Source organism: Struthio camelus, chromosome 3, assembly GCF_040807025.1.
Source record: "Struthio camelus isolate bStrCam1 chromosome 3, bStrCam1.hap1, whole genome shotgun sequence".
Classification (NCBI taxonomy): Eukaryota; Metazoa; Chordata; class Aves; order Struthioniformes; family Struthionidae; genus Struthio; species Struthio camelus.
In genome coordinates, this window is record NC_090944.1 from 132,909,790 (window position 1) to 133,053,968 (window position 144,179).

Here is a 144,179-nt window from a genome sequence, read left to right on the forward strand (position 1 = left end):
TTGTCTGCTGAAATGGATATGCAAGCTATAGCTAATGAATCTGATGAAGTTTTTAATGGATTGGGATGCATTAAGTCTATAATAGATCACACCGCTACAGGCCCCAGTATGCTTTCTAAAGTAGACGTACCACATAAAAACCAATTAATTCTCAGAGACAGAATACAAGCTGAACTTCATCAGATGGCTGGATCCTTTCTTTGAGTGAATTCAGACACCACCGACTGGGTTAATAGTATGATCACTGTACTAAAACAAAAAAAAGTTATGAGAACTATAGAGATAAGAAAAACATGAATAAGGCAATCAACCTAAAGTAGTTCCCCAGAAGAGTAGGTGAAGAGGTCACATCTAGACTTCAAAATGCAAGAGAGCTTTTAGGTTGGGATGTCAGCCAAGAAGCTTGGCAAGTCCAGCTCTGTAAAGAATTTGTTCCTTCAACTCTCTTTTCAGAGGACGTGCATAGCAATGACTAGGTTTCACAATTCCATCAGCACCTGACTTTTAGGAATGTCATGTGTCAGATCCTGGAGGATGTGAACAGAGTGTAATCTAGTAATTACTACCAATCTGCTGGGAAGTGAAGATGATCAGCTTCCAAATGAGAACGTTTAATTTCTACAGAGAAGAAAGAAAGAACATAAAACTGAACAGAAAGACACTTAGTTATGAAGAAGAAAATAGTGACAAAGAGCCAGACCTGACCCTGTAAAAATGCATTTAAGTGTATGAATGGAATATCCCACAACAAGGAGGCCTGGCAGAGATTCATAGGGCTGTTCCTATATGTAAGCACATTCATCCATAATTTATTAGGGTTAAGCACTTCCTTTAGACAACACACAATGACACTGGGTTGAATGACAGAAGAAAACCCTTTGGAATGCAGATTTTATAACAGAAGAATCTTTACTGAAATATTTTGAGATTAAGCAAGGACCACGATCTCAAATGTATTCTACGCTATTTTATTATCTCTTGGCACGTCCTCCCAACGCACCCTACAAAACAGAACAAAAAGCTCACGCTTGTAGCCCAGAAACAATTTCTTGTCCAATGCTTAAGAAATTAGGATTATTAAAAAAAAAAATTTCCCAATACAAATGTTTATCTTTGTAAATCTTGCTATCATTGCTAATACCTTATATGCTATGAAAACCTTTGTGTTTGAAGGCAAGTGGAATATTTGCTCCCAAATACTTCTCCCAAAACTCCTATCACTGCCATTCTAAAACACGGTTAACTGAGATTTGAATGTGCACAGGTTACATAGCTGGCACGAATCTTCACTGCTGTGAATGTTACCTTGTCTTTAGCTGCCTTGGAAATATGAGTCCAAGGTCATTATAAAAACAGATTTTCTTTAATAATAATCCTTCCTTATAGGCAACTCATACATATTACTGCGTAGCACAACAGCACAGTTTCACCATAAAGTCTTTGACCTTTCAGTGGCTTCAAGGCCCAGTAGTTTAAAGCATGAAACTTCAAAGATCAGCCTCAATTCCTGGTCCTTCCATATGGCTGCACTCTTAGCAAAGCCCCTCCCCATCTTTTTGTGATCTTTCATGATTTAATTAGAAACATCTTTAAAAGGCTTTTCTTTTACTATAGTAGTATAACGTCTACATTTTCAGCAGTATGCTATTTAATCACACTGAGTTATAAAGTGAAATTCTTAGTACTTATTGTAATATCTTCTAGAACCCATGCATTTGGTCTTTTAGTGTCCCTGACTCATCATCTTATATTCTTTCATCAACATTTTAATAGCCACTCTTAAAAATATAATTTGATGGATAATTCTCTAAACCTGCTTTAGCTTTGTTATTTCTTTAAAAAGTTGTGTCTTTGCACATGATTTCATTCTGTGATTATTGCACCTGAAACTAATTCAAGCATTCAGACATGTAGAGGTAAACCCAGGGACAGAATAAATTCAAAAGCTGATGGAGCTGTTAACAGTTTTTATTATATAAGAGTCTGATTCAGAGTTAAAAAAATGTCAGTGTCAAGAATTTCATTTTTAACTTTAATTGAAGAATGTTTATTTACTATATACTGAATATATGCTATGCAATACAGTTGAATTTAGGTGCCTGAATTCTGTTTTAATCCTACCCTCAGTACCCACATACTTTATTGGATCTAGTACTTGCTGTCTAAAGGTAGTCATCTGTTCCAATGAAAGTCAGTCAGTGACTCTGAAAATCAGCTATCTGCACCTACTGTAAACTGACTGGGTAGAGCATTATTCATTTACTTAACTTCTTGATAATCTGACACACAAAAAAAACCTCCTTGAAGTGACATCTCTATTAATTTCAGGGAATTATGAAACAGAGCAGGAGAGCACCTACCTAAAGCCATGCCTTTTCTGAACAGCTCTGAAATATACGTTTACATTTAATGTTTATTTAGGTATTTTTCTGAATGACTTTTCTTTCTTGAATAAAGGGGATGAGTAATCATATTTATTTGAACTGGACTAGTTAAGATAAGCAAGTTACCCATGAGTCTACCTATTCCTTTTTTCTCCAACAATTCACAAATCCAGGGGCTAGGCTGATTCTGAAAGCCCAGAAGAGAGCTCCACAGCTGTATCTTTCCACCAGGGAAGAAGTGAAATTCAAACTACTCTCTGGACTCTCAGAAGAATGCCAGTGAGGAAAAAAAAATGACAAAAAGACTGGCATTAAATTATTAGGAATATCTAAGATACTTCAGTTGCACAAAAAATAAATTCTAAGGTGTCTGCCATTGTTAAGGAAATTAATTAAGATAAATAACTTGGAAAAATAACAGTAGCAACAAAGGAAAAAAGGTATAGATGCTAAATATCTGATGGGAAGCCTTCCCCTATAATTTGAAAAGATGCTCAGGAAAGCTCTAGTTTAAGAAGTGACTCTGTGGTATTGATGCTTGCTTATTCGATAGCTGTGCGCACTGTGGAAGTCACATGTGCCCCCTTGACTTAAAAAGGGAAGTTTTTTTAAGCTACATTCTACAGAGTGCACATAAATAAAATGAGATTTTTTCTCATAAATTTTCAAAAGAACTGTTTATAAATTTCTACCTACCTATTTAATGTTACACCTGGAAAACTCCTATTCTATAGGAATAATGGAATGTACTCAAAAAATCTAAATTTAACCTATGGAGATCTGCTGCACTAAACTACTGTAGTCACTAGAGACAGACAGGCTCCTCTAGGGAGCAATACAGAGCAAGAACCTAATTTTAAATACTTTGAATTGCTTCTGTAAGGGTCAGGTTCCAGCTAAAAGATATTAGCTTGACAGCGCTAAAGTTAGCATACATACACACTCCCAAAAGAATAGGATGGAAGCACAGAAACTCTAGGCCAACGCCTCTACTCTCAATTTGGATCTTGAGAATAATCAGTTTCTAGAAATGTGGCCTTTACAGATTCCACACACAATTCACCTCCCTTTTGGAGAATTCCACCAAATCTCATGAATTGAAACCTGTCAAAATTCTTAATACTTCTGCAGTATGCCCACAGAAAGAAAACTAACCTTATCAGTCATTTGAGGCAGACCAAATCTCTCTCTCTCTTTTTTTTTTTTTTTTGCATTTATGTATTCATATATTACATCAGATGACCAGATCTCATTTTCAGGCAGTTTTGTTAAAACCTTCATGGCTTAATATGTCCAATTCTCCTTTTCTTAGGCAAAACCTTTAAAGCACTTCAGTTCATGATGCGCCATTGGACTGAATATATGCTTCTGACCCACAACAGATAATTGTGAAACCTTATTTCAAAGGTGGAAGGACTCTTTATTGCAACTTAGGTTACTAGTTACTTCTTCAGAAAGCAACACTCAGAGCCATTGTCTGACCTCAATTTCATTACACATGAGTAAATCTGAAATAAAACTACTACAGTCAGGTGGAAGTCAATGAACTATATCAGATTTATAGTGGCTCAACTAAGATCATAAATTGGTCACCTAAAAGGATCTTTATTTTCTAAATATAACATTTGCAATTGGCTGTTCTGCCCAGGGAACAGACAACCATTTCTTGACAGAGTTCTGAACCGGTTAGATTTAGGTGGGAGAGCGTGACTGCATGATGAACATCCAGTTCTGTAAAAGGGGAAATAAGCAATATGGGAAACAGGAGGTGCTGAATTTGAGGCAGATGATCCTTAAACATACATCTATATTAGCAATGCGTGCAGACCTGTAGGAGGACTTTAAAAAAAAAAAAAGTAAACAAACAAACAAAACCTTCGAACTACCTCTGGTCAGGTTCCATGCACTGAATACCCATTTGCAGCTGGAGTGCATTCAACATACTCCTACAGAGCACTTTTCAGTTCATTTTAATCCAAAAGGAATCCAGTTCATGTGCTTTTACAGCACTTCACAATGTGAAGCAAAGAACAGAACATAGAGGCAATCAGAGATTTGCTTCAAAAGTACACTGCTGATCTGAACTAAAATGACACTAGCAAGTGAACTCCCAGGTACAGAAAGGTATTTGTAGGCTTTGCAGAATATTGTTGATACAGTTAGTGAGAACTCTTATAGAAAGGGTCTGAATAAATCCTAGCTATGTTCTTTCCTGAAATGGGGAGACAGGGCAGAAGGCTTGTGAGTGAATTGCTTTTAAACAATGAGATTAAATGATCTGGTCAAGATGAAACTATGCTCACTGTTCTTCAGCCAACTACAACTAATCATTGATATAAGTATGGTATATAACACATCTCTTAGGACTGAATCTTTCCTAAAAGATACTATTCAGAAAGGAACAAGCGGGCACCCAGATAATATAAACTCTCTGCTAACCTTTAAGAAAAAATATTTGTATCGCAGTGTAGATACTTCTAGCCCAAACCAGCTAACCTGCCTAGGTTAAGGGCTGAAATACAGGTTTGCTCCCTTTTACATAAACCTTCTACTTATCAGTGAGGATGAAAGTTCTAATGTGTTGATAGTCCCCTTACGCCCTACCTACGGCTCACCTTCATTGGCCAACAAGTTGTCTTGCAAGACAACTTGCAGAAGAATCCCATGTTAACCTTGATGACTGGACATGTTCAGGGGAAGGCAGAAACTGCAAGGAGTCATTCACATGGATAAGGCTTGACAGGGAGGATGATCACACACTGACTAGACTGTCTTGCTTATGCACCTGTAGCACCCATCCCAGTTATGGATTTCTGCCTCCAGAGCTTTGCTGGAAAATGCCATATAATCTTCTTCAGATCACCTTCATCAAATACTTAAATCAACCTGGATGGCTTTGCTAGGAGAAGGATCCACTATGTTCCCTCACATGAACTTTCAGTTGAGAAAGCACTTTCTGGCACAGAAGGGACAGTCAACCAGAGAGAGGTCAACAGTGTCTTCAACCAGTAGAGCTGTTTACGAAGAGAATATCTGTCCGTGGACTGGGACTGGCATACAAATCGCCAAGCTAGCAGTACACTGTAGACACAGTATAAATGTAATTAGTTCTTTTGTTTAAGGATAAACTGACTCTGACCACTTTTTGGTCACACAGCTCTTCCAAGACAAAAAGGCAAATAACTTGGTTACATTTAGAAAAATAGCTTTAATGAACAGGAAAATGGCATTTAATCTTTTTGGTGCATCCTGTATTTTATGAGTAAATTCTGTGGGAAACTGTGTAAATGGAACATAATTGTTTTTAAAATAGAATCTTTTGTTATTAGCTACATAACTGTCATGTGTACATAAAGCACCCTGCTGTACAGACAAAAGACTGGAAAAGTTTCCTGGAGAGTTTCAGCTATTGAAAGAATAAAAATTGAAGCAGTGGGGTGAACTTTTGGTTCACAGGCTCAAATACTGAATGTTAAACCTGGCTGAGAGAAAATCACTTTATTCTGATAACCGGATTACTTAGAACAAAAATAGAGAAAATTAAGAACTGAAGAGCAGAAAATTAAGGTGGAATGCAATTTAAAGAGTAAGTAGATGATGTAGGCTTTCATTTTCATCCCCCCCCTGTGTCCAGCTAATTAAAATTACAATCAAAATGAAAGTCTAAACTTGTAAATATCTTTAGCTAATGATTTTGTCTTTTTAATCATCTTCACATTCAAAGACTTTATTTTATTCATTTAGAGCTTTACAATAAAATGAAATTGTTTTTCTCTAGTAAAATCCTTTTAATTTTCTTTATCTGTTTCTTTTTACATCATACATTATGTATTTTCCCTCTTTCTTTCTAATTTCTGTACGATATTGTTCCTACTTGTATAGTCTGTGCACCTCTTACGCACTTACTTAAAACTATTACAAAGCTAAATGTAATAAAGTGCTATAAAGTCAACTTTTTGCTTAGCATGAAACCACCAGAGTTGTATCTATGGGCTTTAAAAGTAAGAGACAAACACTATAGCTTTCTTCATAAGGTACATATGCAGATATAGTGTATTTTTAGTCAGTGGTCACATGTGACTTTACATTTACCGAGAACAGTAGCTATTCAACATCTTTGTTTGTAAGACAAAGAAAGGATTTGCCTCAATTTATAGAATGCAATTTGTGCATAATGGCTGAATTTTCTGCGATCTTCAGGCAATTTTGTTAAACGGTTCAAGAGTTAAAATTAATTAAAGATAAGTTCTTTAAAGGACTGGGAAGCAATGTCTCACCTTTTTGACCTTAGTGTTTAAAAAAATTACAGTGCTCACTGTCAATACACTTTGCACTTACCAACAATCTGGGAAAACTGGATAACTTTATCATTTTAAAATGCATATAAATTTAGATCCTTCTTGTTTTATATACTTATGTCACTATGAAGTTTACAAAAGAGTATATTTAGCTCTGCTTCAAAATGTATGTTTTTATTATGCAAATTTTTAAAATGAATGTGAAGAAACCTTGAAAATATGGGGAAAATGTTGCTCAGTGATATGCCTGTATATCTTCCCGATCTCTCTCTTTTTGGATAGTACAAGCGCTATTTTTTTAAATTGCTAGACAATATTGATTTATAATGGATACTATAATTTGAAGGTTGGAACTTAGCTAATCACAACAATATAGGTTAACACCATATTAGTAAAACTTTTATTTAGTAACATAGTTCATTTCAATCTCAGTGCATTTGTTTGATTCAGCTACACTGTGAGATCTGAGGATTCTGAACTGGATCCTGGGAATGAGCAGCCAGACTGTAGCTTCTGCTCTACGCTGGAGAGCTGGTATTATATCCCTACAGTATTCTGAAAATCCCATAAAATCACAGTGGCAACACTTAAGTGAAATACCACAGGCTCAAAACACTGAGAGATTCAGTGGCTGGCTGACAGACAATAATTTAGTGAGAACACAGCTAAAGGTGCTAAACCAGATTCTCTAATAACTTTATGGGAAAATACATCTAAGTTCCATATCTGTACTGACTGTCACAGGTACTACAACTCATATGTACAGGAATTCCCATTAATATGAAAACACAGATCATGGGTGTATTCGTAACTTTAAAAGGTTTTCAACATACCTCTGAGGATTTACACTGTCAGTTATCACTGTGGTATCTGAATTATTTCCAGGTAAAATCTACTAGCAGCACAGAAGACCCTTAAGTCTATCATGAAGTCTCTCTCAAATGTTTTGGGGGTTATAAAACTTCTAGCTCAAATGTCTTTGACCCATTATGTTCAGTATGGTTTTTTTAGGGATTAAGTTTATGGAAAGGTGATATTAGCATTACACCCTTGCTAGCAACATAATGATCAGTTTTATCTTTACACTGATGCATATATATATATCTATCTTCACTGAAGTATTCTGGCTTTACATTGGTAAAAGGAAGGACGGATTTTGGCCCAAGATCATCCTTTCGAATCTCGTAACAACGTATATTCACTGGTCCCGAAAGGCAACCTTCATCTGGCTGCTTGGAAGATCTCCAGGAGTTTGTGCTCTGCAAGGTTTGAAAGGGATTAACTGCATACTCTTGTACCTTTAGAATCAATACAACATATGGATTGGCCTGGTCGTCTTGAGTTGCTACTAACTGCAGAGGGAATATTTATACAACTCAGGAAGATCTAATTGGGCTTAAGGCGTCTCTGTTCTTTGTGCGCAAAAGTTAATTTATGTGAATGCATTAATGTTCATACATCAGTCATCACTGGGTCGTCTGCCTAACAGAGTGCCAAGATTTTGCATATATGTACGAAGATGAACATAGGCTTGAGAGCCCTCTGGAGCTAAGACATTTTAAAATAGCCAGTGCTTTGCACTTATTTTATACTGTTAGCAGATCAATCAGTGTTCTTGGTTTTGTTACCAGTGTATTTTTTTCTAAAATTAGGTTCTTCAGTATAGAAAAATAATTGCATTTAAAATCATAAAGAACAAAAGAGACTTGAGACACTTGGGATAACAGCAGCACTGCTTTGTACTGAGGTATACAACAGAGGTGGCCGGAGTCTCTATTTCAGTTTGTGAACCATTAATAATGCAAAATGGATTTAAAGTAGCCAGAGATAAACTACGGTGTAAGACAACTCTATGCTAATCAAAAGAAATATTCTGTGTCAAAAGCTTCTGCTGTAAGACAAAGGAAGGGGGATACATGAAGAATGTTCCAGTAACAGGCCGTGGATTGGAAGGACTGTAGTAGAATGGGAATCCTGGTGGTTCTCACCTGCATGCTCTTCCAGGGGCTAATCTAACATCCCACTGTTTCCAAAAAGGGTGGTTTGGTTTGTAGATGTGCCCTCCTGATGCTTTCTTCACGTCAGCTCTGGTGCTCATGTCACAGCTTCAGTAAGCCAGGCCAGCCTAAAACGAATTAATCAAAACAGCAATTAGTTTTTGGCCAGTGAGCAAACTGACCCAGTTTACAAGTGGATCAATCAAGAACTAGAGTTGGCATAAGTTAAAAAAAGGGACTGCAAGGCCAGCAACAGGGTGAAGGGGGGAGCAGGACTGTCCTTCACAGCAATAGTAAGTCATTCAATTGGAGCAGCAGCACAATAAAACCTCATTCAGAACAGAACCAGGGCTTGCTGGTTAAGTCACAGAAAACTCGTCTCAATGGCTGCTATTGTGTCTGAGCTGTGATTCAAGTAGTAGAAAATCAAATCTCAAGAGAGGGAAACTCCTCCTCTAACTGAGGACAGAGTTTAGGTATTCATTTTTGTCTAGGACGTCAGTTTAGTTTCACTGATTTCCAGTTTGTTCTGATGACATACAGATATTGTTGTTTTCAGTCATAAACAAGCTACTTAACACTTTAGTGAAAAAATAGTAGCCCTATATACTCTTTAAACTATTCTTCTGCTATATTTAAACATGCGCCTCTTTCATACGCTTTTGCCTTTCAGAATTCAGTAGCACAGGAACTGTGGACTATGCAGCACTTTGCAGAGGCCTGAACAGAACCCAGTGCAGTAGCTCTGCATTTTTAGGTCTTACCCACTGCTTAAAAGACAGCTAAAATATATTAAATACTTTTCTATATGGCTTTTCCATAGAAATAACTACTGCTTTTATCACAAGATTTTTTGTGATCACGACGTAGAAGAGGAATTACCTCAGAAGAGAGGGGAGCTCTGAAATATCAATATACAGCTATATCAAAATACAGCATAAACTATGAAAGTTTGAAAATATTTGACTGACAGCTTTGCACTCTTAGTAACATTGACCTTCAGTGGCTTGAAATACTATTGTAATTTTTCAATTTGCTTTTACAAAATTCCAGATTCCATAAACATATTATTATCTTTCCATTATGATTACTTATTCCCTGTAAGGTCTACAATGCTTTTCTGTAACTTCTAAATGGAAATGGGATTAGGATGAGATTCTGTCACTCAGGGGATTTGTGGGAAAAGGTGGGCACATGCAAAGAAAAGGTCATTTCTTAGGGGCAAGATGAATAAAATGACACTGACTTATGATGAAGGACAGCAATAACAGTTTTAGCAATTCTGCATGTTTTTAAATTGATTATTTTATGCTGGTGATACTAATGTAGGACACTAATGCATTCTTATTTTCTTGCCTTTCATAATATCCTTAAATGAATTTAAAAAATCCAAGCTGCTAAAAAATCGTATTATTTCAATGGCCTGTTTCTTAAGTTACTGAGTGGTTTCACGTGAATTCTCTCTTTTGTGAATGTCTGTGTTGTCTCTGACTGTTCATGGGATAATTTTACTAACAGAAACCAGCCTATTAGATATTCAGGAACTATTACCTTCAAGTGATTTGTCTTTATACTGTGTATTTTGTCACCCAAGTCATGATTTTTTTAATTTTGATACTTTAACCAGCTGAATGAAAGATTTAAAAGGACAAATATTTAATAAACTCCATTATGATTCTTCTGACAAATAACAATTGTGATCAAATTAGTGAAGGTGGCCTATGGCTGATAGATCAGATCAGGATTCCTTTGCTTTAAGATGTACAGCTGTCAAATCTCTTTGTTGTTTTTAATTTGTTACTCTTCTGTTTTAAGAAAACTGAAGCCTGTGTGCCAGATCCAAATAACAGGATGTTTCAAGTAGGCTAAATTGCATTTTTATATGACGTTTAAAATTGTACAGTACACAGTATAACTTAATGATTATAATAAATGTTCTCTAGATTCTAGTACTAAAACATTTTATGGTCCTGGTATTACAATATTTTTATTTAGACACATTATACAGTAATTGCATTTGGCTAAAGTGATTTGACATTTTTCATAATGTTAGAGACTAAGAGAAACATGGCCAAAAGGAGAAAAAAAAGTCTTTAGTTTTGTATTTAATGCTATCAAGAAATAATCTTTGTACCTGGTAAAGTTCAGGATACTTAGTAATTAAATAAGGTAATTTCTGGTATAATGCATAGTGAGAGAAAACAACTCAAGAGAATAAATGTTTTGATCAACCTCAAATTAATAAATAATATGAATGATGCAGTTTACTAAGAAGCAGTGCATTAACTGCTCCAGGTGAGCCATGTTGGTAATGAAATGCACATGAACAGCATTACTGAGCCTACAATAAGCACACAGCTTAAACATAATACCATTTAAAAACTGTGCATATATTCAGAAAATGTTTCTTGAATTGGTAACTGAATCTTATATTAGCCAGAGTTCTCTGAAGCAAAAAAAAGGTGACTAGAGCAACATTTGTACTTGCAAAGGAAGTGAACTGCTAGAACGTATGTTGCTCAGTAACACTGATAATTTGCTGGAAATCTGGAAATCATCAGTGACATCTGCAAGGTGTAAAAACATGTTAACCAGCACTGAGTACATACTTTTATTATCACATATTCCTGAAAAATTTACTATGATGAAGAATTTAAACAGCAATTCTTGGCACTCTGCTTTCATCTCGCAATTGACTTTTCTTAGCACATAGTACATCTGAGGCTTGGATGAAGCCATAGCAAATCATTGGCAGAATTTGGATAGGACAGAGGAACTGTGGCAGAATACAAAGAGAACACAGGAACTTTGACATCTGTCTCAAATGAGCAAACAAGGCTTCATCTTCCTTCCCTGTCCTCACACGGTTGCAACGTTTCAGCCACTGCAATAAGACATAAGACTCTACTTCTATGCAATCTGCCTGAATGCACAAAGTGCAGCTCTCCCAAGCCACGGGAACGAGAACTAGTGGCAAGTACGTTCTTGTCCCTCTCTTCACTTGCCTTCCAACTCTCCTCCTGTCCTGGAGCAACTGAGCTGCTGCCAGCAATTAAGCAGGGACAGTGGTTCTCTGCCATAAAAACTCACAGCAAGTAATTACAGCCACTTCTCATTTCGCTGGCCTGGAACGAGCCAACTAATACTGCCTTTTCTGTATTTTGTGAACCCTTCTGAACTCTTTTCTACAGTGTGAGAGGCATTGGTTTGAAGACAGGAGACAGTCAAGGTATGCTGAGAGAAATAACCTCTTCTATTAGATGTTATAGCTGGAAAAGTTGACAGGCTTCTAGCCATAGTCTCTTCTTACCATGCAGCCTTTATCAGCTGGTCTATGAGTATATGGTTCTCCTATACACCTTGCTAATACGAAGGAGGTTAATCAGATCACGTTTCCTCCTGTTTGCAAGGGAAGCAGCCTTGCAGATTTCTGAGATTCAGCTGCTAACCCTGTAACACATACCTTAGGTGACTTTGGTAAGTTACTTATCTGTCCGTTAAGCTGCTTTTTGTCTCTCAAACATACTATTTACGTAGAAACTGTATTTTGCATGATGCTCAGCAACCCCCGTCGTATGCAAGGTTGTAGGGGTTCCTGCAACCTATTCCTATGTCGCAGATAAAAAAAACAAAAGGAGTCTTTCTGAACTGTATCTCTGGGCTCTCCTCAATTCAGCAACCGTCAGGTTCCAGCACCAGCCAACACAGAGAAGTGAGAAATGCCTTTATCCCAAGACCTGTGTGAGCAGGGCAGCAGAGCTCTTATCACCCTCCACACGGTGTGTACGGGGCGGGGGGGAAGATCTATACAGTTCCTGGAAGAGCAACACATGAACCAGACGGGCCAGAAGCGACCCTTTACTTGGCTTCCGTCACGCACACACGACCTGCCCGGTTCAGCCGGCTGTGTACTTAGACCACTGCTCGACGGCTCTCCTTCGCCCAGGTCGCTTGCCCCTCAGGAGCTGCTAAAGCGTGAGGACACCCCGGAGCTGGCCCACAGCGCAGCCCGAGCAGGCTCCGCCGAGGGCTAGAAACGCCTACTCACCGCGGCCGTCCCACAGCGCGGCCCGCCTCACCGGCGGGCGCCGCCCTCAGCCCAACGGCCGCCGCGCGACCGCCCCAACGGCCGCGCCGCGCGCGACCGCCCCCGCCCCCGCGCTCGGAGCGCGGCCCCCCTCCCCGCGCGTGCGCCGTCTGGCGGAGGGGGCGGGGCCTCGGCCGGCGGCGCGTCGGATTCGAACCCGTGTGCCGGGAAGGAGGGAGCGGAGCGGCATGGCCGCCCTGGGGACCCTGCTGCGCCAGTGCCCGCTGCTGCTGCCCCAGAACCGGGAGGGGACGGCCTACGAGGGCTTCGTCACCGCGCAGGTACCGCGGTGCGCGCGCGAGCTTCCCCCGCGCTAAGGCCCGCCTGAGCGGTTGGGCCGGCGGCCGTTAGAGCGGCGCGCGGAGCCCCCTTCCCCCACCCCCGCAGCCGGCGGCCGTTGGGCGGCCGTTGGGCGGGCGGGCCGGCCGGCCGGCCGGCCGAGTAGTGCCGCGCAGCGCCGGCGGCCCGCTGTGAGCGGGAGGCGCTGGGAGCCGCCTCGCTCTGCAGCGGCTGGAGGGGTGGGTGGCCCTGCCCCTGCCCCGACCCCCGCCTCGCCCGCTCGCTGGGGCTGCTCGCTTTCTGGCCAAACGCGGAGACTGTGCTGCGAGGTGTCAGCTGGGTTTGTAAACCGGTGAATGCTAAAATAAGCCGATGCTGGAGAAAGTACCCAGTCACCTGAGTTTGCAGCGTCGTCCTGCAGTTATTTCCTTAATGTATGCTGTCAGCTTTCGTAGTTATTTCCGCCGGTAACAGTCTCATATAATTAAAGTGTTTGTGCATGCAGAATTGGTCTTTCCATCTTGTCTGCACTGTTCAGTGTGGTCTAGCTCGTAGGTTGGATGTGTCAGGCTGGTAAGTGTTTTTTGGGCAGGTTGAATGTGCCTGTACTCTTGGCCTACGGTAAAGGTCGAAACAAACGTCCGGTTGTGGATATGGTCGCTGTGTTTGTGGGATTTCAGCATAAATAGTTATGTCATCGATTTGAGCATCTGGTAAATTGTACATGGAGAAGAAGAGCAGCTAGAGTCAGGTTGAGGGTGGATGCTGCTCTTCAGCCAACTTTGCTATCAGAGGCACTATGCAGTGTTGCTACAGCCATAGGTTATTGGCCCATCACATGTGTGCATGTGCACACACAACAGAAATGGTATTTAACACCTGTACTTTCATCTAGCAATAGCATGGAATTTTTTTTTCTATAAAAATAAATAAAAATCAAAAGACATGGACTATATCACAGTTGCATTTTCAAAACCATAGTTTTCCTGTCAGAATTCAGGAAGGTTTTTGCAGGTTCCTTTAATTCTTAAAATTCATTTGCAAGTCTGTGTTTTATTTCCATTACTCCTAATACCTGCAAATTTTAAAATGCTTTCTGTGTTAGAATCAATCCTAGAGTTGATGTAAAGGTTGAAGTGAGAGTATCTGCTCTTAGATGTGATTTTCAGGTCAGGATAGAGGTCATCATGTAGCAAAGTCTGAAGTTGCATGTTTAATGGAAGCATACTATAAATATTAGCTTTAGAGTTTGAGAGCAACTGATGTGCCAACAGGCTGTATTCAATCTAGAAAGGAGTATGTTATTCTTGTTTACAAGAATCACTGAGGTTAGAAGGGACCCGCGGAGATCTTCTAGTGCAACTCCCCATGCTCAAGCAGGGTCAGCTGGACCAGGCTGCTCAGGACTATGCCCAGTTCCATTCCCCAGAATGGAGATTCCACAATATCTCTGGGCAGCCTGTTCCACTGTTCTACCACTCTGACAGTAAAAAGGATTTTTTTTTTCCTTATATTTAAGTTAAATTTCCTGTATTACAATTTGTGCCCCTTGCCTATCATCCTGTCACTGGGCACCACTGGAAAGAGTCCTCTTTACACCTGCTGATCAGATGTTTCTAAACACTGGTAAGATCCCCCCCTTGGTCTTCTCTTCTGCAGGCCGAACAGCCCCAGCTCTCTCAGCCTTTCCTCGTATGAGAGATGCTCATATGAGATCTGAGCAGCCCTTTGCTGGCCTCGCTCCGGTAGCCCCATATCTCTCTTGTATTGGGGAGCGCAGAACTGGACCCAGTGCTCCAGGTGCGGCCTCACCAGTGCTGAGTGGAGGGGAAGGTTGACCTGCCTTGACCTGCTGGCACCGCTCTTAGATGCAGCCCAGGAGGCTGTTGGCGGCCTTTGCTGCGAGGTCACGTTGCGGGCGCGCGGTCAACTTGTTGTCCACCGGGGCCTTCTCTGCAGAGTTGCTCTCCAGCTGGTCGGTCCCCAGCCTGCTCTGGTGCATGGGGCTGTTCCTGCCCAGGTGCAGGACCAGGGCCCTGCACTTCCCTTTGTTTTGTGTTATCGGCCAACTTGCTGGGGGTGCGCTCTGTCCCTTCGTCCGGGTCATTAACGAAGATGTCAAACGGAGCTGGCTCCAGTATTGTCCCCTGGGGGACACCGCTAGCGGCTGGCCTCCAGCTGGGCTTTGTGGGGCTGGTGGCAACTCTCTGAGCCCAGGAGTTCAGCCAGTTTTTTAGCCCACCTCCCTGAGCGCTTATCTAGCTGGCGCTTCGTCAGCTTGTCTATGAGGATGTTGTGGGAGTCGGTGTCAAATGCAGTATTAAAGTCAAGGTAAACAGCATGCACTGAGACAGTTATCCTCTCATAGAAGGAAATCTGTTGTACTTAACTTTCATCTGAAGAAATCTCAGAATATGTGGTCATAGCTCACAGTATTTAGAGATGGAATACTGGGAGTCAGAAACAGAAGTTTTATGAGGATTTAACTGCCTTTTTCACTACAGGGTGGTGTTAAATCCATTCACAAGCCTTCTTTATTTCAGTACTGTTTTGATCACCATGTAAAACAGTAGAGGAAGAATCAGGAAAACTGCTGAAAATATCGCAAGTGGATTGCATTTAGGAAAGTCCTCTTTTTTTATTTTCTTTTTTCCTATTAATACGGTTCTTTCGTTCATGTAGGTGGGACTGTTTGTGTTTAGTTTCTAAAAGCTTGCTGCAATTTGTTATGGATCAGTGCCCAAGCTCCTTTTCAGTGTAGTACTTTTATGATAAAAGTCTCCTCTAACTTTAACTTGAGTTGAAGAAAGACTTTCATATATTTCAGCATGACCTGGATAAAATTATATTTCTTGATCTTATCCAGTTTTGGATAATGTTTTTATTCCTTGTAAAATATATTATTTCTGCTTTATGAAACATGATGTCTTGAGGAGTTCTGAAATCTGTGAATTAGAAGTGCCAAGAGTATTTCAACTTCAGAATTAAAAGCCAGCAATATATCCACCTATCAGTCACACTTTTTTTTTTTAAATGAAGAAATTCTGAGTAATAATTCTGAATAATGTTCTTGAAACAAAGATAAGTACAAGTTTCTCTCTCAGTAGCCGCTCTTATTAAGACTTCCCCCAGTGTCTAACCATTTTTTCTCTGTTGACCTTCCTATCAACTAAATGCTTATTTTCCAAGGGTAGAGACTTCCATATTAGGATTCTCTTACCAGTGGATTTTCAATTGAAAAATGCAAGGTAAGATAATTTTTTACAAGTGCAGTAACAAAAGGTTTATTTTGATAAAAGTAGTGATAGATATGCTTATTAATTATATTTTTGTATCAAATATGGTAATTAATGGTTACTATTTTCAACTTAACCTTGCCACAAAATTGTGCAGCATCCTACAGCCTGAGTGTTAATAAACACTAACAATAAATATTGCCTATATCAAAATATTTTGTTGTTAATTAACTTTGAAACCTGTTGGAATTAACTGATTGTGTTTATATAGAAATCAATGTACTTGAAAACACAGAAGTGTTCTTTTAAATCATACGGTATTTATATGTCACCATTTTGGAATCAGAAAAACCAGTGCAAAATGTATATTGAAGCAATAATGTTTAAAGTTAAAAAAACACGTCAACCATAATTTTACCTTTGTTGTTAATATGTGTTAATTGGTGTTACTTATCATTTCTTCAAAAACTCTGTTCTTACTCGTGCAATTGTTTAACATTGTGCATATGTGAGTATGTGTGTGTATTGTGTATATGCACGCATATGCACAATTAGTCTTTAATATTCTGTTCTATGCTTCTACATGGGCTGGTCTATTCTAAACTGTGAACAGATGTGATATTAGATAGCTTTATTACATTTTAGGTTGGATACTTAGAACTGCATTATAGTTAACTCTGACATTTTCAGGATACCATTTTTAAATAATGGTATGTTTTATGAAGTCATTTTAACTTGCAAGAATTATGTTGTTGTTTTCAACAAAGAATAGAGGCTTTTGTAGGCAAATGTCTGCTTATTCATTTTTAATGAACTATGGATCGTGACATTTGAAGATTTTAAATAACTGAATATGAAAACTCGAATTTTAAAATACTATTGACTTCCTTTGTGTTTTGGAGGAAAAACTTTTGTATTAGTATGTATCAGACTTATTTTTTCCAAAAATGATGCAATCTTCATTTAAAATGCATGCAAAATACTTTTTGTCTAGGATAGAGTGTAGCTGGCACCTAAAGAAGATACTACATGGATATCAGCATATTTTAAAGCAGGTATACTACTTTTAAAGTTTTTTCTGTTTAAATTTAGAGTTACAATAATTCTGAAAAGGTTGTACTCATGCATCCAATCTAAAAAAAGAATTCTTCTTTCATTATATAACCGAGAGTTATTATTTTGAAATGTCTGAAGATTTGCAGGCCAATCTAAAGAGAGATGGATAGGTTCTGGTAAATATTTATTTTTCTTCCACCTTTATATTTTGGAGATTGAGATAGAACAGTTTTTATGACAGCTAACATCTTACTGGAATCTTTCTTTAATTCCTCAATTAGGAACAGATGTTTTCCTCACTTTCTTTAACAAATAGTTTATAATACAAAGAAGGAAATTAACATGAATTGTGGATGTATCTAGCTAATTCTGTGTTGTAGATGGTCGAGTAATCTTAGTTAAACCTCCTTATCCAGAAAAATCTCTGGGGCAAGGGCACAAGTCTACAGTCAAGAAGAGTATTCTGCTTCAAAGAAGGAATCTCTGCCGTGTGTGCTAGTTGAGATGCTGCATCTCATGGACTGTGCACCCCTTTGTAGAACAAGGGTGGTGAATCCATAGTATCCAAAGATACAGAGTTGAGGAAACTGAAGCATAGATATGTACAGCATCTGAAGACAGGCAGGGATCCTTAAACATGGACAGCATCGAAAGGAAGATGGGTCTGCAGGGTTTTTTTTATTTGTTTGTTTTTTCAAAGAAAGACGTAGCCTACCAAGAAGGATTTTTGAGTGATTCAAAAGCTTCTATTCTTGTTGGTGAAGACTGAAGTCTTCATAAGTGTCTTCAAAAATACAGAAGGAGCAAAATCTCCATAAACTATATGAATGTGTTATGTAACGTTACTTGACAAAGATGATGCTTTTTTGTCAGTAAAGTTCCCCGTGTTCTGAGAGGTTTGTTCTTTAATGGAACGTTTTCTTCTATGTTAGATATTTTCACAATACCAGAAAAATGCATAGTTAGACTAAAACTGTTTATCACCAAAGGTTATGAGATGAAGAAAATGATGTGATATTGTGTTCCCTCCAGAGGTTGCACAGCTGCCCAGATCTTGTCAGTTTTTTGGTGGAGCTGAAAACTGTTATGGTAAGTAACGTTATATATATGTGGGAGAAGGAGTGTTCTTACAGATTTGGTTTTCACTTTCAATTTTTTCACAATTTACCACTTGACAGATGGATTTATGATGAAAAAAGAGGCAATTTTGTGTGTATGCTGCTCACATAATATTCATATAAATACCCTTTAAGATTTTAAGTGACTGTACTCTTTAGAAAATGGAGTATTTTAGAAAAAAACAAAATTCTAGCAAGTGATCTTGGTTTATTAGGTATAAGAGCTATCCTCTTTACAACGCTCTTACTGAGATTTCTTCTGTTATCCGAGTGGTAAAGAAAGCTTATAGTCGTGCAAAGGGAGTGTGGTCTTTTGGTGGATTACTGAAGGTGCTTTTACCTGCATGACAACTTGATTGATCCATAAACGTAGAAAACTTTATTTTATACTATGAAGACTGCTGTTTATTCTTTATCAAAGCATTTTTTAGTCTGGGGTTATAAGAGTAGCGAAGCTTTGGGTTAACAACATGAAGTTGGTATTTTGTTGTCAGTTAGTAAAATTTTACTTTATAGGCCTTCTTTACAAAGAGTAGTTACATTCCCACCCTACTTAATTTAGAAATAAAGCACAACAAGTATTTTTTCAAAACAGCAACAAAAGTACTCTCCTTTTCTTTTTACGATCCTGCTCTGCACTAGGAATGCCTTTGTTCGATGTTGGTTAATCCCTGCCAAACCAGATAAAGCTAAACCAGACAAAGGCACTTGGAATAAGAATAAGACTTAAGAAAGTCCACCTGTGGCTATTGTGGAATGTTTCACAACAGTTATTCCAATCTAATTGTCTGGATACATAAGCCCTGAGAAAATGAGAATGTATTGAAAGTAGAATTTGTTCAAAATAGTGCAATATTTCACACCATGCAGTGATCTTTAATGCAGACAGAGAAAACAATTGAAGACAACGTAGGAGAACTTGGGAGAGATGATTGTTATATTCATGTTTTACTACAATTTCTGTATTATCTGTATCTAAATGGTAGAAAAATATTTCTGTTAGTTCTAAGCTAAATCACAGAGTTTGTAAGATCATCCTTTTTCACATCAAGACTAAAAGTTAAAAAGAAAATGTCTAAAATCTTAAAGCAGATATCCTGAAGTTGATCATTGCAGTAATTGTAGTAGCATAAATATTTTGCTTGGTATTTCTTCACGTTTTTATTTCTTCTCATTAAAATATGGTATATTTTGCTACTATTGTGTAAGACTCTGCAATTGCGATGTGACTTTTCTCTGGAAAACTGATTTTTCTTCTGTTCTGTATCTCTTGGAGGATTTATTGTGTTTTTATAAAAATATTAGCATTGTCTTTGTAGCAGGACAGCCAGCTGTAGCCTGAAAATATATTTCCTGGCCATGTGATTTACAGGTCACGTGATGTGATGTCAAAATGAGATATTAATTGAGTATTTCTGAAAAAACTCTGAAGCTTTGTAACATTTCTACTTTGCATTGATTTTCCAGTAACTTATAATTGCAGTTTATCTCATAGCAGGCAGGGTGGAAACTTTGGTTCCCTAGTTATTGCCATGCAAGTTACAGCTCCCAAACATAAGTTCTGTACAAATTGCCTGATCTTATGCTAGTCCCTAGGTTTTGATTAGAAATATGCATTATCAAGAGAAAGGAGCAGGAATTTTTTCCTCTTCAGGTTTCCAAACAACTGCTAAACACCTCTGAACTCAAGCTTTTTAAATGATGGATAAACAAACAGAGTAGAAAAGAGAGTATAATTTTTTTTAACAATCCTATATTTAGAGAAATCTTTTAAATAGTGGGTAGATGTCCTTATGTTGAGAGGTAGCCAGGATCTGAGAAGGACAGTCAAGAGTTGCAGCTGGTAGATTTTTTTTATTTTTTTTTTAAATATCCACAGTGACTAGCTCTATTTTTGTGAAAAGTGTTCATCTAACCAAAAGATATCCCCCTGATAACACTAGAAAACCTGTTTGTAGCATTAATCAGTGCTTTAGTAGTCTTATCCCTTCTCTTTCTCTCTATCCTTTTGTTTATGGGTATCAACTGTGCAAAGCTTCAGGTTCTGAAAAAAAGCCACAGCTTGTGACATACTATTGTGCAATCATGTTTGCTTCCCAGTCAAGAACATTTCCAAACATAAGTGACTGCCCTTTCAACAAGATTTTTTTTCTCTTCACTTACTCTTTTGGAATATTTTTTTTTAAATCAGAAAACAACCGTAACTAAGAAATGTATCACCAAATTTTGTTAATTATCTTCGGAAATTACTCAGCCTTTTCTAACTTACAATAGAAGCTTGCTGCAGTGCATTCTGTACTGTTTCTGAGACTTTATGGAGAGTCTGATAGCTATCCATTCACTGCACAAAATCCTAAGGTAGAATAGTTTAGAGGTGATGTAAAATAATTACAACAATCAATCATAACTAGCAGTTTTACTGACAGTATGTGGCATTGTGATTAAAATCATATCTTAATCTCAGCATTGTTTAGTGATTGCAAGATAGCTCAGAAATCCCTGTCCTGTGACTTCACTGTACATTCCACATGCACAGTGGAACGCCCTGAATCCATCTCCTTCCCTTTCTCATATGCCAAGCACAAACAAACCAATAGTGTCACATTTTCAAAATCACTTTTTTCCTGCGTGACACTCTTGTAGTACCAAGAGCAATTGGTCTGAGAGGATGAAATTCATTTCTTACGTTCTGTTTTAAATAATGAAATGATTTTGCATTGTCTTCCACCTGTATGACAGTAACTTTCATATTGAAGGGCAAGGTTAGTCTGTTAGAAGATTTGACACATTCTTTGCAAGTGAAGGAGGCTTACATTGGTTGACAAAGTCAGTGCTCTACTGCTGTGGAGCACCTCTGGATTTTGTATTTTTACCGTGGGATGTTTAAAGGCAGGTTTTGCCAAAGTCATTTGCCATTAAATGTTACCTGTAAAGCGGTGGTTCAGAACTTGCTTCATGAGCAGCTCAACTCTGCAGTAGGGATAGACTGAATAAATAGAAGCCATGAACTTGTCAGCCTTCCTTGTACAAGTTAATCTTGCTTTAAATCAAAATGTGTGGATTCCGTCTTTGGAAGCTGAATGTAGATTTGTTGCAGTAAGAACAAAGTAATTCTGTCACAGGCTTTTCTCATGGTTTATCCTTCACTCGTCTGTCAGAGTGCCTTCTTTATAATTTTGACAGAATTGTCCCAAACATTGATTTGCTTTTCAGCTGGATTCCTTTTTTATCATGGAATCATTCTGATTGGGATTTAGCGTGGTCTCCAGTCCAACTTCCTGCTCACAGCGCAATCAACACTGAATTCAGAACAGGTTGCTCAGGGCTTTATACTGTCAGATCTTGAAAACCTCTTAGGACGGAGATTCCACAACTTCCCTAGAAAACCTGTTCCAATGCTTAATTGTCATCGTAGCAAAAAAGTTGCTCGTTATCTTCAGATGGAACCTCCCTTTTTCAATTTATGACCATTGTCTCTGACCTTGTATCTCAGTACAGCATTCAATTTAATAACAATGAAAAAATCTTGTTCATCATGAAGCTTCAGTAATGTTTTGTTCATCTGTTAACTTGTACCTCTCTTACCCCTCTCCCACCCCACCCCCTTTTTTTTTTTCTCCCCACTTGTTTTGTTTTTAATTCTTGGGCCAGCTCTGTGGCTGTGGAGCCCAGGAGACAGCTGTGGGCTTTATATGACCTTCTTTTGAAATGTTCCTTCAGTCAAGATGCTTGACTTCAAATTTATTGGCTGAAAAAAAGAGGCGCACTTGGTATTTGCATGTGAAGACTATGTTGTCAACATCTGTGTTTTTTTTAATTGCAGATGTTTTTGTTACCAATATCTAAAGTAATTCACAAAACAGCTTCTTTGTCTGCTTTAGCTGGAGGCTATAACAAAACAAATGCAGTGTACAGTTAATTTTACATAAGCTTAATATTTTTGAATGAATTGCAAAAATCACATGACTAAATGGATGCAAAAATATTGAAATCTCTTTTAATGATGTGTTAATACTCTTTTAAACAGGAAATTGCCTTAAAGAAGACACCAGAGCTGCATATACCCCGGCCACCAGAATACTACTCCTGTCTTGTCAGAGATATAGAAACATTGGGCTGGAATAAGTATGTTTATTTTAATACTTAACAGAGATTATATTTAGAATATCTGTTGTTTGTTCAGATACATGAATTGAACATATCAATTGTACTTGTTCAGCTAACTTATCCTCTACCGAAACTGTGATTTTGTATGAAAAACGCTGTACTGCTCTTTTTTTTTTATTTAAAAAACTACTACATATACAGAAGGCATATTCTCAGTTTCAGACAATTTACCTGAAAGGTGAGGTGCTACTACTAAGAAATCAATTCTTACTTGACCTATAAAGTGTTGGCATAGTAATACTTAATGCAGCTTTTATTTTTCTCATTTTTCTTTCTTTTCACCTAGTTTGTAGAACTTTGTTTTGATTCTGCCTGTTGTGTATTGAAGGATAATAGTGATATAATTACAACTAACTTAGTAAAGTAGCTATGGTTGACAGCAAGTGTCTTTATGCTGTCATAAAAACCTATATCACATTTTAAAAAACTAGAGTAATTTGCTTATTTCTGAGAGAACAGTTCAATCTTGCTTCCCATACCCACAAGGACATCCATAGATAAAGGAGTAACATGGTTAATCTGGAGGAAAAAAAAGGTAAATCTACAAGAAAAGTGTATGTGAGTGTAGGGGAGAATTTGGAAAGCTGTAATTCCAGAACTATAAAGCTGCCCAGCTCTTCCTGAAACCCATGCAAACTGATGCATAAACTGATGCTCATCAGCAAACTAATACATATTTTCCACTATCCAGATAGGTTCAGATAGAGGATAATAGAGAGCATTCAGGAGTCTCCAAAGGTTATCTTGATTCAGCTGTGCAAGCAGACCATATTTTGAGGGCTTCTTTTTTGGGGGGAGGGGGTTGTCATTCAAGTGGGAAAAATTAATCGCTGCATGAGGAGAGCATAAGTTTGTCACCTGAGGGTGTAGGCTCAGTGTACCCAAGACCATGGTTTCAGGGTGTATGCTGTAGTAGAGATTGAGTATTTGTGAAATAACTAGTGACGGTTCTGGTCAGAGAAAAGAAGAAACTGGAAGCGAATCTCACGCTAAAACTGTTGTTTTAATAGCATAGGAAAGAATGACACATGAGCAAAGGATATTTTCCTTTGTTAAGGAAAGAAATGTTCACATACCTGCCTCTTGATGCCTTTTCGTTAGGATCTCGAAGAGTTCAGGCTATATTATTTAGAGTCCCGTGTACTATCAGATGAGATTGTAAAACAAAATCAATTTGATCCTCCCACCGGGGGGAAAAAAAATTGTTCTCCTCAGACCTCCTGTAGAAACCTGAGGGAACACACGCTTGTAATTAAGTACTCAAGGTCCTTGTGGAAGTCTTCCAGAAATCCGCAAAGCCTCCTCTTCTGCGGGCTTTTACCTGAAAGACTTGAGCTGGCATCACATGTGCCAGCACTGGCAGGTTCTCTGATATCGAATCATTTATTCCTAGACCAGAGAGCCTGTGACAGAATGATTTACATCCTGTCCACTACAGCCTCCCGGAGACGTGTATGAGGTTAAAGAAGGTAGTTGTTTTGATGTAGGGAGACATGAAGGAGATATATTTATAGAGTATCTTTAATTTCACTTATAATCTACAGTTAATCTCTCGATGCCTTCTTTCAGGGGGTAAGATGAAAGATTAAGTAGGATGTTGAAGAGTCTTGAATGAGAAGCTACCTTTTAGGTTCTATAAAAGGAAAGCAAAAAAGTCTACATTTGAGGTTTTCCTCAAGACAAATCTACTTTTACCTTAATCTCAGATGGTAAGCTAACTTTCATAAGTGTTGATTTTTACTACATGAAATAAAAAGGTCTTGGGTTGAAGAACAGTGTTGAGTTTTCTCACGTGATTCCTGTGTAAATAACTTACTTGTAATTAACATTGAATAAGAATTTGCTTTGAAGACCCACTTAAAACATCCTTGTTAATTCAGCTGAAGTTTTCTCGGTGATATCCATTACTAAGTATAAAGTTGTGCTGGCTGAAGACATTCTTTTCAGATTTCTCAGACTCAGGTCTGCAAATTTATTATTTAAAATTTCTTAAACGTATTTACACAATTTTGCTAGCATTAGAAATAAATTCTGAGCTTGTACCCTCCCCCAAAATAAAAAAAAAACTCAAAAAACCTACATACGCAAAATCAAGACTGGCATAGAATAAATATATATTAAAAATATTTACTATGCTATATTTAATTAAATATATAAATGCAGTATATAATTAAATGCACTGCAAATACACTTCTAAAGTGAAATTCAGTAGCTGGTGTTTCCTCTGACATGGCCTACATACAAAACATTTAGTGATTTATTATCAGAAAAATCACATTGGTGTTCTATTAGAGCGTGCTTCTAAGGCAGAATTTCACTGGATTTCTAGGCAAGGATAGTTTTCATCGGGACACACAGTTCTCTGTGCTTTTGTCCAGTGCAGTGGTGTAATTCAGTATACATACACTTCTTGATCAATCTCTGTTATAGAAAAAATCACTGTTTAATTTTTTTTGTTTAAAGAAGTCAATCATTAATTAAAGGGCTCAACTGTTTTTAGGGGATTATATCTGAAGTATGACTTGAAAGGAGAGTAATAACCTGGATAGGTGATATGAAGTACATTAACAAATATGCCCTCTAATTTTAGTATGCTCTTAGCAGTATAATGTATGCATGACCTACAAAGAAGGCTTCTTTAGTCAGGACTGATTTGGAATTGCTGGTGATGCACATGTATGTGCACGTGTTTATTAAAGAGGTCCTCATACGCTCTTTGAGCACTAACTAAGCCTGCATTTAGTACTACCAGGAAGGATTACTGCTCACACTTTGAGAAGCCTCTGGCTTTATTTTACAGATTTCTTCTTGGAAAAGAACTGGCTTGTCATGTTCTGTTGGACCCTGTATTTACCTTTTCCTAGTGAGTTTTGGGTCGTGCTGGAAGTGTGCTGATGAAGCTGATTGCGTCCAAATCTGATAGAATAACAAAAGCAATTTGGACAAAAGAGAATCAAAGAAATAGGCTGTGGTTCCTTTATCTCTGAATGAGAGCTTCTTTGCTCAGGAGATGGTACAAATTTAGTGTGTTCTAATGACTTTGATCTGAGGAATATGAGAAGTTTCTCAGAAGGAAGTTGAAGACATTATCTAAAATGATCTTATCCCTCTTTTGTCCTCAGCCACTGAAAGGAAAAACAGTAAAGAAGATTGCAAATGGGCAGGCTGCTGTGATTTATATAATCACTCTCTCTCTGATACTGTTTCTTTGACCTAATTTAGATGCAAAGAAGAGGCATGTGTTTCATGTGTTTTTTTTTTTTTCTTTTTTGAGTTTGCGCACCCAAAAGTTACAGTTCAACAGGTTCTAGAACTGTATCAAAATTTAGTGTCTTTCTCCCAAAAGCTGAGGAGTTCAAAAGAGAATACTTCCTTCATTTTAAGAAGATGGAAAAAACCAGCAGAAACCTAATAAATATTGTCTGCTTTAATTGAGGTGGGAGAGGATACACATGAAGTGGCAGTAAGCTAATGGAAAGGAGCTTTTAAAATTATCTTATAATCTGACTAGTGTATTCAATGACGGTGTCTCATGAAGGTGGGCTTTTGACTGTGAAATAGTCTGTAGGACTCCTCTCACTGTCATGTGGATTCATAAAGACCACCAATATCTCTTCAGTCCACGATGTGAGTCATGTTCCTGATCGTCTCAAGACAGTAGAACCTTGATTTCTGCTTGATGCTTGCCAAGATTTTTGTACCACAGGTATCTTCTCTTCTTGCCTCCTCCTTTCTTACGGAGTCCTGCTTTATCATGTGCTCTCAACAAAATATCATGTATGTGTTTTGTTGAATTATTTCTGAGATTTAACTGTGACTTTCCATCTCTGATCTTTACATTCTTTCGTATATGATAAAATGATGGAGTCTGCAGAGGAATACAGATTTATATAGGTGCAATATCAGCTATATAAACAATTCTTTCTTGTGTCATACAATTATGTGAGGAAGTTTATATGACTTTTCAAGGTTGTCCAACTTTCTGCATTGCTACAGAATTGACCTTTTCCTCTCTTCTTGTCCAAAGATTGGTGGAATGATGTTACAGAACAGGTAGCCACTAAGCTACTGAGTTCTTTTTTTCTGTACTAAATGGAAAATTGAATCCCCCTTCATTCCCCGGGGGCAGTTTATTGCTTTTTACATTCTGTTGAGAAGAAAGGAGACTAGCTATGAATTTTCATTCAGGACATTCTTCAACCCTGTCTGCCCCTTGTTGTCTGAGGATTTTTTTTGTTCCTTGATATTGCTGGTTTTGGAAAAGTTTGAAAGGGAAGGCAATGTGTTATTAGAAAACCTCTAAGAAATACATTGTTTGTAATGAATAATATCTGAAAGCTGTTGTGTTGTTTAGCTTGAATAGTTGCCATCTAGTAGTGGATAGTTGTTGAAGTTAGAATAATGAAAAGTTGCAAGAATTTCCAAATTGGAGTGAATTGTGCAGCATACGGGTGAGGGTCTACATTTTTTTTACAGTTCTTTTCTACTATGTCTAAGCTCAGAGACAGTCACATTTTAGACTGCTTTAAAATATACTTTTAAATATGAATTCTAAAACTGAAGATTTATTAAAATATATATATATATATAGAGAGAGAGAGAGAGAGAGAGAATAATGGATTTGTAAAGTAGTTTCTCTTTAGGATTTTCATGAGGTATCCATACATGTGTGATTAAATAGGTAGTCATCATTTGCTCCTTTTCCAAATACACTTAAATATTTTTTGCAGTTTCTCTAATATGCACTTTCAGTAAAACTGAATGTGTTCTTTACAAGTATGACTGAATATAATAACAATGTTGATGCAATTATTTTTAATATAATCATATGTGTGTGTATATCCATAGTTTAAATATATAAATATGCACACGTATTTAAATATTTATTTTAAAGGTTTGCTGTCAGGTGGTTAAAGTAATTGTAAAAGCACTGAATCGTTAAGGATTCCAGAAATAAATTTTAAGATGACTGTGTCCATTGCTATCTAGGAAATGTTAATTATTCTTTAATCTGGTTCCATCCTGCCCAGTGCAGAGTAAGGAACTGCAAAAATGATTGATTTAAAATAAAACAACCTATAGCTTTCTGGCATTGCCAGCGTGGAATGTTCCAAGCAAGGTAACTATCAGAACAGGTAATTTTCAATCCTAGACACCTTGACAGTGTCCCTTTAAATTTTCTCTTCTCCCTTGCCATCTAACTGCCAGTGCATTATGACTGGCACCAGTTATTCTATGTTTTGGACAGGACACTATATATTTTCCTGGAGTGTTCATACTGTACTGTGGCTGCTGGTTGGTTTCCCCCACCCCAGGCAAAAGTGGATGGGATGTAAATAGTTTCTTCTTATCTGTGTTTTAAAAAAAAAAAAAAGGCAACCAAACAAAAAAAACAACCCCCCCCACACACAAAAAGAAAAACAAACTTTGTGATATAATTTTAAGGTGAACTTTGAAACAAGGTGGGAGTAATGATTTTTTTTTCCAGTTATGGTAGGGATAGTCTGAATTCTGTCTAAATAAAATCAGTTTAATTACCAACAGTTGAATTGCATTTTTTTATCAATACATATATTTCTTTCAAATGTTTCAGGAAAAATAAGGCATGTCAAAATACTCTCAAGTATCTTGGGACTGTTTAATATTGCATTACAATCAGCATTAAACGTGAAATAATTGATCTCTTTCCTCACTTAATCTACTGCTACTGCTTTTCCTGTTTTTATTTTTCAGTTCTTGCATATTGAGGCTGTGAGAGCCTCTTTCTTTTTTCACTTCCTACCTAGGAACGGACACACCCTTTGGATTAGTCCTATTTTTTCTTGTTTAAAACATACTTCTACAATTCCTTTGCCAGTTCATCCTGAAAGAGAACCATTTGTCCAAGCATACTGGCTCAAGTGACTGGGCTTGTGTGCAGTGGTTTAAAAAAAAAAAAAAAAATTAAGTCAGTGAGCAGATGCTCGGTTTGAACTCTGATGGGCCTTACTATCAGTTTAGGTGATTAGTACAATAATCTTACACCGCTTTTTATCTTTGCACAAGACTGACATAGTGAAAATGCCAAAATATCCATGTGTCTGCTTCACTAGTAAATGTATGGATAAGTTTGAATCTTTTTGGTAGTTGTTAAAACTACTCAGGAAAACGTATTTCTAGAGAACAATGTATTTTACAATTGAATTCATTTTCATTTTTGTGGGAAACGCAAATCAGTAACATCTTAAGCAAAAAGCCAGTGATTTGGTCCTAAGTTTTAAAACTTATTAACCTTTGGTATGTACTTAAAACTTGCTTCGGTGCATGCAAACTGTTTAAAACTGTCATAAAAACAGAAGGAAATCATTGTAAATAACTCATTTTGTACCTGTTCCAGTACTGTTATCTGCCGAAAGTCAATTTCAGAATATAAGCCAATATCTACTGAATTTTCCACAATAATAGTATTGATAATAAAAGAGAACATCATTGAAGAGAAAAGCAAATCAAGAGCATAAAAGTCTCATACTGTAAGAAACTACAGAAATGGATCAAAGATTTGACAGGAAGTTTAATGTGTACATAAGCAGAGGCTGACAGGAACATGCTGTGTGTGTCAAAGGTTCCAGTGATGGAAAACTGAAACATAGTGCTCACTGACCACAGCATGAGCCTTGACACACATTGTAAATAACCCAAAGATATATGACTGCATTAAGCAGTAAACTGGTGTATTAACAGCAGTAAATCTAGAACAGCAGAAATGGTTGGCATATAGGACTTCCTCTGATTAATATTTCTAGCAGACTAATAAGAGTATTGCAGAGATTTCAAACTGTAATTCCTACAATACTGTTACAATTTTCTTTTCTCTTCCAGAGTTGCATATGTAGATACTGGTCTTACCACCATCCAGCTAAAAGCTGAAGACTCACGTGGTCGAGAACATCTAATCAGTCTGAAGTTAAATGCAAAGGTGAATTTATATATGGAGAAAATGTTTTAAGGCTTCCTGGAAAAAAAGAAATGCTTTATTTAAATTCCTAAGGATTTTAGAGAGTTGATTTCTTTTTAGACGTTCTTGCATGTTTGTTACGCAAGGAAATGTGTTTTTTGGCGAAATGATTTTGTATAGAGTAGAGTTTTCAGACTTGAATTTCACTTAAAATTCATACTACTTTATGGTTATCTGTAAGAATCTTTTCATGTGAAGCTGTGCACCACATGCAAAAGCCTTTTATGATATTGCAATTATTTTATTGTATTACAGGCAAAGCCATTTGGGAGACTCTCATTCATTATCACTCAGTCCAGAGACTAAGAATATAACAAGAATTAGAGTTGAGTTGCTTCTTTAGCAAGTCTTACAGTTTAAGCCATAGAGACAAAGATTTATGACAGACTGCCTACAGAAGTGGGGTCCTTGTGTTAAAAAAAAAATTACTTCTTTTTAGGTTAAATAATTGACTGATTTTGGCAGTGCTTGCTTCTAACATAATGTTCCTGTTACTAATTATCCCTATAACTCCTTAAATACTGCTTTGAGTTGTTCTGAAAATTTGCTGTGCTGTTGTTTTAAGTGTAGCGTGGAAGGCTGCATGATTTTTGCAGTGCAAAGTCTTACAGATATTTCCTAGCAGTTTTTGAATCGTTCTTAGAGTGAACCAAACCAATGGCATGTTTGGAGGCAACACAATTTTTTCTTCCTGATGCATTGAATCAAACTGTGTTCTTTCTTTGAAAAATTTAACATTGCAAAGCATGAATCTCCTACCAGAAAGACTGAATATCCAGGCTATATGGTGACATATGCCAACACCAGCAATATGGTGTTGGTGTTGTCTTCACAAAATCCATTCAAGGGAAAAAAATGGATCCCAGACAGTCACTTTAGTGACTCTTAATACCTTTCAAACGCTGATGGTTTATGACTGTACCTAATCTAACATCTGGAGTAATAATCTTGAAGGGATGAAGTTTGAGCATGGTAGTGTAAGATTTAATTTCATCTTCCCAGACTTCTTATATTCCATATAAATACTTCTTCTAGCTTTACATAAGACAAGTTAATTTTACCTTTGCCTGTCATCCTGTCACTGGGCACCACTGGAAAGAGTCCTCTTTACACCTGCTGATCAGATGTTTCTAAACACTGGTAAGATCCCCCCCTTGGTCTTCTCTTCTGCAGGCCGAACAGCCCCAGCTCTCTCAGCCTTTCCTCGTATGAGAGATGCTCATATGAGATCTGAGCAGCCCTTTGCTGGCCTCGCTCCGGTAGCCCCATATCTCTCTTGTATTGGGGAGCGCAGAACTGGACCCAGTGCTCCAGGTGCGGCCTCACCAGTGCTGAGTGGAGGGGAAGGTTGACCTGCCTTGACCTGCTGGCACCGCTCTTAGATGCAGCCCAGGAGGCTGTTGGCGGCCTTTGCTGCGAGGTCACGTTGCGGGCGCGCGGTCAACTTGTTGTCCACCGGGGCCTTCTCTGCAGAGTTGCTCTCCAGCTGGTCGGTCCCCAGCCTGCTCTGGTGCATGGGGCTGTTCCTGCCCAGGTGCAGGACCAGGGCCCTGCACTTCCCTTTGTTTTGTGTTATCGGCCAACTTGCTGGGGGTGCGCTCTGTCCCTTCGTCCGGGTCATTAACGAAGATGTCAAACGGAGCTGGCTCCAGTATTGTCCCCTGGGGGACACCGCTAGCGGCTGGCCTCCAGCTGGGCTTTGTGGGGCTGGTGGCAACTCTCTGAGCCCAGGAGTTCAGCCAGTTTTTTAGCCCACCTCCCTGAGCGCTTATCTAGCTGGCGCTTCGTCAGCTTGTCTATGAGGATGTTGTGGGAGTCGGTGTCAAATGCTGTATTAAAGCCAAGGTAAACAGCATGCACTGGGCTCCCCTCATCCACTAAGCCATTCCTCTCGCAGTAGCAATTTATAAGCTTGGTTAAGTACCATTTTTCCCTTTGGAAATCCATGCTGACTACTCCCAGTCGCCTTCCTGTCGTCATATCGGGAAATAGTATCCAGGAGTAGTTGCTCCATCACCTTCGCAGGGATCAGTGTGATGCTAACTGACCTGAAGTTCCTCAGATCCTCCCCCTTCCTCTTCTAGAAGATGGGATTGGCTTATTTCAAAGGAGCTTTTCAGAAGTGTAAGGCAATGGTGTTGATGTTGTCTTCACAAAATCCATTCAGGGGAAAACCATGCCCCTGGTTTCTCAAGCATGATCTCTATACAACTTATTATTAAAATACAACTGGCTAATCATTTGATTATGAACGTTCTGGTGCTGGTTGTTTCTAAAGGTATTCTGAGGCTAAGCATGAGAAAGAGCAGATGACGGCCTGTTCCCAGCTGTTGGTAAAAGGTATCCAGTAGTCTGAAGCAGTAAAGAGTCTTTGCTCAGAAATCCCCTGACGTTCATATCTATGCTTTTCTGCAAAATACATAGTTGAATCGCAAATTTAGACAGCTTTTATTTTTCAGTATTGGGAGCAGATTTTTGCAGCTTTCTTTGCAGATTTCTTGTAGCTTGCCCTTCTCGACAGTTCTGATCAGGCCCTGTTGCTGTGCTGATAGGGCCTCAGCTCTAAGAATATAATGTGAAAAGGAGAATAATAGAATTAAAATTTATGTGTTCGAATTGTCATTGGTAAGTTATGTCTTACATCCTCTTTTTAGTTGTTGAAAATTTGCTCTTGCGTTTCTAACTCGGGATGAGTTCCTTATCTGAAACTATGTAAAACGAAGATTGGGATAGCACTTGCTTATGTAACGAAGATGCAGAGAGTGGCAGAATTTTCCGAGAATAGCTTTTCTTTGTCTTTTGGAGTGAAATTGCTCATTTGAATTCTAAGAATGAAATTACAAAACTTGTAAACTAAAATTAAACTAAACTAAACTGATTTTTGCAGTGCTCTTGCATATTCTTTAATGGATGATAATAGCTGCTTCCACCTTTTTACTTCAGTGAAATAAAACTATTAACACATACTTTTTGCACCTGTGCTTGACAAAGAATATTATCTTGATATAGGTTATATTTCTGTAAAAATGCTGTAATCAGACTAGAGCCTAACTGTTAATTTAGTTGAGAAACAATCTGATTTCAGCTGATTTTTAAAAATATTTTAATACAGTTTTTCATAGCTATTTATTGACCTCTCTGAATTCCCGCATTCTGCTTGCAATTTCCAGTCCTTGTCAGTGCTGTCTGGAAGTTTGATCTTGTTCCTAACATAGCTTCTTAACTCCTGAAACAGGATTTGTGAGTGGCCTTTGAAAGGCAGTGTGATTGCAGAGTGTTTTGTCCTGGTTGCGTATGTGATTTTAGAGCTGTGTTACGTGACTGTGCTTTTCTCACCTATATAAGAAGGGCCAAGTAAGGAGAATCTGGAGACTCAGGTCGAGTCTGTATTCATGAGCATTCCCGTGTGCTTACCGAATAGCTTCGGCGTAATAGTGTGGTAACAGCATGTATCTGCTTCTAGGTAGCATGGTGCTTTATTCTTTTGTCTCCTCTGGTAAGCCTTACCACTCTGCCACAAGGGGAATTGAGATTACTGTGTTCTGTTGTTATCCAAAAACTTATGCATTTTCTTTATAGTAATATGTCTGAAGTTGAGACTCCTCCTAGCAGAAGGAAGCACCTTCTAACAACTAAAGATACAATGTAATAAAAAGACTAGATTATGCAACTTGCCTTGTTGCCTTGTAAGGCAACAATCGACCTTTTTTTTTCAAGTGACTGTTATGATGAAAGAATCAACTGTTTTTAAAGAATCAACCTTTTTAAAATGTGTCTTGCCATTTAAAATTGCCATAAGACAGAATTTATGTGCGAAACATAGTTTTGGTGACATGATTTGATTTTTCAGTAGTATACGTGTCTAATACTTCTTTAAAAACTTTGAAGTATTTTTAATAGGATTTATTGTGATAACCTGCTTTATTAAAGTATGTTAATTTTTGTTATGCTGTTTCTTTGGATAAGGTTAGTAACCTGCCATTCCACAGCGCATATTGCCAGTTTATATTCTGGCAGATGAGATTGTTCAGCCTTGTCCTCATGGATGCCATGCAATGAAATGAATTTATAGGCCTGCTGACAATGTTTTGAGGGGAGACATGCTTCTCTAAATGATTTGGTAAATTCTTTTTCATGAAGTGACCGTGCGTATTTAGATAAACCTCTAAATATTGCTCCTTTATCTTTTCTTAAAGTTTGGATGCATTTTGAGGACTTTTACGTAATGCATTGTGAAATGATTGAGAATGCTTATAGCATAGAGTAAGGTAGGTTTGCCAAATAAGGTGCTACAAAATTTGACTTTAATGATATTAAGTAGGCTTAGCCTTGTAAAAGGATATATGGTTTAATGCTCAGATTACATTTTGTGAAACAGTTTTTGAATTCATTTAGTTGAAAGTATTCGGTCCAAATATCTTGATCCATTCACAATGTAATAAATGACCTAGAGAAGTTTCCTGAAAACCTTTTGAAAGGTATAAAACTGAATACATTAGTTTTGACTTATGAGATTATGTTTTGTATTACACGAGAAACTAATATGAGTTACTCTAGGAAGTAGGTTGGGTGCTTGCCATTTCAAATCCGAAAAATTCTAATAGGCAACTGCAAGAAGTTGTGTCTCGTGTAGTGAACAACATGTTCTGACGATCGTTATATGAATGGTTTGGCCAGGGTTATGAAAATATTTTTGCTCTAAACAGTTAGATGCATGCTCAAAGATTATATATAAAGTATTTTCTTTAGTAACTGCTTAATTACTACTCTAGTATAAATTGAATAGGATAATTTCTAACATAAATATATATTTGAATGCAACTAATATAAAATATGATGTCATTGATACGCTCTACCATAGTATTTTATAGTACCATCTCCTCGGGAATCACTCACGTTATTTTATATAGGATTTCATCATGCAAGGTCTAAAAGCATTATACTAAACATATATACAGAATTGTTGTTGCATAAAAATGCATCTTTCTTGGCAGTTACCTGGTGCACAGAAGTACAACATTGTGCTGTGCCATTAGAGAAAAATTGGCTAAGAATGCAGAGGAAAAAGTGCTGTAGGGTTTCTTTAAAAATAATATAAAGTTAGTGGAATCTGTTTGCCATCGCTTGTTCAAAGGCATCCTATGAAAGAGTGCATGAAATGAATTTACTTACCAGGAAAGTTAGCACATAATTGGCTAAAGCTGCTGGAGTGGTCCCAAAACTGATCCTGCAGAACAATTGTTCTGTCTTAGTCTGTTCTAGGCATACTTTTCTATACAGAAAACAAGTTTACTTTACGCAAGCGTTGAAGTATTTCATGAAAAAATAATACCAACACTAGAATAAAAGAAACCGTAACAGCTTTTTTGGATAGACATTTTTAAATTGTAACTGCCTCCTGCCCAAATTAGTTCTCGTGATCTGTCATTGTTGTTTAACTTTTGTGCCGCCAATTTGATAAGCGCAAGATATTCAGGTTGTAAAAGTTGTCTTCATAAAATGGATATCTAGCAAAAGACACAGATGAAGGCAAATAAAAAAATGCTAGTTTAAAGAAGTGTCTCTGAAATACATGAATCTGGATTATCAAAGAAAAAGCAATTAAGAATGGATGCTCCAAAGAAGCTGTATTTCTTTTTTGCTCTTTACAATAGACAGCAATTGGAAACTAACTAGTGCCGAAATACATTTTGTATAAAGTAAAGATACATATTAAAAATTAAGACTATCTGGTAAATAACGTCTGTGTCTGAGTATTTATTTTCGTGGAGAGCGGTTATGGGCAGAAGCATAGTTAAGCTTCGCCTCTTTGTCTTAACTCCTCTTAATTCTATGAGGAGAGTGAGACTTTTTTCCCCCCCGATATTTCCCCAGGTAAGATTCTCTGTAACGCTTCCTTGAGTGGGCAGTTGATGCAATACTAATACAATTTCTGTAAAACTGCTGCACAGGTCACTAGTACAGTTTGACAGGTTGCATTGTATTGAAGGTTGGATTGGACTAAAAGATGCAACTTGTCAGATGATAAGCTTTACAAAATTTTGGATAGTTGCTCTTAAAAAGGACACAATTAATTTGCAACTAAACATTTTTTTCTTTGACTTCTTTATTTCTCAGAAAATACCAGTGTGTTCCACAGACGACATATTAGGATGCTGAACTGCAGTAAATTTACTAGTGTGATGAGTAGTCAATGGTCATTTTTTGAGTCAGCAAACTACTTAATATAGCTTCAGTTTTCATAATTCAGCTATTTCTTTTCTTCATTGGTAACTTTTAATGGTAGAGGAGGGTTGTTTTTTAATTCTGGGTGCAGTCATCCCTTTCTAAAGAGGTATGTGCTTACTCTGATTACTTTAAGTTTCAAAACAAAAAAGTGTTGCCTATAACAGCAACCATTCTAGTTTAAATGGAAAGTAATTCTTGACTCAGGAAAGGTTGTGTTTTTTTTTTTTTTTTTTTAAACAGTTCCTCTCCAGTGCAGGTAACTGAGGAGTGAGAACTTTGCATGGGTAGTGCTTCGCTTCTTTTAGCAGGTGCAGTCAAGATGACAAGAAAGATACTTTTTTCATATTTGACCTTTTTGTCTTAAAGAGTCTTTTTCAATATATCTTTGAACGCATAAGAAACTGTGATTCCCTACCTTTAGTAAAATCTGATATACAAAAAATATGTAAGTGAAGTTTTCTTCTTTAAATGATAATTAACATTTATAAACATTTCTGCAAATGCTTTACAAACTTTTCCTTTGAAAGCCAAGTTCTCAAGATGCTTAAAGTGCTCAAATTTCGTTATCAAATTTGAGAGCTGAATATCAGTCTCACTTTAAATCACATCTGACAAAAAACAAAACAAAAGAAAAACTGTATTTCTTTCCCTCCATCAGTATCCTACAGAACCACCAGATTGCCTTGTGGATTTTCCTGTTCTGTTTGCTGTTTCTTGGATGCCACAGGTAAAATGCTGTACTATGCATCTTTTATAATAACTGAGAGATATTTGCAGTATGTACAAGATAAGACATGTAGGTGCTAATAATGTGTAATACAAATGGGTTGGACTTTATTTTTATCTCCATTTTTTCCCCAAACACATCCTACTGTTATACATGCTTATGTAAATGTAATAAGATTGAACTCCCTATCCCTTATGATATTGTTATAAACATTTTCCGTACCTTGTAGTTGTATCTTGCATTTTTTATGATTTGCGCTTGTACTGCCTGCTTTTCTCTTAAGCAGTTCATACTGCTGAAATGTCATATTCTTAGCAATAATATTTAGAAAATTTATGTATGAGAAGAAAGAAGCACCCTCTAAAGTTGACAAGCATTTTCCTCGTTTAAAAAAAAAAAAAAAAAGCTGTTCCCCCAGTTTGTTATCCTGTATAGTCTCCATAAGGTGATAAAAGTTAAGTTATAATCAAAAGTGCAACAAGAAATTATTTAATAGAATTCTGTTTTCATAGGTTAACTGATACTGTTAATAAGAAGAACCAAGAGCCAGTCTTTTTTCAGTCTCTTGCATTATTTCATGTATCTGTCTTCCTTTAATAGAGCATGTATTCTTGATTAAATGGATTTAAATGTGCCGACTTACATTCAAGTTAATTTGAATTATCTCTAGAAAATACTTGATGTTTAATTTCATTTAATTCAAGAAAATAGATTTTACATAAATGATGGCTTTTAATAATTCTAACTCTGGCCATGTTTTCTACCCATCAGTAAAGCATGCCTTTACTGAATTAAATTTATGTAAGGAACACAGTTAAAAGGTTGTATCAGTATGAATTTAGGATGGCAGTAAAATTTTGACTGCAAGGCTCTAGGTTTTGTGTGCCGTCTCAAATAGCTTCAGTACGAGAGCTTGAGGAAATAACTGCGGGAGTGGATCATTGCAAATGAAAAATATGTTTATTTTCACTTGTAATTTTACTTGCAATTTTTGATTTTTTTGGTATGATTTGGGACAACTTAGATACTAGTTTTCCCTTAGCTTGTACTGGATTCCATATACTATAGGCAGGATTTTAAATATTATTTCTAACCTCTAACTTTATACATACTTTTAATATTATTATTATTATATTAATTTTACAGCTTTGCAATATATGTTGTCTCAAATTGGCAGCAGTTCACTTATCCTTGGAAGTAGTTGCTTCTCTGAGTTTACTGTTAGTAAGTTTAAATCTACGAGCTGGACTTATGTTTTAATAAAATGTACTTAAAAACAAAATAGGAAGCAACACTGACAAGTTAAAGATAGTAGCAAATGTATCAATATTAACATAACAAACAAATAAAAATCTAATGTTAAAAATATGCTATTCTAGCGCTTAAGATTTTAAAAACTTTTTATAATTAGAATTAACCTGTGAACTGCTTGAAAACATGAACAACAGAGGTAGGTAAATAACTGAAGACAGTTTTGAAAGTGTAAGATACTAATTCCAGCAGGAGATACACTGTTGAACCAGATTCTAACAAACTATGCATTATGCTGATATAATTGCTTTAGTTGTACAGCCTTTTTTTGAAAAATGACTGTACAGTCATGATCTGTGTTGGTCACATGAATTTGACACTTGAAAAAATGTGTGTTGTAGTTGTTACATTTTTTACATTATTATAAATTTCTTCTGCTTTCAAAATGCATGGCAATCACTGCAGTGAGCAATCCTCATGCTATTGTAAAATAAGGGTTAAGCATAGTAAACGCTCAAACACCACTGGTAGCAAAATTTAGCAGGTCCTCAAGTGGTTGAACGTTTTGATTCCTAAAAGGGAAAGAGAACATGCATTTCATATCTGCTACTTAGAATAACATGAAGTTTTGATACTGATAAGTCTTTAATAGGTGTAGGTCACCTTTAATGTAAAAACTGACAAAACTTAACTCAAATTGTGCAATTGCATTATTATAATATAAACTCCTGTGAAAGAGAATATAAATAGATTTCAGGTGACTGATTTTTTTTTTTGGTTGTTTTTTTTGTTCTGTGTGCCTTTGCCTATTTCAGGTTCCTTTCAGTGCTTCTGGACTTTAAACTTGAGGGTTTTTTTTTTTTTTTTTTTTTGGATAATAATAGGCATAGCTTTATGGCATCCATATTAAAAATGGGTAATTTTCCTTATGGTCCCTGTCTTCCTGCTGGGTTGATAATGTTTTGATGTATTTTTCTTTTGCTCTGATGAGAGGTCTGCTGCTGCTGCTCTGACATATTCATTTGGATGAATAATTATAACTTGCACAATGTCAAGCTGAAGATGGTAGGGTTTTGTGCGTCATGACAAGCCTAGTAGCCAGTGCAGGTGTCTCACAGCATGATCAGCAACAGCCAGTGTATTCTGGCTCAGAGGAGACATTTTAGAGTAGTAAGAAATCAGCACCAAGGGCAATGCTGCTGCTGCTGCTGTTATAAGTGCCAAATAAATGCAGAGTGCTTCTCAATGACAAGTGCAAGAACATCTACTTATTTCAGTTATATTCTTTTCCTGAATAACCAGATAAATGTGCTCTTTCCACATTTTAGCATATACTGTAAGCGTAATTCAGCTGTTTCAGTACATCTATATTCTGGTGCCCTCACATCGGGGTATTGTTTCTATACTGGCCACTGCCCACCTGGTTTGGTACATGAAGGTCATGAGAGTGGAAATTAATGACTAATGAGGTCATGCAGCCAGCCAACAATGAAGCAATAATATAGGATTCAGAAGGTATAATGGTATGAATTATACTGCAGTTATTTTGATGGGAACACAGTAAAATAAATCATTAAGGGTGGGGGGGTGGTGGGGGGAGTTGAGCAAGGGAGCTTCACAGACCTCAGCCTTCTATGTATCTATCAATACAAACAGTGGAGATAGTTGACAAGAAACTTTTCCAGGATTTCAGAATGTTCTCTCTCAATCTGATTTATGCTAGGGAGGAGGAAAATTGTAAAACATAAGTTTGTAAGAAATAAACAGTAGTCCAAGCATATTTGAAGAATCGTAAATTATTTAGGTGCTACAGGTGAGCCCTTTGCCAACCAACTTTATTCACTTTATTAAATTGTTCACTTTATTAAATTGAATTCTGTCTGTCTATGACTCTGGTAAGCTGATGCTTACAGCTTAATAGATACGGTTTTCCTGATACCTGTTAGTAGAGTTTCTTGAATATATATTGCAATGCAGTTCCATAATTATGACTTGTATTTTCTTTCAAGTCTTGTAACTGTAACTTTGTGATACACTTATATTTTAATTGGTCTGAACACATGAGTGGGTATGTCCTCAACCATATTAGGTTTCATTTACTGCCTGAAATCCCAAGTGTGAACACTGTCAAAGGTCAGAATAGTGAAATAGGTATCCTTTTACAGTGGCAACGTAGTATTTCTTAACTGAAAATGATTGCCACTAAAGTCTCCCTTCTGTGATACAGAATGAGGGTAAGACCCGTCTAGAGGAGAAGTAAACTTTTGATTGTGAAAGGGAATTTTCCCTTAATTAAGAGTTCAGTTGTCTCCTAATATAAATACATGTAAAGGTCCCTTCAAATCTGTCAAATTTGTCACCAGAGGAGTACAAATCAAGAAAGAAGGATTACACAAGGGCAAGCGCAGTTTTGTAGGAAGCAGTTATGCTTGAACACAGTACTGTACAATTATATTACTGGAGCAGTTTTAAGCACAGATGAATATGCTCTTTTTTTGAAGATAACTAATTAAAGTCATAGCAGTCAAGTATATTAACTCTGGTAAGCTTTTCTGTTAAAATGGATTGACTATGTCATTCCAGGACTGACCACTGTAATCTGTATAGACAAAGAATTAACAGATACGTTTCTAAGACTTGTTCTTGAATAGTACAAATATTCTTGGAAGCCTTTCAGAATATTTTAGTTTATGCAGGAATTAGCTAAGTATTTTTTAAGTGTAATTAATATAGCTTAGCTTCTACTAATGGAATTTTTGCTGAGAAGAATTGACAGGAAATTCAGAAATTAAGTTTCCTTCGGATAGCAGAGTATGGATTCACCACCCCATCTGTATGAAACTCCTTAGAATTTCTTTTATAAATCTCTATTAGTAACACGATCATATATGTCTTTTGACACTAAAACCATAAATGGGCACGTGTATATGAGACTGCTTCTTTAGAAGTTGTAGAGCTCTGATGTGGAATTCTAATCATACTGGTATCAATAATACCGATTTTTTTGCAATTGACTTCAATAGGTACGGGAAATTTCTGGTAAAGTCTATTTGTAATTCAAAATAGTAAGTATTTTCATGACAATTTGTGTAGGAGAAGCTTCTTTTATAAATTTCTCCTAATAATAATAGTAGGTGAATTATTTCTTTTGCATTAGCTTGAACTATTGATGTATTTCATAGTCTTCAACGTCTGTACACAATATGAGGGAGAGCTTTCTCTTTTCTAAAAATCTTTCTTTCCAAATAAATTTTGACACTTTCTTTAACCCTTCTTCCTCCAACAATTTTTTGCACTACTAAACAGTGTTGTTTATAAATATCTTTTGAGAAGCATTTTTGGTGTGGTTTGCTAGACTTGTGCAGAAATTATTGTTGTCCTGTTCTCCGTTATTTGTTTTGGTAATCTAAATTTTCAGTGGTATATTTCATGTTAATTCATGACATTCATCACTCTCATATCAGTTCCTTTAGCTAGTATTGAATTCTAGGTTTTTCTTACTCTCAGTACCTTTTTTTTTCCTTTTCATTTGTATTCATTTTTATAATTAATTGTGCCTTAAATGTTCTCTCATTTTCTGTTTTCTTAGGTGTTTGAAATTTTTCCCAATTTGATGACAATTGTTAATTCTTTCAATTTGCTATTTATTCCATCTTTTAAGACTGCCTAAAGGGCAGGCAGGTAACAGCACCTATAGTTTAGGTTACTTGACCTTTTCCTTTAGGAGGCTCTGTAGTTGCTTTAATTTTGCCAAATTTCAAAGGATAAGCAAATTTTGTATTGGACAAAATTTTGAAGGAAAATTTTTGGAAAACCATTTTTCTCAGAATAAACTCTAAAGTTTATTTATATTTTATTTTAAATAAAATAAACTTTAATAAAATACACTGCGTTTACTTTAATTAAAACATTCTTACTACCATTTGATTAATGTTTAGTCCATCCAGCATTTGGAGGGAGCGTTTGAAATTTGGCAGGAATGTTACCATGTGTTACCATGTGTGTATGTTATCACTTTTTTTTAAAGTTAATGAAGATTTTCATTGTTTTCATGGCAGTTCCAGACTCATCAAGACTCTTTCTTTATTTTTTCCAATCTTTCTTGCTCTGGAAATATGAATCAAGGGTAGAGCGACTTTCTTTCAGTTGCTTATTCTTTTAATTGAGTGAAATAGTGTGATCTAAATGTAAGCGACTGGCGATCTGAGTATTACAGAGCAATGGGAGTCAACTTGGGAAGGTGTTTGATATCGGAATAAACTAAAAGGTGACAGAAGGAATTGGCATGAGGAGCTACCAGTAATGAGACGGAGAGGAGAGTGCAGAGGATAGAAGCGGGAACAAAAATGCTGCAAGACTACACGTGAGGCTCTTCCCTGGTGGAAGAGGAGAGATATAGTCTGGAGAGGGACAGAAAGGAAGAGGTCTGGGGGTAAAGAAGAGCAGCAAGAGCTGCCACAAATGGAGTATACTTGCCTCAAAAGCTTGAAATGTCCAGAGTATCTGATTTTCAGTGACCAAAGTCTGTGCTTCATCTCTCCCAGCTGTTGACATTAAAAGAGGAAAAGTATAGTCTGACAGCACAAAAGTAGCAGTTTGATCAAAGTTTTCTGTAACTGCTGGTGAATCATGTGAAAGCTGATATGTTTACATTGCTTTTTTTTTTTTTTTTTTTTTTTTTGGTAAAGTAACCAATTTAACCCAGCCTCTACGAACACCTGTCCTCAGAAGTTGAGATCACAGGTTCACGACCAAATTAACATTGAATTGGTATTCAGACTATTTCTGTATATCTTGTATCAGTCTTTACCACATTTTTGCCTCATAGAGCCTAGGGTAAGCTGGCACTTTGAGGGTGAATAAATGCTTTGCGGACAGAGAAGACTGTCAGTGCTGAGAGTCCCTTACACTGCATTCTCACAAGCGATCGCTAATTGTATTCCTCTTTTTCTGTGCTCCTAACCTGAAATCTGAAAAATCTGGAGAAGTCTTGAGCAATTACAGCTGTGACTATGGTCATGGGACATGGTGCTGTAATAAATACGCTGCCCTCTTAAAAGTCAGATGAGGGACCTCAACCTGAGTATTGCAAGCTAACATTTTTTTCACCGTTTCTCATTTTTTTTCCTTTCATTTTTTTCCATTTGAAAATTCAAAATGATGCCATCTAATCTGAAAGTGCATTTTTATGATAAACTCATTCATGGTTTTAAGCTGCTCAGTTGCTGTGGTGATCATTAGAGAGAGCTGAAAGGGAACTTGATAATTAGGTCGTGCAATACATCTCTCTCAGAAACTTATCAAGCTCCCCCTTGAAAGTAGTGAAGTGTCCTGGGGCTGGAAGGCCTTTTCAGAATCTCCGTAGCGTGGTGGTGAGGCACCAGCTCCGGCGATGCCTTCCTGTGAGTTCACACCAGAGGCGTTCTCCTACCAGCCCTAGCTCTAGGCACTTGGTACAGCTGCTGCTGTATATCTCTGGATAATAATCACATCCCCTCTTACGCTGCTTTCCCCATCTAAAAAAATACAACTGTTTTGATCTTTTCTAATGATTGACTCTCTGTTCATCATCTTAGAAATATTTTATTTGTCCCAGCTGCAGTTTGTTTACTTGAGAAGGCCTGCTTAGAATTACACGCAGTGTTCCAGCCTGGACCACGCTAAGCACCTCGTACACTGGCCTTACAACCTGGCGACTGGGGGGGAAAAACACAGTTGCAGAGGGATCACGTTTTCAGCCAATGCAATAAATGTCAGTGATCCCATGCAAAAAATAGCATATGATTAAGCCAGGAAAGATGTGAAATCCTTTTGCAAAAAAGAGCAGCATTAAGATTTTATGACCATTTTAATGCTAGTATTTCCTAGCTTATGCCAGCTACTAATTACTACTGGTATGGGCAGCTGATCTAGTGAGTACCCTCAATAGTTAGAAATAACAAGCAAGATATAGATTAAAGATAAAGATAAATTTGTTTTAAGTTGTTAGGAAAGATTGAACTGCCACAGCATTCTTTATGTTCCTATAATGTATATTTTGCCTGATGGACACAGAAAGCTAATAATCACAGAGGATGGAGTAGCCAGTTTATTTTTGCTAATGGTTTCTAGAGTCAGGTAGGCAGTCAGCAATGATATACTGGATTATGAATGTCTTATTTTTCAAAGAATATTTGACATATTTCCTACGAATCCTACTGCAATTGTACAAGGGTTAGCAAGAAGATAGTTTGTGTTTTTTGACATTATTAACAAGTATCTTGGTGTAGTGCAGACAAAAAGAGCATTGATAGCAGTCTTTTAAAAGAATGGTGTTGGGGAATGACCAAAAATTAGCTGGTTAATCAAATAAAAAGGAATGCTATCGTTTTTATGGTTTGCATGACAAGCATGTGATCTATTTAAATAGCTATAGACGCATTTGTGTATATAGAAGGAGACAGCTGGCAACATCAATGAAGCATGCAAATAAGATCAAATGAACAGTGCATTTAAAAAAAAAAAAAAAGATTTAACTACCTTTTTAAGGAACATCATTGAAAAATTACAATTAGTATTAAAATTAATTGGATTTTAAAACTTATCTGTAGGTTATAATCCCTTGATGTTTCTTTTTTCTAGTGAAACCCTTTGAATTCCCGAAAGATAAAGATAAAAATGATTATTAGAGGATTTATCTGTATGTGATATAGAAAAATGTAAAAAATCAAAATGGAAAGCAACTGTTGCAAGTACCAGAAAATTATGCTATTAATTTAAGTGTCATCAGAGCACAAAAGATCACATTTCAGGACTGTGTGAAAATTATTAAAATACTGGAAATAATATCTTCATCTTAAGTACTATTATACTCTAAGATGTGGTTAAGTGACTGACACTGTTATATCACTTCAGGTATTATAAAAGTAACAAAATGCTTTTAAAGATAATAAGCGTTACATTTTGAAATTGGCAGTATTCACACTTTTCTGCTTAAGTGCTTTCCTACTTTAATATAATTTAATAACAGCGGGAAAAATGTAACGTTTTATTTCTAAACTACACCACTTCTTTCTAAGATACGTATGTATAAAATATAAAAACATATTAAGTATAAAATCATATTTCTTCACCTGACAATATTTATATAATTTGCTTCTCCTTTTGTCCATGTGAGAAAGGAAAAAAAGAAAAAAAAAGCCTCTTTAAGAAGTGATCATTTAATTTGCTTTTTAGTTTTGACCTGAGAGCTTGTTCCCTGCCCAAAAGGTAAATGAAATGTGGCCCTTGTTATATCCTTTTGTTTTTGTTTTGAAATGCACTTTATGATCTCTTTGTTGGAACTGAAAAAGTCTCAATTGTCCTTTATTCCTCCTGCTTTTTACTCATGCATTTTTAGTTATGTTCTGTGTAAATGATTTCAAAATATCTTTTAGTACTCCCAAATGATTTCTCTTTTTCTGGTTTTGAGACTCCAACCACTTTCTTTTTTCCTATTTAACCTTCCTTCACTGCCTTTCTTTTTATTTTTTCTAATTTTTTGACGCCTTCACTTTTTTCTGTCTTAGCTTCATCTATCCACGTTAAGCCACGTTCTCGCTGCCCCTTATTTTCCTCCTGGTCTGTTCAAGACAGTTCCAAATTCCTCCACTGCTTCCATCTTATATCAGATTCAAGCTTCCTTCAACTCAGAATGTTTATTACTCCAAAGAAAACTCACCTCTTTTCTCCTCTTGCATTCTTCACCTCCTTTCACCTCCTTTGGTTCCCTAAATTCATAGTCATGTATTGCACCCTCTGGGTATCTGCACCTGGAAAGTTGTTAACTTGGCTACTGAGTGTTTTCTCTACTTAAGTCTTTTCCTTTAGAAATGGTTACTTTTTTTTGCTCAGTAATGATGTTTAAAGCATCTCTTTTAAATTGCTGTTCTGTATATTGTCCTGTTAATCGTAGATTCTCTGATTCCATCCAGTCCAGTCTCAAATATTGAAATCCCTTGAGTGTAATCCTCTGATTATTGCATGATTTCTTCTTCTATCTCTTGCCATATTTAGATGGTTTCAAGTTCAGTGCTAAGTACTTGTTTTTATAATGCTTAATTTTGAGACGATGACACTCTGAGGTTATATTTCTTAGCTTATGTATTTTTTTTAAAAAAATTACTTTAATTATGTGGGCATTTCTGGGTATTTCTTGTTTGGTACCACTGCATTGTTGCTCAGCTGAAGCAGAAGGAAAATGTTATAAGCTGTGAGAGTTAGGAAGTACTTTTCTCCGCATTGTATTATTAAAATGGTCAGTGCACAAAGACATTTATTTCCATATACACATATACATATATTTATTTCCATATACACAGTTTCTTTGTGTTCTATTGCCTTGGATCAAAGCTATCAGACAGTATTGTTTCAAATTGAAAATGTAATAAGTGCTTTATATAAGTTTAAGCTAGAAGTACTTGGAATATAGCAACTTACTATTTTAATGACAGTAGGGCGAGTTAAGGGAATTTATTTTTCTGTAATACCACTAAGGCATTACTGGAATAGCAATGTTATTTGTAAATGTATTTGCATTTACAGGAATGAAGTCCAGATTGTCCTCTGTGTTAAACAGTGCAAAATTAACTTCTCGTCTGGAAGAAGTCATGTCAGCTGCATGCTTTTTAACCTTTCCTCCTCATTCCGGATATATTTTATCCCAGGATTTCTGGTTTTGCTGCCCTAGGGTCAGGCATGAGGGAAAACATGGTCCTGAAAGTATAGTTTTTATATATATAAAATATCTTTAAAGTAAAATACTTGTGATAGAATCCGTTCAGTGATTGGAACAATCAACTCTTACTTGTACTGTTAGTTTTTGCCAAGGTGATGAACAAAAGGGTGCTTTTTCTGTCAAGCCTGTCTTGTAGCAAGCCCATCTTGAAGCAGGAATCACTCATCAAGAGGACAAACTCAGAAGTTTAAGAGCAGATAGTGGTTATTTTTGCTTACATTTTACAGTAGTTTATTTTACAAGTTAAAATGAATAGTTTTTATCAGTTTTCAAAATAGTTTTCTGAAGAAGAATATAAAATCAAATCCAGGTTTGGTGTACTTATGTATGTTAGAAATTCGATTAGAGTATTTATTTGTACTCAGAAATCAGCTATGCTTCATTTCTGTTGTTTGAATTGATAATGCTGTATTATTATGTAAAGATCAACGTTTTTCGCTCTGATTATGTATATATTACAGTTGTGTATGTACTAGGTTGTAATGCTTCTAAAATTACCTACATTTTGTTTTTTGATTATTCTGTATTGCTGTAGGTAGAAATCTATGTAAAATTTGTTTAAATTTCTTCTTTTCTTAGAACTCCTTAGTAGACATTCATAATCAGTTCTCGGCAGCATTAGAATCACTGAAAGAGTTCTGGGATGCTATGGATGAAATAGATGGGAATACATGGGTACTTGAGCCAGAAAATCCCACACGGAGTGCCACAGTAAGAAGAATTGCAATAGGTATGAAAAGTTTTGAAGGAATGCAAGGGATTTTAGAAGTAAAAGTCACAGTGCTGCTTTGCTTTGCTTTCCTTTCCTTTCCTTTGCTTATTTAAGAAGATTGTCCCTGTTTGAATTACAAAAACTAAAGATTGCACTTAAAAACAATAAAACGCAGAAGTCGTTACTGTATATAAAAAATTAACCTTCCACAGAATACTGAAGTTGTTTAGGAAATTAAGTATAACTTTACAGTGTTAAATATAAAATGAAAGTTCCTGTAGAAAAATCTTGTGCATTTGTAAATTATGAACGCCTAAGTGTCAAAGTTGAGGACTCCTATAATTCTAGAAAATCAGGATCTATAAAAATATAGTTCTAAACAATCCCCGTCTCATTCTCTCACCAGTTACAGATTTTTCAAGAGACTATCACCTCAAATTAATCTGTCCTGAAAGAGCAAAGCAAGAATTAGAGTACAGTCAAGAGAGGAAAAAACGGGTTAAAGGAGGCATGTGGAAAGGACAAAGAAATGAGAGAAGGAAAGGAAATCAGAGGCATACAGTGTTAACCATCTGAAAAAGTACCTTGATTTGTATGGTGATGCGTGGCATTTTAAGGTATTAATATAGAGAGAATAAGGGGTCTTGTACTTGCAAAGGAGAAACTTGCCACTGTCAGAGGTCAAAAATACAGGGGGAAATGTCATATTTGAAAGAAGATTTCTGATTTTCAGCTTAAGCCCACAATGTCAAAAGTTTATTGTAAAAATCTGAGAACATACAGTGGACAAAAGTAGACCTCAGTTGTCCCTGAAACCTGCAGAAAGACTGATTGCCTGCAGAATGAAGAAGGAAAGGAGCTAATGTCGTTCTGGGGCTGCTCCTTCATTGGCGGTGGTGGGAGTGACGAGAAGAGCAGGGAAGGAGAGACATTCAGCAGGCAGCTAGAATGTCATGGGTCCAACAAAACTCTTTTTGCGCAGTTAGTGCAGCTTTGTCTTGGTTCTGCTGTACTTCGAAAAAAGACCAAAGAAAAGGAAAGAGAAGCCTCAAAAGCTTCCTCGCATCACAGGAGGATGATGGAAAGCTCTGAGGCCTTTGTTGTGGGTCGCAGATGATCTTCAGCTATGAATAAGCTTTCAGATTTCATTCATTCTCATTGCGTTAGTCAAAATACTGGCAGGATTCACTTCCAGGCCAATTGGTCTTTCCACTCTAAGCACTAGGATGTGGATTCTTCTGGCTGGGAGAGAGATTGCCCAAGAAGTAGGTCCTAAGAAACAGGCAATCCAAAAAGTACTTCCCATCCTCGAACCAGGTCATCTTTTGTGGGGAAAAAAAAAAAAAAATAGGCACAGGTGAGAGGGGTGTGCCCTTGAAAGACCCTTTGAACACTAAAGGATATTACTTTTCCTTCAAAGAGAGCAGACTTTACAAACTTGTTAATTTCACAAACTGATGGGTTTTACATCTTTTCATTTAGAAGAGTATTTGCTGTGAGTTTTTAAACCACCTAGAACACTTTGAGCTGTTTACCCCTTTTGAATGGCAAATCCTATGAAGATTTTTTGATGATGTGCTATCTTTTAAAATAAAAATATTTGCATGTAGCTTGCTGCTTCAAAAATAGGCCATTGCTTGCTCAGTCCAGGAGTATGTTGTAGAGGAGACTTATTTAGTTGATTTTACTGCTTAATATTGTCTTTATCCTGTTTTTGACCATAAAAGATGCAGCATTAACATCATCTGTACTACTTTTAAAATTTCACTAAGATTTCAGATTGATTGTGTCATGTAGCTTGAGTTTGATTATTCATAAATGGAAGTCTTAAGGTTAAAACTAGTTTCTTAGGAATGTAAGACTGGCAAATATTTTAATCACTCGCTATTTTTCATGGCAGTCCATTGAAATTGAAATAGAAGTACTTAGTGTATACTGATATTTTGTTCAGTTAATTCAGATACCTGTTGACTTTTCCATTATTTGTAGTAATGAAACACAGCCTGCATTAAGTATTTTAAAACTGTTAATCTTGAGATGTGACTCTCAAGAAACTGTTAATGAAACTGTAAACTGTTAATGTTTCAATTTTCAAACAGATCTTGAACATCTCTCTGTGACTGCAAATCATTTATTTGCTTTCTTATTGTAGGGAACAATGTTTCAGTAAACATAGAGGTAGATCCTAGGCATCCAAACATGCTTCCTGAGTGTTACTTTCTTGGAGCAGATCACGGTAAGGCAACAGACATATACCAGTTGTTGCACTTTTCATAATATGATCTCTGGTAAGCAGATACAGTCTAAGCTGTATCAGTCTCCTGGGATAAGCTTTACTTGAAGAGCCAGGAGTTATTAAACTGAATCTGTGTGTAAGGGAGTTTTGCAGAATGGCCATTGGTGTTTGTTTGTTTGTTTGTTTTACAAGGTAAATTCAAGGCATGCTCTTTTGCTGTGTTAATTTGAGAGTCACATACATTTTTTTTTTTTTTTCCCAGTGCTTTCCTAGAACAATTTAGGCGGAACCCTGTGTCCTACAGATGTTCACACAGATGATTACCCAGTCATGTTTATTTTTTAATATAATTTTGTTTTAAAAAAACTACCTCGCATGCCCTAATAATGTTTGGAAGTATATGTGAACTATTTCACTTTGTTTCCCACAGCTTTTTACCAACTCCTTAAGGGAAGTGAGATCGATCATATCTTCAATAGTATGATGTTTTAAATGTTAGAGTAATGAATTTTTAAAACTAATCACTAAGCACAGTCCTTGACTTAGGTGCCTTAAATAGTTGCAAAAAACCCTTCCTGTAAGAGGTGGATCTGGGGGAAGGGCTGGAGAAGGGGGATCCTAAAGATACTGTAACTATTTATGTATGTATGTTGTTTGCAGTGGTTAATCCTTTAAGAACTAAGCTGAACAACAACATGCACTTGTGGTAAGCATCTTTAATAATAGATATTTGAAATTAAAACTGTATTTGCTGTTCCTAGTGTTGACTTCTTCCCTTCATCATTTGCAGGGATCCAGAAATCAGCCTATTACAAAACTTGAAAGACATCTTAGAAATTGATTTTCCATCTCGTGCTGTGTTAGAAAAAAATGTAAGTTGCTTTTTGTTAATGATCAGTTGTTATTTCTGAATAAGTAAAACTTAAATGGTCATTTTATAACTGCCAGCAAAAATAAGAGACTTAGAAGAGAAGTAATTGGATTAATATATTGTCATAGGGACTTTTGAACTTCAAGCAACAATTGTCAGAGCTTGTTAACCTTTGATTAGAGGTGCACACTTTCCTGTGGCCTTCATAGTGAAGCCTGTTATTAATCGCCTTACTGCTATTAAAAAGGAAAGAGGAAGTTCCAGAGTAGCTAATGAGATGTGGAAAATCCAAACATTCTGCTATGGATGTTGATGACTTCAAGTTCTAATTAGGTAGAGCTGCTTAGGGGGGGACAAGAGGCCATCCAAATACGGGTGCATTTCAAACAAACTTGGAATTAATTTTTGACAATGCTGTAACATTGGATTACTAACTTGGTTTTCACTGGTGAAATTCTTAAATTAGTATCTGACCTGTGAGGTCTTGTGTCTGATGTCCAAATATAATGACAAAACATTGCGTTTAATAAGGAAAAAGAAACTGAGGCCCAGGAGCATTAAAACGTTTGTCAGACTGGACGTAATTCAGTGAGAGGATAAAATAAAACCTAGCAAAGGCTTGTATATCTTACAACTAATCTTACTCTTCATGATGATGTAAACATATACTTAGTATAAGGCAAAAATATTTAGTAATTCTAAGTCATAAAAATTGCAAACCCAAAGGCAAAGAGCCAAACGCATTTCTGTTACCAGCCCTCTTTTCTCCTTTCAGTCCTACTGTACGCTAAAACATGTTGTGTTTTAAGGATTTTACTAAGGACTGTGGAATCTGCTATGCCTATCGACTTGATGGCACTATTCCAGATCAAGTGTGCGATGATCCCCGATGTGGACAGCCTTTTCATCAGGCTTGCCTGTATGAGGTAAAAGTGTTATTAATGGACAAACTTACTTATTTTCTGGGATCTGTAAGTAACAGCAAAGTGTTGCACAGTTAAAATTTCAGTTGAGGCAAAATCCTTTGAGGAAGCACAGTAATTTTTCTAGCAACCCGTTTATCTTCTAACCCACAATTCATCAGTAAGCTCACTGGAGAGGAACCTGCCTCAGTTTGTGGTTATACAGAATCTAACTCAACAGGCATCATGTCAGATGTTTATCAGATGAACGCTGTTTGCAAAAACCTCTGGTGCACAGACCATTTGTAAGTTTGATATAAAACAAATGTGAGTTTTAATTCACTGATTTGTGTTGCAGTGGCTGCAAGGTCTTCCTTCTAGCAGACAGAGTTTTAACGTCATCTTTGGTGAATGTCCATATTGTAATAAGGTAAGGAAATATAATGTAAATGTGCAACTGAACTACATAGTGGGTAGTAGCTGAGATAAAGGCAAAAATCATAACAAAATCGTTCCTGAAATAAAATTTGTGGCTTTTATCTTTTTTTTTATCTTGTAAAATAAAGAAAGGAAGAGTTTTGAGGTAGACTCCCATACAGTCAATACAACGTTTAACTAAAGAGATGTTGAAATTGAGAGCCTGAAAAAGGCTAGAAATGAATTATTAAGATACCACAATGTTAGAATAATTAAATATTATGCCATGATATTTCATGATATTTTTTAATGTTGCTACAGCAAAGGACTAGTTTCAAAAAAAAAAAAAATCCCAACACTTACGGTACAAAACAGTCTAATAAAAATAGTTTAGTGCCTATGTAACTTGCTTTTAAAAGATATGTATTTACAGTAATATTTTACAAAAATCTTTTCCAAGCCCCTGACATTGAAGTATTCCATGAAGAAACTTTGAAAGAAAAACATCTTGATATGAACACCACCACACTTAAACTGAAGACATTTGAAGCAGTCACATCAAAGAAAATACAAAGAAAGTAATATTAGTAACAGAAGTACAAGTATAGTTATACTGTAACAGTATATTTCTCCAGTAAATGCAACCCTAAATCTAGTGGATATACAAGAACTAGTAATGTCAAAACCGGTTTCTTGCAAAGATACCAGATCATCTGTCGTTAAGCGTTGATCTTGTTTCTTTTTGGCTTCCCAGAATACTACTTGAGGGTGGAAGTGGGGTAATTCTCTTCCAGTGTCTTTCTGCAGGGGTGAAAAACAAACAACAACAACAAAAAACCCCAAATCTTAGTATTTAAATGAGTGAGAGCTGAATCAGAAAAACAAAGATACCAAAGATGGTACTAAAGTTACCCCTGAGAAGGCAATGCAGTTTTGACAAAGTCTTAACTCTGGAATTTGCATGAATTTAGTCATGCATTATGATTCAGCCTTTGAAACAGCTATACTCCATATTTATTACTGAAGTCAACAGCTGATGTTCCTCTGTACCTTTAATTTTTGTTCCCAACAGTGTTAATAAATAAAGTGTTTACAGTAGTCCTGCTAATAAAGTTTTAGCCTGGAAACTTGGACAATACTCAGAAGTTTGATTTGCTGTTTCAATTTATGTAAGGTTTTTATAAAGTTCTTGCCTTTCATAGTGAAGCTGAACTGCTGATTCATCACAGGTTGCATAAATATGCTACTACTGTGTTTTTTGTTGTCCTTGGCTGGGGAGGGAGATGCTTGCGGGGGGGGGGTGGGGGGGTGTTTTAAGTCTTCAGGAGCAATGGCATCCTTAGCTTACCTTTTGATTTTCATTCTCTAAAAATGAATCCCCAAACACCTACAATTTTGTTTTGTAGATATCCAAGACTTCAAAAATCCCCTTTTTACCATTCTACTTACCCGTAGACAAATTTCTAACTTTAGCTTTCATTTCCATGATTTCATTTACACTATGTATCTCATGTATTTTCAACTCTGGCAATATAGCTTTTTGGTGAAAATTCATGATCTAAATTGTTTTTATCTAATAGGAATTTTGTGTCTTTTGAAGTGCTTTATTCCTTTCAGGTTAGTGACATACAGGTTTGTCAGTTTATTTTCCTCTAATGGAAAATGGGCACTGCCTTATAGAGAGGGTACTATGATGTCCAGCATAGAGGCAGCTTGTACGTTTTTTTTTCCTTTTCTGTTTTGTTTGTTTCTCCATTCTTTTCTACATGTTACTGTGTCTTTCTTATTCTCTCTTGTATTTTGCCAACTGTCAGGTCTTTCACAATTGTACTACTCTTCTTGTCTTACTCTTCTCATTCAGATATTTCCTTTTCAGCATAGAAATGCTTATTTTCTTTTATACCTAGACTGTAATGCTTTCCTGCTGCCTTGAAGGAGACCCACTCATAATTCTTTCTTCTCATCTTGTCCTTGTCCCAGCTGGGTGATGTTTTTCTGGATGTGCTTCCTTTAAGAGATAGGGTGGGAAGAGCACAACTTTCTCTCTGTATTCTGTGTTCAGTCCTTCCGCTGCATTATCTATTATTGGCAACAAAAGTGGTCATCCCCTCTAATTGTCTAAGCTGCAGTGAGGCAGCTGCTGTGAACTTCTTTGGGCAACTGCCTAACCCGAAGCGTTTGCAATCGCTCTCTGGGGCACACGTGACACGCACAGTGTCTAGTCACTGGGGCAGGTACAGCTGACTCCTTCTCTCAGGCTGGCATTATCCAGTCCCCAACCACTCCAGAGCTCTTGTGCTAACGCTTACCCTGCCTTCAGTGAGGTCACAGGCGCACTCTAGCAGTTCCTCTTTTGTTCTTTCAAAACGCTACCAAAAAGACTTCCATCTCTTCCACATCATACATTCACTAGAGTTTGGAGGAAATGTTCCTTGGTTGTCATGGCTGTACTCAAAGTACATCTGTGAAACTTTGTTTTCTGTTTTCCCTTTGTTTATGCAATATGGTACTTTAATGTTGCTACATTTAACGTTGTTTCTTTTTCCCCTTTGTGCATGAAATACCCTTGTTAATGTACATACCCTCAGTACTCCAAAATTTGCTTTGTATCTTTCTTGTACTGATCCCCTAAATTATGGGAAAGGGACAAACAGGAAGTCTGCAATACGAAATGAACACCATCTTGGCCTTTTTTCCTTCTCCAGTTTCTGATTTGAATATCTTTTTAATTTTAATCTGACATCCATTTTAATTCTCCCCTATTATGCACAATATTGGATGAGTGCTACAGAACTATTCTACATCGTCATTGTATTTATTTATTAATTATATCAAACAGTGGCTTTTTTTTTTAGAAAGATAAAATCAAAACACAAATATGAGCTAAACACTAGACCAGTGATTGGTCCCATTTCTGCAAAATGTACTTTTTTTTTTCCCCTCCCCCAAGGACAGAAGCACAAATCCCCAAAGTAATTCTCCACTGTCAAGATCTGCAAGCCATGCTGCGTGCTTGCTGTTCAAGCGGAACAGAGGACAGTACCATATCAGTTCTTTTTCCTACCTGGCTGTAGAAAACCCAAATATGGCTCTCTTTCTATACCCACCTCTCTCTTAACACTAAAGTAGCTTTTGTAGAAAGTATATAGGAGGAAGGAGATTAGAAGCTGAGAGAAGTGTTTTATTTTTTTTTTAATTTCAATTTTTTAATTTGCCAGCTGAGGACTATCAAGTAGCACTGGAATATCTTCATGCAAAAACAAAGTCTTAATTGCTACCTTCAGTTCCTACTGTGTGTCAGGAGTCCAGAGACTTTTCATAGTTTGTCTACCTATCAGTCAAAACATCTCCAAAAACTGTTCTGCTCACCACTTTACTGCCTGATGCTCTCAGGTACAGCTGTGTTTTTCCTGCTTCACTCTCCTACCTTGTACTGGAGTCTCCAGGCAGTGATCAGCAGACTGCCTGAAGCAAAGAATTTTGGATTAATAATAAAGCTATCTTTTAAAGTTTCTTTTTTTTGCAATTAATAAATGATTTGCTATATGAAGATTATTTCCTTCTATTCTATACTAAGGAAGAAAACAGGGCAGAGTTTCCATGTTAAAATATATTTAAACCCCACAGAAAGAAATGGAAGGAACACACTCTGTTTACTAAGATGTACTTTATTCTGCGTTATTTTTACTAAAATCTTGATGGTTTTTCATTCCCTAGAAAAGTACAGTTACACAGTTAAGACTGAATATACCAATTCAACCGTTTTATGCAGTAATTACCAAAACTAGTTGAGCTGAGTGAGTTAGTTAACTTCTAAAACCCTCAAGTTAAGAAGTCAAAATTTAAGATTCCTGTTTAAGAATTCAATTACTCAGGTTTTTCACTACTTGGAAAAGGAAGCTACTAAAGTAAGTTTCTACCAGAAAAACCAACAGTGACCATAAAAGGAGACTATTGTTTGTTTCCACTATTATTCCAATGCTTCTATCTTTTGGACAGATAGATACACCATTACAATATTGAAAGTGCAGTGCCTTTACTACCGAACTATAGAAAAAACTGCAGTTAATTTTAGTTTGGAAATAGTATGACCAAGCAAACATATACCAACTTGTACTGTTTATGGCAAACATCTAGTTTGCGTACATTTATTTTAGCCTTTTTAAAAATAAATATATTTTATTTTTAGGACCGCTAATCTTTCTTTCACAACGCGTAACACCAGAAGCCTCACCTTCTGTAGTTCAGTCTGCTGAATCATGTCATTCAATTTAATTGGCTTCTCTTCAGCCTGGAGTTGTCGGCGTGTCACCCGAGCACAGGGCCTGCTTAGACAGTTAGTGTCGTCATCTTTAATCTTGTTTAGCTTCTGTTGTAGTGGTTTCGGTGAAGGCTTTGGTACGTGAACCTGTTGATATACAGATAGTAATTCTGTATAGTGAGAAAAAAAAAATGCAATAGTGTTCACAATTGTCACAGGTACCATTCCAGTCCTTGAACCTGTCAGGTTTGAGATAGATGAGGATAATACCCTGATTGCACTTATTACCTAGGCTTTCCTAAAGAAACTGAGTTTTGAGTTTGGAATAGTACAGTCTAGCAAGCATATGACAACTTCTGTTGTTTATGACTTAGGGTTTGGCTTAAAAAACAACCAAACAAAAAAAAAAACCCAACCAAACAAAAAGCACTCTTCCTCCCTTCCCCACCCCAAAAGGCAGGCCGCGAGCTATCACAGCAGATAGATAGCCTCTCTGGGGATTCCATGCATTACTGTAGTGCCAAAATCCTCACCTGCTGAGGCTCTGTTTGGTGAAGTGTTGTGTTTAATTTAGTTGGCTTTTCTTCATCTTGGACTTGTCTGCGTGTTACCCCAGTACAGGTTTTGTTTTGACAGATATATTCTTCACCGTCCATCCTTTTTTGCTTCTGTTGAACTGGTTTTGGCTTAGGCTTTGGTAAGCGAACCTGTTGACGTACAGTTAACAATTCTGTATAGGACAACACTCCCAGTGTTTCACAAAGCGAAACCAGTACCAGTAGTTCAGTAGAAGTTCAATACCACAAATAAATATAAAATGAGAGTAAGATTATACAATCATCTCTCTCAAAATAATTGTTTTTAGCATTTTAATTAAGTATTTTCTTCACACAATACAAAGAGCTATGCTAGCTGTGCTGTATTTGGGAAGAATGCTTCAAAATAAACTCAGGTTTATAAATCTGAAAACCTTCGTTAATAACCTTTAGTGGGAACAATGCCAATGAGTCACTGTATCATTATTAAGGAGAGCTGAAAACATTCCTTATCACTGGAATGAATCAAATGCAAACTGTCTAAAATAAGATAATCACTAAGTCCTCTGATTCAGGTAATCTAATTAAGGGTCAAGTCTTCTTATATTCTTTTACAGTCTTCTAAAATGTAAAGGGGAACATGCTCTGAATAGTTGCATGAGTTAATACAAGTTTTTTTCCAGTGCTGCTCCAAGCACCAAGTATCAAATGAAGTCTGTTTTTGGCTTTTGTAACTTGGAAGACAAATGTAGCCAAAACACAGGCTGTATGCCACATGCCTTTGGTACTTCTGGCACACTAATACTCTGTAACTGTAATGTTTGCATATGGGCCTCTATGCAGCAGCTGTATCTGAATGCAGCAGCTAAAAATGAAGTAATACGCTTCCTTTTTATACTGCAAATTAAATGCATACAGGAGATGATAGACATTGCACAAACTAAATACTGTTGAAAACACTAGTGGGCACTCACTTATGTCTACTGTCTAATCCAAAAGACCTTTTAAGAATATAACCCATAGTTCTACTCTGTCAAAATTACTAATGTTGAGAAACATAAAGGTATGTCTGTTTGTTTTAAATAACTCAACCTAGTTTCAAACAGTCTAGCTCAGGACATAACACTGTAGATAGCCTTGAGAAATGAAATTATTTAGCTGAGCCTCCGTGCCACACTGACAGTTACGTGAATGCTGGGGCCCAAGCTGTTTTCCCTGTGTAGCACTGTACTGCATCATGCAAGAACCAACAATCATCTTGTTGACAGCTAACTCCACTATCTTCACGTCATGTACATGCTTTAAATGACTAAATCACTTTCAAAACAAGACTTACAGCATTTTCGAAAATATTTACTCTATGCCTCAAGATTACCATATTCTATCCTAATAAAAATTACAAGTTGGTATTGACGCAAATTTTTTTAATAAAATGTACAAAATTGAGCAACTAGTCTGCTGGCCTTACCGTATTTCATTTGGCCATAATCCTAGCACTTTCACTGTAGGTTAAAAAGCTGAAAGTTAATTTATCCAGTGTCAAAACCTGGTAAACAAATTTGAGAAATAACTCAATGTTTTATCATCTGTGTTTGGTGGGCAACTGAAACAAAGAGCCAGGATGTAGCCACTGTTATGCCTTTTATGTCAGGTCAACATTAGATTTATGTGCTATACAGGGAGCTGTATCCTGAAGTACATGATTTGTAGCAGTTCCTCTTGACATCATCTTCAAGGAACTAATGCTACAGGATCTGCTTCCTGGTACCTACGGGTGTTTACTGGTCTTCAGAAGGGAATTCACTGAGATCATCTCTTGCCTGCACCAAACTGTTACAGGTGGAGTCAAAAAGGTCATCTAAGTCAGTCAGATCCTGCTCATAGAAAGTGAGGAGACAGAGGACTGATTGTACCGGCTCCCACTATTCTTAGGTTGTCTCTAATGGAAGAAGTGTTTGGTGAATAAAAGGAGAGGTGGAAAAGGGAATGAAGAAGGGCGGAGATGAAAAGAGTCCAACCTAAGATAACTACAAAGAGTGCAATGAAGAGATGCAGTGGGAAGTGCCTTCCTGCCAGCGAACACTCAGGACTGTAGCACCAAAGCGCACCAGGCCTTGAATATGCTCCAAGGCCAGCAGCCACAGACTGAAGATCAGATTTTCTGAAAATAGCAATAGATTTAAGGAAAATTCAGTTATCATCTGTTCTACTTGCATTTAGTAAAGAAACTTCATTAAAGTGCTGCTCAAATCTATTGCATAACCCTAGAAATCTTTCTGTGGCTGTTTTGCAGTGAATGTGAAAGGAAACTTCTCCTGGTAAGCAGGACTAGCTAAAGAAACATACTGCAAACACAGGTTATTGTTGGAGCACTCTTCGTATTCCAAGAAGCAGGACAGATAGATAGAACGTGAAAAATCTCTCCAAAATAGATGCCTAGATCTTGGAAGTTGCAGGCTCTCTCTCTGATCTTGTTATTGGCCATCAGAAATAATTCTGCCTAGGCCTAAGGAACAAAAGGGGTGGTGATTGGCACTTCTTTCTTACTCATAAGATTTTGAAGTGGGGTTGTGCACTTGCAAACAACAAGTGCTACAGCAGCTCTTAAGATCTGAAAGCTCAGCATCCATCTTTCATGCTACTACACTATTTTAGGCCAAGTTTTAGGCCAGGCAAAAAACTCGAAAGAATCAGAAAGTGTTGTGCTTTGAGACTCAAGAGATAAAATTAACAAAACACATTCCTTTCACTCCTGAAATAAACAGTCACTCGGTAAAATAAATCTTTGGTCCAACAATCGAGCGATTTAGTTTCCCCTAGTAATCCAAAAGTGTGTATGAATATATAAGAATGATTTTTTCTTCCAAATGTCAGAATGATTTCCCTTTCAAATTTCAAGTTTATATTTAAAACTTGGAGTAAAATTCTAATTTTGGTATTGCCAGATTATCTGCAATTTTTCCTATTACCTGTTACATGTTACTGTTTTTTAAGCGGACGTTTAGGTATTAATAAAAGAGCAAAGAGAATAATCTTCACACAGTTGGTTCAGCATCTTTTTTATGAAAGGTTATGCATTCGGTTGTCTCCGCAAATGGGGAAAAAATAAATTTACTATTCAGTGTCTGATTTTAAGTAATAAAGATTCTTGTGAATCAGAACTCCAACCAGTTCAGTTAGATAAGTTAGCAACTACTTGATATTTCAGTTAAGTTCAAAAAACTGTACAAACTAAAAAAAAAAAAAAACACTTCTGAAATTAGTGGAGATTAAGCAGTGACCATCATAGCAAGGGAAATACTGACACTGAAATAGCTTTTGGTTTTCTTAAATGAAAAAAAAAGTGATAAAAGCACAAAAGTCAGTAAAATTGCTAAAATAAGTATCTGTAATTACCAAGATCAAAATCCAGTGGGTTTTTACTAAACATGAACTTTTGTTCTGCCTTCTGTAATACGTAAATAGTGCTGACAATTGGTTTGTGAGGCACTTGCTACAATAAAATGTAATTGTATCATGAGAGAAAGGTGACAATCAGGAGATCATGAAAAAATTACATATTCTCACTGGTGGTTAATTAGCCATGCAAAACCCCCTCAAACAGATATTCTCTTCTATTAGGAATGATTACTATGCAGGCCTACAGATGTCAATACCACAGTCATTCAAATACTTCTTTCCCTACTAATTGAAGGTTGTAAAGCTCTGGTGCCAAGGTTTTGCTTCCAAAGAGCTAATTTATGACTAGAAGGATATTTTATGTCTTCAGTTGCAGCAGCTACAAAACTCAGCAAATCAGAACCATCTGTGCACTGATACTTGAATCACCATTCATCTAGCAGCCTATCAGTCACATTAGTTTGCATCCTGCATTCTTGGCTCACATACACTTGTGATGGTCCAAAGTTCAGAAGAAATATTAAAAATGAACGGTACCCTGACCCTGCCTTATTGAACACACACCACAGAAAGAAACAGGGCTTTTGCATATGGGTAGTCTCAAGGCAGAGGTATTATGGGACTGACATTTCACAGCAGGTCCAGCAAGGCCGCTAATTACATCAATCTCCACTTATTAAAACAGGGTTTTATTAACTGTATAGTTTCAGACTTAAAAATTCAAAGGGAAAACACAACATGATAGCTATCAGCTTTAAAACTCTGTTAGTGCATCATATAGCACTACGTATCAACAAAACAGTTAAATCCCAGAATAATACATCCTCCAGATTAGTGGCTCTAAGAATATAAGGGCAAATGACAAAGAACAGTCTGAAAGCAAGAAAATGAATTAAATGCTTTCACTAATAACGGTAACTTTGCTTTTAATCTGGTCAGAAAGAAAAACCTGGCATTCAGGCTTGTCTTCAAGATGTTAGTGAACAAAGTCCTTGACTTCCCCATTATTCTGAAAGTACACGATTCTCCACAGACCTACTACTTTGAAGTGAGAGGCTGTGGGTCAAAAGGACTCATGACAGTTCTTCCTCCTTAAGGGTTGACATCCCACTTTTTAGCAAAGCCAGGGGAAACAGGAATTAACAAACACGGTGTATTTAAGGCAAAAGAACTGCTGTGTCAGTCTCATTTTGAGATCTTAAACTGTTTCCTCTTTTACAAAAGGAGAGACAACCACCCAGCATGAGATTTCAGAAAATAATCCCAGAACTGTCTTTCTTACTTTCGACATTTCAGAAGCACAGTGATTGAGGGTGCCTCCTGCAGTGGAGAATTCCAGAGGGCCATCGTAGCGAGTTCCACTTGACTCTAGTCCATGCAGCAGGATTTTCTTTAGCGCTTGATACTTTGGCTTTTCATCATAAGCTAAACCATACACACTTGCCAAAAACTCGGATATTTCACCTGTGGAGCATATTTTAAATGTAAATTTCACTTGGTGTAGACCTAGAACTTTAGAAAGGTTTTAATCCCAAAATGGATGCCAATGCTACACTGCCAAACAAGATGACAAAATTTCAGCTGAAGTTGACATTCAAAATATAGAACTGACAATCTCTTCCCTTTTTGAGATGGGAAAAAACAAAACATAAGACTTGGATAAACCAGCTAACCTTTTAAGTGCTATGTCTTGTTATACAAATGCACTAATTTGCATGCTACTGAAAACTAGCACACAAGTATAAAAGTTCATCAAAATTTTTTTTTTGACAAATATTCATAGTTCGTTCTAAAATACAAGCATTTTACATTTGATAGATCATACCATCCTTTTAAATATTGAATATTCTCAATAACAGTATTTTAATCAGCACAGATACTGTACCTTGAATGTTTTGGAGAAAAACAATTATAATTTTTTAAACATCTAACACTTGGACAAATATTGCTTCTGAGATTTAAGTTCTAATACAGCCTAATAACAGCGTTATTTTGCTATCACTACTGCGTACTTCTATAGACAAAGAAGCTGCTGAAAGTGCAGAAATAATACTATTAGGAAAAACACGCGAAGAAAAAACAACTTTTCTTTCAGTTGAAGATTCCAGTGCTGGAGTGCTGCAGTAGATAGGTATTAGCATCTGTTGTAGTCCCACACGTAAAGTTTTGTTAAATATGCATGTACATTGTGAATCTTGTGATACGCCAGCATTCCAAGAGTTCAAACACACAAATTTCATGGAAAAAAGTGAATAGATCAAAAATAGATACTGCCTTTGAGGGAAGCTTGGTGTTCTCCATAAACCAAAAAAGTTTTTTTCTCTGGGTTCCTTTTGTACTATTTCAGTGCAGGAAACAGGACAAGCCAAAACATACATTCATTTGTTTTTTTAAACTCCTAATATACTAAGCAATAAACCTTTATAGACATTTGCTTACTATTTCCAGTTACCTACATTTCTAAGATAGTCACTGTTTCCCAAAATCTTGGATTGCATATAGTGAAGATCTGATATGCCAGTATTAGATTCAGTTCTCTCCTGCAGGGATAGCAGTCTTACTGAATAAAGGAAACTACCAGAGTCTACAAATTAAGTTATTAACAGTTATGTTAAAAAAAAGTGGTTGAAGGAGGCTCTTCCGCTGGCAGTCCCCAGAATTCTTGTGGTAATATTAACAAGAAAGGCAGCATTTCAACCATAAGATTTCAGGTTGAACTCACCGGCTCTAGGTGCAGAGCAACAACGAAATGATGGTCAGGAAAGTCTAGGTGCAATTCAACTGCACTCAAACATGTCACTATATCATCACAGATGAGATGGATCAAGATTTTTGTACTACCATCTGCAAAGGCTGAAAATCTAGCCCTAATGTCTGCATCATCTACTTAGTTAATTGGTTTTCGGCTAATACAGGAAAGTAGCAGGAGAAAAAGGATCCTGCAATAACGCATGAAGTATCCTGACTCTAGAATCATGTATTATAGAATGACCAGCATTCAACAGTGACCAGAAATTTACCTTCTCTTCTTGCAGTAAACCCTTCAAGCTAAAATTGCTTAAACTGTAATAAGCTTATACATGAAGGGTCTGATCCAGTTCCACTGAAGTCAACAGAACTATCATTTCAAATAAGTTACATTCTGAATTAATGAGTCTGACGTATATAATCTCACAATAACGAGTGTATAAATATTACGTTATCAGCTAAAAATAACTCTAGTATAGATATTGCAGGCTGAATTCTTCCGTTGAATATATATCAACATACGTATCAAGAGCCGCTCCGCTGTACTGCCAGATTTTACACAAACTGGATAAAAGAAAACTGGCCCAAACGCATCTATTCATGAGGTAGGTGAATTTTGTACTATTATCTTAATACCATATTTAATACAGAACAAATCTTCAAGCACCGTGTATGTAGCAATTTCTTTACTAATTTCCTTCTCCCCCAGATTTAAAGCCCACTACCACTACCAAACTTGTAGTCCAATATCTGGCAAAAATCACATCCTAACCTTGTAGGAAAGAAGCTAACAATGGAAATCTCATCCCTGGTCTCGTCTCTTCCGTCTAGGGGAAAGAAATTGCAGCTACCTTCTCCTCAGGATTTAACCAACGCAACAGCTAGACACAGGAAGACAGAAAAGGAAGGAAAGTTTAGGGCAGGGGAGAGAGGATGTGGACAAGACTTAACAAAAGGAGTATGGGAGGGAAAGAGGAAGGGAGAAGCTGAGACCCAAGGTAGCCCCTCTAGGCTTGCAATAACTGAGGTGCACATTAGGAAAGTCTAGGTGCAACTGACAGATACGAGAAAAGAAATCAAGAAGGTGGTGCAAGACAAAAACAGAAGGTAGAAGCTAGATAAAAAGGGCAGGAGCAAGAAAAAGCATCAGTGACAGTGTCAGTCAAACAGGCATTAGAGAAGAGCAATGGGAAAGGCTGGAAAGGCTCAGCTAGGATGGATGAGAGACCTAGACACGCTCACAGGGAATACTCCGCAGCCTGGAAGCTGCCCTGAAGACTCTGCTTGGCCTGCACTCACCTGCCAGTCCGGCCCCAATGCCCATTCTTATCTCTAGGATGCTTATGCTGACAGCCGTGATTCTGCAAAGGTTGGCGTGCAGGCAGGATTTCAAAGGGTCCCATAAGGATGACTTCTGCTTGCACACTATAGTTTGCCTTAAGAACAGAGCCGAGTAATGCCGCATGGACTCAGGCCATTTGCCCTAGGGTGCAAGACTTGGTGATGAAGTTCATTATTTTTAACAGAAGACTTGGTTAATTTTGTAATACTTTTACTGTTCTTCTGCTCCCCCGAAATAGATTAAGGCATTTGAATATTTTACACAACAGACTGAAGAGCCACAGAGTAACACACACTGTAAGCACACTTACTACAATTGCTTCCAGAAGAATCCCATTCCATCACTGATCGTGGGAGCTCATCCATAAGTCTGAAACAACAAGAGAATGCAACAGTTTAATGTGGTTCTGGAGCAGGTGATCCTTCATTTGGGATTTGGGAAGACAGCAAGTCTCAATTCCAAAGGGAGTGGACCTCCAGGGTAGTTAATGATTCACAGTCTGCTTTTTTAAAAAAAAAAAAATGTCTCCTCTTACCAGCTATATTTTTAACTCTTTGGAGGCTGCTGATTTCAGCAAGACTAAGACTTACAGCTAGACCTGCATTCAGTTTTTCTTTGCAGATGTTTTAGGTTTTCTAGAAAGAAAAAAAAAAACAAACCCTTTTGAGCTTAAATGGCTTGTTCTGATTTCAGCTTAATGATTAATATTTGCTTTTGGGATTGAAGAAGTGGTTCTGGTCTGCCTAGTAGTCATTTAACATCAGATTCTTTCTGCCATGTTGCTCATGAGCAGCGGGGTGATGGCTATCAGTATTACAAACAGGCATGTCAGGGACAGTTAGGAGGGAGGGTAGGCAACTGCAAATCCAGCTTTATAAACTGAAGAGGCAGGACCACAGGTGTACTTCCGATCTGTTCAAAACCAGAGATAGCCCAATACACTGGGACTCAGAAAAAAAATCATAGCCTAAAAAACAGATGAAGTAACACGACCTCTTCTCTTAGAGCAGATGTGAATCACAGTGCTTTTCTAGCACCTGTAGGAACCTGCAGCCGCACAATCCCCCTTGCTCTGTGGGAATGAAATCTCTTAGTTCAGTCTAGCTGTTAATACTATTAAAGGATAGAACTTCAGCTACATAGTGTCACCATGGCACCAAAGGTCTTCATTTTTTTTTAAAAAAGATGTAACGTTACTGAAGTATTATTTATGATCTAAATCTATCTACATCTTCATGCGGCAAAAAACATGCAAGAGTGTCTGCTTTGTGTTTTGCATAGCACAGCATTTGTAGACGTATACAAGTATATAGCGTTTTTTCTCCTCCCCTCACTTACTGTTTAGGCTCAAAATCCCACATTTTTCTTGTTTAAAGGAATCTCATAAAGGTCCATCCACCAGTAACAGGATGTGTTCTGAAATGCATGAAATTGGAGGACATAGGCTAATAACCTTTGATTCCATAACCTGGTCAGCCAGCCATTTCAATTTAATTGGCTTGGTACACACCAGCTTCATCCACACCTTAATTTCAGCCAAGTTCTGCCAACAGGAAAAATATGCAGAATCAAGTCCACTGAGTATGCCTTGTCCTAAGACCTACTTTTGCGGCAGGCAAGGGACACTGCAGAGTTCGGAACCACGAAAAATACCCTGTAAAGCCCCCTATGCAGTTTTTGTATTTTGTAACAAATGGAAAGGGGGGCGGGGGGTTATTCAACATGTAGCTACTTGGCATGTACATCTTTATTCTACAGCGATTTCATCTCCCCATACAATAAACGCAGAAGTAATCTCAAATATTGCAAAAATTACATGGTTTATGGAAAAGGTAATTGAGCTCCTCTTGCATTCTTCACAAGACCTTCCACTCTTGACCATTCCCAAAAACAGGATATCGGGCTAAATAGACCCTTGGTCTAACCTAAGTTAAAGGAAAATGTGCATCATCACAATCGTACAGTCTCCACAGCAAAGGACTGGAGTGCTTAGAAGGGACCTGACCTGTGCTAGTAATGTACTTACTAACTTAGAAGCAACTGGCTATGTACACGTATCCTGATGCCTGCTTCTGGCCTTTTAAAACAGTGTAGGCACAGAAAAATCGGGTTAAATACGAAGGGATGACCTGTGCAAATCATCTAACGCCAAGGAACATAAATTATTACGCTAAGAGGTATTTCTACTAAATGGAATCTGTATCATTGTCTGTGTGTTTCCTCCTAAGCATCTCTTTAGATGGCTTTCTGGAAATACTAGCAATCTAAGAGTTAACTGCAAGGGAAGAATTAGTGAGGCAGCTTGATTGATTAAATTGATTTAACATTGAATTGTATAAGTGTTACCTTGCAGGGGGTTGTGTAATGATCAGAACTTCTAAAGGAGAAATATTAAACATAACATACGATGTCAACATTTACAGATGCAATCTGTATTATCCACAGTCTGCAGGCTAACCTTTTTCTCTGTTGAGAGCCGATGCCACACTGAATTTGCAGATTGATTTCTGTGGATCAGCTATCCCTATTGTGTACCTCTGTTGTGACTTGCCCTACTTAAAAGTTTGCTGCTTTCTCCAATTGTGATGCTACATTTACGGATAACTACTCTTCTGTATATCCTTTTAGGGGCTATGCTGTACCACATACAATTAACTCTCTCAAGTCCCAGCTATGAAAGCAGTGAAAGAAAACACTAATACACTCTGTTGCTTTAGTAAGCTCTAATGAGTCATGCTGGGAAAAAGAAAAGATTCTGAGCAAGTTCCTTAGTAGGTTCTCTGGTATTTAAATGTTTATAACTGTTTACAACAGTCAGCTTATATGGCATTAAAAACCCACATGAAAACGTCTGAAAAATAGGTACCAACGAAAAAGTTAAATTAAATGCATATGTGAAAGAAAACTTTCAAGAGACTTTTGTACCAAGCACCCGTGAAGAAGTTTAATGGAAACCTACAATGTCCTTCTGCATGTGCAATATAAGGTGCGCTCTTGTTCACAAACACTGTTTCTTGGAAAAAAAAAAGTATTAAAATATATGTATTAAAAGAAGTATTAAAAAAGTATTAGAAGAAATGACTGTGTATTGTACGTTTGAGTTTATCATCGCATCTCCACAGCAGTACATACATAAACATGGGCAGAACGGTGTATATGCATACAGAGTTTGCATCTTTAACTGCTTCTAACATCTCTCTTAATTAAGGAAAATTGTTTTAGCTTTCATGTCAGGTGATATCCTATAGGATGTGAGCTGTCTTTGGAACTCCATTTCAGACCTCTTTAGGTATATGATGGAGCACGGGGTGTGTGGGGGTGTGGGTGTGTGCGGTTTTATTTTTACTTTGTTTTCGCAGTCTGGACAGCTACAGGGTCCTTCAGGTTCTGTTCCCAGGGCAGTTTCCCACATAACCACTGCAGCATGCAGTAGCCAAGGATTTCAAGGTCACCTCGTCTAGATGGGGCTAAAACAGAAGAGGGGAGGGGGGAAGGGAGAAAAAAGATGAAGAATAAGAACCTCTTCTTAGGAAATAGAAAAGACTTTGATTGAACTACTGTTGATGAAATACGAAAAAGCCAAATGGGCAAAGTGTTTTGTTTGTTCAGCTGTATTAGACCTAAAACGCCCAGGCTTTTGGCCACAGTCCACAGACAGGCAGTGACTTGTTACTGTTGAAGTAAGGGTCAGTTTCCTCACCTCCTCCAGCTTCATCCTTCCTCAGTCTGGCCTGTCACATGGACTTGATCCCCATGGCCTCTGACATGATCCAGACAGCCCATAACTGAGTACCAACACTTTCTCAAAGAGCCAAGCAGTAAAACAAAGAAATAAATGTCTGCTGCTAAATTGCTAACACATGTTCCAGGAAGTCCATGGGGTCCACATTGGTCATGCAGGGACCCTGTGAGTGCAGACTAAACACTGATGGCCTTTCCTGCTCTACTACAGAGCTATTTGAACTTGGAAGATATGACAAAACTGCCATCTAGTGTACGTTTACACACCAAAGTTGTCTGCTTACAAGTACTGTGAACTGCTTGTTCAGAGAGAGCTGTAGCACAGGCTAAAACACACTTGCTGTTTAGCAAGTCCTAGGTAAACTTATCACTACTGTTTCCACAAAAGAAGTTATTTCAGAAACAATTTGCTCTCATCCTGAGCAGCCCAAACTGATATACTGACTACAGAATACAAATACAGTAGAAATAGTTCTATCAAAAACTAACATCATACCCACATATCTCCTACACAGGAAAACAGATGACTTTTTAGTTAGCCTATAGATTGACTTCTGCAATACTAATACAATTGCTATTGCTTATCACTGCTCAAAGTAAAACAAACTTAAAAAAACAGAACACATACAATTGCTGCAATATTTCTTTGTACATAGCTGACCTACAGCCTACAGTTTTTGCAAGACAGGACAAGATAGAATATGCTAACACAGAAACTACTAATCATGATTAAGATAAAACAGACATGAAAATTAAATTCATAATTTTCCAAAAGGAATTTGAACTCTCCAAAAACGAAAGAAGATTTCAGATTTGTCTGGTTCTTTTTTCCTAGAGTCCAGACCAGTAGTATAGTGCTGTTAATCCAGTTGTAAATAGATATCATATTTTATGGATCTTCATTAAATAAATTCCAGAAAGTCACTCTGCAAACTTATCGTTTAATTTAAGAAGTCATCCGCTAAAAGCTACAGTGCCAACATATCATAACTGTTTCTTGTTACCGTACACACATTATTACTATAAAAGCAGAAGACAAGATTAGTTCTTACACGTTCTCTATCTTAACTGCTATTAGGCTATCGGATTATTAAAGGCCCTTCAATCTAACAGAATGCTACACTATCCCCTGGGTGTCATTTATTTCCTGCACTAGATTCAACAGTGTCCTAATGCAAGACTTGGCTCTCATGTTAAAATAAAAACACAATCTCTACCACTTGCTGCTCTGTAGCAATTTCTTCAGTCATAAATCTCCTGTTAACTGTGGAACAATTCCATTCATACACATGTGTTCACAACTTCTTTTTCCATTATGGCAATTCCAGATTATAACCGTATAAGCCAGCATTTTTGATTGTGGCTTCTCTAATTTTCACAAAATGCTTTTCTGGCACCTGTTTGTATACGATGGGCTACGTACAAAGTGGCCTTTTGAGAAAAATTATCAAAATTACAATGGACCACTTTTTTTTCACTCCTGGAGGAATTGATATGAGGCTGTAAATAACAGTAAGTCAATTAGATTTCAGAAGTTAACCTAAGATAACTAGTTTGCTGGCGAAAGAGTATCCAGAGAGTAAAGTTTACCTACTTTGGCCATGTCTAATTACCTTCTAATTCACATTGAGATCTTCTGTCCATTTCCTGACTACTGTGTCAGGCATATGTGTGAGTAAGACTTTACAAATGCATTCCTAATGCCGTATTAGTCAGCTGAAGGCAAAAAAGTAATACATGTAACTAAGCTATATATCACTAAAAATAAAGGGAACATGTTTTACAGAGAGATAAAGTGATATGGGAATTTTCCATCCATCAAGACACCTGAAAGTGTTTACTACAAGACATTTACATGTGCTTTTTCATAGATCCACATGAAAATGTCAACATGTGATTATCTGACTTGACTAGTTTTCTTCCTGTTCCTTTCTTGGGTCAGTATTAGAGGTGCTAGCTTCCTCAACTTTTTAAATAATTTTGATCCTTGTAAATAAATAAATAAATAAATAAAGTTCATAATATTTAATGAATTAATATGATCTATGAACAACAGAACAGATCTTCATCTCATATTAAACTGTAATACATGTATTTCAGCTGGTTTTGATTTGAAAAAAATCTGGTAATACAATTTGAGATTGAAAGAGTTCTTGATAGGCATGAATTAAAGGAACTCAGTCTGGCTTGATTTTAAATGCGATAGCCAAGCAATAACAAAACAATTCTGCCTGATAACCTATCACTATTACAGGAGTATATGTTCAAAATAATACTTATTTAAATCAAATTCTCTTTAATTTCTCAGTAGACTAAAAATTTATGTTTTTTTAAAGTAGATATTTGATTTCTACTTTCCTATTAATCAGTTTTTTTTTTTTTGTATTTTAGCCTCATATGAAATACTACTTAAAGGGACCATGTTGGTGATATTTTATTTTACAATATTTTTATAGTTTAACTTTTTTACTTGAAGATTTAAGGCCTGATTCTGTACTCACTCCTACAAAGATAAATCAGGAACAACTCCAGTGAAGTTAATGAATTAACAATCATGTCAATTAAATCACAGTCAGGCCCTAAGAAGTTTTATATACAATGCAAACACATATACTCAACATGCAGGCATAGGGTTGGACAATAACTCAGAATAATGTAACAAGCAATTCACACTGAGAAGAGGATATAGTATGTCTTTCTCTATACCAAATTTGGCAGTTAGCTGAGTCCTAATATAAATTCAGATGACTATTTCAAAATAGAACATAAATGATACCACACCAGCCACTCGAAGCTCTCAACACTACAATGCTCTACAGAGCTCATCTTCAAGCCATATAAAAATGAGAATTTTCCTCTATGGCTTTTATTAAGCTAACTTTCTCAAGCCCTTTGTAAAGATCTAGGAGGCTAATGAGTGACAGAGATGAAATGTTTTTCTATTATTTTTAATTAGTACTGTTACACTATAATTTCACCACTTCTGTTTCTTTAGATTGGAAATTGTGCATAGAAAGGATCATTTTAGTTGCTTCTATTGTGTCAACATGCAGTGGAACCTCCAGTTCTTAATGACATTATCAGCATACAAATTCATATTAATTCGCAAACAAATATAACTCATATACCATAACCATTAATTCAAAAGCCTATAAAAAAAGGACTGTTAACATGACTACAGAGAAATACAATTAGGCCAAAAACGTATCATCACAGTGTTTTAATCTACAATGAACTAAAAGTAACAGAACTTTTAAACTCAGCGTTGAGAAGATAAAACCACACAAACCCAAGAACTTGTTCAAATCAGTGCTTGTATTAGGAGCAGGAGGAAGGAAGAGATCAGAGAAGCAAATAGTGAAGCATTTCCCTTCCCCCAGGTCCTGGTCAATCTGAGGAATTCACTGCAGCAGGATAGTAAATAACTAAATAGAGCGGATGGTTAAAGGGAGAGAAGAAGTAAATTTTAATACTTGTAGGCCATTCTATACAGATTCATCCAGTCTCAAGGAGGACAACTGCTTGCAATGGCCAGAGGCAATTCCCCCCCACACCCCATACAGTTCTGCATCATTAGCATGGTGCTTTGTTTGCTAGCGTATTCACTGCATAATAACCGGCAGCAGGCATGGAATGTTGGAAAGAAAAATAGTCCAAAAAGCGTGTTTGCACAGCAGCTCTTCCAGAGAATTCAAACTGGGGAATGGCAATAAGCAACTTCTCCTATGTCAACGGTGGCCAGTGCCCCAAACTTGAATCCTGAAGCTACACGCTCAACTCTTCACATGGTTGATGGGCATAAAACATTCAGAATTCATTTGCAGGGAGGATATAGCAGGGATTACCCCGCAGTTCCATCACCTCCCTGCAGGCTGTGCCAGGCGGTCACGGGGGTGCCGCTCTGACAATATGTGCCTCCTAATCCTGCAGGCTCATGCCCTTTCTAAGCCAGGATCAAGGCTGGCCAGTAGCCCACACCTCAGCAATGTCCTATCACTCACCGGATGTCCAGGAGTCACATAAGTCACCTCATGAGTCACAGAAGCTGCAACACTCCTGCCTCTGCCCCACCTGCCCAAACTTATGAGCACACTGTGAGCCAGCAGGACTTACAGGCCGCAAGTTCCCAACTGTGATCCTCAAACTTCTTCAAAATACCACAACTGTACTGGACAATCAGAATAGCCTCAGCAACCAACTCCATCCACGTGCAAACTCTTCTCAATCTTAAGAATAACAACCTCCAAAAAAGCAATTACATACATCCACTGACTGGCAGTACCTACCTGCAGAGCCCCCTAAGTTTTGCACCTGCCCTGTGGCATTCATAAAACAAGAGTGGAACCAGCACCAGGACTTATTTCTTCTAAATACGGGCAAAGAGAGAAAAACATTAGGACCAGTGAAATGCGATGCACTGAAAGCAACAGGTCTGGGGGCCTGGTTTGGTGCGGAGAAGTGTATAGAGTAGAAAAGTGGGAAGATGCAAGGGAACTTCAGCAAGAGATCTGCACGTGTGATAAAACAGCGGTGGCAAGAGGTCTGGGTACCTGGATGGAAGCTGGAAGTAAAAGGTCCCCGGTTAGCAGTAAAGAGAACAGGTTACAAGAGAGTGGAGACACAAAGTTTTACTTCTCCCTCACATCCGTGTGGTAGAAAAAATCATGGAGGTAAGGGGGCTGACAAGTAGGTGCTGACAAGTAGCCATAAGGTTCACTAACCTGGAAGTTCAGATTTAGAAAATGAGAAGCCAAAATTAAAGAAAATAGCCAATTCTAAGGAACACTTATCAGTTGGGCTGGAAAGCTGTGATGCATTCTCAGCACGACAGAATAAGCTTACAGGGAAGTTTTAAGAACCTATTTGTTCTTCTTCCGTCTCCTTCCCAAAGCCTGACTCTCCTTTCACTTACTATAACTTTCTGCTCCCTCTTCTCACGGGCACACATTTCCAACCCATCCAACATTCAAAGACTAAAACATCTTTTTATTTTTACTTTGCACTGCAAAGTTCTGCCCATTTTTCATGACACATTACACTCACCTTTTATTTTTAGGTTACCACTTGTCCTGCATACAGCCTTTGGGAAACACATACGAAACTGCAGCAGATCTATAATTCATTTGACCAACAAAACACACCAACAGGCTCCCTCTGACTGCTAAATATACATGGACAAACGCCAAATATACCTCTAGATCTAGAGCCATTTAGAGCTGAAGTACTCTGGAAGACATGTAGGTTCAGAAAGAATCTCTTTCCAGGCTCAGGTGTTAATATTCTTGCACAACCTTCCTCATAAAACGAACCCTGCACATATTCTAGTCAACCTCTGCAAGTAAAAGAAACAGAAAAATGGATAAGCACTGAGCTATGTTTTTAATGTCAAAAGGCAACGGTTCTGTTAGAGCAGCAGGGAAAACAAGAACAAAAACTGCACAGCTTTCCCAGCGATCAGCCTGATGCCTGCACTGTGCAGTACAAACATGGTGTGCAAGCATTCTGATGGACCTCAAGGAGCACATACTGCAACAACTCAGTGTGAAGGGCACAAAGCGCTTGCCAATAGGTTGTATCAAAGACAGCTGCACCTGTCTTGCCTGAAAAAAGAGCATAAGGGAAAAAGAAAAAGAAAAAAACCACAAACTTTTGTTCAATGAAACCAGCTTGGGAGGAAACTTACTCATTAACAAAAAAAAAAAAAAAAAAAAAGCACGACAACCAGTGGTTGGCACTAATTGATGCAAACTGTCAGATGTTCTACGCACCCCTAAGCCTGCCAAAAATCACCCCAGTACCTTAAGTAGCTTTTATTATTCTAAACATATATGTCAGTTCTGCAAGAATTTAGGCAGGTTCACTACCCACTGCAACAGACAACCAAACTGCCAGCAGTTATTATGAAACATGTTTGTTAAAAGGAAGAGGAGAATTATCTTGAAATATATGGCAAACAAAAAATATATGTTGGAGGGAATTCAACACAGATAGTTCATACTCTTATGTTCATCAATGACAGCAAATTAAAACTGGTCTTATGCACTCAATGCACAGGACTAGAGTATTTAAAAAAAACTCAATATGTTAAGTGCAGTGTATCTCCAGAGAAATTAGGTATTGACTGCATGCCTCAGTGAGTAGAAAATCTGCAAAAATCCATAAAATGCATTGATCCAAATATTTTTTTTAACACTATGTAACAATTTTTTAAATGTATACTGGGTGCAGATATAATTCTCTTTAACTACCAAGCAAAAAACAAAAATGTAATACTATTTATACAGTATGGTCTTTAAAAATGAATTCGAGGTTATACTCATACACTTAAATGCTATGTTAAAACTAACAACGAAGTTGCGTGTCATACGGAATTTGCATCAAAGTAAAATGAGTTTTAATTAAAAATCCCCTGTAAAGTGTTACCTTGTTCAGTGCCCCTTACCAGCCGCACGCTAGACTGCAAAGAAATCCAGTCACTGAATATAAGAGAGCTGATGGTGTGGCCAGATCTGGTGGCAAAGCCTTCACTTGCTCCATGACTTGGTTCAAAATTAACACTGGATAAAGACAGGGGGTGTAACTGAGAAAATTTGCAAGAAACAGTGAATTCTTGCAAATACTTGACAAGTCTGGAAGCCTCCAAGAAGCACTGCGGCAGCCTTCAGAGCCCCCCCACACGGAACAGAGTGCAAATGGACTGTGCAAAACTTAAAAAACTCAAAAAAAAAAAAAATCAGCATGAAGAGCCAAGATACAAGGCAGGGCAGCTGCTCCCAGCTTTTCCTAAGTCAGGGAGAATTCCTCTACAGTTCCAGAAAAAAGTCCAAACCACCAAGACCATCAATTGCCATCAGCATGCATTAAGCTAACTTGTCTGAAGACACTGATTCACAATTGGCTGCCCTAAGAACAGCACGTCCAACTCGGCCCTTACCAGAGACTGTAAGAAGAACGCAGACTACTAATTCTACCACCGAGAGCGCTGTGATGCAGTGTCCATGCGAGGAAACGTCCTGGATCTCAGGGGACTGTGTAGCCTCTACAATTGAGGAGCTCCACAGAGAGCTTGGGGAATGAATAGGTATGCAGCTGGGTTAATCTCTCAATTCAACTAGTGAAACACCAGTGTTCATTTAAATTAGTGGGAATTGGTTACATTTGATTGGCTTTATGGAAGGAGGTTATCCACCTCAAGCATCACCAAGAAGCACTTTGGAAAGCAACAGATTCATAATTTTGTTTTAAGTTTCAGCATGAATCTCAAATAACTATATATTCAGGTAGCTACTTTATAAATAGAAAACAAAGCAAGTTACAGTGTTCTCATTTGTCTAGCTCAATACAACAAATGGTACTATTCAGGGATTTTGTGGGTTGAGACATATTTATGTCACTCCATACACTCAAGAAAAGCCCCACGGAGAGGATCTCATCTATGTAAAATAACTTAAACTATATTCAAAAAGCATTAAAATACAAAAATATTCTACCCTGAAAAATTGAGTAACACCACAATTAAGGTTCTCAATGCAGTCTTTAAATACTTTTCAGAAGAGCACCCCACCGCACTTTGTAGATGACAGACTGTGCTGAGAGAATCAATCATGAATCGGGAGTTCAAGAGACTGTTGAGCAAAGACCTTTGCCCCAACGGGTGGAAAACTTGCAGTGTCCTAATGTCTTTAAACATCTCAACAACTCTACACCTCGCAACAAAAGATGAAGGAAAAGAGTCACTGTGTTTTGCCATCTAGATCTGCAGAATCTCTCACAGAACTTAACGCAGATGCATGTTTTCCCTGGGATACTGAGACTTGTTGCAAATGGGAAACTCTGGTAATTTGACCTTAATGGATTCAGGCTGTTACAAAGCTGGAGCTCGAGCTGAGGCATTCAGCGTGAATGCTTTGGATTCTCTGCAACAGGCCAGGTTTCACATCATGTTCTGCAGGCTTTTCTGTCAGGAGCAACAGATAATCTGGAGATTTTTCTCTCTGCAGCTATTAACAATCATAAGTTTTTCAGTTCTGAGATTGGCGTAAACTCACTCAAGCTACCTTTCTGAATATTTTCTTTTCTGAAGTCCTCCACTTTTTACCAATTCAGCCACGACTTCAGCCACTTGAGGGGGTAATCTAACCCACAGTTTGCTAAAGACAACAACTTCATTCACACTTGCATGCTACTAGCTTGCACGCTACACGTCCACTAGGCAAATTAATTGTTGTGTCTATCCAATTGATGAATCCCAAATACACATACCTCTAGCTATTCTTCCAACAGCACCTACATAAAATACTAGTACTTAGCCACATGTCTCACGCTACCAGGAAAAACAGCCAGAGTCAGATCTCCAGAAAACGCACTATATGCTTGGGTGATCTAGAAGAGGCTGAATCAGATGTCCTCTTCACCACAAAACATTTTTTAGCAGGTGAAATCATGCAATTGTCTTAGTGGCAAATACTTGACAGTCTTATTTCATTTTTCCTAATGACCAGAGTTTAAACGACTGCAGGTTTTAACAGCGCCGGCAAATTATCAAGACCCTCTACATTACATGGTCAATGGTCCTTTTAATAGAAAAAGCAATAATATACAGTTGTTTGTGCCAACTAAAACTCGTTAGAAAGTATTAGTTTAAGGTAACAGTTCAGCAGCTATTAACAAGCACAAATTTCTGTAGTTATCACTTGTGACACGGTGCTCTTAGCAACATAAAACCGGCAACATAAAACCATTCCTTTTGTTTTAGGAGATCTTGAGGGGGAGGGTAAAGGTAAAGAAAAGTTAACAAAAACACTGTTTCGTATTAAGAGTCAAAGTTTTTCAATAATCGCCATTTTTCACTGGCATAACATTAGAATTGACTTTTTGTCTTGCTGACATAGCAACTAAGAAAGTTGCGTTGCATTGACCATATTGATTGTGAACAATGCAGCCATCAGTGGGACTCTGCACCATATATTTTCGATATTGACCTCCCATTCCCTTTTCCATGGCTCTGTGGGTCTGCTATTGGATTTGGACTGCAGTGTAATAAACAGCTAAGGTTTAATTAATGGTAAATGAATACAAGACATAGGTTATGACTTTAACTAATTAGGGAATTGTTGAATTAAGTCTGCCTTGGAATGTAAGGCAGTATAATCAATATCCAATAAAAGGACTATGTATGTAATTTACCTGCAAATGTGTTTCCAATACCATCAAAGTGAGTTTAAATAAGTGAGATATATGAAAGGCTACCGGAAAAAGATTTCAAAAGTTAACACTTTATGGCTTCAAAAGAGGTTTTCTCCTTGCAGAAGGAATGCCATCTTGAAATATCCTTCGATAACATGGATGGTGACATTCAGATACAGATCTCCATAAAGGCCTCTTCATGGACTTGAAACATTTTTCTTTGACAACGCAACAGGAACAAACGTTGCCTCTGTCTCTACAGAGTACAGCAAATACAAACCAGTACTCCCAACATAAATCAATCAAGTGTAAAGGTAAGCTTCTCTTAAGTCATCTTTGTCTCTCTTTCAGTACCATACATGCAGTAGCCTTTCAGTTTTAATCGTGCTCCCCCCACTAGCACCAACGAAACGTTGCTAGGTACAAGAAGAGATCACCACCCAAGGGTCGGATCAACCCTGAGCAATCCCCATGACTGCTTCTGTTGTATAGCTCGCACAGCCTGATTACTCATCCTGTAATCACTCCTCTGAAGTGAAGTAAAATAAAAGAAAAGAAAAGAAACCTACCTACTCCCTTGTGGGCATCTAAGCTGGTAAACTCTATTGTCCCATTATGGCCCTTCCTAGGATTTTCTTGATACTGTTTGTGGTTCCCATTGGGACAATATCTGTAGGAAAGTCCATAATCTGCAAGATAAACCTGGAAGACATGAACAGACAAATGAATAACGCTTTTGTCCTTTGAAAGTATAACCTTTACAATTAAGCTTTAAGAAACTGATAGGTTAAGGACAGCCTTAGATCTAAATTTTATTAAACCAAATGGTGCCTCAGGATAAAATATGTACAACTGGGGGCTATAACAGCTGCCCTCCCCATTTAAATCCTTCCACTTCCATACTCTTATCTTATTTCAGAGTTGAGCAGAATTTCAGTCTTACTTTGTTCCTAAGCTCTCTCCTCTCCAGGTAGGCATCTAGACATCATAAACAGCAATATGCCTTTTATGTATCTTCATGTTGCTTATGGGACCTCTTCCTCTCCTTACTAAAAACACGCACACCGCACCCCCATACCAAGATTCCATCAGCCGCAACTATACAATTGTGTAGTAAGAGAACAACGTAAAAGCCACAGAGCTAGTATGAGAGGCAGCAGCTTCCCCTAGAACACAGAACTGCAAGGCAAACAGGGAACGTGACCACAGGACTGCTGGGCACTAGTCTTGACAGTAGCCTCATCTTTACGAGTGTCACTGCTAGTAACTTCACACTGGCAACAGTTATTTAAACAGAGCATGGAAGATAAAACAAGCAAAACAAACCAGCTCCCTGCCCCCCCCCCCCACACACACTCTAAATCCAAAGGCACTCTCAGTAAATCACTCCCAAATTCAAAATTTCAGGTTTCCCTCTGAAATTCAATATGAATTTTAAAAAAAAAGGCAGAGAGCCAAAATGCAAACTGAGTTATTCTGAAACAAATCTACAGAATTAAATCAGCCTAAGACAAAGAAGCTGGATCCCCACTGTGTATACCACATCAAGTTCATGCATTCTGCCACATTTATCTTCACATCTTGGGACAAGGTCATTTTTTCCAAGAAGCTTCACTATAGCTACCCAAGTAATCAGGGAGAGCAGGAAAAAAACCCCACAGACACAAATGTCATATCTGGGAGATGCACTTCCATATTCTTAGTGCTTTGCTGCAAAAAAAAAGTATTAACAGACTAAACTTACCGTCAGGCTCACTTTCATGGTTTTTAAAACAGAAAGTAGAGCCACTCAAGAGAACTGAATTTTACTTCTGGCTCTTCTGCTGCCTGTTAAGACAACCCTGAACAACTCACCCGACTCCTATGCCTCTATCTTGCTACAGGAACAGTGCACTAACACTGCATCCAGGTCAATTCTGCCATTCACGTGTTTTAAATTAAGGGCACAAGTCCACTGTATGAAGTTCAGATTAACATGTTCTACCTTCCAGCTGGGGTAGACTTAATACATGCACATGGCTAACTACTAGAGGTCAGTTGACAAGCAGTAACTTGTTGAAAGCAGCTGGAATTTTATCACAATCTGTCCACCCCATAATATCCCATAGGTTATTTTCTCACTCTCATTTTCACGTTCCCACCTGGCCTTTGCCCCCTTACACTGACCAGTTCTCACATTACGTAATAGCTTTTTAGAAATATTTCAAGTATGGTATTTTTCATTAAAAAAAAAACAAAAAACACTATGGACTGCTATTATATTGCCAATAGAACTGATCTCTGGGGCAGAAATTAAACCATCGGAAGTCATACAGACATCATTTCTAGAAAATCACATTATGTTATAACGAAAAGCTCTTTTTCTTATTCTGAGCTTAGTTTTTCTTTCCTCTTTAGCTAAGAAATAGCTTATCCTATAAAAGTCTATTATAGACTCTTCTGGCACTCACTTTTAATTTAATTATATCACTCTTGGTAGAAGAAAAACAAACAAACAAACAAACAAACAAACAACCCTCAAGAAAACTTAACGCATTACTTTGTAGCACATTTTGTTGAATTACTGATTCCTGTTTGTGCTCCAGGCAGCTTCAAATCCTGGGATGGCTGGTCTCTTGGTTTTACTGTTTCTGCTGCAGGATCTGTGCTTATTTGGAGCGTGTAAGCTAGGATGCAGTACTCACTTCCTGCAGGGTGATGGCTTTTAAGACTACTGATGATGTTTTTCACCTGACAGACTATACAAACTGTGAGACAAAATTAAAGACCGTGGGCACGTTTAGAAAATCTGGGACAAGGCATAAACTTTGCTGGGTTCACTGATTTGATTTTCTCCTGCATTCATTCTCTGACGTGCTCCCGATGCTCTAGTACCTGTCCTAATTGAGCCCACAGTCAGTGTTACAATTAGAGCTACCATAATACCAAGTTTTGTGAGTTTCTACGTCCTTTGTGGGCTGGGAGGCAGTAAGCAGGCTAGAAGGTGTATTCTTCCCTGGCTAAGCAGTAAATTTTGGATTTTGCTTGACTGTAGGTGTCTAGCATGTACAATTGGCCGGAATGGACTTCAACCCTTAAATATTCAGGCTAAATCTTATACTAAAATGAGAATGTAACCATTAAGAGAAAATAAGAAAGAAACATCTCTGCTAGCTCTCTGGTTCCATCTGGGCTGGAAACGCTAACTAATGCGATAGACTGTTCCCATATGACAACCCAGCCTTGCTGGTCTTTAGAAGCATCTTAATGGGGTGTCTAGAGAGTAGTCTCAAACATATGTTAGTCAAATTTGAACCATGCAAATAAGTTACTGTATCTTATCTGTAAGATGGTAACTGTGTGCTCCTAAACCATTTTTAAGCTTAAAATACCTTCAGTAGTAATTCACCAGAGCTGTTCTAAATTTATACTAAAAAAAAAACCTTCTGAAAGTGAAAAGTAGCTTTAAGCAATTCTGTCTTGACTGAAAGAGGCAAGACTTGTAAACCAAGAAGCAAGGACATCTTAAGCCACACAAATACAATAAACAAGAACACCTATGACTGCAGCACAGTTTGTTCTAGAAGCTGGTCACTAGTGTTGGACCAAGAAAATCAGTCCCCTTGAGCTTGTTCAAAACCAGCAACGCACTGTTACAACCTTGCCACCATCGTTATCAGAAGGACTACGCTATTCTCAATATCCTTTTCTTGATTTTATCTGTTCTAATTACACAACTTTCACCCTAAAATATATAGTTCTTCACATCTAGTTGTCACTTTTTGATAACGCAACACAGTGTGCCCTTCCAAACTCACTCAGAACATGGCAGGTAGGGGGAGCTAATTTTTTTTTAAGACGACAAGCAGGGGGAAAAAGAGGACGAACATTAAAGAAGAATAAAAACACAAAAGTAACAGTGTTGGCATGTGTTTCCATATCACATACTATTTTTCATCTGCACGCTTTGTATAATAAGAACAAAACATGAATAAGGCAAAATAACAGAGAGGCAGAATAGGACACACACGATGTTTCAAACAAAAAAAAAAAGATACCAAGGATCAGGAAGGTACAACAATGACATTAGCCTAGAACAACTAATTTTAGCAGTGTTACATTATACACTACTGTCTCTTCCCAATTACTTATTTTAACCTCGCTAATTTTATTCAGGTCTTGCTTTTTAAAAAAAAAAAAAAAAGTGTTTTGTAAAAACATATCTCAGTTTGCACTAGACTCAGCAGTGCTTAGCATGGTCTGTTATTAATACATTTTACTACAGATTATGAGCCAGATTTCCAAAGTCTTAGCACTTAATTTCATGCAAACATGAACGTGTCCATCTTACTCAAACAGACAGCCACACAGGCATAAATAACTATCTATCTGCACAAACAAGACGTTGCAGTATTTACCAATCCTTTGGTCTTTTTAGTGCATGATTACCTCATCACAGTGGTTTATATCTGAAGTGCTAAAGATCTGCTAAACACATAAAACACCTACAACATATATACTATAATATATAATTGAACTGATCTGGGAAGCCATGGGCCTGGTACTTTGGATTCTCATGGTATTTGCTCTGTCCTGAAGTATGCATAACAGGTGATTTATCACTGAAAGAATAACGATACTCAGGTTTTCTTTGGACATCTTCTTTCCAATTGGTTCCATTATCAAGCTTATACAATGCTCTGTAAATAATTAAGTAGATCTGTACGTATAAGAGGCAGATTTGTTGCTAACAGCCATAGAGCTGTCAACTTAATCTGAACACTATTCTACAGAAAAAGACAGGATAAAGGTAGTCTTAGTACTGAAGAACATCTTGGGGTAGGACATTTGAAATACAGCGATTGGGACAAAACAGCACCTTTCACAAAATCAAGGAAGTCAAGAAAGCGAGACAAGGAAGGAGGAGAGTGGATTAAACAAAGGAGAGATGGAGAGAAATCGTCTGTGCCTGTGAAGGGATTCTAGACCACTCCCAACCTTTTTCTTTTTAATTTCTATATTCATTGCCTAGAAGGCTGTTCCACTTGAAGAAGGAGGTATGGAGTGAGACACAGGGTAGTTGTACTTTCTCACTTTTACACTCTATCATGAACACACACAATGGAGCAAGACTCTAGGAAAAAATAGAGGGAAAGATGAAATGGTCTTGCAGGGTAAAAAAAAAGTTACTATGCTAAGAAAAAAAAAGGAAAATCAAAAGATTTGAGAAAGGAATGGAGAAAACCTCATTTGGAATATTAAGAGAGAAATGTTCTCAGCAACAAACTCTTGGAGAGAAGAGCATCAAGAAAGCAGAAGTTATAAGTATCACAAAATATATACATCAAGAAAAAAAAACTTATGGCAAAGCAATAACATTATTAATAAAAACGTTAAGTGAACATGTGTACAAGTATCTGAAGGGAGGATGTCAAGAGGATGGGGCCAGACTCTTCTCCGTGGTGCCCAGCAACAGGACAAGAGGCAACGGGCAGAAACTGAACCACAGGAAGTTCCATCCGAACATGAGGAAAAACTTCTTGACTGGGAGGGTGACTGAGCACTGGAACAGGTTGCCCCGAGAGGTGGTGGAGTCTCCTTCCCTGGAGATATTCAAAACCTGCCTGGATGCGATGCTGGGCAATATGCTCTAGAGGCTCCTGCTTGAGCAGGGGGGTTGGACTAGATGATCTCCAGAGGTCCCTTCCAATCTCAACCATTCTGTGATTCTGTGAAGTGTTGTGTTATAAAAAGTTAAAATTCTTTGTTAGATTTGTCTGAATCTTCCAAAGTGTAACAGGTAAAGATAGAAGAACAACATTTTGATTGTTCTGGAATAAAGCTTATTGTACATTTTAGATGAAAAGAAAAAAGTCAAGCATCAAGTGGACTCAGAGGACTGAGTCTATGTAGGGTGAAATGTTTCCAGTGGCTTTCACCATCTCACAGATTGGACTAACACTACAGCTGAAAGTCCACAGAAGAGAATTGGAAATCATTTGGAGTGCTGTACAAACTTTAGCCTAAATAAATCTAAGAAATAATTCCAGTAGATTATACCTCTTCTGGACTTTTAGAAAGAAACGTCAATAGTAACTCTGTGTTTTAAAATGTTCTGAGAGATCTCACGTTAAGAGGACATCAGGCTCAATGCAATGCTGAAGTAGCGATTCAACTAATCCTTAATTTTAACTCTACTTCTCTTCAAATCCTATCCAGGAAACAGCCCCCTTTGTAAACTCCAAAAGGATTACTTGGCTACAAAATGGTTACATGAGATTGTCAAGCCATCACTGCGGCCCAAAGTCTAATGCCGCTTCCAGGATGCCCGATTTGGACTCTCTGCTCTCTCCTTCTTTTCTACCAATGTGTTTCTACTCTGCGTCATTCTTGTTCTTTTGAGGCCAAGAAGAAGCAAGGGAACAAACCCAATAGTGCAATCAATTTAATTCCAATTCATTTTTCACTTTGGAACCAGGGACCATAACCTCAAACCAGTGCAAGCAGTTCAATCCAAATGTAGAAGTAAGACTGATGAAAGAAAATTAAGGGCATCTGATTGGGAAGCTGTATCTCTGATCAGGGGACTAGCCAGCATTCATGTTAAAACTCAACTGTTTCTGTATGATAGCTCTATGACCTATATCCTTTCCAAAATACATGAATGAGATCAGAAAGGATTTTCATTCTTCCTCAACTCATCTCCTCTTGAGCAAACCTGTTGTATTGGACCAAAGAGCAGGAATAATCTTGGAAGAGCCAAATCAATTTCCACAGGATTTTTTTCAACTATATGCTTGATCACAAACAATTGCTTACTTTTTCGCAAAATAAAAGTTATTTAAATGTAAATAGAAGAAAGTGGAACTTATCTCACAATGACTAATGGTTTAAAGCTCGAATTCTTTTCAGTTTATTTTTTACTGCGTGCTCAGTGTGTGGGCTCTGTTGTTTTTGTACTGTTCCACAGTAACCTAGTCTTAAAAATTAATATTTTAAAACATTTTTGCATTCTTATTTTTCTTTTTCTGTTAAGACTATCCATGATTCATGTCTAGAAGTTTTATTATGTAGCTATCATGTTTAAGAAATACGTAAAACCAAAATCAGAAATCTCAGGTGCAAACCCAATTTTAAAATTTAGATCTTAAACAAAAAAACAAAACCCCAAAATAAAGGGCTTTAGAGAACTTTTAAGGACTTCAGAGTCCACAACACTGAAGCGTGTCTGCCCATACATTCCATGAAAAACACGCTACAAGATAATTGCTTCAAAGAGGCATTCTTCCAAACCTTATTTCATGTACTAAAAACTCTGATTTTAAGCTTTTGTCTGATGATAGGCTGTCCCTTTTAATACTAAGCATCACAGCTTAAATGAGGTTAATGGATTCAAATTTGTCTTTTAGGGTCTATATCAATAATGCTCATTCCGCTTTGTCATATAAAAAGTTACTGCTATGTACTGAATTATCTTTAACTCACCAGAACACTGAGACAGTGCTTCACTTGTTCTGTAATTTATAGATCTGATTGCTTCAAGTTTGCTTTCAGGCCTCTCCTAGATTCATGGGCTGAGTACTTTCCTCAGTACATCACTTCTATTCTGTCAGTCATTGTGCTGGCTCCACGTTAAGAAACATATTGACTAGAGAATTGACCTTTTGACCTGTAACTCACTGAATGGCCTTGCTCCCTTCTATTGAATAGATCTGCAGCAAGCTACTCTTTGAGGTCAGTTGATTCTGATCTTCTAACCATTTTTAAACATCATTTGGAGGTCACAGAGAGACAGGACCTCTGCTTATTTGTCTCTCAGACTTGCCACAGACAGCAAGGGATAGCAATATGGATTTCAAATGTTATTTCAAAAAGGGAACTATGATATTTATTGGTTGTGGGGTAAGTTTGCGAGGTTAATTTACAGAAGAGAGACCGTAACAGCACAAAGCTAAGCACAGAAAAATGATCCTTTTTTGGAATCGCAGGAAGTTACTGGCAAATTTGCACATAACATAATACACAAACAGCCACTAAACAGCAAGCGCTAAGTTGAATATAAACGTTTGTAATCTTTTTGAACAATGATTTCTGTCTCTGAAATATGGAAACATATTTTAATTTTGTTTAAAAAAAATTCCAACATTCTAAAGTTATGGGTTTTTTTTTTAAACTAGACTACTGTCTTTAAACTTTGCTTTAAAGACAGCAAAATAAAGTATACTTCTAACTTATTTTCTTTTCCACACTTAAACTCTAAAGAGGAAGACCCCACTAGCATGGAAATTGTAACAAAAAAATCACCACAGAAATTGTTAGGTCACACAGTTTCTGCATGCTAACTCCCACTGGACCTAGAGGCCTGTCAGCCTGTGTTCTACTCCGGAGTTTGAGTTTGCCATTGGACAGATGTGCCCACTCACTGTTTACGAAATTAGCTTAATCACTTTACCCTCCCAGTTCCATTATTTTAGAAAATAAGGTAATTTTAGCTATCCTCCATTTTAACAGAGAGAGAGTAGGAGAAAACACACTCCATAGGCATTTGGTAGCAATAATAGAGGCTGAGGTTATATATGAATTGTCTGAGGTCAATATAGGATTGCCGAATTAAAATATAGCATCTCCAACAGCAGTAAAGAGGATACAGAGCAACATATACCACTTTGTTGTCATACTTAGTCAATGGGGGTATAAATCTTGTTAGAGCTGGTCAACAGTCATACAGAGCTTCCAAAAATACTGTTTTGATAAATACGTAATATATTCAGCTTGTCAGCCTGTTACAAAGACAGCTTCCTAATTTGTAGAAAAGGCATCACAAAATCATAAAGTCTAGCATAGGGAGGGGACGCACTCAGAGTAGAATGAAGCAACTTTCATGTCAAAAAATTTACCTGCAAATGAAAATGGCCATGAAAACGCCCAGTTCTGCATGCTGGAAGTTTGTGCGAGGATATTGTCTAGTGAGGCCCTTAACTACAGCGTAAAGAGCCCAGGTGCACAACAGGTTATCAAGGCTATGAAGGCAGACAGCATTCCACTGTCAACAATTCTAGAAGGTTTATTCAGTCATATGGCATATGCAGAGCTGCTAATACAAAAAAAATTTTCTGTAGTGTTGGCAAGACCTTATTCCCTCTTCTCACGCACCGCTAGCCACACAGCATACATGTTCCACATGTACAGTGGAAACTGCATCTGGATAACTACTGTTTATTTGATGGATAGAAATCCCATTAAACCATCTGACTTGCTGTGTGAACTAACATAGCACACGTTACCTTAAAATACACTTATAAATAACCATGACATGCACACACATTGTATTTTTAAGCTCTGTCAGGACGGCACGACCGTGCAGCAGACCTGGGGCCACTTGCACTGTTTCTGGGACCTATGATTGGGGAATTTAACTCCCTTCACACTCACTTTATTATCAAACGTATGTAAACAGCTCTCTGTTTTCTTAGGCATACACAAATGAAAGTTTAATTCATATCTTGCCAGCACAAGCAGGTACTAGAAATCCTTTCCTCCTAGCTCTTCTAAATTAGAGTAGGCACTTTTTAATGTTTTACAGCAGTATTTCAGTGGGGGAAAAAAAAATTTACTGAGAAAAAAATTCTGCGCAAAACATCTCAACAATTACTCACACTTTGTATGTTATTAGCTAGGAGTTACTTAAGCTGGAATATCTATTGATGTTTTTGGTATTTATTAAGTTATATTGCCACTTGAAATACCTGTCCAGTTTATTTTTGATCTGTCAATGAATTTAACACCCATAAAAACAAAATACTAGTAGCACAATCTTCATCCATTGACACGAGAAGCAAATCAGAAAACCACCCCACAACCAGGCTAAGTCAAAAACAACTGATCAAAGTCAGTTCTATGTCTTATGAAAAACAGCAGCACATCTTGTTGTCATAAAAACACACAAAGAACAAGACAAAACAAGTAATCTGAGTTATGTTATTGGGAGTGGGTAGCAGATCGTTTTGCCTCTAAATAAATACCCTTCTTCTCAGATTCAGTAGGCTGGTAAACACCATAAAGTGAGATTATGTACTAATTGATAAAAGTGTCTAAAAATATGGCTGTTTTAAAAAGTCATCATAAGTTTTTAAACAGTCATTATAACTTTTAATCTATATGTTTTAGAAAGCTGAAAAGTTAAATTTGAATCAATCATTTAAAGCTGAGGACTTCTGAAGCTTTGAAGAAATCAGATACAGTTTAGTGGTTCAACCTTCAACAGAACTGAGTTGTTTGGCAACATCTATTTCTTCATCACTGATGTAGACAAACAAAAATTGAAAGAAAAGGAGAAATACTGCTTATAGCTAATCATATTTAAGTGACATTAAAAGGATGCCCCTTTTTTCCCCCGAAATTAATTTTTTTCCATGAGAAAAAACATACTTCAAATTTGTATTAACTAAACAAGAAAAAGATATCATAAGAGCATGTAAAATATGTAAGGATCAGGAGGTTTGTTTCACCGCATTTCACAAAAAAACTTGCATTTCATGGCTAGTTTTATGCTTTAGCAGCGTTAGACAGAGAGCAACAACCTTAATGCTATACACCTGCTATATCCACTTCAACGAGTAAGACAGGAGAGTTAGTGTCATAGAACCACAACTCATGACGGTACGAGAAAGCTAGATCTTCCCAAGAAAGGTAATACAAAGGGCCAGCCTCTTAAACCATACCTCTACACTTAAATTGGCATTATTTAGATTAGCCTTTAGGTCCCCTAATTTACCCTGCAGGCTATTTTACCCTTCCCTCACTATCACCCCAACCAGGAGAGCGATAAGGGAACCTTAAGCTCCCCAAAGCCAGTATCAGGTCTGTGAAGAGAGAGGATGGCAGTGTTCATGCTGCAAGTTCTTTCTTCTTTTAATATATGAATTGTTAATGCAGAATACGCATAGCTAAAAACTATTTATCTTAAACAGTTGTAAACAGTTAGAGTAGCAGCATAGATAACTCTAAAAATGCTTACCTCATGTGGGTTGGTGTAGCCCAAAAGCAGATTTGCTGCTTTAATGTCACCGTGAACGTATTCATTTTCATGTATATATTCCAAAGCGTCCAACTAGGGAAGAAGAGAAGGGAAGTATCATCATCATCTCCACTCCTCTCTTCACCCTACCACCAAATATTCCTCACTCATACACTGAGCTCAGTGGCTGCACAGCCTGTGAGATGACAAATTTGTTTTGAGATAAAGTGCAAGGACTGAAGTCTCCCTCTCGGTTCCCCTCCTGGAAGGTTTACTCTGTGTTGCATCTTTATTCATCATACCAGATGCAGCCAGGTAGCCAGTGGCAAAGCTCTGCTCATTCCCCTCTCTGTTCTGTCCACGTGTTGTGTTCCCACCAGACACGTAGCTAATAGCAAACCATAAACAAGCCGTACTTAGCCATGAGTATCCCTGTCTAAATACCTGAGAGTACCAGCTTCTAAGGTCACAAACGAAGAGTAAATCAAGCACTTTACAAAGACCGGAGAACTGTGAGAACACCAACTCTTCAAAGGAAGAAACATACACAGTCAGAGCTAAAGGTTTATAATACATTTGATCCTGCCAATTATTGCATGGCCTGCACCTCAGTTTCCTATTTCCCCTCCTCCTCATCCTTCTTCAGCTCCTCATTGAGGGATGATAACTCTGTAATTGTTACAAAAAAGCATGCTCGTACTTTGCAGTTTGTACAAAGGACAGTCTAATCCTGGCTGCTGGAGAGTTCAAAGATGGCCAAGAAGTGTTACAAATTTGTTTAATTACATAGCTACACAAGCCCTTTATGGTTTTATTTTTTTATTGAGGTTGGGATCTCTGAAGTCCCTAGTCTAACCCCTGCTTAATGCAGGGCTAAATTCAAAGTTAGATCAGGTTGCACAAGATGTTGAACAACCAAGTTTTAAAAAAAGCCTCTGAGGTTGGCATTCCATAGTGTCTCTGGGCAACCCGTTCCAGTACTAAACCATACTTTCTGTGAAAACTTTTTTCACTAGGCTCAATTGTAATTCCCTTTCTTGCAACTTGTGACCATTGTCCCTACTTCATTTGCTGTGCATCTCTATTCAGTAATAGCAATCTTTCACAACACAAATGATATTACAAAGGAAAGCATATATGATTATCCATTAGCCTCTGCTACTCTATGCACATTTAAAAACAAAACTGACACTTGCAAGCAGCCTAATCCTAGCCTTGACAATCAGTGTGTTCAGCAAACACACTAACTTCACAGCTGCACACTTGACAGCGCTGTGATCAAAATTCTCAAGCGCCTTATGCAAACAGTGGAGGGGAAAAAATGCATACCACTTAAATATATATTTAATTCTCAACTCAAGAATAACTAAAATAACTTTATCATTTCAGAAAGAGGATTTCATTAGCTGAATTCAACGAGTTAAAAACATAGCAATTTCCTCCCCCTCTCTCTACATACCATTCGCGCCCCAAGTTGCAGAACAGTCTCCTTCTTAAACCTACTCCCAGAATCTTCAAAGATTCTCTGAAGGTCTTCCCCCAGTCTCTCCATGACCATGAATCTATAGCTATCAGGAAACATACAAAAGGGAGGAATCCTTTAAGATGGGAACGCAGGTTCGCCTCAGAAGATTGAAAAGACAATTGTGTTGTTGAAAATGAATCTTCTGTCAGTTTCATGCTGGATTACAAACATTTCCATTATTACCTTTTGCCTTTGTATTCAACCAAGCCTGATCCCCAAAACACTGGAATTCCTAAACATTTTATTTTTTTGAGAGTCATCCATTTTCTTACTGTAATAATAATAAAAAGACAAGATTGTGTTAAGGGTAGCAAAAAAAATTTTTTTAGTATTTTTTATTACTGTTTTTAGCGGTCAAGCCAAGACTTCACTACAATGAAACAAATGTGATTTGATAGACTACTTTAGCAGATAATTCAGATGATTAAAAAAAAAAAAAAGTGAAATTAAGTCCTCTATATTCTCTAAAACAAGAAGTAAAGTTTTCTGCTCCAGCAATGTGACACTTTGCACCCTCAGAAGGCAACAGATACACGATTATCAGTAGCTGAAGAAACAATTCATTTAAAAGCTCTATTTTATTCAAGATGGTAAAGTTAAACATAGTACATCAATACAGCAGGCTTCAAACTATCAGCGGTTCTCAGGTCTACCAACAATCTAAGTCATCTAAAGTCTTTAGGACAGCTCCCATGAATAAATCACACCCACGCTTACTTAAGTGTCTGCAGAATCAACTGCCTCAGTTACTACTAAATTCTATGATGATTAAATGCATTCCTAACTTTGTTCTTGGGAACAGTTACTAACAGAAGTAACTTCACCCATTAGTCGATGCACTACCTCCTTTCTAAGACTGGCCTCTCTTTGGAGTCAATATATTGTTCTGCACCCTGAAGTGCGCGCATCACCATAAATCACTTGGCGTACTTCTGTTCTCACTTCTGATCAGAAAGACCAAGGGCTACACCCAAGTAAAGAAACCTACAGCAACCTAAAATTATTATAGCACCAACTAGAATCAGTTCAGCATTTATGAAATGAGTTGGTTATAAAGCTCTGAAGTATCAGATCTCATCAGAGGAAAGAATAAATAAAAAAATAAACAAAAAACTACCAAACTTGGCTATAAAACTAACTGAAATCAAGGTTTTATTTTCTGATACATTACTTACTATTCTCTTGTTTTGCAGCCCTCTGGTAAAATTTCAGTTCAGAGAACAAGGGGCCATTTTCAAGGTATTCCTATTGAGAAATAAGTAAACTTAGTATCAGAAAGTGCATTAGAAAGAAAATAATTCCTAAAAAATTTATGCAAAATTCAGAGAGTGAAAATCTTTCTTCCCCCCCCCCCCCCCCCCCCCCCCCATATTTTTGGCCATTTTTTGCCATCTGAGTTAGTAACCAGGAAAATCAGCTGGCAAAACGATCTTAGAAACAACATCGATCCTTTGGGAAATTATTTTGGAAACTGTTTTCAGAAATACTGTAAATCAGGCATGGTTTGAAATTCAGAGCCTCATTTTCCTTACTAAACTGTTCAAGGCACTAATGAAGTCAAGGAAACACCACGCACGAAAAAAACCAAAAAGACTGAAAAAACAAAAGCCACAAGCATTCAGCACAAACCCAATGCTTAGAATAAGAATAGATAATTAAGGGAAAACACTGCATACAAGTTAACAATTTAGAAATGAGATCTACACATTACCACTTTAATTACATGCACAGCATCATCTTCTACAGGAACATGAGTTTGAGGGGAAGCTGCAAAATGAGAAAGAGATAGGGATGAAGCTGTATGCCACAAAATATAACTGCAAATAAAGAGAGAGCTAATGCTGCATAAGGCAGTCAAAAAAGGCAGGACAAAGATTCCCCAATTCCCAATATGCTGTTTGAATTCCTGCTTTTAAACGTCAAGATTTTGCCAATTAAAAAAAAAGTTTTATCAGAAAGTGTAAAAGCAATTTTAATCCACATTTTCAGAACTCTTTCCCTCAGTGTCGATTAGGGAGTAAGCAGTATGTCTCCATCACTTTTGCACCACAATGAAGTATCACATTACAACAGACTATGTTTTAGTCATTCAAGTCAATTGGATAACCTCTGTGTTTGGTTCTTGTCAATCCACTATCGTGACAAAGACATCGCTTAAAAGTTATGACCCACATTATGCTTGTAGACAGGACTGTCTGCTTTCCACTGTTACAAATTAATTTGGCCCCAGAACCTCAGTTTCTATTCTGACATTATTTAGACATTGGCCTAAGTTAGGAATAGCACAGCCACCACCTGCCTAAGAGAGGGATGAGGGATTGTGCCTCTTAGAGCAAGTAGAAATTTCAAAACAATAATTGACCACATGTGCCAATTACAGCCCAGGAGACAGAACCTCTCTGCACAGACAATGTGATTCTATTTTCTTCTGACCCTGAGAGAACTATCAGTTTTCTCTGATACTACTGAAGCGCATAGAGCCACACCGGGATTAACATTTAATGAGACTAAATCATCTTTTAGAATGATCACTGGAAAATCTAAAAAGAATACAGTTCCTAGGAAATAAGGCTCCCTTTCAAACTTCTTATAATGATCAAATACCAACAACAGTCCAGGTGTGAAACACTTCAGCTACTGGCGCACACAAAAACAGACCACTTTTATCCCCACAATTAAAAATCAAATAAACTTGGATCTAATCAAACTATCCAAGCTTACATTTTTGACGGTCAGATCATAAAAATATTTTTACAATGAACAGACTCCTTCAGATGCCATCTTCCCTTAATGTTGCGAATCATCTGGGTTGAATTTGGCAGTATGCAAACCTCACAGGCAGGGAAGCCACAGCCTTCTGCTTGGCACCTCCTGATGCAAATGCCTCTGTGCTAATGGCATTCTAGGGATAAGATGGACATACCCTAAAACAGTAGCTCTGGAAGGTGTGAACTATCTATAGAATTAGGGAAGTAGCAGCCACATTCAGAACACAATTCAAAATTATTCTTACAACCAGAAAGGAAATTTTGGTAAGCCAAAAGAGATTTTGTTCTTATTATATTCTTCCACTGATTAAGGCACAGGTGCTCAGGTCTTTATCTGGCCCTGTCACATGTAGAGTGTGCCTTAATAGCTAAAGACGCTACACTTCAGAGGAACATATCCCATGTGTTTTCATTGTACTCAACAACGTCACATCGCCAGAACAGAACTAGAGGTGCTCCCTGACCCAGATCAGAAAGGAACCTGTTTTTAAGAAAATATATTTTAATATCAAATCACTTACTAGAAGCTTGATAAGTATAGGGAAGTATCAAACGTACATGCATTTGAAAGAGTCTGATCTAACTTCCCTATAGACGTCTTGACATTTTTTATAAAGAGAGGCCTCATTCATGGTAATCTGAAACAGATAGTAACAGCTGCCAGGGTAATGAAGAAGAGCAATTAACAGGAGGTAGCCCAGCAAAGGGGCCTAACCCCCATGGTTATTACACTAGGCTGGCATAGATGCTTTTGGAGTCATACTGAAAAAATTTCCTCAAGAAAATAAAAGAACAAAACTAACTGAAAACGGTTACAAGGTGAAAAGGGAGAAAAGTCAGACAAAACGCAACAAGATACAGGAACAGATGCTCCAGCAAATGAGTAACGTGACGTTCAAACATACAAGAGGAGAAGAGGCATCATCATTTTTACTGCATGCACATGAAACAAGGCTTAACACACACAGCGGATAACACAACTCTCAACTTCCTGTGCAGATCATGCTCACACAATTAATCGCATCCATCTAGATAAGCAGATTTTGCATACACACCTTTTGTTATGTTGTTTTAATTAACCATTCATATATCAGGCAGCTTTTAACTATGGCTTAGATATAAGACAGACTATTTTTTGTCTAGAAATATACATAACTTTTTTTAAAAAACTGACTCATTACTGTGTATAGTTACTTAACAGACTGGAAAGGCTCCCAAGGTTTAACAAACAGTCTGATTACATACCTCATAGACCACCACCACATACTCTCCTGCGAGTTTAGCTCATAGTTAATTACTGTATACTCGTAATTAGCCATGTGCTAGCCTCGTTCTGTGTGGTAGCACATGGCTATTCATAATATTACGATCAGTTAAACGCTAGACTGCAGGACAGTAAGCAGAGACCCTGCAGGAGCGCAATGCTGACATGCAGGAGGTCTCTGATGGCATGCAAGTACATACATAGAGCACCAGGAGTGCTATATGGTGAGATTATGTTTGCAAAGGGTACCTTAAAATAGCTTAACAAATATGAGAGTTCCCAGTTTACAACTTGAGTGTGTTGCTTTTTTATCAATGGTAGAGACGCATGACCTCCTTAGATTTGGGGGAAGGGGTGTTAATGTACTCATACAATCAAAACCAGTGTCGGCATAACTGTTCACTGGGAACACTGGTACAAAGTGAATCTGCATAGAGGACTGTGGCTGCTTCCATCTCGTGCCAGGAGTCTCACAAGCACTTACAAAGCGCAAAGGGTACAGCTCTATTTTCCCTTGTTCTCCTCCATCCCACAATCAGAGCTACCACCAGAGAAAAGGGGACAAAGAATTTAAAATCCACTCTGAGATAAAGCAGTGCATTAGGATCCACACTCTTTGCCATCATTTCCAATTGTCTTGCCTACACAATACAGCAAATAACTTACCTCAAATTAACCCCTATCCAGAATTCCCTAGTTTCATACAGGCACAGCAGTTACGGTCTAAACATCTGCTTTAACCATGAATTTCAATGGTTTTGTTGCTGAGTGCCACAACCTTAATTAATGTAGCTTTCTAAATGTTAATATGACATGGTAACAAAAGAGTGTTTCTGGATGAACCACGATTTCCTACACCCGCAGAGCACAATTGCGTGCAGTCTGACAAAGAAATGTGCCAATTCTATTTGCCAGTTCAAACATGCTTGTTGTAGTTTTAGCAGTTAATTTGTGGCAGTCACATTTGGAATATGGTGAAATATTTTCAATGGCTCTCACAGAACCAGTTTTGTTGACGAAGTTTACACAGCGGAAAAGAAAACAGCACTGATTTGGCAGTTTGAAAAAACGTCCCCTCTCCTACCCACAGCTGGTGTCTTTGCCACTGTTGGGTATTTTGAGGATATATTCATTCTGGAAACATGAAGAGAATTACTTTCAGAAGTTCTTGGGTCGCTAACATTTTATTTTTGCTTTGTTTCACTGGATAGCTGATCCTGGAGAGTAATACTGTCAGCTTAGTTTTTGCAGAAATAAATACAACCTAACTTCAAAAGTTAATACCACACTCCAGAGCTACAGGCTGCCTACAAGAAAGCTGGAAAAATTCCGACCCCATTTAAGTAAAGCCAAAAGCTGTTAAATTCAATGGCCAACAAAAGGGGCGAAAACGTCACTCAGAGCATCCAACAACAACAAACAACCCAAGTTGCAGGAATACCACTACTAAAAACAAAATGTACGCAAATCAATAAGAAGCAGCATCTGCTATCTAACACATTTAATTTTAAACATAACATGTGGAGGGTACTAAGGCAAATATTTAAAGGTAAGCGCAGCACATTGCTTTTCTTCTCCCCCTTCCTCCATCTCCAGTACTTCCTGAAAACTGAAACATTCAGTGCTTGAAGCGTGCTTATTTTTAATGTAGCCTAAGGAAGACCTGCCTCTCTGTTCCTATCGTTACTTTACTTTAATGATGCATAATCATTTCCTGGACAGCTGATCAGCATTTTTGAATAGTCTTTTTCTAGATTATTCTTCTACGTATCTTTATGAACTTGAGTTTTATTATACAAATTATATATACATGGATCTGTATTGTGCTTGTGAATCCATCTTCTATAGGACCTAACTAAACTGTTTTGGGGAAAAAAAATTGTGCTCAACTGCTAAACTGTTTTGAAGATAACTGCAAATGCCTGCAAGTACAGAACATTTGGGGTTCTGGTCAGAAATTTCATTTTATGTCTTATTCATCTTGCTATGAAACCCCAATTTTGATTCACTAAAGCCAAAGTTTTGCATTCCACAGCCACGGAAGCCACTGTTTGACTTTCAAAGTTAATTAACTCTGAGCTGGAACACGTACGACACATCCTTTAACCCCAGGCAGAAAAGCTATGCATGGTCTGCTCTTACAGCACTCTCAGATGGGAGTCCAGGCCTCTAATATTTAAGACTTAATGCACAAACTGTTTTCTGGCAAGATTCTGCTCTAGCCCATCTGCTAGCCTGACACAGTGCCCACTCGGAAGATACTACGCCAGTTCCAGTTGGGTAGAGGTGCCAAAGGCGGCGGAAGGGAGTACCCTCCATAAGGCAACAGGTGCCCTATCTTTCATCTGAAGCTCTTCCTGTTATCATTTCAGAAAAAGCACCCCTCACTGCAAAATCAAACCTGCTCTCTTGACTTCCTAGTTTTACTCAGCATGCCATGGTCTCAATCCCCGACCAAAACTCCCGTGAGATGGACAAATGCAGAGCAAGACAACGGCTCCTAACCAAATCACGAGCCTATTAAAAAAAACAAAACAAAAAAGCTGCATTAAGTGTTAGCAATCTAAAATGTAATAGCAATGATCTCTGCAGTCTTTCTAACAAGTTTTAGAATACTGTGTAAAAATAACTTACGCCTTGAAAGTTAAGACTTCTGGCCTAAATAGTACAGAAAAACACAGATGAGGGAGAGAAGACTCGAGAGGAAGCAGGCACCAGCAAGAAGCTGCACAGGCAGGGAAGATTTCCCCTTTAGCAGTTAGAGTTGACCAGATGGTACAGGATGAGACTGTTCCGAATAACTACTGAGTAGCAAAATCAGGCTAAACTTATGATTTAGTTTGCCCAGAGATAGGGTGAAAAACTAAGTAATCTACTTACTACATCTGTATTTATGCAGTTTAATATTAGCAACTAGATGAAAAGACTCTTTCCTGATGTGGTGTTTGTCTGGCATTGAATTTATTTTTACACTGAATTTCACACCTAGAGGTACAACGAGACCTTTGCTGAACTGCAACTTAACATCTGAAGGTTAAGCAAGATTCATAGCTAACCAGTCACCTGTTAGTGCCTGCAATTACAGCTTTTCACTATTAATGTTCTTCTTTCTGTTGAGTTTATAAAAATGGTGCTGAACATGTATCTTTAGATATCGTTTTTACTGCATTTTTGAATTAATTTGCTACGCTAGGCAGTAAATATTTTAGTAAAGCTAATCTAAGCTACTGTTGAAATATTTCACTTCTCTAGAACCAGCTTCTAAAATTTGCTTCCTAACTCAAATCGAGGAGCGAACACTTTCATAATGACAGAATGTGCTTCCATCAATGCTTCCGTTCACCAACACATGTACAACCCTGCTCATAGCTATACAAATTACCCACGGAAACTACTCTTTCTGAAACATAAGCAACCTTTCCTTCATGCATGCCAGCCTGACTCCCAGAACATCAAGCCTCAGAAGATCAATGGAAGAGCACAGCGTGTTCCAAGCTTCAGAGCAGAAGGTGCGCAACCACACCTCTTCCCTACCTCCACCAGCAGCCTAGATCCCTGTGCTGCTAATATTAAAAGACGGTATTCACCTGTTTGGTCAATACTTACTGCTCAAGCAGATATTCTTTGCCTCTTTTAGGAAAAAAAGGTTAGCGTGCAGGCTATATCCAGCCACAGACCTCCAGAGGGACTGAGGTATCACTCATTACAGCTTTAGCAATATGTAGTTTCCTGAGCTTCCCATATCGTAACAAAACATATGCAAAAACAGCAGTCAAATCAAAATCAACAAATAAACACCTGCTGCAAAGCCATCTCTGAAAAATGGTCTCAAAACTCGTAGCTTTCACCTATCACTTACCAAAATCAATTGCATCACAAGATACAATTGTAATACAATTAAAACATTTTAAATATAATAACTGTTACTATAAAAGATATCTATAACAGTATCTGGCAGAACTATCAGCTTCCAAAAGAAAGATGCCTGAATGCAGACATTGCTATGCACAGCAGATTTCACTGTGGCAGTGAAATCATAACAAAACATTGTATGACCCTTCTGCATTTAAATTTTCAGTTCAAATTGTGCATTAATAGAGTCCTTGCAGCAGGACTAGAGCTTGATTTATATAAAGCCTAGTGTTAATTACTGACTGCGATCAGGAAGATAAATGAGAGAATGTAAGGCTCTCAGTGGCACCCTCCTCAAGTCCTGCTTAATTTTCTTATGTACTGCCACTGTTCTCCGCAGGGCTATAAACTAATCATGAAACCACCAATATGTCACATTCTTCCCTGGTTGCTCTCCATCCCTCCCCCTTATCAAAGGGATAACATAGTTCTGTCCAGGGTGGCTGTCAGCACATCAGCACCAGTTCAAAAAAAATGCCTTCTAACATGTAACACCATAGAAAGTACTAGCTTATGATCCGTACTGCTTTCCCTTTGACAAAAGCAACGTTTGAAAGAAAAATTCTAGGTGGTTCACATTGCTTCTGGCAGCAGCAGGAGCTCTGCTCTTCAGGAGCATTGGGAGGAATCAGTATTTGTAAGCCTTCTGCTGTTGGATTTGTTCTGGCTGAGATAAATACACAAAAGGAATCCAAGGGAAGGAATGAGTCAGCAAAGAAGCAGACAAGATGGGAAAATGCTTGAGAGAGAGGACAGAAGTTGCAGATCCTGGTAACTTCTGTGTACATGACCAGAAGTTCAGAAGCCCCAGACCTGAAAAGACCATTTGCATCCTACAGCTCAGGGTGAGTAAATGGCTTTCAGCAGCTTTGATTTAGTTAACAGAACCTTCCAAGTAATACAACAACCCTAGTAAACATGTTTTGCAAAAATTGTTCACAATTTCTCAAGTACATTGTTACAGATTAATGGAGTACGCAGAAGTCTTACTGGGAAATTAAGCTGTAACAATGCATATCAAAATCTCTACACCACTGCTGCAAAAATACTTATGAAAAAGTATAGCCAACAAAGTTAACCCTTACTTTTATAAAAGGGCTTTGCCATTCATATCTGGCAGATTGCCCAATTTGTCTCCATACCTCTGTCTTGCTCAGCTCTCTACAGTTCTTTTTGGGTTAGTTTCTCACTAAAAGTTTCGTGGTCACAACTAGCTACATACGTATTAAAAACTATCTCAAAGTGGTTGAATAACATACAGAAAGACTGTCGACACCTCTCAGCACCACCCATCTGTGTCTCACGCTCAGAGGTTCATCATCTACTTCTCTCCCTTGACTCTCAAAGGCAATTACAGGATCAAGCCCCAGATAAGCTGCTGAATGATAAATTTTACATAACATAAACAAGCGTAAGAGATAAAGAGCTAGACAAAACAGGAAAGCTTCTGTCCGTGGCAATACTTGAGAGTAAGTCTTGTCCACTTCCTACTTTAATTCTACAATGAGCTAGAAGGGGAACTAAGCCTTTAGTTCAGTGCTGTGTGTAGTGTTCAATACCCCTTCTGAAAGGGGAGATAAAATTAATACAAATGCCATTATAAAGATGGCAGCTGCATTTCTTCAGCTACGCCATCACTTATGAAAAAACACAGAATAGTAATGCCAATAGTCCCAGATAATATTCTCTTTCTCAGCTAATCCACTGACAGCTTTCTGCCTCAGCTCAGTGGTAGGCAAACAGCAACAAACATCACAATATATGAAATCATCTCAGTGGTCTTTGTGATCAGGCAGAAAATTAATCACATTTGCATGAAACACTCACGGAATTGCACGTGCTGTACCACTTACCAGGTCTGGTGTGATCTGACTGTAACAGAAAATATGACAGAACCATGTTCTGAGTGATTGAGGAACACAACACTTGTCTTACATCTTCCCCATTCAACTTACTTTACCTTACATTGAGAATTATGCCCACTACAACCTTGCTTTCTGCACTACACCTGCAGTTCCTTTAATCCCTCCTCTCTGTGGGAGCTTCCTATAAGTTTGTCTCCCTGTCCTTCACATCCTGATGCTGCACTCTATATCTGCGTATCCTCTCCCACAATTTATTCTTGAACAGTGATACCAAGAAGCACCTTACCTGCATTTCCTAGCTCATGCTAAGGTCTATTTTCTTCTGGTAACACTTCCCATATATGCTCTAGGCCCAGCATCTCTCAAAGGCAACCAATTGATGTTTCAGAGGTCACAAAAAGCTATCACAGTTATCAAAAGGAAAAATGCAAATATCAGAAGTGTGCTGCCCTTTGGCTCCTCTGTAACTGCCCATTTCTGAGAAACCACAGCTACTGATCTGACTCTGGAAAAGGTGTTAATAGAACACTACACAATACAGGAAGAAAAGAAACAGATATGGCAGCTAGGTTTTTTTTTTGGTGAGAAAGCTGCTGACCCCCCCAAAAGTATTTAAAAGAGACTAACGTCAGGAGAGAACGGTATTGCACACTGGAGAACTTAATTAATGGAAGAAGCAGCCAAATTATTCTTATCAGGAAAAAAAGAATCATCAAGAAGGAAGAAAAAATCTGGAAGTGAAACAGCTTCTTAACATAGTTTAAAGCTAAGTAACTTTTGAACTGCTGTCAAGAACATCTTAGGCTATGTCTATACTAGCATCATGAACAGGAGCAGCAGTTGAATCCCCAGTCATCCCCATTTACTGCCCACTCGTTCAGTCTGCAGAACAGTTAGGTGTGCGTGAACTATAAATTTCAGAGGAAACTAGAACAAAAACTTCACTATAGAAACCCATCGGATGCACTCCCACTCTTAAGGGTGACGTAAGGATTCAAAGCAGTTCTTTCAGACAGCCTCAAACCATCAAACCACATGCTTGGTAAGGAAATTCTGTGTAGCACACCAGACCAGATCTAGTCCAAAATAAAACAAATCCTCAACTTAAATATATGGTAAATGTAGGGACCTAACCACCGACTGCTCCCAGTTACTTATCCACTTCTGTTACACCAAACTACCTGCAAACATACACACAGCCTTAGTTTTCGCCATGTTTTTCAAGAAACAATGGCATTTAGGTTGTTACAGCAGACTTTTCACTTCATTTACACGGGCACGAAGTGCAACAAAATACAATTTTGTCTTCTTTCTAAAAGGCAGAACATTAGATATTGCCTTGTGTATACCTTTTCTTCAGAACGCTTCCCCACTCAAACCTGAAGTCAAGATGCAACTTCAGTTCAGATAAAACACCAATAGGATTGCTCACCCTCCTGTCCTGTACAGATACACACTGCTAACTGGAAGAACAGTACATCTGGGCAACCACTTTAGAGAACCAACATCAGATCCCATAGGGGACCATCATATTATGAAATAAAATATAGGTCTTCAGTTGCCATTCAGTTCTTCCTGAATTACCATAATAGACAAGAGGGGAATAAAGGAGAGGCGAATAACAGTTCAGTGCAATATAAAATTTTCCTGAACAGCTGAAAACAGACAAGCACGATGAGATAGCCAGGCAGACGTAACAAATATCATACTAAATCTGTCATAAAGAAAACAGTGGCACATGAGTGCTGCATTTAAGACTGCAAATATAAAAGACCAAGCACACTAACCCTTACATAGAAAATGCAAACCTTTTCTCTCAGTACTAGGTGCCTGATGCTACAGTTTGATACTGATGGACAACCCCTTCACCTGCCTGAAACCACACGCAAACCAGCACAGCTCTGCGTACTTGAAAGGAATCCCTGCATGCTGAACGTCTTGCAGTTACTAAAGGCAAAAGAACTGAGAAGACGTGTGACACAGGATGCCTGTGCTAATGAAAATATGTCTTCTCACAGAATTCTGGAAAACACACTACGTGGAAAGCTCATGCTGTACCCCAGTGTATTATCAGAGAGTATCTTCTGGCAAAGTACTCAGGATGAAATAAACATTGTTATGAGATCAACCAAAAAAACAAAGAGTGGAAAACAAATGATAATAGCAGAATTAAAGAAAATTTCCAAAAAAGGAAGTAACTGTGCTTACCATGACATAAACACACAAAAAGTAAAAGTAAAAAAAAGAAAGAGAAAGAGAGAAAAATATAACTGATTTTTTAAAATGTGGACTAGGAAGTCAATTTATGTACTGTAGCAGTTTGATTATCAAGTTTTGAACATTATGACTGCAAATGCAGACTTAAATATCACTGTCTAACTTAAAAAGATCATGTTTGCCTCCAGGGGTGATGGACTGAACTGCTTCTAGGGTAACTCTTTACTGCTGTCTTAAGACAAGCTCAATTTTGTCCTTGATAGATCACTGTGGACCAGTTTGCTTGTATATGTTTTACACATGCTGTGCAAAAAAGCTCGTAACACTGCCTTGAAAACTGGATTTCCTCTTTTATAGAGACCAGCAATAGCAGCATACATTATATCCTCTCCAGTGACCCAGAGCACTTTACAAACTGCCCTTCAAAACCATTCGTTCCTTACAAAACACAGCTCGAGTGAAATGCAGCAACTTCTCCTGAAAAAAAACCAGAAACGTAACCAGACTAGAGCAAACGCAAAATAGCTTTTCCACCTCTGGTGAAATACAAAATTTTAATTCAGAGGCAACAACCAGCTTACTATTGCTTCTGGTGTGTTTCTTGGACAAGCTCTGATTTTACATGTTAGCCAGATGATGACACTTCCAATAACCAGAAACCCGAAGAGTGCTCAGGGGCATCAGACCGGTGGCAAGTCAAAAGAGGCCACTTACAGAAGCGCGAGCTTCACTTTGAACAGCATCTACTGGCAGCACTCTTTGGTAGTTTTCGACAGCAACAGCACCTTGCCTACCCCACAAGCTCCAGAGAAAAGCACGTCTGAAGCCAGCAGACTGGGCTGGCCAGCTCAGGGAGAGGCACGCTGCTCCACCAGCAGAACTTCTGAACAACCAGGACACCTAACGGAGCGCTGTTAAAGGCGGAGAGCCACCCTCGTAACGCAGGTGGTCCCTGGCATGTAAATAACAATACATTTTTAAAGAACAACACATTTTTAACCCGCTCTGTCTTTTTAATACAGCAAAATTACGAACGCATTCACAAAACGCCCTCGTGATTACCAGCGGTATTTTACCTAAATAGATTAAGCCGAATCCTCCCTGGCCGATCTGGCTGCCCAGCCTCCAGGCTTTTCCTTCGGTGTCCTTCAGGATCATGCCTCCTGGAAGAGGAACAGGTAGCTTGCTTCTCCCGCGCCCCTTAGGCGGCATCGCACCTGAAGAGAAGAGAGAGCTGACCTCTGCCAAACATCACTCGACACCCTTTTTCCTGAAGGAAGCACGCTATGAGCGGCCGGGCCAGGACGGGCCTAGCTTCCCCTTCCCCCCCCACCCCGCCTCGGCCTCTCCGACCGCAGCTCCCGCCGCCGCGGCCCTGCCCCCTCCCCCCGCCCGCGCGGCGGCCAACGGCTAACGGTCCCCGAGCGAGCGGGGGGGGGGGGGGAGGGCAGCGCGCGCGCCCGGCCCGGCCCCACCGCCCGCTCCCCGGCCACAAACTTCTCGGCGGAGAAACTTCTCCCCCGGCGGCGCAGCAGGGACCCACCCGCTCTGCCCGCCCGCTGCCGCCGCCGCCGCGGCGGGAAATCCCGGGGCGGGGACGGCGAGGGCCGGGCCCAGCCCCGGCCAGGACGCCCGGCTGAAGGCGGCGCCGCGCCTCTGCCGCCCTCCCTCCCGCCGGGTTTCGCCTCAGCGAGGCGGGCCTCCCGCTTTGCCTCCGGCCAGGGCCCGGCGCCGGCCTGAGGGGCATCGCCGCCGGCGCGTCGTGCCAAGGGCGGCCTGGCCTCCCGCCCTGGAAACGGCTCGCTCTGTCTCCTGGCCCGTTTCTTACGGAGGAGCGCTGGGGCAAGCGTAGCAGTTACAGCAGTGCAGGAGCTGCGGTGGAGGGGCCGGACTGACCCGTGGAAAGGCAGCTTGAAAACTCAGCGCCGCGCAGTTTGGAAGGAGCAGCCCCCCCCCCCCCGGCTTGAGAAAACAACGCCTGGCCAGCGGGGCGGCCGCCGTGCCCGCAGCAGAGGTGGCCGGCTGTGGCAAGGGTTTCGCTTCTCAGGCGGTGAGGGCACCGGCTTTTTCACAACATCCTTCTGACTTTGCTGGTGCGTCTGCTCCGTCCCGTTCGGAAGCGCAGGTTAAAGACAACAGGTTGGAAGTCAAGAAACCAGAACGTCTTATTCTGGCCCTGCCAGAGCTTATGTAACTCAGTGCAGCCCTCCCTGCTTTTAGCTGTGCTTCACAAGTGAGGAAACGTTTCTTCCTTGAAGTGGTTTGATATCTATAGAAGTAGTTAACCAGACTCTCTGTTCCCTGCCTGAAAAAAATCTTAGCTCACAGGGGTCTTGCTTGTGTGGCTGCAGCAAGCACTTGAAAAGTGAACTAACAGCTATCATGGTGCCACTTCCCCAGTCAAGCCATCTGAGGATCTTGCCAGCATAAATCCACTGCTGCAACCCAGATTATATTCCAGGATTACGTCTCTACATAAAAACATGGATACCTACCCAGAAGGGCAAGCAACACAATTCCTTTTTTCACCCTGGGCTTCGACCATTTAAGAGACTTGTGCTGTTTGGAGGAGCAGAAGCCGTCAGCAACCCTGATCAGCAGTCTGCCGCGTAGTCATCAATGGCCCCGCGCCGCACTGGGAAGGGGCCCTGGTTGCCTCACAGGCCTGCTGCAGGCCATCGCTCCAGGCGTGTACGGCAAACAGCAGCAGCTGACCTGGAGGGATCATGCTCAACACTGTCAACATCTGAGTTGGTAACACAGGACACACCGAACCCAAGCTTTGTATTCCCAGAGCATGCAGGGCACATGCCTCATCACAGGCCCACGTCTTGTGGAAGATTTGTTTGAGCTGGGCTAGAGCATAGTTGGAGGTATTAGAAGAAAGGCAGTCCATCCACTACTACAGCCTCCCTTTCTGCTAAAAACCCTAAGTAATGATCAGCAAAATAAGGTCATTGTACAGGGTTAAATGTCCTCAAGCCTTTAATAGTCAGCACACTGTGCATTTGTAAAACTGGGGGGGGGTGGGGGGAGGTAATCTTTCCGGTTCCTTCTTGTTTTAGATAACATTTCCTACTCAAATACAAGTTCCCAAAGGCTAAAATGCTACTAAACAGGAATTCAGATAACAATTCATGTGGAATTTTCTAGATTTATTGCCCCAGTAGGTTTGAATATACACATTAATAATAAAGACAGAGGCCCAAAATCTCATTTCCTCTGACTTCCTCTATGCTGAGGTTTGCCATATGGTATTCTACATACCATACAACCTACATACCCCTACAATCAGCTGCACCTTGGGTCTGATCTCAGCTTTAGACTTGGTTACAGAAAACATGGCTCTGAACAGTTGCTTGCTCAGCTGCAGTCCTGGGTGGACCATCATTGCTTCCAAGCAATGACCAGAATTCCTCTTACCAACAAAGCAAGGCCCTTCATGGGATGATTCTAGGAGTTCAAGAATAGTCAAAAATCCAGAACATCTTCAGTGACAACATAACTTGCTAATGAACAGAAAGGTAGTGAGGAAGATTATGACCGTAAGGAGTATATTGCCATCATGGCAGTAGGTAACCCGCTCTCCATCAGTCATGCAGGTTATTCTGGTTTTACAATGACTGAAATCAGATAAAAGGTTAGAAACCAAAAAATTGCCAGTAGAAAGCTCAGCCCTGGAGCGAACAAATTCTCATAATTTACCACAGGGCATTTCATAGGGGTTTTCTTCCTTTACAGCATCTGTCAAAAGGTACTGTAAGGGGGTTATCTTTTCCACAGATAACTAGTATTGCATCAGTGAAACCATTACCACTCTCCAGACAGAACTAGCACCTTTATTCACAGAGATTGTCTCCACCGTTTGGGTAATGCTCTTAGGATATCTGTCACTTGGGATGAGAACCACCATTCTGCCATTGCTGAAGGATCTTTTCTGAAAGAAAACGTCTTCAGATAGTTGCCTGGGAATCAGAGAATCAGCCTCTGCTGTTTAAGGAGAAAGCTTTTTGCCTAACTATTGCAGAGAACTATGCAAATGATTAAACTCAAGTGAAAGCATATATGAAAGTGCTTACTGCTTCTGAGGTATCCTTTCCCTGCCCAAAAATGTACAATGTCAGGATAAGAAAGAAACACAAGTCAGATCAGGTTTGTTTCTGTCTTTTAGGCATATGGTGGATACCAGTGATAGCATTAGATGTCTGCAGACAGACACACACGTTGTTGCATAGTTTAAGGCATTTTTTCAGTAGAAACAGGAGAAAATTTCCTAACAAAACACTCAACGTTTGCAGCAACGTTGTTGAAAAAAATCAGATTAAATGTGAATGAGTAGAAAGGCGTATATTGCCAAAGAAACAAAACCAAGGAGTATGTTCTTGATTTTTCTAGTTTTAGAAAAAAAATGTAAGTGGAGTTGATTTCCTTTCCTTTCTGTAAAACCGCTGAGAATATTAAGACATCAGGAAATTAGTGAAATACACTGATTTAGTAGAAAGTTGGGGCTTAGTGCAAAGCTTTACAGTTCAAAAATATCTGTAAAATCTCTAGGGCATGTTAAGCTTTTGATTTGTGAACTAGAATAAGATCACAAAAAGAAAACAGAATTTCACACAGTTCTGAGAAATAATGAACTCATCAAAAGAAGCAGCTATTTGAAACTATGAACTAATAGCAAAAGTGAAACTAAAAGCAGAGACACAAGGGTCTGATTTATTGCTAACGAACACATATGCACTCTGTTGCTATTTTTGAAAATTCCAGTCAGGCTGCATAACATCCAAGTGACTCTCTTAACAACAGATACCTGCATATGTAGCTGTAGCTTAAATTCTTCACAGCTTTTAAATGAAAAGTTTTATAGATCATTTTCTTGTACTATTAAAAGAAGAGAAATTGAGGATTTGTAGCTCCAATTCCATCCAAAGGCAAAATTATCTGAAAACTTACCTATCTTTAATATCATGTAAATATTTTATGACTTGTACAGCTTAACATTATTATGCAGTATAAAAAGACCTAAAATATATCTGCAAGTCAGAGAAGAGAAATTCTAAGGAAAAACATAGACAGTTTTGTTTTTAGAATAGAGAACAGGTTTAAGCCGGAAGGTTTTTAAGCTTTTAGCATTCATTACAGGACTAGAAAAACTTAACATAGGCAAATGCACAAAAGTGTAATAGAAACTAACAAATATCACTTAGAAAAATGATTTAGAGTAGTGATTTGCTGGACATAGAAGGCTACTCTTGAAGAAAGTAGTAGTATTGTTAATGAACAATAATAACCAGTGAAAGATTTTTCATACAATTCTATTTTAGATAAGGCAAAAGAAGAAAGAAGAAGCAAAGCATTTAAAAAATATCTTTTTAAAATGACTTTTCAAAAAGCCAAAGCAGCAAACAGCAGGGATTTTACCTAAGAATAGCTATTCAGATACAAACTTGATGTTAGGAACTCTTTGCCCTACAAGCAGCACGTTGCTCTGTTTTGTGGGAGGGACTACAAAGCTCTTTTCCTGTTGGGCTGAATTTGCCTGTTGGGCCTATTGTTGGGCCTATTTTTCTTTTACTTATTGTTAGACAATTAGCAGCTGGCCCAAGAAGCACAAGCTAGTTTCATTTAGTCAAGACAAAGCCTCCAACACCATTTTTTCTTTGCTATTGCCTTGAATTAGCAGCCGAGGACTGTGATATAAGGGGAAGGAATAGCTAAAATAATTATAGATATGATGGTATTTTTTGTTTTGTTTTATTTTGTTTTCAGAAAAACCTAATTATGATGGAAGCCATTTCCCTTCACGGTGGCAGAGAGAGCATTACAGCCAAATTCAAAAATCCTTATAGGAGGAAGGTGTGTACACTAGTAAGAGTAAAAATATGCAAGTCTTTCCAACGTACAACTGAATATGACCTTTAAAAGTCAGGAACAGTTTTCGGTGAGGTATTTTTATTTTGCTTTTTTGAGTTGGATGAGGGGAGAAGTATATTACTTCAAGTTACAAATTAAAGTTATAGCAACATATTCAGTTTGAATGAAGGGCAGGAGAAGAGGTTAGCTTTCCTCTATTGGTTTATACTTTCACCTGTTACACATATATCACTACAAAAATTGTTTATTACCTTATTGTTCTAAAAAACTTGTACTCCTTAGAGGTATCGGCCTTTGAAGCTTGTGACACAGAGACTGCAAATACTGTTGAGTTGCTGTTGTTTTATTTGCTAATGGCCCATCACTAGGAACAGCTGAGGGCCACAGGCCTGCCTGGTGAAGAATCCTTCATGCAGCTTAGGTGCCTGGTTTATAGTTACTCAGAATGATATCTTAGAAGTGGTCTGATGGACTCCATTTGGATGTTTTCTTTGACAGTCCTGATACTTTCAGAGTTCTATTCATCTGTTTTGCTTGCTATATGTATGTCAAGATGTGATGTACAAGCAAATCTTCTGAGCGTCTCTACAGAGTCAGTACAGGCGTGATCGCTGTCGTATTGCCAAGAAAGAAAATGGTTGTGCTATAGTTTCTAGGGTATTGCTAATATGCTGGGCTGGCTCTTCTACAACATAAACACAGTCATCTAGTTTTGGGGTTAAGATATGTGTGTAGATCATTTTAGATAAGGGACCAAAGTTACGTTTCAAAATAATTTTTGAATATAGGGTTCAGCTACTTAGCTGTGTATTCAGGTGCCTGGTACTGTTAAATATCTGGCCTTTCAGATCTGTAAGTGCCTAAGAGGCCGTTTGAAAACTGGAAGTAAACCTGTAAGGCACAAACTTGAGAAGTGTTATCTTGCTCTGTGACTTAGAAGCAGCAGCCTACTCGTAATCCTCTTTCCAGAGTAAGTTACAGAGTATGACAAAAAGCCATGTGTGGTGAGTCTCTCAGGGAATGAGCCCTTTCTTTAAGTATTTAACAAGTATTTTTAAAGTATTATTTAAGTATTTAATAATATAACAAACTGTTATTAGCTCTGTCCTAAGGCTATATTGTTTCTATCTTTGTTTTAAAGCACTGTACATTAAAACTTAGATCCATTTTCCATTTATTTCCTTTCTTTTCCTCTTCTTCAAACCTAAGCTTGGGTATAAAAGATTTCAGTCAATTATATGAAATCGTGCAGCTGCAAGATTTCTGCACACAAAAAGCCCCTTAAATTTGCTACAGTGGGTGAACAACTTCTAACTTCTCACACTGTTGCATTGTGACACTTTTGTGGTATTTAACACTGACATTTTAGCACATCTACTTTTATTTCCCCCTTACACCCCAGATCTCCTTGTTGCTTAAAATATCGTGGCTAAATTTACTCTGGAGATGTCACATCTCTGTATTAAGACCATTAACAGCAAAGCATCACGTTTCCCAGTTTCTGCTGAGAAATCTGTTCGTGTTCGTGCTGCATCAGTACAGAGTCCCATGCACTTGCCGTGCTTATTCAGTCATCATTGTGCTCACTACCAGTTTCTCAGAACTTTTAAAGTAATTACTTTTTGCAGTATCAAGGGATCTCCAACATCCAGGGGGCATGTTGCTCATCTCAGTCATTGTCTAGGTGCATTGACACTCATTTTAAAGGCTCTGACACTATTTTATGTGACTGGCCCCATGATTGAGATCACATAATTACAATAATTAGGAAGCTCACCTCAGGATATTATCAGAGCGACCCACCCAAACCTAAGTCCATATGGTTTGAAATAGCTAATGAGTCAGTTAATGTGCTATGTCCAGGAGTAATGGACACTCAATATGGATGGCATGAAGACATAATTTACCAACTTTCTGACTGATTAAGGTTTTCCAAGTAGACAGTTCTTGCATTTTGCATCTCACAATAAGTTCAAAGTATTAAAAGCTTTTATGCGTATACTGCATATGCTTATACTGTTCTGTGTTAAAACAGAGCAGAAGAAACAGCTGAGACTTCTGAAAGGCAGGCAAGAAGTTAGGCCTTTCTTTAAAGATCGTACAAAAACCGGAGATCTCAGAACTTTCATCTTGTAATAACACAAACAAATTATTTGAAAAGCTCTATTAAAATACAGGAGATGTCAACAGCAATATGTGGCACTTGCTTTAAAGCCAAGTAGCCTGAACGAATGAATGAATGACTCCCATACTGCCCTTTGCCAGGCCAGGATAGAAATTCTTTCTAGAGGGGAATATAGCTGATCGGCTAAGCTAGGAGGTCGTTTTAGCCTTCAAAACTTGTCTACCTAGTCTCCCTTTAACACCTTCACTTTGCTACAAATAGCAGAGAAGTGTATAGTCAGTTCTACATAGCGAACTAGCTGGAGTGGGAGATTATTACGCTGAGGGTCAAAGCTTCTGTCAACAAAAGCTCCAGAGCCCTGAAACAGGGAAGAGCTGATGTCTGTTCTTTGAGCTGCAGAATCCGTGTGTACGGTCAGGGTCAGGATTCTTCTTCCCACGTATGTTCCCCCCTTTCATATCATTTTAGTGACTGTTGGGATGAGATGTTACTCCCAGTTCCTATCACTGTAACTAAAAAGACAATCAGGGCCTGGGTGTGTTCCCTATCTCTTCTCATACGTGAGAGGTTTTATTGTTCATACCTTTAGAAAACACTTTTTTTATGAGCAATGAAGAAAAAAAAAAAGGTTTTTAGCCACATTCCTTTATTTTCAAAAATGTGCAAAGAGATGATGTAAGTCTGTTGTTGTTGTGGAAATGGATTTCTTTATTATATTTCCAGGGAGGGGAGAGAGTCTAATGGTTAGAGCAGAGAAGGGGATCAGGAATGATTTTCCTTATGGGAGTAATTCCAGAAATCCTAATCCTTGCTCTGCTACTGACTGACCTTATACAAATAATTTCTCATCTGTCTCATTTTATCCATCTGAAGAGGTCTAGGATGGCTTGTTTTAAGATGCTTTGAAATTCTCAGATGACAGCTACTGTGTAAGGATTATTGCTGCTGCTGCTATCTGATGGTGGCCGTTAGCCCTACCTTATCATGGAAGGCGTGATGAATTAGAACTGGTTTCCCATATAGGCAGTTCAAATGTATGCTCTTCTTTCTCCTGTTGTTTCAACTCTTTTTTTTTTTTAACTCAGGCCTCCTCCAAAAATGGACACATATGGAACACAAAAATTGCATGAAGTTGAAGTTATCACAGTCTTGTGAAGAGAATTTGTCTCCGCTGGCATCCTTGTACGTTTTATGCTGGGTATAAAAGTAAAGATACATTGGTCTGAAAAGCAGGAGAAGGTTGCTCAGCTTCTGTGGTGGTTATTACTTGGATGCTAGTTCTTTTCGAAGGATGTCTGGAATTGGAAATGAAGAAATGACAGGTATATTAGCAGTAGTACACCAGTGTTCTTGGTCTACGGGAAGCAGTGACTTCTTATTTTTGTGCATAGCACTATTTGCAAAAAGGTTTAATGAAGCAAAGAGGAATTTTGGTGAAGCACTCAGGGAGAAAGGTGCATGTGCTCATTTAAGTCTTTTGATTTCTGAGATTACCTACATAAAGCTGTTTAAGAAGGGAAACTCATCAGTCATAGCATCCATTATTCACATATCAATGCTACTTTTTATACATAAACTTAATTATAATGATGGGATATATTAAATATGACTCCTTTTACTGTGAGATTGATTTTTTTCCTGACCTCAGAATAAATATTGATCTTCATGATCTTCAAATGTAGGGCAAAGGTCATTATATTAATGGCATATTAATAGAAAGTAGCCCTGACCATGCAATATTAATATATTTGCCTTATTTTTTCTCAGATCCCATTCAGAAGGAAAGAGGCAGGGTGCCGATGCCTTCTTTCCCGGGAGAAATTAGGAAGCCATTGCATTGTAATGACTGTTCAGACTGCTCTCAGTTTGGTTAAAAAAAGTTATAGACAGTGGTGAAGTGGCATGTAGATTGTCTAAGACATCTAGTAAAATAGTGATATGTTGCTTTTCCAGAATGCTCAGAAGTGCAGGGCACGGAGTGGTAATATTGGCCCCATTGCCATGCAGTCAATTCCGTGAACAGAAGCATAGTTACAGAAGGAGACTGATAGGGTAATCTGGCAATTTTGGTTAGTAAATTCAGCATCTGGAACTCTATTTTCTCTAATAATCTGCTACTCATAATTTCCTTAACGGTTGATTATAAAAGCACTCAGTACTTAGTTCATTCAAGTGAGTCTTATCCTGCTCATGTGACTTTTTTTTTCATATAATGACTCTTGGAAATCTAGGTTTATAACTGCTATTCTAATGGCTGGCTGAACCAAGAATGATCTGTTATTTTTAAATATTTGTTATAGAGTAATTGTATGTGACTTTTCTGTGACAAGCAGGGACAAGAGGTCTTGCACTGAAATAACCTTTAAATAATACTGTATAGTTACTAGAGGTCCTGAGAAAACAAAGTGCCCACTTCAACAGAGAAGGAATACTTGTGTGTCTTTTATAAATGATGTTTTACTAGCAGTCTTTCTGTTTAATACACATTCTGAGTGTGTTGTATCAGGTGGCATAAGTCAAGAAGGAAGATGACAACCTCCATTCCATAGTTTATTGACAGTGAGGAAAGTAAATACATGTAGTATGATATATTACCACATGGAAAATACTTGCAATTAGGAAAGGAGGGAAAAGTGATTTGCTCAACTGAAAATCTGATAGCCTGACCTCAGCGTGAGCAGTTTTAGAACAAATTTTTGAAAGAATGAATGGTAGATGATAATGGAAGGTGGAATAAAATGCAACATTGCTTTGCATCATGCCAAGCTAACTTGGTATCTATCTTTTCTAGGGTAACTGATTTGCTAGACAAGATAAGCGTAGATGGATCTAATTTATCTGGACTTCAGCAAAGCATTTAATACAGAACCACATGGGAAATTATTAATTAAGCTGGAGAATGTATGAATAAGTGTAAGATTGTAAAACAGTGGAGAAATGGGCAATAGGTAATATACTGAAAGGGGAAATTATGGACTAGATAGAGGTTACTAGTTAGTTCCCTGAGGATCTACCTCAGTACCTATTTAATTCACTATTGCTAATTTAATGAACAACAACAACAAAAAAGAAATCTCCTTATACAAATTTGCTGACGAATACAAAGATCTGAGGCACTGGTAAAACAAAGAATCAAAATTTACGAAGGATTCGATGCACTGAAGTATTGGTGTAAGAGAAATGTAATGAAGTTTCATAATACAAAATTTGAGGCTGATACATGTGCACATACATACACACACACGCGCGCGTATGTACATATATATCTCAAATTTTTGAGACTGCTGGTTATAAACCAGGATTCCTGGAGGAAAAAGAAGAGAATCACAAAATAATTAGAGGCCAGTGATGTGACAGAAGAAGTCTGAAAAAAGTCAAGCCTGATCCTAGGTTGTGTCAGGTGAAGTATTTCCATTAAAGATAGGTATGTTATACTGCAACTATTCAAGTCAGTGGTAAGACCTAAATATTGTATAATTTTGATTTTTTTTTTTTAAAGCTGGGATGCAGAGATGTTCAGGGGAAGGAAAACCTTTCTTACAAAAGGGTGCAAAAAATGTTACTATGCTAGATAAAGGCTTATGCTTATGAGGCTAAATAAGTGAAATGTAGATTGAAAGGAGATATAATTGTTTTCTAGAGGATATATAGAAGGCATATATAGCAAACAGATGTTGAAGTATATCGGGAAGATAGATAATAATTTTCCCCCCACCTTATTTGGCTTAAGCTAAATGGCCATATACATTGGCCACGTATGTATAAATTTTCTAATCGCCAGACAAATGTAGGTCTGAACAGTCTCCCAGTGGGAGTTGTGGGGAAAGAAGACAAACTAGCTTCAGGACAGATGATGTCGGAAACAATATTCTTACAGGAAATGGACTGCAGTGTTAAAGACTGAAGGCGGCTTCACATCATGGTCTGTTGCTGTTTAGGCCCAACATGGAAAACTGAAATTAAACTGAACCATGTGTAAAGGTCCTCGAAGCAGAGACTATACTGATACAGTTTTTTTGCAATAAGCTTTGTTTTAGCAAGAGGAAAATCAGTAAGTCATACAATACATTGCCTTTCAGCTTGTCTGAAGGGTGGTAGCTTCACTAAATCCGATAGAATTGTAGCATATTATACCATCTCAGCGTCTCTGCACATTCCTCTAACCTCAACTATACCTTATTATGAAATTCAGAATATATTTTTGGCAGTCTTTCATTGGTAATTCATCCTTGCTCTCTACTATAGTCCTTAAGTGTCAAATCATGAATGTTTTTTCTAAAGCAATGCAGGCAGAGGGCAATGCTTATCTTCAGTTCTGCTGTGGAAAGCAGAGCGAGCTTATGACTGTGAATTGAGTTGGAAGAGGACCTCTTCTGCTGGAAACAGGTGTTGGAAAGAACAGGATTTAAAAGAAAATGGGATGAGAAATCTTTTCAGAGGTTGAGTAAAGCAGATGACTGTTATTTTTCAGACATTGGTTATGTTGTGGAGCAAGAACACATTTTTGCATGAACAGTTAAGTAGTCAGGAATACTTAGTTTGATAGATGAATTAAGCACTAGGCAGAGGATAGAAAGGGGACATTTGTACGTTGAGAAATAATATCAGAAAGATCACGAAAGGTAATAGTGAGGCGCAGGGTGATACGATGTGCATTACTTTCGGGTATTCGGGGCTAGATTTTGGAAGCAACCTCTATTATATTCATCCTTCCACTTCTCCCACTCTTCACCATGCGAAGACCTACTGCTTGGCCATACCTTCATCCTTTGCTCAGGAAAGATGGCAGGAATTGCTGAAGTATGAGCGGTTTGTTTTTTTTCCCCCTCCCATGGGATTTTCTAGAGAAGGAGAATTCAGCCAAGCTAATGGCATCAAGATAATGGCATTTAAGTACTATTTAAGTAACGTCCTGGCCCCAGTTTCTCCCAGAAGTTTTCAAGGGAAAAACTGACCTGTTTACTTATTGACTTAATATTTTGAGGAAAATGTAACTTTTGTATTTCTCTGTGATTCTAAAAATTAATAACTACATTAATCTGTATATAGGAATATCACCAGAAACAATTTGTGCACGTTATTGAGTACATGATATACTGCATATGGTACTGTTAATTGGCTTGTTTGTACGTCTGTCTGCCCTTTGTATATATACTTCTATATGTGTGATATTTTATTGGAGCATGTATGATTTGAAGAAGTTGATCGCCTGCTGTGGTATTTACCCTATATAAATTCTACATTAAATGACAAATTTTCGCCCCATCAGAGAGAGAAGACTAAGTCCATCCGTTGAATTCCTATTTGTGTTATTACTTTCTAATGAATTCTGTACTACAGCAGGTGTCAAATCATATCTGTTGTTTTGCAATCGAGTATGAATAGAAGATGTATTGCTATTGCAAATGAATCTAATATGAATCTAATGAGCAGTAATGAGCAACTGTTTTGTCATTATTGAGGCAACCACTGTGATGCTAATAAACTCTCATTTCTGCTCTTTAGAAAAAAGCACTGACCAGGATTTATATCATGGCCTTAATGTCCCAAAAGCCTTAGGCAAAAGAGAAAAGTGGAACCCCTAAACTGAGCATAATTTAGTCATTTTCTGTGTGGCAGTTCTCTTATTTTCTCTTATTAAACTAAACCAGGTTTAAGCATTTCAGGCTTTCCTACGTTTGAAAGGAAAAAGATGAAGAATGATTGTCTATTAAAGGCACATAAGGTTAAGAAGATGGGCATTTTGCCTTAATTTTCTCTAATGTAAGTACACTAATTCCATACTTCTACACTTGACAGTGCTTTTGTAATAATAAAGGCAGTTATGTGCAACTGTTTTAAAAACAGTCACTTCAAAAGTAACAGGCCATTAAATCAATATAGAACTATAATATATTTGGGGAAAATATCACAGCTGTCTCTTAATTGAAGCTTCATTTTTTATTTTTTAATTTATTTCTGTTATCTTTGGATTGTAAGACTGCTGAATAAACAAAAATACCTTTTGACACAATAGCGCCAATAACTTACTGCATAACTGATATGTAAACGAGTTCTGACTCCTGTGTGGCTCTGTCTTTTCCAAGTATAAATAATACATAGAATGATACATAAAGCTGTGTAAAAGGGACAGCTGGGTACACAGTACTTACAAGTAGAGCACAGGAAAACCAGTCAGAACTGCTTTTCTAAAAGCTAAGTACTATACTTCCATCAAAAAATAATGCTTCTGTGTATATAGTCTTCATGGACTCATCTCTCTGTGCAATAAAGCTAGATGCACTGTAGAGATTCATTTTAGTATTTCATTTGGAGGTCTGAACTATTCTGTGTAGGGTACAGCTGTTTGTTTTACTGCAGTACACTCCATAGTTGCTTTAACTGCGGAATGGAGACTATATTGCCAATATTTAAGGTATTATATAGGCACAGCAGTGAAACTGTGAATTCATGAGCAAAGCCAGAGGATGGGCACTAGGACAGATTATAGTAGTCGTCTCTCAAAGTTGCAAATAGGGCATCAAAGGTTGTATGAAAGCCAGAAACTATTCTTTCCATGCTAGAGCATTAAGATGACTTTTGGCCCACTGAGCAGTAGCTTTCAATAGTTCTGCTCATTTACTGACATTTTGATTTCATCCCTATGCCTAAAAAGGGGAGGGAGCAGAGTGGAGTGAGGACTGCTGGCCTTTTTCTAGTAGCTCTGCCAGTACTGCATTGTCAACTGGATAAGTCATTATGTCCAGCTTCTCCTCTCCTCTGCAGTAATATATGGATCATATTTACCCACCCTGTAGGTATATCACGGGTTAGTTTTTAGTAATGCTTGGCATGCAAAGTTGGGAAAAGCAGCACAGCTTCAACAGCATCAATAGCCTAAAATTCACTGGCATATATCTTTCTAGAGGTATTCACATGCACATTTTCTGTATATATTCGCGTAACAGGAGGACCTTGATAGCTTGTAAACTGACAGCATGGCCCATTGAAATCAATGGAAACTGCCATTTATTTCGGTGAGCTTAGGTTTTCTCTCTAGTTTAAAGACCTCTCCCACTTTCTGAATGTTGGCGATTCTTCACAGTCTTCTCAAGATAGAAGGACAAGTGAGAGATCATAGTGTGTGCATATGCACAGCCTTTGGCATATATTTATATCCTATGATCTGCTGTATATCTATACATATATATACACGTTCCTAAATGATATGCCCTATATTGTTGTATATCCTTAAAATAAGAAGAGGAAGGAAATAATTTTCTCGGTGGCTCTCTCCAGACTGCCAGTGCTGGCCTTCAGCAAAAATGAGATTTAATCAAGAAAGAATTGTCAAGGGGAAGTTGGGAATTTAAAAGAAACAGACTGTGACCGAGCACCACAAAGAGCCCAGTGTGACCATTATAGAAGATAGCATTCAGAGTGGGGAAGTATAGAATAAGAAAGTAATTGAAGGCTTTCATATAAATTAAAAAAGACTCAAGGGAACGATATTTAGTTTGCATCCAAACTGTGGGGCTGCTGTGCTCCACCACTGCCTCTGAGGCCTGCTCCCCCATCATCCAGACCAAGGGACTTCCTAGAGCTCACCGTAACTGCTCCAGACCTTGATATTTTGCTCACACTAATGAGAGTGCAAGAGGGTTAGGGATATTATGTCCCTGGATCTTGTCCTAAAGTGCTCAAGACAAAGCCAGGAACACACTCCCTCTCGGAGCTGGCAAGCACTTCCATGTCATGCAAGGTATGTCTATGTTAGCAAGTAGTGTGGCACTACAGAAGTGGATATGTATAGTGAAGCCATTAGCGCTGAGGAGTTGTTCTCCACACTGCGCGTGTTCTGAGAGTTTTGTTTCTGATTAGCTGCCTTGTCTGTTGGAGTGAGTGCCCCTCAGCTGTTGGGACGCGTTGGCTACACTCTGAGAGAACAGCTTCCACTTTAGCTTCACTCATTCCAAAAGGAGTGAGTTCTCATACTTCACAACTGTTCTGCAATTCAAACCAAGGCACAACAAGTGGAAACAATCAAGAGCTTTGTTTCAAAAGTGTAATCCTGATCTGAACTAAAACACTTGTGTAGATGAACCCAGAGTTTAGAAGAACAGGTCAGGCAAGATTAGGCCCAGGTCTCAAGCATTACTATTAAATCACCATCTTTGGACAGGAGAGTCTGCAAGTCATGCATGGTGATAATAGAGCTTTGGTTATAGAAAGCTCTCCTGTGAAATATTTGATTTCTCTTTGTAATGCACCGTATTAATTTCTTTATCAGTGATGCAATCCCTCATATGATATATATGTTTTTGAGATGCATCTAATGTAATGAATGAAGGCTGTTTTTTTTTTCATGAAATTAATTGTACTTTACGCAGAAGTTATGATTTGGAGGTATAAACTAATATTGCATAGACGTTTGAGACAGTTTATATTTAACATTGGTAACTATAAATTCACAAAACCGTAGAATTTAGGTGGAAAGGGACCTCCTGAGGTCCTCTGATCCAAACCTAGCACAAAATAGGAGCAATTCTGAAGTTATATTCATCTTCAAAGTTAGATCAAATTGCTTAGGACAGGAGCTTACCTGTCATTTGAAATCTGTTATAGTTTATGATATTGAATGTCTGGCAGTTTTATTACAATTTACATTTTTTCTGATTGCTTTAATCTGCAATTTTAATACACATCTATAACACACATATATACTACAGTGGCATCCACAGGCCTTTGTTAGAACTGGAACTTTTCTGTAGTAAACATGGTAAAAATAGACAGTAGTGACTACTCACTGAAACTTAGTGTATGATCACAGGAGAAAAATGTTTTCTGGTGATAGAAACCATCTTTCTGTTGCTTTGCGTAGCACCTGCTAGACAATGTCTGGACCCATGACTCAGGCTAATCCACACTACAACAGTAATAACACATTGGATAAATTTCCCCATTCCTAAACAAATCTATAATATTGGAACATTTTCAATGTGTCATCCCTCTGAAAACAACTGACTATTGCTAGCTACCTTTAAGAAAAATACGTGCAAGCGCTCATTCAAATCTACCTATGGTAACCTAATGGTGCCTACGTTACTATACATCTTGTATACACCAGTTTGAAGTATTTTATGATTTAATGAATGTGGATAATATTTACGTTTCAGTAGTGGTCCCTAACTCTTCATATTGAGATACCTACAACCTCTATAAGTACCCTTTAACGTACAGTATCTACATTTTAGCATCATTGGCGAAGATGGGCTGAGGATATTAAATGTTACCAATTTGTTGGGGTAACAACAACTCAGAAGCAGCTAATGAATGGACTACAGAATTTTATGCCAGAGGCAGTAGGTGTGAGGGTGTGTTTATCTGACAGGCCTATAAATTTTACTCCTACAGAAAGGTAAAATAGTTATTAACTCTGAAATCTCCTTGTCATGGAATGTGTTGAGTAGTAAAAGCGGAGCTGAATGTTTCCTTAGGTGCTGTCATGTGTTTGCAGGGTCAGTTTCGTTCTGCGGTAAGGGGCCGTGCAGTAGCCATTGTCATGCTACCTGGCCACAGTTCTGGAAGATCTGAATGATCCCTTGAAGTCTCCCATACCTTCCACGGTGCAGAAGCAGAGAATTGTTGCGTGTGTGAGGCTAGTGAAGTTGAGGGGGACTCAAGCAATGATTACTCTAACAAGAGCATTTTGCTCAGCTAGAGTCCAAGTGGCAGAAGCGCTGGTCAGCTTTCCAAAAGATTAGAAGATTAGATTGGCTGGTAGATGGAGGAAAGGCTGGCAGAAAGGAAGCAAAGGAGAGATCGTCATACTTTTTAAAGTGTTACACATAAATCACAAGAGACTCAAATGGCATCATCTATCATTTGTATATAGATTATAGGTGTTGCAAAGAATCTCATCTAGGCTGGGGCATGAGATCCAGAGAGCTGATGTTCAAGACTTTATGTTGTCCATCTTGCAGCTCACATTCTGGAGCAGCCTTTGGTTGGGGTAGCTTGGGTAGCTCCAATCCTTTGGAGATTAGTACTGTAATTTGGGGCAGATTTGGGAAACAGCCGTAGTTTAGACCACCTTCTTTGGGTTCTTGAATTATGCAGGGGACCTCCCTTTGCCTCTCACTTTCCATCAACACTTCTAACGGTGTACAGACTTTGGCCTGTTGAGTTGTACTGTTTGCAAACTGTGTCAAACGCCCATTGAAAAATTGCACCAAGAGAATAAAAGCAATTCCAAAATAAAACACTGTAACTGAAATAACTAGAAATTCAGCTGAGATTACTAGAATTTTTCTGCTTGTATAAGATGAAACAGACTTATTGCCATGTATAAGTGCCTGTCCCTAACACTGTCATTATATCACTGCAGTGACCTACTGTAGTTGAGTGGTTCATCACATTGAGCCTTTATGGAAAACAGATTGTCATGAGAAGGCATATGATGAAATCCCTTCAGGATATAAATATCACTTGCAGGAAATGTCCTTAGGAGGAAAAAAAAATTTCCTTCTAACATTCCTAGTCTTCATATGCTATATTTTTTATGTAAATAATAAAAAAAACAACTGTTTAGCTGGTGATATTTAGCACCTTTAAGGCATGTAGCAAGTTTGTTTGCATAGACACCAAACCCTAGACAGTGTCAAAGACATCCTTCCCTTTGCTTATGGCGCTCTTCTTTATTCTTCTGCCTGCTCTGACTAAATGTCAACAACAAAGTAATCAACAGGTCATTACATTCTAATAGTCTATCCTGGTCATCCTTCCCCTTGTTCAGATTACCTCGTTCAGATGGCTCTCTTGTTCTCTTCATGGGGTTGGAGTAGGTAAAAAAAGTACACTTTCTTGTCTCCCCTGTACACCACTGCCTGTGTGCACACACACAGTAACTCTTTGGCCTCGTATCCCTGTATGTGTTTCCCTGTTTGTCTGTAGCCCTGTATGTGGCTTGGTTCAATGTCTGACATAGTTAATGCTTGGGGAAAGGATGCTAGAAGCTAGCTAGGAATGTTGGTAAGAGGTTTTCGTGGGCATGTGGCTAACAGTTTTGGGAGAGGTGGGCATGAAACATTGTAGAGAGAAGGTAGTAGCTCTAGCTGTACAACAATGTATGTAACATACCTTTTAAAGTTATATTGAATTATATTTGCACGGTTATGGAACCATAGTAAACAGCATAAGGGCCATGTGCCAACCAGCAGCAGTATAACTATATAAGATAACATTTCATTCAAATTGAGAAACACCATCCTGTGAATTTTCTCTTTTAAAGAGCTCACCCTACTGTTAAGGAGTGAAGGGCACCTGAATGCAAATGAGAGAAACAATACGCCTAAAGAAAATCGAGTTGCATTCTGTATTCTAATAGATGGTAGAAAATCTACAAAGAAGCTTTTTGTAAATTTGTTCACAAGGCATGTAAAAAAGCAATAAGCAAGCAAGGTGAATGTTACCGTGCAGAAGATAAGCCTACCATGTGCTAACATTATAGAAGGGCTGTATGTACTGTGCAGTACAGTAAGAACATATGTGCAATGAGCACCCCAAGCCATTGAAAAGCTGATGGCCTCCAGGGAATCTTTGCTGTCAGCTTTAGACCAACACAGATCTGGGCCATAAAACCTCTACAGTGCTGCTAGGCCTTCACAGACTCTGGAACCATAAATTTCACAGCATACCATGAGGAGAATGGCTTCCCATTGAATGAACCATACAATGCATACCTGGCCAGAGGCTCTCGTTCCTCTTCCAGGAGGGAAAGATGGCCAGTCGCCATGTACAGATGTCCTTAGATATTTGGTACGTGCAGTGATATTTGACATTACAAATAGATTATTTATGTCCATGGAAAATAGCCAGATTACTTTAAAAAGGCTTGATGGCATAAAATTGGTCTCCCAACCAGCAGCTGGGAGATGAAATTATTCATCACCGAGTTGGGAGAGAAGAAACAAATCCATCTCTAAGCTTTCCCAAACCCAGATAACTTTAAAATGTCTGTGTACCATTTGGTTTGCTTTGATTACTAACTCTGGGAAATTTAAAGTATGGAGGAGAGGAAAGACTTTCAGGTCTGTTGTGAGCTAAATTTCTTGCTTGGAGGCTATGAAAGTAATTTTCCCTCCAGGATATATCTCTGTCAGCTCTTTCACTCAATCAAGTTATGACAGACCACAAATTTGGCCCCATTTAACTAGATTAGGGGTGGAAATTACTGAATGAAATTCTGTAGCCTGTGATATTTTGACCAGATGATCACAGTGGCTCTCATGGCCTTCACCCCTCTGAAGTTTCTAGACCTTTCAACTGTATGTTCTGTCAGACAAAGGTATGTCCGCTAGATATTTGTATTCCTGGTTGCCACTCCTGTTCCATTAAAAGGGAACTCTGTTCCCCACCTCTGTTCCCCATTCCTGCTTCTAACTTGCAAATAGATGTCATCATCCAAACACCTAATATTTTAGCCGTAGCAAATTGTTAGTCAGATACATGCATTATTTCTGGTTTCATGATAATCGTGCTCAGTAGCGTAACACAATTTGGTAATCCAGATAGCAATCAATTCACACTGTTCTACTGCCCTGGAGAAGGTTCTTGTTCCCTAGAATAAGATGAATTAGAATTGTTTAATTTTCATGAGACTTTCTTTCTATTTCTGAGTTCTCAACGTTTCCCTGAAGCTATCAGTGAGCCTGTCGTACTGTAGGTCTCACGCACTTTGTTCCCTTGGCTCTGCTGTGGAGGAGTTTCACTGTGACTTTTAAATCACTTTTTTACAAGCTAAAGTAAGCTAAGGGCACAAAGGAAGATACTAACCTCTGGTTCTTGGGAGGTGTTTCTTGTCTCCACTTCTATACTATTACAAACTTATTTTATGTCAGAAGGAAGGGTGAGCCAATTCCAGACTCACTCTCTGGGCACTCTGCTATATTTCTTCGCTCTTCAATACTGTGATGCTTTTGCATTTGTCTAATGGAAGGCTTTCGTCTCATTACTGTTCTCATACAGGCTGTCCAGGTCCAAAAAAAAGAGGGTATGGTTGATGGACTGCCCAGACCACCTTAGTCTGTTTTGAGAATCACCTGTTTAGAAGGTCTTTGTAACACTAAGTGTGAACTTGGTATCGGTCCATGACTGAAAAGTTACCTTGCCCTTTGGAAACGCTCCTGCTCGCTTGTTTTCTCCCATCTCCTTCAGTGAGAAATTGCTGTCATGAGGAACCTATTGCTTAGTGCAGAGAGCCTTAATGCAGCTGTGCTTGTGATTCCTGATCAGCTTCACGAGGGACTGCGCTGCAGCCCCCAGAGGGATTGTATTCTTCATTTGAGCACTATCCTTCTGAGAGCCAAGCTGCCCCAGACGACATGATGTTGCTGATGCTGAATGTTGCTGTAACGCAACAGTGCAAGACAGACTTGACAAAAAAAAGGCATTAGAATTTACAGTTAGAAAATGCAGAACTTAGTGTCTAAATGTTAAAAGATTGATGTTCTTTTCATTAGCTAGTCTGAGATGTTTTGCACCAGGCCATTTGATAAAGTTCAAGGGTAACTTGGTTTTGAAATTTTTGCTCTTACATTAATGAGAGCATGTACATCCTGATGGAGAAGTCTTCTGCTGGCATAATATAGCTTTTTTTTTTTTTTTTAATAGCTGAGGGAAGAAGAGGTAAGTTTGTGGATTAGACAAGGAAGTGATTTCTCGCCAAAGAAAGTATAAAACCCAACCCTCTCTTGAATTCTATATTTGGGGACAAAACATTTTTATGAGGCAATATTGCAAACAATAATGGCTCTGATAAAGGTACAGGTTCAGCCCTGCAGAATGGTACTAGTGATAATTATTCTACTTTTGCCAATCATGTAGCCCTTGGAGAATCACCTGACATGGGAAAGTAGGTTTACTTCTTTAATTCTTGTAATTCTATGTTTACTTTTATAATTCTTTTCTTTTAGCGATAAAAGACATGATGGTGATGAGTGAAAAGCAAGTCATATTTATGTGTTACACTTACTTCGGTTCACTGACTATCCTTTCCTTCTGTGTTCATGTTTGCTGTTAAGAGTTGGAACAGCCATTGGAGAAAGCAGATCATTCTGAGCTGAACTTTATTCACTATACATGGGGAAACAAAGAAGAAGATTTTTTGCTTGCTTTCATTTTTGGCCTTTCCAGCTACATCCAGATATATCTACTTGTGCGTGTATTTTTATGTAAGTAGTCAAGTTCCATGCATTGTTTCTAAAAACAGGGGCTAGTATCCAGTTTCCACCTCTTCCTCAAGTCCCATTATATACGGTAGATGCTCTAGGCTGTATGTACTACATATAGTCAAGCAGCCTGTCACCCAAGTCATCTGATCATTGTCATAGTCCCGTTAATAACGAGATCATTTTTAGAACTTGCCTTGCATGGTTCTCCTGTCACCTTATCTTCAGTTCACTAGGAGCATATCCTTATATATTCAAATAAATGCCCTTGAATACCCAAACTGTGATTTGGATGCATGTTCAGCCACAGCAGTCATCCCTGGAAGATCTCCCTGGAAACATCCTGTTGTGATTAAATCTTAGTGATGGTTGATATGATCTGAATTTATTACCACCTGAAAGGTGAGCTCCTCAGTTTTGTAGCTATTGGCTACTAAAGGAAAAGCAGCTTTGTCCATGGAAGTTCTGCATCTCTTGCGCACATCCAATGGCTGACAGCTAGGAGGGTGTATCGTAACCTGACCACCCATATTTCCTCTCACAGGAGAGCACCCTTCTGGGAATAGGTCATGTAGTAAAAAGGTGAGGATTTTATCTGTTCCTGTGTCTCTGACAACAGTGTTGAGATAAAGAAATTTTGCTCCCAGGGCAGAGTTGATATGTGCAATGAAATTCACAGAACAGCAGACAAAGCAGGTCAAAGCCTAATAAGAGGAAAAAGGATAATAAGTGTTTTACATTCCAGGTTTCAAGAGGTTATAAAAAGAGAATGAAAAGAGAGTCAGAAGAAAACCTAGCTTTTGGGCAACAGTGTTGAAGGCTTCTATTCTTTGAAGGAATTTGGATTGCAATGACGGGAATGATTTTTCACTGATTTTCCTGAGGGTTCCCCAAGATGTATTTTTAAGGTGCAGTAGACAAACAAAATATTATTTGCAGTTTCTCTTTCTAGCTTTACAGTGAGAACACTGCAATAAATGCACCACGCATACAAAACATCTGTCAGAACCTGACATTATCTCCTCTTTATAGCTCAGAGTGGTTTTTCATTAATTGGCTGTAAAATGAAAATATCAAAAAGCTTGTTCAAAATGCACCGTAAAAAATATAAATGCTTAGAGGGCATTGTTTATAAGTGTGATTTTCATGCTGACATTTGAATGAGCCATGAAACATAAGCAGATGCAACAGAAACGTAGACAAAGTATTGAAAAGTCCAAGAATTCCATGCATTTTTCTTCAGTTTTACTAGCTACCATTAAAACCAGACAGCATGCTTTCAGGGTTTTTTGGAAGTGCACCCTCCCCTCCATCTTATAATGTAAGCTAGTATGTGATGAGCTCTCCTATGTGACATATATTATGATGCTCACATATGAGATCATTTGAGGATTTTGCCATTTGGCAAAGAAAGCAATGCTTTGTAGTTTATGCACCAATGTACTAACTTACAAGAACGACTATTTTGTCTGCACTAAGCTTGAGACTGTGGACCATCATGAGAAGAAAGAAAACTGTTAAAGAACTCTTACTGCTTTGAAAGGGGAAGCAGCTGAAAGTAGAGCACAAGCACATGCTTGAACTAGTGTGATCACAGCATTACAGTCTTCTTTTATAGTTACTCTAGGATTTAAATAAAATCCAAACACATTTCAGCCTTTGCCTAAGTAAGGCATAACAGAAGATTAGTCTGGTGACGTAATTAATGGATACTTGGCAGGTGCGTGATACCAAAGGGAACGCACCTCTGTTAGTATTTAGATTTTCATGAAATTGTTGCATGTATTTTGTAATCCTGCTGGTATCTTGATGATCTGCCTCTGTGTATAACAGACACTTCAGAATTTGGACGTTCTTAACAGACTGTCTTTTTTTTTTGTTTGTTAAACCATTGATTTCCAAGGAATTAGAGCTCAAAGCAGCAGACTAACAAGCTTGTGTTCAAGCCCATTTGCTTAGTGTTTTTGAAGTAGACTACAGTACTCTGTGTAGCACAGGTAGGTGCTGGCTAGAGTTTTAGTTGTGACTGTGTAACATCTTTGTTGCTGTACAGTTTTCCAAGCAATAGTGACATACCAGATGGTTTCCACTTTTTGAACAATGATGTATTTAAAACATGTTTGTACATTATATTTTAATTCATAGGAATGTATCTTCAAGACAGATACGTAATATCCCAGCCCTCTACAAAAATAGCTTTTCACAACTACATACAGTTTGATTTAAACAGTTTTTTTTAATCAAGTGAAAATTCTTTCAGGCCTTTCGCTTTCTCCTCTGGCCTCTACCCCCTCTTAAAAATTGTCATTTAAAATCAACATTTAATTGTCATAACTGTCATATTCTTAGTGATTTCTGATTTTTATGTAATTCTGAACAAAGCCAGAGTAAAATGTAACATCTGGATCAGAATATCTAGAATAGTTTGCATTTGGTCACAATTCGCATAACATTGAGAAATCTCATTTGGTCCAGTGATGAAAACTTAGTCTATTAAATAAAGAGAAGGTAACCTTTTTCTGCACAACTTTTACTTGCAGAAGATTTTCAGAGTTCTTAAAAGTCTTATAGTCATATCTACTAGATAAATGACTTATCTCAATTCCTTTTAATCTTTTTACATTTTATAACCACAGGTTATATTACTAGGCTAAGTACTTTTCTATTTCTACATTTTATTCTTTTTCCTCTTATTTCTCCCGCTTATCTGAAGTAAAGTTCAATCTCAGTGAAGTCAATGGAAAGCTCCTCATTGTGTTCTGTGGAACAAGGTTTAAAACAGAATATCTGATTGTTTCTTCTTTCACTTCTGCTTTCATGTTTTTTCTTTTTTTTTTCCTGTTTGCTCACCATGTTATTGTCTTGCTAGGTAGAATGGAAATCAGGTTTTAAGATGTTACTTTTAAATAACTCAGCTGGGCTTGAATGTATTATTGTTCAGAGGTCAGCCCAGGAAGAGAAGATTAAATTAGTTGTGTGGTGACTCATCAGTGTACTTGAATGGCGTACCCTTCCCATAGGTACTTTTTCTATCGTGCTAATATTTGGACCAAGCACTTTATGAGCGTATTTGAGTCAAGGTGATAAGAATCCAGTCTAGTGTGTTTCATAGCATTCTTTTTTGCAAATGTTTGGAATTCTTCAGATATAAAGTAAAGGTGAATGTTTGAAAAGTTTTTGTAAGCCATTATGCAGAAAACATAATAGTCATAACTTTAGAGGTCTTCTTGGAAGCCATGCTGCTTAAAGTATATTTGGCCACCTTTAGAATTATAGCACATTATGGGGAACTTTTGCTCCTTATGCTCTGGCATGTTTTCCAAATGGATTATGTTGTCAGACTCAGCAGACTGCTTTGTACTCACCACTCTCTGCGCTCATCTCTAAAGTCATCTCCTATAAACGTGGTCAGCAACATTACTTTTTGCTAATTTAATTTTATCGTGGACTTTCAGGAGATTCCTCCAAGTAATTCTGTCACCTTTGTCATACATAAACATCACAAAATATGGTCCACGTCTCTTTTCTTTATGGCATATGGCCAATCTCCCTACATAAGCAGGGTTATCTTCACTGGGATAGGTATATTTTAAATCTGGTTCAATTTTTCTGTAAGACTCTGCAAGATTAGAGAATTGTCATTCCTGCAAACTGATATGGTGATGGTGGATCTATTGCATTTAAGAACAGCTAAAGATTGCATCCAAATTTCTGTATTTTTAGCTGGCTGTAGCAGGTGCTTGCAGGGCAGTTTGCTGCTATCCATCCTTACATAGTGTTGTAAACCCTGAACCTGCAGTGAGTCATGCGTCTGCGCAGTGTCCCATTGAACTGACTGATTTCACTGAAACTGCTTGGCAGAATCTTACCATTAGTGATAAGATATCAATATTAGAGCTTTTTTTTAACCCTGTAATTTTAGGGCCAAAAAAGTTAACAAGAGTATAATAAAAATGTAAATATCTTCCTAGTCAGAAATACACAGAATTTCCAAACTTCCCAGGTACTTAGAGCATCCTTTTTACTTTTATTTTGAAGATTATCTTTTTGTGGCTTTAAGGGAAAGTTAAAGTTCTGAAAGCAAATTGCTCTTTAGTACTTTTTGATATTTTGCATGATATGAAATCACCCATAACTACAGATGAATTTTCAAATGCTAATCGTATTTCCCACAAAAATGTAGACTGAAGATATCTGCACCTCTTGCTGTATTTAAATAACTTATTTTCTAGTTCAAAGAAGATCTTATATAAGGGCTATATCATAAGACTTATTACCTCTATCATGGACTTCTGATAAAAGAGGTGAAATTTTCCATTCCAAGTAGCTACAGTTGAAAATGATTGCAGCTTTGTAACACTCGTGGACGCAGCTCCTACATATACGTCTTTGCTTCCCCCGGGATGTAGCTTTAAGTCTCCCACATCAGTGAGGTAGATTCCATGTGACTTGAAAATTCAGATTTTAAATCTGCAGATTAAATAATTATATGAAACGCAGACTTGTCAGTCTCAAGCATTCAAAAATTAGATACCCACCTCTGCAAAGTTTTAAGGTTGGCTTCAAATGATTAAATAAATGTGTATGTTGAGTTTTTTATTTATTTCCTGGGTTTTTTAGACTTTTATAATTTCATGCTTTTCAACTTCTTTTTCTAACAGCAAAGCTTAAAATGTTGCAAAATGAGAACTGAGATTTGTATTGACTCTCAGTACCCCGAGAAAGCTAGTCCTTTATGAAATATTTCAAATATCAGAGGACAGCAGTGGGAGTATAAAAAAAGATCCTTGCTGCAACAAAAATAAGAAATAGCTACAGCTGTATTATTGTATAATGTGTTTATTTTTAAGAGGTAGTCTAAAACCCTGAACAAGCAGCTACAGTTGATGAATCTAGGAATTGTCCTACTACTTAGGCCTAACAGAGGGCTTTTTTTTTTTTTTTTTTAAATCTTGATCCAAATCTGGCAAGCCATATTCCAGTCTATCAAGAATAAACAGAAGCGAAGACAAGTAGCATGAAAATGTATTCCAAAGGACTAATAGTACATCTACCACATTATCTAGCGGAACTAACTTAATGTGTGTGTCTGCATTTCCGAGTATATGAAAGAAAAGAAAATCAAGGACAAGCTTTTGGATCACAGAAAATCCCAGGGAGGAGGGTTCTAGGTTAGGCACAAACTGGAAAAGGGTCTTCAAATTTGAGCAAAGAAACTGCTTCTTGTTGATTCCTGCTGTCTTCAGGAAAACAGAGCTGTGTATGTTCTTCACTGATGAACAGTGTTGCTTGAAGGGAATATGCAGCTCTGTTGCCAGTTTTGCCTTCTAACTAGAATAAACTCTAAGACTTGGGTTTTTGGCTAACTGCCCAGTGAAGAAGAGAGGATTTTGTGTATTTTTCCTTAGCCTGACTTGCCACAATAAGCTGTTTAAGCTTTTATGTTGAATGCTTCCACTCCCCGCTTTTAACACAAAAACATTAGTACTTCCACTAGAGTGGATATAACCTGTATGAGTGGTAGCATTTCCTTCCAGTGAGCTGAAATGCTGTCACTTTCTTGTGGGGTGGAAGTATTCCTCTGTCTTCACTTGATATCTGCCTAGGGAAAAGTCATGCCTCTTCTAAGGTCCCACAGGAAATCAGTAGCAAAGACTGAAATAGATGTATGTCTATGTACATAAATGTAAAGCTGCAAGGCCCTTCCTTCCCCACCCTATCCCAGTAGTCCTGCCTCCCCTCCTTTTCTTCAGCTTGTCTCAGGCTTTCTGCCACTATTTTCCACTCTCTTCCTCCTATTGATCCCCTTGCTCTTCCCTTGCTTTTCCTTTCCCATTGCACTCCCCTCTTGCTGGGAAAGCCTTATCTTACCCCTCAGTGCTTCCTTTCTAGACTGCTCCACACTCTCTTTCACTTCCTTAAAGAAGTTTTGAGATCCTTCTCCTGCTGAGGTTTAGTTCTTCTGCACAGTAGCAATGTTGTATTCTTGCGATGTAAGATCCAAAAGGGGTGAGAAGGCTAAGGCATAGCTATGCTGCTTCTCCCCTGTTCAGAAACACAGAGCATAGTCTCATATCGCTGAAGGAGAGCTGCGGGGGAAATAGGGCTCACTGCATGCAGCACAGGCTTAGGAGCCTCACATCAGCAGCGGCAGATGAAGGAATGACAGCAGGAGCAAGTGTCACTCTGGAAGAGCTGCTCCTGTCAGGTGTGGCACCGCAACATGAAGGTTTTCAACGCTGCCAAGACTGTGTGTATCTACACACAGCAATTAATATGGTCAAGTTTGGGGCCTCTTTGAAAATTGAAAGGCAAAACACAAATGAAAACTTAGCTGAACAAAATCTGAGCATATTGCAGAAGTATTTTAGTTTCAGGTTCTGTTAAAAAAAAGCTGCTTTGGAGTAAATTTGACCTGACAGTGACCTTTACAATAAGCTGATCTTCCCAAAGGAGCTTCCTAATTTGTACCTATAATGAACACATCATCTGTATAACTGATTCCCGCATTTGAACCGTGCCATGTTTGTTCATTGTATGATGAAATACAGATGTATTTCCAGACACACCAGGAAGCTGTTTCTAAGTCATCTTTTGCCCTACTGCTGACCAAATAAAGTGATTCCAAGGTTTCAGGCTTTAGAACAGATTCTTATCTAAATGGTTGTTGATGGTTGCTTTATAGTCCCTGTAACTGCAGAGAGAGTCCTACTATTTTAGAGGATACTCACCCAGCAGATGTGGAACATTACCAAGTTAATAGCTTACCTTAGCTAATCATTTTCTCCCACGGTTTTCAGCTGCTTCATTCTGTACTGTAGCACACACAGTCCCTGTGCTGGCAAAGAACTGAAGCCTGTCCCTTTCTAACGGTATGGTCCTTATGTTCTTCCTAGCAAGGCAAAACCCTCTTATATATAGGCTTATTTCCCAGAGTAACTCTCTGAAGGGTCACCCTTAAAAATCTCAGAGTATGGAGCAACTACACCTCTAAGGTGAAGACTGGCACCAACTTCATCTGAGGGTAATTATCGAGAGCAGCAGACTTCTATGGCTAGCAACTACTTCTGGCTTTGCTAGCTGTTGTGTCCATAGAGTAATGTCTTGCTATCAGTCACTCTGTAGCCATCGTATTGGAGTTCCATTATTGATCATCGTGTTGTCATTACCCTAGTTTTCCATTCTGCACCCTTCTGACAAAGACTTCCTTGAGCCGCCCAGGTGCATAGAATTGATGCCTGATAAGAACTTGTTTATGTTACAATAATGGATACAATAACTTATTTATTTAAATAATATTTATGTATCACATCAATGCTGATACAAATGCGTGGAGTATCATATATGTGGCTATGCAGCAGCGTTCCTCTTGTCTTCTGCGTTCATGCCGTTTAGATCTTGCATTTTGAGCAGTGTTACTATGATAAGAATTGGAAAGAGCTCATGTTTCATTATACTTACCTGTACATTAAACTGTGCGTATTTTTAGGTCCCTGCAACCCCCCGCCCCCATTACCTTATTTCTGATAGGAAAATTGCTTCACTATCTTTTAAATTGCTAACCATTATGCTTTTCAGGAATGTGTCTGGGCAGTGGGATATCTTTACTAGATTTGAAAAGCAAATTAGTTTTAGAGTGTTTAACCTAGATGTCTTAAATGCTACTGGAAAAGGCAATTGTTCCTTTCAGAAGTAGCAAGTTTTCTTCTCTGTCCTTCTGACACCAGCAGGAACACTAGGACGATTCTGCTGACCTGATCCTGCCCTATTTCTGTACCCATCCTTTGTATCTCCCCTTTCTGAGGTGAACTCATCCTCAGAGCAGTGGTAGTCAGTTTTCATGGCTCAGGTGATCTCTTCTGATCACATCTGATGTTCCAATTTTTGCCCTGCTTGGTAGGCTGTCTTGTTCAATCTGATTCTATCACGATCTGCATAGATTTAGAGAAAATATTGCTATCAGTTCCCATAGTAAATTTAGCTCTTTATTAAACTTACATAATTATGAGAAGCTAAGACTTTCTTAGTGATGGACAACGTGGTGCTCACCCAGGTGTGCCAAGTACAATTCTGTCTCTATCACTTCCTTGGGTTTATAGTGGCTGTTGTTACTTCACCTGCTTCCCCTTCTTGGTCCCCTTGGACCAGGCTGGGGCAAAGATTCTGACCTCCAGTTTACTCTCGGCAATATGCTCTAGACATCTGCTGTTTCAGCTGTCTCCTCTTACAGGGATATGATTTGTGCTCATGTTTGCAAGACAGGCTTCTGCCGTTTCCTGGGTTTCTCCAAGCTCTTGCCTTGTTCTTGTGTTTAATGACTTGTACATACATGCAGACTCAAATGCCTGAATGCTGCCGCAGGCATGTGTATGTTGAGCTACAATGAGGGTTCTTTAAAAACCAGCAACCAGCTTCCTCGTATAGTGATCAGAAGAGGCTCATATACACTTCAGAGTACGTTGAGCTCGTTCTGAAGGGAGGCAAGAGTTTAGGTTCTTTTAGACAACTTTGACATTCTGTAGCTACATCTCCCCTTTTTGCTTCTTAAGGCTTAGATCTGGGTTGAAAAGATTCCATGTCCTGGCTGCGTGTTCCTGGGAAACTCTCTCCTAATCCTCTATCTTTACAAGGTTGACGCTGTTTCACGTGGTTCCCGGAGGCGCACGTGTTTCAACAACAGACTGGTGACCAAACTCTGCTGTGGGATTGTTACAGGACGTTTAACAAAATGTTTCTGATATTGCAGCCTTTTCCTTCAAGAGGTGATTCGTTCTTCTCCTTGATGCAATTTTATCCTTCCTTTATGGAGCAGGTTGCAGGATTTACCTGACATCTTTTGGCTTTCCACAATCATTTGGCTTTATGTGGATGATAGTGACGATTAGTGGAAGGTTTAACTTGCTGTGGTGAAACTTAAAAAGGATTAGTTTATGGCTTGATAAACATGTATTTTGTATGATTTTAATGTGATACATCAGATGACATAGATTAATGAGATATTAAAAACCAAGTTAGATCAAATCCAAAAGGTCACGTCCTGACTGGGAAATTCTGTCTGTTCTGTCTAACTATGCTGGAAAACGTTATGCTTGTAATAAATAACCCAATGTCAAGAGTTTCTTAGGCTAAATTTTGTGCAAGCACAACTATGAATGACCAATTTTTGGCACCGATTTTAAGATGCTTGGAGAGTTCTCCACTGGCGCTGTTTGATTATGAACATACTTGATTACCTATTAACAGAAAGCATGGACACATCAGAGTGCTTACCAGGCCTGGTTGTAGGCTACTTTCATGAAATAGGGGGGTTGAGTCTCCAGAATGGCAAAAAAGAATTGAGTCCTAATTAAGTGAAAAATACTAAGCAAATGTGCTAAGCTACTTGGCAGAAATCTCCTATTGGAAATTTCCTGTTGAGGTATTTTCTCTTCAAGTACTCTTTTCAGCTGAAACTTCTAAGGTCCCTCAGGCTGACTGCACTAACTAATAGTTAATATACTAACTAATAGTTTGGGGATGTTTTGAATCACATTTATTTTTGACAAAATTACTGTTCAGAACATTTGACAGATTGATACACGACAGCAGCAAATACATAGTCATCCTGTTCTACATGTGTAAGATTGTACAAAGTCTGCATTTGTTTTTTTGTGGTAGCATTAACCAAAAATGCATATACAGAGAGAGAAACATGTAGATGTGGAAAAGAAGAGGCCCGTGGTGCTGGACTGTATATGACTCTTTCAAATTGTCAATATCAGAGCACTCCTAGTAAAAACAAATGGATCAGATTGCATGGAATATGAATGAAGCATGCATGTTTATATACATATGGACACGCGTGAATTTAAGATTTTTTAAGAGCTTAAACAGTGAGCACTAGAGCTCAATTTTTCTTCCTCCTCATAGGACTGACACCACACGCCCTGAGCTGAGACAGCCCCCTCAGCAAATTGTTGCAGGGAAATAACTCAGCGTATGGTCATCAACTCATGCCATATTTTCCTCACAACACCATCAGTAAGCAGATGCTTTATGTAATCAGAGATTCCTGCTTACTAACAGAGAAATCACAAATATGACACATTGCCCAAATGTTGGGCATTTTTTTTTATTACAGTATGGCTACAGGAATTTTAAATATGTCCTGTAAAACCAGTGTGTCTGTCTGTCTTTTTTCTGTAACTTTCCCCACAACACAGAGCCTCCCTAGTCACTCCCATTTCCAGTCACTTTCCCCTCTCTCATTAAGCCAATAGCTCTATAGAAACAAGGTCATAATATTCTTTGGTTTTGTAACCTGACGGCTTCTCATTAGCCCACCTCTGTGGCCTTGTTCTCTATGCCTGCTTTGGACAAGTCAGCTGTGAGGGTTAGCCCATTCCATTATTCCACCCACACAAAGAGGTGGCAGGAATCTAATACTGAACGTCTTGATTTTCACACATGTAAAATTGTGTTACTTGTGGACTAGCATGTGGACAGGAGAGGCTCTCAGACATCCATCCTCTCTTCCCAAGGGAGCAGCGTTTCCCCAGGACTGACACAAAAGTGGAGGAACAGAAAGTAGGCCTCTCAAAATCCTGAAACACACATGAGAGAGGAGAATAAGGGCCTGACAGTTGCTCATCCCTTTCCTCCTTGCTGCCTTCAAGGTCTTCCTCAGTCTTGTGACCCAGCCCTTCCTTTCTTGCTCACCAGTGCCCTTAAAATGTTCTTGCTTCCTTGGTCTCCTCTTCTCATTGTTCATTAGTTCTCCCCTGTCATCCAGGCAGGAATTTATGTGTGTATTTTGCTTTCTTTCTGAAAAAAAAAATTAGCTGTATTTACTCTGAATAATAAGATATATCCTTGTCAAAGGTTTTTTACATTATTAATAACATATACCCAGTTCTTTTTCAGAACTCCTTTTGAGGATCAGATGCAAACTGCCACTACGTATAAGGCAGAGTACGTTACGCTGTACCGTACCACACAGCTCTTATTAAAAGTTGGCAAGCTGGAAGTCATTTTGATTTCAAAATCCTAATATGTTCTATGGTGAATGTTAAGAACATTTGAAGCACTGTGAAAGCAGTGGTTTGATCCTCCAAGGGTGTGCAAGAATGGAAAAAATAGTTTATCAGAATTTGTTCACTTTAGGAAAAGCTGTTTTTTCAGGCCGTATCTTAAAAAGCACTAGCAGAAATGACCCTAAGATTATCATTCTAACCTTATGTTGAATCCCCGTGAGGCACACCAAATTTCAAGACAATTTGAGCAAGTACGTGGATTTTAGGGCACTTAAGGTGTCGTCCTTTAAGAAGAAATAGGTACTCAACCTTGGAGAGACAGCACTCCCTGATAATTAGCAGGGGAATTTAGTTTTAAAAACGTATTGTGGGAACACGAAAGCTCTTTGTTGGTACTAAAATGTAATTTTCAAGCTACATCAGATTTAGATTTTGCTCTTATGGAAGCTAATGACTACTACTACTTAGACGATGCCAGCGTAGTGCTCCCTATAAGGATCTTTATCTAATATCTCCTGTATCCTGGAATCCATTCTGAGACTCCATTAGAGTTTCCCAAACAAAATGCTTACAACATGTATTTTTTTAAGGTAGATTCCAAGCAGTGACAGATGAAAGAAAGCAGTCTACTTCTCAACATCTCTGGAGCATGACATGTTGCAATACTTAACTTGTTAAGTGCAAGAGCATGTTATGGCATTAACTACAAATTCTGTGACTTTCCACATGCAGACAAGCTGATCAAACGTCGTTGTGTATTATTGTAGCACCTTGTGGTTCTAACAGAGGTCAGGTCCTTACAGTGGTAAATGTTGAAAAAAAAAATCCCAGTAAAATACAAAACTAAAGGTGCAAATATAGAAGAAGGGGCATAGTGACAGGAAAAACAGAATACAGAGAAGAGACTTGCCTGAGGCCACCAAGGAGATCAGTGGCAGAGACAGGAATAGAATTCAGGTCTATTTCGGTCTGTGTTCATACCCAGGGGACCTCATTGTCTTTCCGTGGACATGCATGTGTGCTCTGGAAAAAAAAAATCACTTATTTAAATCATATTCTAATACTAATTATAAATCTTGCCCCTAGTGCCGTCCAGTATCTGGCTCATTCTTCAGTCCAGCTTCAGGTTCTCCTAAGAGCTAGGATGACATGTTTATTAATACTTCCTTTATTCCTCTTGATCTCACAAATCTTAGAAAACTAATTCACAGAATCACAGAATCACAGAATCGTTTAGGTTGGAAGGGACCTCTGGAGATCATCTAGTCCAACCTCCCTGCTCAAGCAGGGGCCTCTAGAGCATATTGCCCAGGATCACATCCAGACGGGTTTTGAATATCTCCAGGGAAGGAGACTCCACTACCTCTCGGGGCAACCTGTTCCAGTGCTCAGTCACCCTCACAGTGAAGAAGTTTTTTCTCAGGTTTAGGTGGAACTTCCTGTGGTTCAGTTTCTGCCCGTTGCCTCTTGTCCTGTTGCTGGGCACCACGGAGAAGAGACTGGCCTCATCCTCTTGACACTCCCCCTTCAGATACTTATACACGTTTATGAGATCGCCTCTCAATCTTCTCTTCTCCAGACTGAACAGGCCCAGCTCTTGCAGTCTTTCTTCACAGGAGAGGTGCTCCAGCCCTCTAATCATCTTGGTAGCCCTCCGCTGGACTCTCTCCAGTAGTGCCATGTCTCTCTTGTACTGGGGAACCCAGAACTGGACACAGCACTCCAGGTGAGGCCTCCCCAGGGCTGAGGAGAGGGGCAGGATCACCTCCCTCGACCTGCTGGCAACACTCTGCCTAATGCACCCCAGGAGACCATTGGCCTTCTTGGCCACAAGGGCACGTTGCTGGCTCATGTTTACCTTGTTGTCCACCAGGACTCCCAGGTCCTTCTCTGCAGAGCTACTTTCCAACAGGTCAACCCCCAGCCTGTACTGCTGCATGGGATTATTCCTGCCGAGGTGCAGGACCTTGCACTTGCCTTTGTTGAACTTCATGAGGTTCCTCTCTGCCCACCTCTCCAGCCTGTCCAGGTCCCTCTGAATGGCAGCACAGTCTTCTGGTGTGTTAGCCTCTCCCCCCAGTTTAGTATCATCAGCAAACTTGCTGCGGGTGCGCTCTGTCCCTTCCTCCAGGTCATGGATGAATACATTGAACAAGACTGGACCCAGGACTGACCCCTGGGGGACACCACTAGCCACAGGCCTCCAACTTGACTCTGCGCCATTCACCACAACCCTCTGAGCTCGGCCATCCAGCCAGTTCTCAAGCCACCTCACCGTCCACTCATCTAGCCCACACTTCTGAGCTTACCTAGGAGGATGTGATGGGAGACAGTGTCAAAAGCCTTGCTGAAGTCCAGAAAGACAACATCCACTGCTCTCCCCTCATCTACCCAGTCAGTCATCCCATCATAGAAGGCTATCAGATTGGTCGATTGATTCTGTGGTCTTTTCAAGCATGTTCTGATTGTAGTTCAAACTAAAAGTAAAGATTTCTCTAAAAAGGGAAGCTATTTGGTAATATGAATCTGATTTAATGAGGGTGCATCCAGCATCCTTGCCCTCTGGCTTTTCAAAAACCATGAATGGAGCAGTTCTTTTCTCAGCCCTTTGTCAAATTGTGGAGAAGCACCTACAGGTGGTGTAAGCAGCTGTAAAACTTTTTTGTGGCCTTCTTATGAGTCATTTTCCTGTCCATTCATCTGCAAGACCCTCTCCTCATAGAAAGTGCAGAGTATTTATATTTAAGATGATTTTTCTTGCATAAAACTAGCTTTTACATGAAGAGAACAAGTTCTTCATGCCCAATGTATCCCTCTCTACTTGCACACCTTTGTTGGACGCAGTTCAGCCTTTTCTCTCTTCTGCATTTGTCATTCAAGTGCTGTTTTATTTTTTCTTGCTGATCATTAATACAAATGTCAAATGAGAACAGGCCTACCTCAGAACCTTCTGGCTCCCCAGTAGGTAGCAATATACCAGGTTGAAATGTGTCAAGTATCTATCATTACCCTTTGCTTGCAGACCTTCAAGCAACATCTTTCACTACCTCTGGCAGACTGTCTCCTACAAGCTATCCTGAAAAATTAATATCTAGTTGCTTAGATAGGAGGACTGTGACATAGAAGTATTAAATAATTCTATCAAGTGCTTTTTGTGCACAGTTTTTGCAAGTACATTAAAATAGGAATCGTGGATACTGCCTGACCTGCTTTGGCTTTTTTTAAAATTCCTGGTTGCTTATTGTTCACTATTTTTCTATTTTATAATAAATTCCTGTGCCTTTAGTGGTTATTGAAGATGAAAATGTGTATTCAAAGTTTTATAGCAAATATCGTGAGTCTTCATACATATGTGTGTGTGTGTTGTGGTATACGTATGCACATACATAAAACTCTCTTTTTAACTTGAGTTCAGCTACTTCATCTTACTTATTCCCACACAGCCTTTTACCAATCAGCAACAGTAGTCATCCAGAGGAAACGGAGTGGTATCTACCCTGCTAACTCCAGTGAGAGTTTACCGTTCCGGAACAAAAGCTACATGTTTTCATGCACTCATGAAAGTAAATATAAACTGAAGGAAGATACATTTACATTAATTAATTGAAATTATACAAATTTAAAACATAACTAATGTAACTATGAGTGGAGCTAATATTTTTAATTTTTTAACTGAATTCACAGGTAGATTTATATGGTGGGATAGCTAAGCCTCAGTAACTTGGTTTATTTTTTTCTTAGTTGCTCTGTGCATGTCTTTTTGAAGATATCCTTAGCTTGGAAAGAGCTGTGGAAGGAAAAACCCTTCGGCCTGTTGGCCTGACATTGGAGACACAAATTTGAATATCACGTCAGACAAGCTGACTTCTCACTGGTCTGTCACCCCCGGCAAGTTCTTTGTCTCCTAAAATGTAGGTGTTTTGGGATGTGGAAAATTACCTTGTCTGCGCTTTTCATGGCCATGTGGTATTAAAGACAGTAAAAATAGACAACTAACAAGGGAACATCTTTACAAGAGGGCAAAGAAGCATTTAGACCTGTGGGAGATGACTTTGCCTCTCTCTCTTTCTCTTTCATTCTTGCGCTTGCGCTTGCGCGCTCTCTCTCTCTCTCACACACTCACACACTCACACACACACACACACACACACACACACACACACACACACACACACAAACAAACAAACAAACAAACACACAAACACGCACACCTGCAGCCCAAGACATGAGTGATCAGTGCACCTGCTGGGCCAGGCTTCTGCTGAAATCTCAAGTGGGCTCTAACAAAACAGCCTTCTTCGTGGCTTCCTGTAGCATACTCTTCAGGACAAGGCGAAAACTTCCACTTAAAATCATGCTTTGTTTGCATCCTAACTGAAACAGCATTAAAGGGGGAAATGGGAATTCAGAGCTGCCAACTATAGTATCTCTGCTATCAGTTCACCAATAAGGCCTAGTACAGACCTGCAGAGCCTCTGGATAAATTGTATTTTCCAAGGGTTAATTAAGCTGTCTTGAGCTTCTGCATGAAGGGGAACAAACTGGCACTTGCAGCGTTTTCTGAAACCTGCTGTCGACATTACAGTCCCTGCTGCTTTTAGCTGTATCGATCCGATGCCTGACCTGTGAAATCCTTGATGGCTGCTAACACTGGAAGCTTACTGGAGCTTTCCAAGGGAGCTTCAGGACAGCTTGTGTAGTCAAGTACAATTACCTGTCCCTCCAGGAGAGCCAATTAGTTCACAAAGAGCTGGAGCAGAACAAATGTTTTGTGTGTGATTTAGAATCTTTAAGAAAAGCTTTGTTCTGTCTGATTCTTTTGTTTCTAGTTTTATGATTATTGCTCTGTTCATGACAATCCACACTGCATTTCCTTACAGGTCTCATAAAGGACTACTTGGGCATGAGAAAACAGATTTACAGTTATTATTTTTAAACACGAAAAAGTCTTATATGTGATACAAAGCCCAGCCTTAGTAATTTTAAACATCATTGTCCTAAAATGAAAATGCTCACATTTTGAATATTTTCAGGGACTTGTCAGTTTGTTTAAAACTGAAAACATGCATAGAAATTTATGTGCTGTAATTTTAATAGCATGTATATACGTGTATGTATCTACAGGTATGCACACAGTTCACTTTCAATTCTAGATATCAATTTTTTGAAAGTGAAAACAGAGCAACTGATCTATAAAAACATGCAAAGAATAGAAATTAAAGGTATTGCCCACTTAATGCAGTATTTGTAACTTCTTTTAGTAGACAGAAAAGACAGTGGACCAAAATTTGATCTCCATTATTCGAAACAAGCCTACTACTTGGCTGAAGTTGTGCAGGGGTGATAAAACAGCATTGGCTCAATAACAAGACCTCTTCAATTAATTCAAACTAATTAATTCAAACAAATAAGGACCCAATAATTTATATGGTTAGTGTCTACTTTTTCACAGTGGGCTGAGTCCAAAATATGTCATGTTCTACATATAAGTTGGACTGTAGCAAAGATTGTTGCAATAGGAAAATTTGGGATGGTTATCAACTGATGGTGAGAGATGTCCTGAGGTCAGCGATTAGGGGTTTCATAGGTATTGCACAGCTCATAGCCTGTTGCTGAAAATGGAATCCTAGTATAGGGTTGAGTTTTTTTCAGTCGTGCCTTGGAAGAGTGCTAGAGAATAGATCTCATTGGCTTCCAGTTTAGACTTCAGGGTTCAATGACATATCCATTACATTTGGATTCCTTTCAATCCTAAAAACCCTTGACTTTGTTGTTCTGTTTGAGAAATGGAAGGAAGGGGAGTGGGATGCAGACCTTTTCATTTCAAGGTCAGTGATTTGATGAAGTCTGGGTTAGCAGTGACCAGAAGTTATTACTGCATGATAACTGTTTTGGTTTCCAGTGTGAAATAGGACGATGGTCTTTTAGTTCAATTCCCAGCTGAAGACTGTTCACAGTACAGAAACCACCATTACAACTGACACTAATTGGCACTCTGCTTAGCAGTGACAGCAGATAGACCAAGGATTGAATGGGCATTAGAACGGATTTATATTCTAATTTTCAAAGGAGGGTTGAAACACAACGGTAGGGCAGTGGGGAAACATGAGTTGCTGTTTCCTAAACTGTACAGGTGAGTCTTGTGGAGGACGCACAGTTTCATGCTATCAGGGTGTCACTTCTCACGTGTAAAGAAAAGAAGAACATCTGATCTTTGAGGTTATATTACCAGAGGTTGCTTTATAACCCCTTATAATTTATGTTAGATAACTGGGAACAAATAGAGCCCCATTTAAAAAAAAAAAAAAAAAAAAAGAGTCCATCCTTATGCGCAAAGAAAGGCTTACTGCTTTTATGCTAGTAAGGACATTGTAAAACTTGGAGTTTCCATGCTTTTCCTAAACTATGTAAGCAAATGCAGGAAAAGGCATGTGTTTTCTCACTTCCAGAGTTTGCTTTTATTGTTACTGTAAGTGTCATTAAAGCACAGTCATCAATTTAGGAGAAAATCTAAGTTTGGCACTTTAAGTGCTTTTGTCAGCTCCTTTTCCTCAGCTTTGGGAACTTGTCTTATCTTTTGGACTAGATGTATTATGATAGAATAAGTTCCATCCGAGCTGATAACCAACTGACCCGCTGAAACTAATTCTGCTGGCTTGTAGCTCATGTAAGAAAGTGTTGGTAAAAATGCTCAGTGTTCTATTTTTATCCAGGAAATCAAGGTATCTCTTAATGAATCAAGCATACTTTATTACAGGGTATAGGAAGCACTTTATGTTTGTGAATGTATAGAGCAATTTACTTTTAAAACAGACCTTCGGTGTTATCTCCCTCCTACTTGCCCTGAAAATGAACTTCAGGCTGTAGACGTGGTCCGATAGTGACATTTGTAATATATGCATGTATTGACACATGATATATACACCTGTTGCACAGATGTTACTCAGTAGTAACAAAACTAATGTGATCTCATGTAATATGATGAGCTTCAAATGACTATGGTCATGCTGAAACTTTTTTGGCACTTTCTCTAGTTCACCTGAATTAAAATAGTGAATTTTTTACTCTCTTTGATAAAGCAGACACAAGAACTCCCTTTGGAATGTGATATAGGGAGAAACTCAAGAGCAGCTCTTGTGATTGTGTTAAGAAGTTATGTTTTGTATGGAAATATGCAAAAATACAGAAGTATTAATTTTAAGGAGACATTAAGAGACAAATCCACTGTAGGAGCTCATACAATAAAATTCCATGTTGTGAGGAAAGACGGCTGTTTCACTGATGATACTTGTAGTCTCTGAAATTCTGTTTATCATGCCGAAGTCAGCATGTGGTCACCTTTCTCATAGCATCTGCGTGCATGCATAGACACTTTACGGGCATATAAGGAGGATTGTTGGTGCACTTGATAGCAATCTTTTGCCTGGCCGAGAGAGAACATTCCAGAAAAACGATCTAGTTTTGTGTCATGATAAGCAATCAGTGAGGCTAAGGCTACGTCTGACATTCGTGGCTGCTGTTCATGGCAGCAGAACCTTCCGTAGCAGGAAGGATTATTGAAGTGTCTTCCTAGTTACACTTGTGCAAGGTTCTCTGACTCATAGGTGCCTTTGAGAAGATGAAAAGCATGGACAACGTTGGAAATGCTGGGGTTGGGTTGACCAAATGACATTGCATAGGATCGGGAGCACGGGAATTTATACATTCACCTGTAACCTTCAGGATGGTGAGATAAGGTGGTTGCCATCTGAAGGGACGCTGTCACTGACTTTCAGTGATCTTCAAGAAATCTACTGGCGATGACCAGCCAAACTACAGCCAAGAACACAAGACAGTCCTGCAAAGGACAAGACAGTATGCTCTATAGGTGCTTTTTGTTTCAACTAGCTGTCCCCAAAACGACGTTCAGCTGAATGTCATTCAGCCGGTGGTGTTATCAAGTACGCCTCTGGCGGGTGAAGAAAGGAATGAAAAAAATTTGTCTACGTTCTACTGGATTCCCTATATGTTGCGCTAAGTTTCAGTGAATGCCTGAACTTTGTGCGTTACATGCTCTCGTAGTAACTGTGCTGAACTATAAAATGCTCAATTATTTATATGGGAAGCATAGCAAGGCTGAGTGGCATTTCTGTAACCTGGAGCTTCACGATTAATAAATAAAACCATTCCTTCTATTGTCAGTGGCCTGTATCCTTGCTTGCTGAGATGCATGCTGGGCAGCCAGAAGAAGAATTGTCAGGGCACAACGCCATACATTTGCTTTGCTGGTGTAATTACTTGGCAACATTGTCAATATTATCTGCCTTGCTTAGTAGAAAGAGGATATTACTGTGAAAATCTCCACAGTAATATTAAACGAAGCCTTACTCAGTCATTTACCAAGGAAGCGTCGCGAATTATGTTGGAGCAAGTCTACATAGCAGTTGCTTTTTTTATCTTGTCTTCTTTTCTTCCTTTGTACCTCATACTGAGTCCAGAAAAACTCCATGGTGTGGTGGTCAGAAAACACAAGGTTAGAGGTAGGGAATGAGTGTTAACCACCAAAAATACTGCAGTATTTCTAACAATGTAGTGGAGATTTCTGTCCTTTGGGTCAGGGTTAAGTACAGTACAGCAGACATTCGAACTGCCTTAAGCGTATGAGAAGCGGCAAAGAAGGTCATTTTGTGAAGGGGCAGCAAAAGCAAAATAACAAGGTATATCTGTGTGTGTAGGGGGGAGATGTTTGATGTGTTGCTAGTACATATAAGAGACCAAGTTAAATCATCTTAGGAGTAACATGTAGCATCCAATCCTGGAAGTTCATTTGCACCTTAGGCGAGCAGAGCTTGTTCAGGAAAAATTAGAACCAATTCATACCCAAATATTTTTTCAAACTTTCGCTTACTCAGCTGTTGTGCCCTGATGCCTTTCCCCAGAGCAGTCTCAGCTGTCTGGTTCACGAATATTCAGCCACCCTTTCAGGATCTAGCTGTGTGCAGGCAGGGAGAAGGGTGGCAGTGTGCCGGGAGAAGCATTGAAAGCGTGTGCAAAAATGCTTTTGGGGATTTCCAGACGCAAAAGACTACTTGTCCCCTGTTGTGCTCCTGGGCAGTGAGTGAAGCCGTCTGCTCTTCTTTTTTCAGGAGGGTAGGCTACCGCGCCTGAGTCCTCCTCTCTCGTTCTGGGAGAGCCACAGCCTCAAGCAGGTGCTGCATTCCTCTGAAGCTGGGCATTTACTTGGGCTACAGCTGGGAAATAACCTCTTTGCACCCTATTGACCTATCATCTGCAGAAAGATAAGATGCCTTCCCACTTTATGAAAAGTGGGAAACTGTAAACCACAGCATTTGATTCCCAGCAAATCAAAAACCTTTAGGTGTTCCCTACTGAAAATTTTTGTGGAAAAACATTGTAGAAATGGCACACAGGTGTAAAGGCACACCTCGCTGACATTTGGCATAAAAGTTTCTCAAGGTCCTTGAAGACCCTTCCTCCTCCCTACCC

At 38.4% G+C, this 144,179-nt stretch overlaps 2 protein-coding genes and 2 long non-coding RNA genes across 5 annotated transcripts; 2 read left to right on the forward strand and 2 right to left on the reverse strand.

Annotated features, from left to right (window-relative positions):
* Positions 1 to 5,946: 5,946 nt before the first annotated feature.
* On the reverse strand, positions 5,947 to 12,825 carry LOC138066890 (uncharacterized). The gene is made up of 3 exons (XR_011140539.1): positions 12,728 to 12,825; positions 8,671 to 8,807; positions 5,947 to 7,941 (listed from the first exon to the last, which is right to left on the reverse strand). It is a non-coding gene; the product is annotated as an uncharacterized lncRNA (long non-coding RNA).
* Positions 12,826 to 12,869: 44 nt separating this feature from the next.
* Positions 12,870 to 52,842, forward strand: FANCL (FA complementation group L). The gene is made up of 14 exons (XM_068940392.1): positions 12,870 to 13,047; positions 16,235 to 16,293; positions 17,276 to 17,336; positions 18,370 to 18,426; positions 22,483 to 22,580; positions 29,481 to 29,577; positions 36,503 to 36,571; positions 47,157 to 47,307; positions 49,442 to 49,525; positions 50,186 to 50,231; positions 50,316 to 50,397; positions 51,206 to 51,322; positions 51,657 to 51,728; positions 52,176 to 52,842. Exons 1-14 carry the CDS (start codon positions 12,955 to 12,957, stop codon positions 52,209 to 52,211), a joined length of 1,122 nt encoding a protein of 373 aa, XP_068796493.1. The 5' UTR covers positions 12,870 to 12,954; the 3' UTR covers positions 52,212 to 52,842.
* VRK2 (VRK serine/threonine kinase 2) lies at positions 52,006 to 103,127 on the reverse strand. Of its 2 annotated transcripts, none has more exons than XM_068940391.1 (14): positions 103,019 to 103,127; positions 102,552 to 102,692; positions 91,161 to 91,216; positions 90,625 to 90,694; positions 89,633 to 89,720; positions 89,384 to 89,492; positions 87,925 to 88,017; positions 77,498 to 77,630; positions 67,348 to 67,468; positions 64,312 to 64,370; positions 61,194 to 61,375; positions 56,510 to 56,683; positions 55,950 to 56,123; positions 52,006 to 52,516 (listed from the first exon to the last, which is right to left on the reverse strand). In XM_068940391.1, exons 2-14 carry the CDS (start codon positions 102,685 to 102,687, stop codon positions 52,274 to 52,276), a joined length of 1,638 nt encoding a protein of 545 aa, XP_068796492.1. In that variant the 5' UTR covers positions 102,688 to 102,692; positions 103,019 to 103,127; the 3' UTR covers positions 52,006 to 52,273. The 2 variants fall into 2 exon arrangements, with proteins under 2 accessions (XP_068796492.1, XP_068796490.1); XM_068940389.1 differs by having other exon boundaries at positions 102,973 to 103,023.
* Positions 103,128 to 104,221: 1,094 nt separating this feature from the next.
* Positions 104,222 to 110,672, forward strand: LOC138066891 (uncharacterized). Its single transcript, XR_011140540.1, has 3 exons — positions 104,222 to 104,348; positions 107,245 to 107,331; positions 110,560 to 110,672. It is a non-coding gene; the product is annotated as an uncharacterized lncRNA (long non-coding RNA).
* Positions 110,673 to 144,179: the final 33,507 nt, after the last annotated feature.

Excerpts from the sequence above, each read along its gene's own strand:
- FANCL (XM_068940392.1), top strand. The coding sequence starts at position 12,955 with ATGGCCGCCCTGGGGACCCTGCTGCGCCAGTGCCCGCTGCTGCTGCCC. Across the intron at positions 29,578-36,502 it reads GTCTGAAGTTAAATGCAAAG|TATCCTACAGAACCACCAGA; the intron begins GTGAATTTATAT and ends TCCCTCCATCAG. Across the intron at positions 36,572-47,156 it reads CTGTTTCTTGGATGCCACAG|AACTCCTTAGTAGACATTCA; the intron begins GTAAAATGCTGT and ends TTCTTTTCTTAG.
- VRK2 (XM_068940391.1), bottom strand. The coding sequence starts at position 102,687 with ATGCCGCCTAAGGGGCGCGGGAGAAGCAAGCTACCTGTTCCTCTTCCA. Across the intron at positions 88,018-89,383 it reads TGCAACTTGGGGCGCGAATG|TTGGACGCTTTGGAATATAT; the intron begins GTATGTAGAGAG and ends CTTCTTCCCTAG. Across the intron at positions 77,631-87,924 it reads GCTACACCAACCCACATGAG|GTTTATCTTGCAGATTATGG; the intron begins GTAAGCATTTTT and ends CATGTCTTCCAG.